The sequence below is a fragment of the Oculina patagonica genome, chromosome 6 (assembly GCF_052425735.1).
Source record: "Oculina patagonica isolate OP01 chromosome 6, crgOcupat, whole genome shotgun sequence".
In the NCBI taxonomy this organism is placed as follows: Eukaryota; Metazoa; Cnidaria; class Anthozoa; order Scleractinia; family Oculinidae; genus Oculina; species Oculina patagonica.
Genome location: NC_135763.1, coordinates 3,524,052 through 3,641,831, shown reverse-complemented (window position 1 = coordinate 3,641,831; position 117,780 = coordinate 3,524,052). Strand labels below are relative to the sequence as shown.

At 39.1% G+C, this 117,780-nt stretch overlaps 5 protein-coding genes, 6 long non-coding RNA genes and 2 pseudogenes across 28 annotated transcripts in view; 10 read left to right on the top strand and 3 right to left on the bottom strand.

Moving 5' to 3' along the window:
- Positions 1-1,635: 1,635 nt before the first annotated feature.
- On the bottom strand, positions 1,636-3,355 carry LOC144658831 (uncharacterized). The gene is made up of 2 exons (XM_078519312.1): positions 3,247-3,355; positions 1,636-2,837 (listed from the first exon to the last, which is right to left on the bottom strand). Exons 1-2 carry the CDS (start codon positions 3,262-3,264, stop codon positions 2,550-2,552), a joined length of 306 nt encoding a protein of 101 aa, XP_078375438.1. The 5' UTR covers positions 3,265-3,355; the 3' UTR covers positions 1,636-2,549.
- A 3,636-nt stretch (positions 3,356-6,991) lies between these two features.
- On the top strand, positions 6,992-14,649 carry LOC144657082 (uncharacterized). Of its 4 annotated transcripts, none has more exons than XR_013571458.1 (4): positions 6,992-7,266; positions 8,492-8,536; positions 13,867-13,968; positions 14,492-14,649. It is a non-coding gene; the product is annotated as an uncharacterized LOC144657082 (long non-coding RNA). The 4 variants fall into 4 exon arrangements; XR_013571459.1 differs by having other exon boundaries at positions 7,016-7,266; positions 8,492-8,579; positions 14,492-14,569; XR_013571461.1 differs by lacking the exon at positions 8,492-8,536 and having other exon boundaries at positions 7,037-7,266; positions 14,492-14,569.
- Positions 14,650-15,515: 866 nt separating this feature from the next.
- On the top strand, positions 15,516-16,553 carry LOC144656928 (uncharacterized). Its single transcript, XR_013571417.1, has 3 exons — positions 15,516-15,653; positions 15,929-16,051; positions 16,426-16,553. It is a non-coding gene; the product is annotated as an uncharacterized LOC144656928 (long non-coding RNA).
- An 11,457-nt stretch (positions 16,554-28,010) lies between these two features.
- On the top strand, positions 28,011-30,776 carry LOC144656538 (centrosomal protein of 162 kDa-like). Its single transcript, XM_078516762.1, has 3 exons — positions 28,011-28,031; positions 28,867-29,370; positions 30,491-30,776. Exons 1-3 carry the CDS (start codon positions 28,011-28,013, stop codon positions 30,737-30,739), a joined length of 774 nt encoding a protein of 257 aa, XP_078372888.1. The 3' UTR covers positions 30,740-30,776.
- Positions 30,777-46,573: 15,797 nt separating this feature from the next.
- Positions 46,574-48,980, top strand: LOC144658950 (centrosomal protein of 162 kDa-like). The gene is made up of 2 exons (XM_078519462.1): positions 46,574-47,584; positions 48,436-48,980. The coding sequence occupies exons 1-2, from the start codon at positions 46,574-46,576 to the stop codon at positions 48,793-48,795; spliced, it is 1,371 nt and encodes a 456-aa protein (XP_078375588.1). The 3' UTR covers positions 48,796-48,980.
- A 2,355-nt stretch (positions 48,981-51,335) lies between these two features.
- LOC144658974 (uncharacterized) lies at positions 51,336-52,337 on the bottom strand. The gene is made up of 3 exons (XR_013571823.1): positions 52,207-52,337; positions 51,972-52,111; positions 51,336-51,478 (listed from the first exon to the last, which is right to left on the bottom strand). It is a non-coding gene; the product is annotated as an uncharacterized LOC144658974 (long non-coding RNA).
- On the top strand, positions 52,287-63,452 carry LOC144658968 (uncharacterized). Of its 6 annotated transcripts, XR_013571816.1 has the most exons (6): positions 53,689-53,949; positions 55,176-55,220; positions 60,737-60,838; positions 61,392-62,552; positions 62,828-62,950; positions 63,325-63,452. It is a non-coding gene; the product is annotated as an uncharacterized LOC144658968 (long non-coding RNA). The 6 variants fall into 6 exon arrangements; XR_013571820.1 differs by lacking the exons at positions 53,689-53,949; positions 55,176-55,220 and adding an exon at positions 52,287-52,305; XR_013571818.1 differs by lacking the exon at positions 55,176-55,220 and having other exon boundaries at positions 53,762-53,949.
- LOC144656243 (centrosomal protein of 162 kDa-like) lies at positions 61,394-77,888 on the top strand (annotated as a pseudogene). The gene is made up of 12 exons (XR_013571287.1): positions 61,394-61,448; positions 61,703-61,708; positions 62,439-62,552; positions 68,347-68,610; positions 69,181-70,097; positions 70,933-71,350; positions 71,966-72,051; positions 72,848-73,016; positions 73,638-73,904; positions 74,914-75,182; positions 75,837-76,685; positions 77,529-77,888. The product of XR_013571287.1 is annotated as a centrosomal protein of 162 kDa-like (transcript).
- A 1,948-nt stretch (positions 77,889-79,836) lies between these two features.
- On the bottom strand, positions 79,837-82,413 carry LOC144658966 (uncharacterized). The gene is made up of 4 exons (XM_078519492.1): positions 82,314-82,413; positions 82,081-82,218; positions 80,349-80,496; positions 79,837-80,112 (listed from the first exon to the last, which is right to left on the bottom strand). The coding sequence occupies exons 2-4, from the start codon at positions 82,121-82,123 to the stop codon at positions 79,956-79,958; spliced, it is 348 nt and encodes a 115-aa protein (XP_078375618.1). The 5' UTR covers positions 82,124-82,218; positions 82,314-82,413; the 3' UTR covers positions 79,837-79,955.
- Positions 82,414-91,528: 9,115 nt separating this feature from the next.
- On the top strand, positions 91,529-93,071 carry LOC144657305 (uncharacterized). Its single transcript, XR_013571500.1, has 3 exons — positions 91,529-91,657; positions 91,960-92,080; positions 92,961-93,071. It is a non-coding gene; the product is annotated as an uncharacterized LOC144657305 (long non-coding RNA).
- A 3,681-nt stretch (positions 93,072-96,752) lies between these two features.
- Positions 96,753-99,917, top strand: LOC144658967 (uncharacterized). Of its 2 annotated transcripts, none has more exons than XR_013571815.1 (2): positions 96,753-97,292; positions 99,562-99,917. It is a non-coding gene; the product is annotated as an uncharacterized LOC144658967 (long non-coding RNA). The 2 variants fall into 2 exon arrangements; XR_013571814.1 differs by lacking the exon at positions 96,753-97,292 and adding an exon at positions 98,812-99,316.
- Positions 99,918-102,571: 2,654 nt separating this feature from the next.
- On the top strand, positions 102,572-110,090 carry LOC144658964 (uncharacterized). Of its 7 annotated transcripts, none has more exons than XR_013571810.1 (5): positions 102,572-102,843; positions 102,960-103,038; positions 104,070-104,114; positions 109,382-109,510; positions 110,032-110,090. XR_013571810.1 is itself a non-coding variant. In XM_078519490.1 (5 exons), the coding sequence occupies exons 1-4, from the start codon at positions 102,635-102,637 to the stop codon at positions 109,442-109,444; spliced, it is 396 nt and encodes a 131-aa protein (XP_078375616.1). In that variant the 5' UTR covers positions 102,572-102,634; the 3' UTR covers positions 109,445-109,483; positions 110,032-110,090. The 7 variants fall into 7 exon arrangements, 2 of the variants coding, with proteins under 2 accessions (XP_078375616.1, XP_078375614.1); XR_013571809.1 differs by having other exon boundaries at positions 104,070-104,157; XM_078519490.1 differs by having other exon boundaries at positions 109,382-109,483.
- A 5,597-nt stretch (positions 110,091-115,687) lies between these two features.
- The window catches only part of LOC144656537 (centrosomal protein of 162 kDa-like), a 7,984-nt pseudogene continuing 5,891 nt past the window's right edge, over positions 115,688-117,780 (top strand). Inside the window, exons 1-2 of the transcript XR_013571318.1 lie at positions 115,688-115,952; positions 116,523-117,439. The product of XR_013571318.1 is annotated as a centrosomal protein of 162 kDa-like (transcript). The remainder of the gene's footprint in view (positions 115,953-116,522; positions 117,440-117,780) is intronic.

Sequence of the window (117,780 nt, the reverse complement as noted above, 5' to 3'; positions counted from 1 at the left end):
AGAGCCTGAGAATAATCGATGCATGTGTTTATGCGCTTATGTTTATGCTTGTGCCCAGTGAAAAACATCACGAGAAATATATTTATTGGGTACCTTTGTTTGACATTGAGCTATGTTTGTACAGAAGAACGAAGAGTAAGGTGACAGGATTGCGTTTGGCCGTGCAAGGATTGTGGCAGCCTGAGAGATATCCGATGTTGCGCGGCTTTTACACGCGCGTGACGAAGCGCGACTGTACGTGCGAAACGCGACTGCTCATGTTGCCGCCTCCCGCTTCGGCAATAAAAGGCGTAAAGCTCTCAACAAAAGAACAAACGGGCTAGTCATTTTAGGAAATCACTTTTGTGGATTCTAGTTCCTTAAAAGTGAAAGGTTGTTTTAAAAACACTTTGCATTTTGAATTTTGACACCAGTTAAAATAATTATTCACATTCGTACTTGATTTTTTTATTGGAGAAGGATTATAAGCATGAGAGAATTTCACTGGCTCACAGTTTTATTAGCTCTTTGCCTCAGTATTTTGTGGGCACAACAAGTGATTCAAAATCGGTTTAATTCAAAAGAATTGAGGACTGCACACAATGGAATATCACTGAGCGTGTATAGCCACAACACGCGTCATCATTATAATTAAGAACGTTAAGGAAACACAAATTATTTATTATACATCGTATCATTGTCACATAACATATCATCTCGATAATGTGGTTTGTACAAATAAACCATAAATATAGCTTAAGCGATGGTTATTCCCCAATTTTAACTACGCTTTCCAAGTTTTTTTTTAATGCAGTTACATTTATTGAAAAATGTTTCAGCCATTAAGGAATGGCTTTTTGCTGTTTAGTCATTAAAACGTTATTTTGTCCTTAACCCTGAACACGAATTAAGAGCGAAGGCACAGATTTTTGGCACAAAATGTCAAAATTGCGGTCACGGCCAAAAGGAAATCTTGCCTTTATTTTCAATTTCTAGAAAGTTTTTAACGAGTTTTCAAAGGTTTTGGGGTTTTATTTTTAAAATACGGCCAACTTTCGGAAATATTTGAGAAAATTGATTTCGCACTATCGAGGGCTAAAAATAGCCAAATAAATTAGCAAAACTTAGCATTCGCAAAAGCGTTCTCGCGTTATTAGTATAAGTTATATCCTCGGAAATAAAAAACATATATTTAAAGTAGAAGTATTTAGCAATGTTTACATGCATGTGTTTCGGTTCTAGATTATACTTTTCACAGCGAAAGTAACGCTCTTTGATAACAATTTTATAACTGATTAAGTAAACACAGTTTCACTTCATAATAACAACCTGAATTTTTGATATGTGGCCACTCTCCAATCGGCTTCATTTTATGGCTATAAAAAGCCCAAAGACTCTTCTTTAACTACATATAAAAATTAGTTTGGGTTTTGCAGCAAGCGCATTTTAAAACGCCAGCGAAATCTGGGTAATTTAACTAAAATGTGAACTAATTTGCATATTACCGTTTTGATGCCATGTTAACCGCATTCACGCAAGAACCGAAAACTCTGGTTTTGGTTAAAATTTTTGCGTTAAACATGTCTTTACACTTGAAAACGATGACATACCTGTAAGCATAGAGTCCAGTTCTTGTCCATCTGATGAATTTGTTAGCAGAGCGTAACGTAGCAGTTACACTGAATAAGTTTGAAAAAAAGATACGGTCAAAGGTCACGACAGTTTGCGTTATGCGTGATGCTTTTTATGGTATGGAAGATTGTAACGCATACCGATGAAGTAATATCTTCAAAAGCACAAAATACTTCAGGGAATTACGTTCGTCCTTTTTAGAATTTCTGCTAGGCAGCCGGGAAAGGGAATAACTTGAGACGTGAGCAGCCTATATCTCTTTTTTGAGGGAGGGGGGGGGGGGAGGTGAGGTGGGATCGGGAGGGAGGCAAATTGGCCTCATTATTCACTGCTCGTGTGAGGACATTAGGGGCCAACCATTTTACTTTTGAGGGGGGGGGGGGGGATGTGTGATATTGAAAAAAATATATATTCCGCAAGAGCATGCGTGCAAGAAAAAAAAAATCCTGCACAGGACGGTGGTCCAAAAAAAAATTCATGCTTGTACAGTGGGCTGGAAAAAAAATCCTGGCAAGATGTTCCCTGGGTTGGCACATTCAACTTTTAATATCAGCAAACTGTTAAAAGATTTTAGCATCTACACTTAGGTAAGAGGGATTCATAGCACAATAATGTGTTCCCCTCAGATGGCTTTTTTGCCTGTTGTTACCGATCTTGGTACATGTACATTTTTTTTCTCAAATTCAAGATCACGCCTGGTGTTGTGACACGAGTAAGACCAGGGATCCACTTTTTCAGAGTTCGGAAAGTGACCTTGTCTGCCATTTTCGATAGTATTTGTCGTCGGGTATCCCAGGTGCTTGCATTACTGTAGCACTCTGTTAGGGCATTCATGAGAACGTTATCCACATCTTCATCCTCGCTTTCGCTGTCACTTGAGAATTGCTTGTTCAACGATGGAACAAGCGAGTGCTAAAACTCGCCTGGTTGATTTGGTGCTACCTCATATAAAACAGCACCAACTGCCTGTTGTGCCTTGCGAAGATGGCGACGACGGCTTCATTCCATGGAATAATAACAGTATGCCTGAATTCTAAGAATTCGTTCAGTTTGGTCAGCGATGTAGACTCTTCGCGCGTAGGCCCCCTACTGTGGGAATCAGGTGTGATGTCAACGCTAGTGTCTGAAGGGCAATACAAGCTCCCCCCTGGCGTTTGGACGTTGGAAGGATAACACAGAGACGCTGGCGTACTTTGAGCCACTGGTGCAGTGCCAATAGAGGTGTTCTGTAACGAATAATAAAATTCAAACCTACTCAATACCACCTATTATTAAAAACTAGCAATGGTATATTGCAACTCCTGAGTTTTGATTAGTTAACAGGCAATGGTATATGAGCTCAAATACCATGGACCGCAAGATATGGTAGCCGATACGCGTCAACGGAAACAGCTGGAGAGCTCAAATATTGCAATTCTTTGGGCAATTAAAAAAAAACAATTCCACTCGCGCTTGTTGGATATGAGATCGTTATAGCCAACTCAGCGCTACGCGCCTCGTTGGCTATCTACCATCTGATATCCAACGCCTGAGGCTAATCTTGATAGCTTTTAGTGACTCAAGCAATAAGTAGAAGCAATTTTTTTATAACCCGGCTATTGAAGTGGTACATTACAAGATATGGTTTACACTTACCAACGACATGTTTTCCATTTGCAAAATGACTTCGTCTTCTACTGCCGCCTTGTTTTCAGCATCCACAAGAAGCTTCCGACAATTAGAACAAACGCCTGTGAAAATTAAATGCAATTGATTTCCGCAACTGTTGGTTTTACGCTTTTACCTACGCGAAGTTGCAGAATTTTTTTTTTACTTAGAAAATAACAGTCAAATATGTTTAAACATGTGCCGTTCAACCGATTTCTAGCAACGGTATTGACGTGACAAATACGTATTGAAGTTTTATTTGCGCAAAAGGTTGGTAAGAGGTAATAAATGCTGCAGCAAGAACAAATTCCGCATAGAGAATACTTTTTTTCGCCTGCAATACCAAGGCACTTAAACTATGGCCACAAATTTGTCTAAAGGGGTGATGTAAACCGAGGGTGCGCAAAGGATTCGTTTCTCTTGACAAGCGGTCGGGAAACGAGCGACCATGGAAAGTTGTGAAACGAACGAAGTCCGAAAATATCGGACTTCTGCTTGCATTGAGCATGCCTAGCTTTTGAAAGCAACGTTCGACGAACTTCGGTTTTTTTTTTTACTTCCGGCCAGTTTTTATTGTTTTCACAACCATTAAAATTGATCTTGCAACGAATATTTCGACTCACTTGTTGCATTAAGCTTGCGCAGCAAGGAACTGAGACTCGATGTACGCAGTCTCGTACCCAGAGGCTGCGATTCATCTGGTCTGCGCCAGGAATCGGGATCTTTGAGGTAATTTGAAAGCTAGCCCGCCAAACAGTCGACCGAATAGAATTGGCTGTTGAAAACATTTTCGTTTCACCACAGTCTTCGGCGCACATCAAACAGGAACCAGGTTCTTGTTCCCGTTTTGGATGAGCGCACAGCCGTTGAGTTTCCCAAACGCTTGTAAAGGGGAACGCAGGCTCTGGGAACGAGATCGCGATGTACGAGATTGACTTGTGCCTGGTTAACTGGAGCATGCGCGTTTCTGATGATAGGAATTAGCTGAGGCATATCCATTGTTGAGCGCGCGGCTTCAGATCAGATCGGAATTTAGAATTTAAATGAAAAACGGTTTTAAGAAATACCTGTTAAGTAACTTTACTGTGGTTTAAATAAAAACACCCGTGCCGACTGGAAGAAAGATTTCTGTCTCTTTCATTACAAACTGCGAGCCCAACTTACTTAAGCCTCTCTCTGCTTTTGGCTTTTTACTGGTAGTGGTGTTGTGCCTCGACAAGCTCACTGGTATGGCCACTTAGTAGAACTGCGCTTCCAGCTGACGCCAAGGCATGCACGATGTTAACGTTGTAGACATATAGTCCAGTTTTCTATGTTTCGAGGCGGCGCAAAAATTGTTGCTCTAGCCAACAATAATTCTACTTCATCTTCAATCCCGATAATAGAAAAGGCTGACTTGTGTCCTGATATATCTCGATGACAGGTGAGCAAAGGAACTATTTCTACTGACTTTGTCCTATCTTTTGAATCATAACCGCAGCGACGGCCAACAATGGCGAGAAACGAACAAGCGCTGCCCTCCATTGTTTCCCACTGAAAAAAGTGAAATGCGTATAAAAATACCTTGATGTTCATTTCACTCGTACTGCCCCCTCCCCCCCCCCCCCCCCCACACACACAATTCCTTTTACCTTGGCATAAGCGTCACGCATTATACTGACATGTCGTGAATCTTACTTGCAACTGACCAGTAGCACGAACTGAAAAGGAAAATCTCTGCCCATGAGAAAGAAGGAGGGTATTTCTTTAAAATTCAAACAGTGATTCAAAAGTATTTTCAAACATTGTTTACTTTCAGAGTTTGCTTACAGGCCGAGCACGGATCCGAGCACGGATCCAGTATAATCCACTCACCACCCACCGTCCCATTCTTAAACTTTTTTTGTATTCATTCTCAAATGCCAGCAAAAAGGTTTTTATAAAAATATTGAAGATTCGATACCAGGATTCATTGCAAGAAGATAAAAAGCGTTCTCTGGTAAAATATTTAAAAATTATAAGCTTTCGACAGCCAGACTGCTGTCTTCGTCTTCTACTTCATTTTTATCCGTCGAAGACAGCAGTCATGCTGTCGAAAGCTTATAATTTTTAAATATTTTACCAGAGAACGCTTTTTATCTTCTTAAAAAGGTTTTTGTTGTTTGGATGCAAAGGTGTTTTCTGTAAATTCTGTATGCTTAAAATTTGACACTTAACCAAACATACTTCAATTCCGAAATTAAAATTTCGTGATATTTTCTGTAAGTTTATAATTATATTTTCTAATTTAATTTGGATGCTTACACAATTTTGTGCGACAGAAGTGTTCGTGGGCAGCGGATTTTTTGGCTTTTTGATATGTGAAATTTTCAATGTTTATCGGGGAGATTTAGTTTCTTTTACTAATTTATTATCAATATAGTGAGCTATCGGCACACGCGTCTGCACTGAATACGGCTTGTAGCTTGATCGAGGGTGGCACGTTCAGCGGCTAGCGTAGTATCCAGAGGGGCCTTGCCTGGTTAACCTAAAATCTAATTAAAAAAAAAAAATTCTAAAATAAAATGAAAACTTATAAGAAATATAAATAATAGCAATTTAAAAATATAAATAGCTCTAACTATTTAAAGATATTTTCACTCCCAAAAAAAGAAATAAAAATAGTAAACTACCCGTCAACAACAAAACATTCTTGAAATTCCATTTACCGGTCATGCGTTCACAACTTTATCTGAATCGTCACGTAATACACAAACAAATCGTAACACTGGCCTTTTAGTCCCTTGCAGCTAATTTCGGGTAAGTACGCGAAGATATAAAAAAAAATTCATGGCTGCGTAAAAGATGATCTTGTTCAGATTCAAGAAAATGTTATTATAGATCGTAATTTTTTGTAGAGAATGAAATGTGGCATCTGTGAGTCTCCACTGTTTATAAATCAAACGCTCCTTTCACCGCTTTAACTGTATCTACCGCAGCAATATTAAAGTTAAGTGATCCTTTCAGTAGCGATAGAAAAGTATTTCAAGTTTAATTTAGTATTAAGCACAAATTTAAGGAAAACCAGAGTTTGCAGCTTTTACGCGAATGCGGCCGTTACATGTAACATGTTGCATATCACCGTTTTGATGACCATCAAAACGGTGATATGCAAATTAGTTCAAATTTTAGTTAAATTACCCAGATTTCGATGGCATTTTAAAACGCGCTCGCTTAAAAACCCAAACCAATTTTTATATGTAGATAAAGAAGAGTCTTTGGGCATTTTATAGTTATAAAATGAAGCCGATCAAAGAATGGCCACATATCGAGACGTAATGTTGTTATTATGAAGTGAAACTCTATTCACTGAGCAGTTATAAAATTGTCATCAAAGAGCGTTACATTCGCTGTGAAAAGTACAATCTAAAACCGAAACACAGGCATAAAAACATTGATTTATACTTCAACTTTAAGTATATGTTTCTAATTCTCGATGATATAACTTCTATCAACAACGCGATCTGTTTTTGCGAATGCTTAATTTTGCTATTTAATTGGGCTATTTTTAGCCTTCAATAGTGCGAAATCGATTTTCTCAAATATTTCCGAAAGTCGGCGGTATTTTGAAAAATAAACCCCGAAACCTTTGAAAACTCACTTAAACCTGTTTAAAAATTAAAAATAAAGGAGGCTTTTATTTCTGACCGTGGACAAGGTTTGCTTCAAAAATCTGTGCCTTCGCTCTTAAATTACAACGCTACTCTCTTTATATTATTATCATCGATTGCCTTTTGTTGCGTTGCATCGCGAATTCTTATTTTATTTGTTGCCGTGCAAAATGATTATTCACAGCCATCATCAGTTACACTCGTTTCGTAACCTGGAGATCGTGGCGGATTCTAGGAGGGCTTTCGTTTCAATTCGCACCGTACCGCGACTGAAGCGTTCTTCCTCTGGGTTGGTAAAACTCTCAGAGCCAAGTCAAGTTTCGATCTGCGTCATCTCGTGCGACAGAAACTATCACAAGACAAAATCAGCACTGAAAAGGTACCTTTCTCTGCTTTCTTTTTAATCAATTCATGTAGTTTGTATCACGAACAGACAGAAGGGCTTATTTTTGCGTCGAAAGCCCGTTTGTAAAATTATACACATATCTTCACTAGATATACAAGGGTCAGGCAAAACACGACAAAACAAATATTACGAGCACTCTGGTCGAAAGAAAAGTCAAATTATCTCAAGTACGTAACGTTTTTAATCTCGTGTGGACTTTCAAGTGAGTGCTTATTGATTTATAAAAGACCGAACCTTGACGTGCTTTGACTTTAATTTGAATGAGTGGGCGGTTTGGCTTGTAGTTTCACCGCCGAGAAGGCTAAGAATATTATTATACAGTACGGTTAAAGGTGTTTCTTTTCACTGTCTTTGTGTAGACAGACTGTAATATTCAGCTTCGTATGTAGAGCGCAAAATATAGACAAACTGATAACAGTTATCAATTAAATTAGTGTCCACTTTTGGTTATTCCGTTTCTCATTGCAGCCTTGTTGAAATTAAAGCTCTTTAATTCAATGCTCTTTGTGGCTTTGTGGGTTCAACTCCCGCTCAGAGCCTGAAAAATTTTTTCAGGTTTACAGTAGTATGGCCGCACTTGCATCTATCATATATATATATTTCATTGCTACTGCTGGACACACATTCACTTATTAAAAATTAAAAATCACTGTTCACAAATTTGAAATGGCAAAGAATAACACTCACATACAGCAAACGTCTCGCAGCAATTTCGTTCTTATTCTCCATCGCTTTGGCTCTTATAATTTCTCGTCTCTCAGTTTTTATTTTTTCCCAGACGGGTTAGTTTAAAATATGGAAACAGATACAATGATTTTCGTATCCAAAAGTAAATGAGGTTTGGACACAATGGGATATCACTGAATGCAAATAACTACTACCTGTTCGGTATGGGTCAAAACACTGCTAAATTAAAAGATGGCTAAAGCTGACGACGGTTCTTAAACAAACACAAATCAACAGTAATTTTCACCTCATAACGTTGTTTACTGAATTAAACGACACGATCTTATACATATGTAATGGTTCTTGCCAATTCTATAGCTATAACCACACATTTGAGGTCTGCCATTGTTCGCAACGAGTGGGAAACGCATCATTGCTAAAATCATGATTGTGTAGTCACAAAGGCGTTAATTTTAACTATCGATGCTTTAGCAATCCTAAATCCTGAATGCAGGATCCTGTTATCTTTCAGTTGCCGGTTTCATACAGGCTGTTTCTTTGCCGGAGTGGGGACGAGGTATCTGTACAATGTTGTCTAGGTGCCGTGGTACCATATATACGTGAGTCAGGGTTGCATTAAATAAAGTTAAAAGGAAATGAACGTTGGACATATCTGAATGCCACGGTGTTGACATTGTTCAATTCTTAATTCTATATTTTAAACTATATCGCTACAACTTTATGCGTGTAGAAATAAATATCCTAAGTCGTGGCTTTTTTAAATTCGTAACATAGTCTGAATCGTGGCGAATTTGAGGAGTGCTTTCGTTTCAATTGGCACCGCCTGATAAAGCCTTTATCCTCTGGTTAATAGAACTCTCAAAGCCAAGTCAGGTTTGATTTAATGACACCTGTAAGTCTGTCGGTTGTCACTTGCTCTTTAATACCTCAATTGTTAAGAGATTTGTTTCATGTAACAAATTAACGTAAGTTTCGAAATAGTTCTTGCTGTTTGAGGAAAACAATAAAATGATTATGCATTGCATTGGTAGTTTCAAATATATATACAGATAGTTTTGTAGACAGACACAGTATCTCTGCTTAAATTCCGGACGCCTATAATTCTGGACACTTCGCTTTTACTTTTCTTTATTCTTCGTAAGCAAAATTTTCATACCGTCACGCTTTTTCTTCTTTGTAACTTAACTGATTTAATCCAAGCCATCTTGAACTGAAAGATCGATTTTCTCAGTAATAACAGACAGATCTGCTTGTCCTCCCCACTAGGAAGCTTTTGTCGTCTTTTCTTTAAAATAAAAACCGGAATAAACTAAAGTTAAGAAAATGCGGTAATGGCTGTTAGACTTTAAACTCTCCCTGTATAGCTTAAAAAATCGCAAACATTTATCTGAGAAGAAGTCATTTCTAGTTTTTCAGCTCCATAATTTGTTATTAAGCAAATATTAATTAAAAAACTGAATTCTCCATTCCGTAGAAAAACGCCACAAGGCATACTCTGTTTCTAGGCAATTTTATTCTGGAGCAAGTAAGATCTGCTCAGTGACCGCACGTAGTTAATAGCTCGTTTGTCAACTGTCGACTATCAACTACAGTCAGCCCGAGAGTTTCGTGATTATTCCTCGTTGCTGCGACTTTTCAGAATGTATAGTGTAACTTAAGTTTAACATGTTTACAATCTAAGGCTTGGTGTATTAAAATATATTGATTTCCTAGGCAAAAATAAATAAATTTTCTTGTCATCCCCACTGGGAAGCTTTTGATTTATTTTCTTTCTACTTATGCGTTTCTACTTATGCTTGTGCGTTTGGCCGTGCAAGGATTTTGGCAGCCTGAGTGATATCCGATTTTACGCGGCTTTTGCAAGAAATCAAGGCCAATAAGACACGAACGTGACACGCACGTGACACGCGCTTGACACGCGCGTGACACGAGTGCAAAGCGCGACCGCTCATGTTGCCTCCCCCCGCTTCGGTAAAGAAGGGTTTAAATCTTTCAACAAAGGAACAAACGAGCTAGTGAACGGTTGTTAAAAAAACATTTTGCATTTTGATTAATTACATCGGCAGGAGCATAACAGGAGCTTAAAGCTGAGACTGTTTTGTTTTTATAAAACTACACAGAAACTACACGTACGGGTTCGCGGAGGCGATATCGGTGTGATGTTGTTTAATGGCACTGTAACAAATCCAAGGTTGCTTTTGACATGATAAATGTAGCTACTACACGTTTGCAAAACACTGATAAAAACGACGAAAAAGATAGATCTTAACGTTACTCATTATCATCCGATAATTTTGAAACAATGGTTCTTTCCCAGTTTTAGCCACACGTTCTATTTTTTGCCTTGCAGCAATTTGAATAAATAGCGTTTCACGACCAGTGTTTACATCGAAAGGGAACACATCATAGCTTGCTTTGTGTTTAATCATAAAGGTTCTTTCAAATGCTTCGTGCATGGATCCTAAACCATGAACAAACTAACTGAATTAAATCACCACTCTCTTTTACAGTACTATGATGGCCTTTCTGTTGCGTTGTATCGCAAACGTTTAACTTTGGCACATGATAAATAAATATTCACCGTCGTGCTTGATTTTTTTATTGGAGTGGGAGTATATGCATGGGAAAATTTTACTCGCTGACAGTTTTATTAGCTCAATGTTTGTGACACCACAAGTGATTAATTCAAAGGAAATGAGGACTGCACACAATAGATTAACACTGAGTATATGTAGCCTCAACACTGACGCGAACGTTCATTAACAACTTAACGTTAAGGAAACACAAATTATTTATCATACATCGTAACATTGTCACATCATGCGATAGCATATCATCTCGATAATGTGGTTTGTACAAATAAACGATAAATAAGCTCAAGCGATGGTTCCAAGATTGTTTGTTATGCGGTTACATTTATTGAAAAGTGTTTCAGCCATTAAGGAATGGAAACACATCATGGCTTTTTTCTGTTTAGTCATCAAAGCGTTTATTTTGTCCTTAACCCTGAACACGAATTTAATTACAACGTTACTCTCTTTACATTACTATGATCGATGGCCTTTTTGTTGCGTTGCATCGCAAATTCTTAATTTATTTGATCCCGTGCAAAATGATTATTCACATCCATACCCTCGTTTCGTAACCTGCAGATCGTGGCAGTTTCTACGAGGGCTTTCGTTTCAATTCGCACCGTACCGCAACTGAAGCGTCCGTCCTCTGGGTTGATAAAACGTTCAGAGCCAAGTCAAGTTTCGATCTTTGTCATCGCGTGTTACGGAAGACAAAATCAGCACTGGAAAGGTACCTTTTCTTTTTAATCAATTCCTGTAGTTTGTATCACGAACAGACAGAAGGGCTTTGACTCGACAAAAGACCTCTTTTCGTGTCGAAATCCTGTTTATAAAATTATACACATATTTTCACTAGCTATACAAGGGTCAGGCTAAACGTGACAAAAAAACTATTACGTGCACTTTGGTTGAAAAGAAAAGTGAGATTATCTCCTGTACGTAACGTTTCTAAGTTCTTGTCTTGTGGACTTACAAGTGAATACTAATTCATTTATAAAAGTCAAAAAGGCTAAGAATATTAATATACAGTAGCGCTCAGGTTGTTTCTTTTCACTGTCTTTGTGTAGACAAATGCTATAATCTTCAGCTTCGTGTGTAGAGTGTAAAATATAGACAAGCTGGTAACAGTTATCACAACATATTTTGGTTATTCCGTTTCTCTTTGCAGCGTTGTTGAAATTAAAGCTCTTTTATTTTTAAATGCTCTTTGTGACTAATTAAAAACCATGGTTTACAAAATTGAAATGGTAAAGAATAACACTTATATACAGCAAACGTCTTCCAGCAATTTCGTTCTTATTCTCCATCGCTTTGACTTTTCAATTTCTCAGTTTTCATTTTCCCCAGACGCGTTAATTTAAAATACAGAAAACATAGAGCTCCTAACTAGCGACCTATAGCTAGATGAGCTTTAAGACGGTCAGGACACAGTGGAATACTGATCACTGAGTGCAAATAACTACTACCCGTTCACCAACTGAGGGTCAAGACACCGTTGAACGATGGTTAAACCTGACGATGGTTCTTAAACAAACAAAACTCAACAGTATTTATAAAATATAAACCGATAACGTTGTTTACTGACCTAAAGGACACGATCTATGACATCGATGGTTCTTGCCAATTCTGGCGGCCATTTCTCCTCGCAACGTGTGCGAACCGCATTATGACGTTTTGTGTTGAGTCAAATAAAAGGCGTTTATTCTGACTTTCGATGAATCCTGAACGCAAGGTCCTGTTCAGTTTTCTCTTTTTATTCGCCGGTTTCATACATGATTTTGATGCCGGATATAGGACAAGGTATCAGTAAAATGTTATTTAGGTGGTACCAAATGTAAGTGAGTCAGGGTTGCATTAGTTAAAAGAAATTCGGCGAACTTTGGACAAAACTGAATATCACGATGTTGAAATTGTTGCGACGTTTCGGCAATACAAGATCCTGAACATAAATTATATCGCTACTCTTTTTGCGTTTATTAGATCCCTTGTAAATGAATATTCAAAGCCGTAGCTTACTTTCGTAACATAGTGTGGATCGCGGCGAACTCGAGGAGTGCTTTTGTTTTAAGTGGCACGGCAATAAAGCAGTTTATTCTCTGGGTTAAAAGAACTTTCAGAGCCTGCAAGTCTGTCAGTAGTCACTTGCTCTTTAGTACCTTGATTGTTATGGGGTTTTTGTTTCGTGTAACAAATTAACATAAGCTTCGAAACAGTTTTTGCTGTATGAAGTAAACAATATAATAATTATTATGCATTGGTACTTTTCGAATATATTCAAAGATAGTTTTGTAGACATGTAGTGTATCTCTGTCTATATAATTCCCGGACACCTATAATTCTGGACCACTTCGCTTTTAGCTTCTTCGTAAGCTAATATTTACACAGTCACACGCTTTTAATTTTCTTTTTTGTAATAACTTAAATTTAATTTAACGCATCGTGAACTGAAATATCAATTTTCTAGGTAATAACAAACAAATCTGCTTGTCCTCCCAAAAGGAAGCTTTTGTCGTCTTTTGTTTAAAACGAATAAATTTAGAAAACTCTCCCTTCCATAAGGAAACGCCACTAGGCATGCGCTGTTGCTATGCAATATTTTGGCGCCAGAAAGCTCTGCTCATCAGTAATAGAGAAACGCCACTAGGCATGCGCCGTTGCTATGCAATATTTTGGCGCCAGAAAGCTCTGCTCATCAGTAATAGAGAAACGCCACTAGGCATGCGCCGTTGCTATGCAATATTTTGGCGCCATAAAGCTCTGCTCATCAGTAATAGAGAAACGCCACTAGGCATGCGCTGTTTCTATGCAATATTTTGGCGCTAGCAAGCTCTGCTAGCAAGCTCTGCTGTAATAAATGAACGCCAACATTCTGGCGCTGGCAAGTTCTGTTCAATAAGAGAGAAACGCCGCTAAACATTACCTGTTTCTATGCAATATTCTGCGCTAGCAAGCTTTGCTCAGTAATAGAGAAACGCCACTAGGCATGCGCTGTTGCTATGCAATATTCTAGCGGTGGAAAGTTCTGCTCATCAGTAATAGAGAAACGCCACTAGGCATACGCTGTTTCTATGCAATATTCTAGCGGTGGAAAGTTCTGCTCCTCAGTAATAGAAAAACGCCACTAGGCATGCGCTGTCTCTATGCAATATACTAGCGGTGGAAAGTTCTGCTCATTAATAGAGAAACGCCATTAGCCATGTGCTATTTTAGGGCCCTTTAGAAAGCTATGCTTAGTGATCGTTTTTGTCTTAATGGATCATTTGTCAGCTGTGAACTGACAACTGTAAACTGTCAGTTTTATTTTTCTAATTAGGACTCCTTAAAAGAGAGAACGCCAAGGATCGTATCCCATTCTCAACAGAGAACCAACTACTAACGGAGGTCTAACTTGTCGCCAAAGAGTTTCATCAAAGAAGTAAGTGAACACGAAAAGTGCAGTGCAGAAAGTAATTGCGTTTTTTATTATGTTTGTAAGATATAACGACTGTGTGATGTAGTACCTCTTGGAGTATAAGCCGTTACCAAATATGAGGACTGGACGAAGCTATTTCCCTTTATAGACGCCTTTCACAAAGTACAAAATACCAAATGACCGAGTTGCTAACAGCTTATGTATCGCAATATCTGAAATGTTAAGACAAAGTGAGTCGCAGTACCTAATTCTCAATTCTCGATTGTTGTAGGTGACGTTCCTTTTACTCACCTTTTACTCACCTCGAGTATCATGCACTAGGTAAAAGACCTTCGACAACATTTTGTCCGGGTTGAGTCCCTCTCCTTTGCTTTACCCCTCCTTCCTCTTCCTTGAGAGCTTCTCGCTAAAGAAATTTCCTCCGCTAGTTAAAGCGCCTAATCCATTGAATCTCAGCTCTTCACCGTCAAGAGCTTACTGAAACTTATCTTGTGTTTTTGTTTCTTATTTTTTTTTCATTTGCTAGCCATGTCTTTCAAGTGTGGAATTTTTCTGTTGGTGCTGCTGTGCGGAATTGGATATTGTAAGTATACCAAAACACACGCGCGCGCGTTCACGCAAGCACGCGTACACTCACCTCACTCACGAACACGCACGCTCACACGCACACTAACTCGCGCGCACGCACGCTCGCGTACACCAGCAAAGAAAACGAAAACGATAACATTTAGTTGTAGAAAAGCATAACTTGTTTTTTTTATCATAAAAATACGAGAAGAATCAGATTATGAATTCCATTTTCTCTGTAGCTTATTTTATTATTTGTTTGTTTTTACAGGTGCAGGTATGGATTCCTAACTTGGTGGCTTTGCAAAAAGGATTAATCAGAAGAGGAACAGGAAGAATGATTTTTATACCCTAAATTTAACTTTATCTTAGAGTTATTATCGACAGCAACAGAATCTAGATATAACTACAAAAGAATTTTTGCTGATAGCCCAGTAGAGCAGTTTTCATTTGAGTGTCGAAAGTAATTTGCGTTAGCTATGGTTTTGCATTACTACGCTTAGTGATTGGTTTAAAAATCTCGCGCCACTTTCTCAACCAATCAGAACTAAAACCAAAACCAATCGTGACTCGCTCGCGCACGTTTTTCGGCGCTTCGTGCTTGCGACATGTATTTGCTTCGAGTTTTGATTGGCTCACTGGATTGTCTGTGTCCTTTGTGATTGGCCAGAGTAATTACTTTGCTTTTGGTTTTACGACACTCAATTGAAAACTGCTCTATTATCAGTTCGTGCATTTATCAGTTCGTGCCTTAAGTTCAGAATAAAGCTAAGAGGCTCACTTTAAATAATTATTTATAAACTGCACCATGGCTGGGTAAAGAAAAAAAAATCGGACTGAATTATCAGGGTGAGTGTTGTAGCAGTCATTTGGAATTCTTGGTTTCCTTATAGTCATACACTGTGCTGACATCCACAGTTTAGAGCTAAGAATTTTGGTTATAAAGACGTGAAGAATACAAATTAAACCATTAATATCACTGATGCGAACGATTTATTCTTTACTAGGTGTATGCTATGATCAGCGATGGGACTGTTCAGACTTGGCACATCGTGGTGATTGTCAAAGTAACCCGTATGCCATGTTAAGAGAATGCCCGATCTCCTGTCAAGTCGATTGCGGTAAGCAAGGACAATATATAATCTACCTTTTTCACATTCAATTCAATATACTGTCACTTGAGGCGTAAAAAGTAGACTTTGGCTAAGTTTTACCTTAGAATCAAATTGGAATGCTATGAAAGGTTTTGTTTACGATTGTGTACTAGAATACAGGTCGGTGAACAAGCCCGTGAGGTTCAGTCTCCCGAAAAACTCATGAGTTAAAAGCAGCGTTCTTCCACCTCTGTTTTCTTGTCTTAGCTAGTCTTGGTTTGATATGTTTAATTTTTATATAGTTCCCTGCCAGGACAAATCATGGGACTGCCCGGACCGGAAACAAGAATGCCATGACCACCCGTACGCAGTAATCCATCATTGTCCTAAAGCCTGTGGTGCTTGCTACTAGAAATCTGTGACCGGTAAGTTTGCTTTCTCTAAAAGCAGTTTAATAACCAGAGTAAAGAAGGTTGCTAGCAGTTCCCATTAACAGAATACTTCATCACATCTAGTCAAGTGAAGCTTATTGATTCAATAGTGAGAAACTTAGCTTCCTTACAGAGACCAATTTCTCCAGAACATCGGTGCGAATCCCTTGTTATTTAGTGACTGTCGCGCACGCAAGTCAGAATGTTCGATGTACTTTCAAATTCTCTTAAATAGCGCCAAAAGAAATGCTGGCCGATCAGTACTAAGGAGAATTAGTATTTGGAGTTCCCTTTTCTTCAGTTTTTATTTATTTGGAACCTTTCTTACTCCAGAGAGTCATGACACGAACTGATTTTGTTCTTCACAGAAAGATGGATAGCTTTGAAGCAATCAGGAAACGGATCAAAGACTGCCAAAACAAGTCGTAGATGATAATTGTAACTGATGGGAGAACAACACTGATATGGTGTCAATAAAACAAGGGTATAAATGGAATTGCTTGTGTTGGTCTGTTTTCTATGAATTTCTCTTAATCCTGCTATCACTGTGCTATTCCTAAAAAAAAATTGTGATGATACTCGTGGTCTCGAAGGGAGGGGGGAAGGGGTGAAGGTGGACTCCCATATAATATACACTAACCAGCCGAGAACCACGTCCTAGACAAAATCTTTTCTAAAAATACGCTGGTTTATTTGCGGCTTGCACTAAACACAACCATAAGAAGAACGTATCAGCTATAAAAATATGAAAAAAGCGCCCCAAGACATAAATGTTTAACCCTTATAAGCTATTTTCTCTTGTTAAAAGGCAGGACGAGGATTCTCGCCAATGCTAATTACAGAATCCCCCCGCCGTCAAACTCGTTTCCAAATTAACAAGGTCTAATAAAACTTGTTTAAGTAACCTCTGTGTTACGATTCGAAAGAAGAACACTTACGAGAATAAATAAGATTAGTTTTACAAGTCCTTTATCCCGGACTCTTCGATTAGCCTCCTAGAAATCTCAGCTCTCTCTATATCATAATAACCGGGAAAGATGCCTACGACATACAACGAATTGATTACTGATTTGTTTGAGAATTCCATAAAACTTTCACACTTTGTTAATGTTAACTCGTGTTACAGCACAAGCGCAAGGACAAGCGAAATCACGCAAAAGGGACAAATTTAGGACGAGCATCCAAATGCAATGCGCTTGTTCAAAGCCGCTTTCGCGGTGAAATAAGAGCTGCCATCCTTGCACTTGTGCTTGCGCCTGTGCTTGCGTCGCTAGTGAAAACCAGGCTTTACAGTTTGCGACCTTCTTTATCATGACTATGAGAAAGCGATAAGCTGTTAGCACAAAAACGTTGTTAACACAATAAAGATTTTCTGAGAGCCGTATGTCAACTTACCGAAGGGTTACCTTTGTCCTCTAAAACGGTTAGTCTATAAACTTGACAACGCTCGAAAGTTCGAACGTGAGAACATTATGTTTTAATTTATGAGCCATAAAAAGAAAAATATGTTTCCATTTGAACTTCGGCGAGATCCAGACTTTCCGTACTTCAAGTCTTGAAATTTGTACATTTAACGACAGTTATTTATTGTAGCGGGCACGGTGTTTTGCGTTTGGGAAATCGTATGTTTGATAAAAAAAAATATTGTTATCAACGATAGATTTTTACGACTATAAAGTTACCGCAGTCTGCCGCTCATTCAACGCCTTCCTGGGAATTTATTTGCTTTTCCTAGAGTCAGGAATTTTTACTTTTAACCCTACTGTGTGTATATTAACGTAAAAGCTGGAGTGAAAATGAAAAGAAACGTAGTAAATAGTGCACGCATAGGGTACAATTTTTTTCACGCCTACGACAGTCGTTTGAAAATGCTGAAGGTTTCCTGTGTCATTATTGTTAACTGAAGACGAAGTTTAGAAAAAGAGAGCGAGTGTTGGCCTGAAATCCTACAATTTTAGGAATTTTAAAAACGTAAACAATTTATTTGTACTTTTTGTTGTTAATATATTGTTAGATTGCTTCATGCTCTCCTGTTCAGCTTACAACTTAAGCTAGAGCGAAAATAGTAGTTTGATTCTTATTTAAATACCTGACACTTCGAGCCCTGTAAGATCAAGATACAAATTCTCCTCAAAAATATTAATAAAAGTCAAGCCAACAGGTCTTGAGAATTCAGAGACTGAAGAAACACTTTCAATCTATTCTACCCCGTCCAGAGAGACGTCTGGGATTCTATCACTGATGACGTAACTGTTTCTGAATGGGACTCAGTTGATGTAGTGACGCAATGGCGAGACGCCTCATGACATATTTATACCATGTAACACTCAGTTATGTAGACTACTACTGACTAAACAGCACTGCGGTTAGCCTAAATAGCACTCCGGTTAGCCTAAATAGCGTTCAGTTAGCCTAAATAGCACTCCGGTTAGCCTAAATAGCGTTCGGTTAGCCTACTTTAGCGTGGGTTGCTTGCGGTTAGCTTTTATAATAGGGTTAGGATTTCTATCTAAAAAAATCGGGATTCTGGCAGCTGGTCGTCGGCGACCCGGGTTCGAATCCTCTTGGTCTCAACTTTTTTTAAGTTAAAAAAAATAAGTTAAGTGTGATTTGTGCCTCGTGTATGAAAAAATAAGAAGTCTCACTACATAAACTGAATAGTTGTTATTCGGTTTTGAATGTTTGCATGCCAGTAACAGTAACAGCCAATCACAGCACAGGCTTCCCAAGCTCAAAATTCGTCTTTTTGATGTGTTTTTGAGCCTTTCGGGCGGCCGACTCTACATACGTGGTGTATGCGACAGCTTGTGTATATAGAGAAATGTATGGGAAAATCACGGGTTCTCTAAAATTGGGTGTACCTCAGGGTAGCATCCTAGGTCCTGTACTGTTTCTTATATTTATTAATGACCTACCCTCAGCTCTACAGGACACTGTGGCAGATATATATGCTGACGATACTACAGTTAGTTATTCCACCGACTATAGGTTAGCACCTTGGGCCGCCAGGGATAGTCTCCAGTCGGATTTGAATAAACTACAAAAATGGTCAGATAACAACAAAATGATTCTTAACGAAAAAAAGACCAAGACAATGCTCGCCACGGGTAAATGGCTTGAGAAAAGAATGGGGCACCAGCAGTTGCAAGTTAAATTAAATGCCACTGAGCTCGATCAGGTGAACTCACAAAAACTGCTGGGAGTCACAATCGACTCCAAACTGTCCTTCGATGAACATATCGATGACCTCTGTAGAAAGGTTTCCCAGCGTATTGCTGTACTGAAAAGAATTAAGAAATTTCTCCCTTTTCAACAAAGGATAGCATATTACAACGCGATGATCAAGCAAGACATGCTCTACGCCTCCGTGGTGTGGTCGTCGTGTTCTCTGGGGAATTTGCAGAGGATTCTTCGCCTCCAGAAACGCGCTGCGCGCGTTATCCTTGACGCCGACACACGAGCGAACAGCGTTGAACTTTTCAAGATTTTAAATTGGCTTCCGGTTCATCTCGAGGTTAAAATAAACATCTTAACACAAGTGTACAAACGTATTAATGGCCAAAGCCCATCCTATATGAACGAACTTTTAGTGCTAAACTCTGAAATAAATGAAAGAAATAGTCGATATGGCTCTGTCAACTTGGCCTGCCCCCGTTTCAAACGAAAAACCGAAGGAGGGCGATCATTTAGCGTGAGAGCAACTAGACTTTGGAACACTCTTCCCAATTTCTTAAAGAAAAGTGAGAGTCTACATTGTTTTAAAAATGGCCTAATTGATTTTTACGCATCTAGCCTTAAGGACATTCATCATTTTACAGTTTTTTAATTCTTAATCCCTATTTTTAGAAATTTCTGTATTTTAATTCAAATTTTAAATTGTATATATTATGTAGTTGTAATTTGTAATCCGAGGGCCGCTTGTTTGTCAGTAGTTTTTACTGTTTGCCGTTACCCTCTTTTAATAAAGTTGATTGAAAATCGGGTAAATAAATATATATTTTGAAATAAAGTTTACCTACCTCAAATGTGTCGCTTACTTGTGTCTTGTGCCGAATTTGGAGTCATTCCGACGCCATTTAGCGAAGTTATTCGAAGTCGTTGTCTCTCCTACTAAAAAGAAGGAAAGGCAGACCACTCCATCAATCGCTGGCCAGAGCTCACTCCACAAATCGCTCTCTCCTCAAAAGGAAAAGTCCCGGATCGCAATAAAACCAACAGTTCCATAAAGCCCAATAAATTTCACTCCACATACGTGTGCTTCGGGGGTCGAAAGACTCATAAAGAACGAGAAATTTTACTTTAAATGCGCCTATTCGGCTTTCCAGATTTGCTTGTGATCGACCTCGCGCCAACGGTCGTTACTCAATCACAAGTATCTGGTTTCATCCTCAACTCTGATTGGTCCATTAGAACCAAGTCACGCGCTGACAACACGACCTTCCACCGGAGGGAAAAGTACATTTTGTCACGAATCAAGTTTCACGCTAGGGCTCCCAAGGGATGTTTCTGAAAGCTGTATTGTTCGCTAGAGCCAATCACAGCCATGTTTACATATGTCAGGGAAAAGCCGCGTAAAGATAAATCTGACACCTCCGCGTGCATAATAACACTTTTAAATCCAGGATTTTAAAGTTGATCGAGGGTTTAATTTCTCTTGTATAAAAGTTTTTTTGTTTCCTATATTTTGTGGAGTTTGAAACTGGTCGACACCAAAACTGGAGGGCAGTAAAAATATAAACAGAAAACCTTACTGAAACGTTAAAAAATTGAAATCAAAATTCACGCTAAACCTGGATTTGCTTAATCGTGTCTTGAACAACCTGGCCCAGTCAATAGTGTCAACGGGTACCGGTGGTGACATTTAAATTTCGCGAATTTGTGAAAAAAAATTTTGGAATTAATCGGCGACTGTCTTTTTTCAGGACGTCAAATTTTCACGGTTTGAAGTCATCGTATTAAACGCGAAAATTTACGTCGCGATAATTTCGTTTCGTAATAAGGTATTGTGTGTTTCAGTTTCTGGTGAAGAACCAAGTCCAAAGTTCACTGAAAGACAAACATCCATGCTAGGAACAGGACCTGATTATGAAGCTAGTGGAAGCACAAGAGATATTCATGAACTGCAGGCTGCGCTTCAAGCTGCTCAACTAACTGCTACTGGTACAGGCACCAAATACTCAGGTACTCACAAGGATAGTCACCTTTAGGTCTGTTTTAAACCATGGCTTGGTGCATTACTTTCTATATTAGAGTTGTAAAAGTGGGTTTGATTTCCATGAAAATAAACATGCTCGAAAAGCTTATTTTCGTATGAACGTTTTTTGGGGGTGTTTTTTTAACGGGTGAATTGCTTTCATGGTATGCTATATAAGTTTATTTTATTACGTTTTGCCAAATACTCGCTATGAAACTTTATGTTTGCAAAGAAATTACTTCTATGGATCATTATGACAAAACCATAGCTTCACTGCAACTAATGTGTCTCCCGGGTGTTATAATTTTAAGTTACAAGCAAACAAGATTAACTTTGAAAACTGTTCAGCCCAAAAGTATTTCACGGCAAAAACCCGAATGGCAATCCGTTTCTTTTGTATTTGTTGTGTTATTGAAATGTTCCTTTACTGTTTAAAGAGGTTATTTTTATATTTCAACGAACTTGATGGTCATTTCCCATGCCTAAATTTAGCTAAAATCCGTGACACAGTCTCTTAAAGGCGTCGTCGATTTATCCTAAATATATATTTTTTACAGGTAATTTCGAGCTCCCTCCTACTGCTGCAGTCATTCAAGGAATGGATTAGTCACGTGACGGACAGATTGTCATCGAGAAAAACGAGCAAGGTGAAACACGTGCTCGGGGGTTTGATCTTCAACCTGTTATTGTGACTGATGACTTGAGTGCCACTAATGACAGTGTTACCATGGAAACCAGGCAAGGGAAGCTCAGTTCATTTGTCTCAGAAAACGACGAAAGAGGATTTGGGTTGAAGCCTGTAGGATCCTTGCCGACTGACAGTCAGGAGATTGGCTTGAGGGTTGAGTCTTCTGTTGATGACACACACAGAAGACTTGCATCAGGTAGGTTGGAATCTCGAGGACTTGATTTGACGCCAGCTGTAGCATCGCACACCGAGGGTCGAGGATTTGACCTGCAACCAGCTGGTGATGTCGCTGGCTTCAGTCTGCAGCCAGTAGCAGAGGCGAGAGGCTTGGACCTGAGGCCTGCTGTCGATAGCTCGCCCGGGATCACGGAGGGTGAGCAAGGGTATGATCTGCAGCCAGCTGTGGAAAGGCACTTTTTTTTTTTTTTTTTTTTTTTTTTTTTTTTAATAATTTTTATTTGCATAACACATAGTTACATACACTATTTACAATACAAGCTACTACTTATACCACTAACAATACTTAACAACATTACGAGTTTTTACATTAAACCTTAAACCTACTTACCCACTCGCTCGCTCACTCATCACACAATCACACAATTACATACAAGAATTACATAGCAAAGTTACACCTGTTTGAGCCTTATACAATGTATATCTAAGTTAACAACTTAGCAATTACATTTCCCATTTCTTCTTTAATAAATCTAATGTATTATTTTTAGTACAAATGTATTTCTCTGTTTCATACTTTAATGCTACTTTTAATTTATAACCTCTTATATTCGGAAGTTCATTGTTTCTTCTGCAACCCCATAAGTAAATTTTTCCTACAAGTAATAGATAATTTAGTAAGGGACGTTCCGGAGTTAGAACACCGACTACAACATCTTTCAAATTGAGATGTATTTGTTGCTTTGTCAAAGTTAAGTAATATGATTCAAAATCCTTCCAAAAGGAAATTGAGTAGGAACAGTCAAAAAAGAAATGTTGTATTGTCTCTGATTCCCGTTTGCAGAAAGAACACAGATCATCTTCAATGTAACCGATTTTATGTAATTTTGAATTTGTATAAAGTATCGAGTTTAATACCTTAAACTGAAAGGCCTTGACATATGGCTCAAAAGCAACTGAATGAGGAAGAAAAAATGCTTTTTTCAATGCTTCATCGGATAAATTAAATTCACACTTAAGTTTTTGTGCAATATTAGGAAAGCGTGCCTTTTTACGGACAAAAAGAGAGTAGTAATCCTTTGATTTCTTTTTAGTAACATCGAAAAGGCAGCCGTCAATCTTAAAAGATGGATTCAGTTCTGCGTAATCTGGAACAAAATTGGTATTTCTTAAATTGGGCGGTACAGAATGGCGTAGACCAGTCCATTCCAGAAAGTTCGTCTTCTCTATATGTTTCGCAAGTAATTCATAGGAATCAATATTGTCAAGATCAAAGCGCAGATCTTCCACGGTCCGAATTCCATAATTAAAGTACCTTTTATAGAAAACTGGTTTGTTGTTTATTCTTATTTCGTGGTTATTCCAAATTAAGTTTTTCCAATTGGTGTCAGCTGCATTTTCTGTGCGAAATTCAGACCACCACTTCAATAGTTCTCTATAGAATTGAGAATTTATAGTTAAATCTTTAATGTTATAGTTGCAATTGAAAAGATAGAAGCCACCTTCCTTCGTTAGAAGATATTCTAAATATTTCTTCCATGTGCCGGAATTATCATTAAAGATTCTTTTCATCCAGGAGAGGCGGAGAGATTTGATCGTGCTTTCAATATCAACCATTTTGATTCCTCCTTCCTCATAGTTATTTATCGCAGATACCCTGGTTACTTTGTCTTTACCCTTCCATAAAAATTTGTATATCAATTGGTTTAGTTCCTTAATTATATTTTCAGGGGTAGGTAACAAAGAGGATATGTAAACAACCTTCGGTAGGAGCAAAGTTTTGATGATAGTAACCTTCCCATAGAGAGATAAACCTCTAGAAGACCAGATATTGATCAATTTTTTTATCTTGTCGAGTTTTTCTGAGAAGTTCTTTAAAAAGAGCAGTTTTTTATCGTATGTGAAGAAGATCCCGAGTGCTTTTATAGGATCTTGCGGCCATTTGATTCCAAGCGGTTTCATTTCATTTCCTTTCAAAGAGCCTAACCACAGTCCCTCTGTCTTTGAACTATTGACCTTTAAACCTGAGAGTTTTCTAAATTTGTCCAATAACTGAAAAAGTTTGTGGGCTGACTCTATGTCAGAAAGAACAGCAGTTGTATCGTCGGCATATTGTAAAAGTTTAGTTTCTTGTCGTTCAATTGCAATTCCTTTTATTTCTTCGTTTTCCCTAACGGCAATCGCTAAACTCTCGACAGCTAAAAGGAAGAGATATGGAGACAAAGGATCACCTTGCCTGACTCCACGTGTAAGATTAAAGTATTCTGATGACATTCCATTATTTATCACACAACTTTGAATATTTTTATAAAAAGTACTAATCCAACGCTTGAATTCAGGGCCAAAATTAAAAGCATCCAGGCATTTAAACAAAAAGTTCCATTCTAAAGTATCAAAAGCTTTTCGAAAATCTATGAATATCAACAGACCAGGTATATTTTCTCTTTCCGTGAAATCCATGATGTCAAGAATCGATCTTACCGTCTCACCAATATAACGATCTTTAACGTAACCGGTTTGATTGCAGTGAATAATGTGAGGTAGGACCTCTTTAAGTCTAGAAGCAATTACTTTCGATATTATTTTGGCATCGACATTGACAAGCGAGATGGGTCTCCAATTTTCCATTAACGTGCGATCTTTTCCTTGTTTTTCTATTAAAGTAATAACAGCTTGCTTTTGGGAGTTGGACATTTCTTCATTTTCAAAGGACTCATTTACGCAATTAATGAACGGTTCACAAATAAGATTCCAACAGCTTTTATAGAATTCGATTGGTATTCCATCATTTCCAGGGGACTTGTTGTTTTGAAAAGTTTCTAAAATCCGTTTGCATTCGTCAATTGTAATTTGGCCTTCACATGATTGCTTTTGATCTTCAGACAATTGAGGTATGTTTAAATTATCTAAAAACGACTTGATAGAATCGGTGTCTGTCGAACTTGTTTTGTATAAGTTGTGATAAAAATTTTTCTGTTCGGTAAGTATACGGTAAGGATCAGTTGTAATCGCGCCGCTAATTAGCAGCTTTCTAATATGTTTTTTGACGTGATTTCTTTTCTCTAAATTTAAAAAGTATTTAGTACTTCTTTCTCCGTGCTCATGCCAGCGAGCTCTTGCTCGTACAATTATTCCTTTTGTTTTCTCTTCATACAATAATTCCAGTTTTTCTTTAATCTCATTCAGACAACATCTGTTCAAATCACTTGGATCATTTTCAAACTGCCTAGTTGCTTCTTTGTATTCCTGTTGAATTATTCTTTCCTTGTCGATTCTCTGTTTAGCTTTGTCTTTAGAGTACTTAATATTGTGTTTTCTGATGTTGTATTTGATCCAATCCCAAACCGAGCGTTTGTTTGATAATTCTTTTTCGCCCTCTGATTTCCATTTTGGAATATTAACACTTAGGTAATTCAGATATTCTTCGTCATCTAAAAGTGTGACATTCATTTTCCACATTCCAGGTCCTTTTACCTCTCCAACTTTACCGAGAATTAAACTTATTGCCGCATGGTCAGTTCGTATCGCAGGTATAATGTCAGTGGAATTGACAAAATCACAAAGATTGTTAGAGATGAGCCAGAAATCTAGACGACACAGTACTGTCGGTGAGTTTTGACTCCAAGTGAAGCTTTTTGTCTGAGGATTTTGCACTCTCCAGATATCAATCAGATCGAGTTCATTTTGCAAACATTCTATGCTACTCACGACCGATTTTCTTGGTATCATAATGCCCCCTCGTTTATCTAGAGTTGGGTTTAAAGGACAATTGAAATCACCGCCTAAAATAATATTCTCCTCAGAATCTAAATTTTCAGTTTGAAGCAAGGTGTGCAATTTGTTAAAGAATTGGACCGAATCTTTATCTTTGTTTGGTGCATAAATATTAACAAGAACATAAACTTTGTCATCGACTTGTATTTTAGAAATAATAAAGCGCCCCGAGGGATCCGGAGTTGTGGAAAGCACTGTACAATTGGCCTTGTTGTTTATAAGTATTGCGGTCCCACATGAATTCGGACTGCCGTGTGAAAAAAGCATTGTTCCGCCCCATTCATTTTTCCATTGTGTTTCTGTTGTTTTACTTGAGTGCGTTTCTTGTAGAAAAATTACGTCTGCGTTCTTTCTGCGACACCACGTGTAGATAGTGCGCCTTTTTTTGAAGTTGCTAATTCCCCTTACATTCAAAGAAATTATTTTTAAACAAGCTGACATATTTTAAACATGCATAAATAATAAGATCCAAATCTGAAAGCTAAATTTTGAATAAACGACAGAAGGCTGAAGAAACAAGAACACCCATAATAAATAGATTAATGACTGTTTTGAGTACAATACATAGGGAAAATTTCTTCGTATAGTGCCCAATTGTGTGATCTCAGCGAAAAAACATCTCACTAAACTGAAACTAACTAAAATGCAACAAAAAATCACATATAAATAAACATACACATAGCTCCCCTCGAAGAATGCAAGATGAAATAAAGATAACTCCATCAAGCATTCAGAACTCCGTTCGATACTTATTAGCCCATGTTTACAATTTTTGCTCTTTGGCCCGCGGCTAACAATAATAATTCATAAACCATTTGAATTGCGACCTAAAAGACGCGTCCGAACGTAAACAGAGCTTTACATTGGAATGAATTTACCATTTATATAGAGTTTATCTGGTTCGGCTTTACTAAATGAGACTTTCATACCGTTCTTTTTGGCATCCTTTAACTTTTTCATCTGTTTTCGTCGGCGTTCGATAATCTCTTGCGGATAATCTTCCAGCACTTTGATCTCCGGATCTTGTAGACGAAAGGAAGCTTTTAATACCATCTCACGATCTTGAAAGCGAAGAAATCTTGCGATAATTGGTCGCGTTTTTCCAGCAGTTGGTTTTCCAATGCGATGAACTCTTTGTAACTCTATTTCTTTTTCTGGGTTTTCAAGGCCAAGCCTTTTTTCCAGGAACTCAAATAGGATATTACGCGTGTTGATCACCTCGCTGCTATTTGAGCTGCTCTTTGTTTCTCTCTCAGCTAGTCCAAAGAATTTCAAATTTTCCCTTCGGCTATAAGCTTCTGCATAAAGTTGCTGCGTGTGTAGATCTTTTTTAGCTGTTTCAAGAAGCGTTATCTTCAATTTCAAGTCTTCGACTTCTGTATTCATCCATTGTAAACCGTTATCCATCTTCTCCAGTTTACCATCAGTAACACGTGCGCCGTCTTTCAGCTTCGATACGTCACTTTCCACTGTGGCCATCTTTGAACAAAGATTATTTAGAGTTGTTTCGATGCTGTCAAGCTTATTCAGCTTGGCCAATATTTCGTCGAGCTTCTCTGCCATCATTTCGGACATATCTACGGCAAGCGAGGCTTCGACTGCTCCTTCGAAGACTTCTTGGACTTCGCCTTCCAGTTCAATGTGCTTCGTATTCCTGAGTCGCTTATCCGACGGAGAGCTCGATTCAGACGCGCTAGAATCGCTTCTCTGTGTTGATGTTCGCTTTAGTGTAATAGATTTCTTGGATGAATAGACAATATCATCCAACATGGGCAACATTAGGTTTAAATTAGCTAATAAGTGCGGAGCTCTTACGGACACGTCTATTCCGCCATCTTGCCCGTACCAGTCCGCTGTGGAAAGGCACGGTTTTAGCCTGCAGCCTGTTGCTAACTTACTGCAAGCTGACAAGGAGGAAGCAGAGGAAGACGACGAAGGCAAGTGTCACGGCTAAGAAAACGTCAAAGAATAGCAAAGAAAAACCTGGCAAAAAAGCCACAGCTGGAGAGAAGCCACAACAAAAAAAGGAAAAGGGAAAAGTGCCGGGCAGTTCAGTAGAGCGAAGTAAACTGTTTAAACCTTCTCCATCATCTGGACCATCCTGGTCACCAACGCCCACCATGAGAGGAAGAAAAGCGAAGGTGTGTTCGGGCAAGAGACAAAATAACGATTATCTTATGTGCGAGGGGCAGGGGGATAGCAGCTACTTTAATAGCTGACACGGGATCCATAGGTCCAGGGTTTGTGCCTTGGCCACTGATATCGTGTAGTGTTCTTAGGCCAGACAGTTTACTCTCACGGTGTCTCTCTCCACTCAGAGTATAAATGGGTTCTGGGAAATTGTTGAGGCAACCTGGCAAAAAAAGAGATTGATAATCTGCAATTTGCTAGACCCTATCCAAGGGGGATAGCTATGCTACTAGTCGCTTCATAGCATGGAGTTAAGCGCCGTTACTGAACAGCTACTAGGCTCAGAGACAGACGTTTCAAACGTTATATTAATAATTTATTCTAGGTACACCCTAAAGCAAGCCAAAATGGAAATGTGGTGGGGGGCGGGGGTAAATATACACAGTTACCGTATTTTCTCGATTAAACGCCGGGTCACAAAGGTTGAGTTGGAAATAGGCCCCTCGGGTACTTGAGGTATAATAAGCTGTAGGTATATTAGCCAGATACAATTTTGTCAAAAATAATGAATAAAAACCGTTGTTAATGAAAACCGGGCAGGAATAAACTGCACGGGTCAAATAAACGCCGGGTCAAATAAACGCCTACCACGCTAAGTTTGAAATAAACGCCGGGACGTTTAATAGAGAAAATACGGTATGCTATACAAAAAAAGAAATTATGACAAGAATCCCATAACAACCACAAAGCTTTTCTCAAGGAGAGAGAGAGTTAGTGTCCAGGACTTTTCACTGTGTTTTCTTATCTTTTATCGTTTTATTCATTTCCTTAATTCTTTTTCTCTAGACTAAGAAATCGTTCGGTGCTAGTAAGAAGCTTCATCTTGAAAGCCCTGCTCTTCCAAAAACGACTGACACAAGTCCTTCGGCCAAGCAACTTGCCGCGTCTGTGGAATCATTCGCAAACTACTTAAAACACTTTGTTCGTCCGGAAGAAACCGAGCCACCGCCGGCGAGATGGTCCGACGACGAGCCGGCAAAATCGGTTTCCCGAACATCCTTCCGAAGACCCTCCGACGAGCACCGACTGTCTCGCGAACGAGCTTTGCAGGCCGAGGTAGAGAATTGGCAGCTTGCCTGGAAGGGCGAGAAAAAAAGAAACGACAAATTGATTGCTGATGTGGCGTCTCGTGAGAAAGAATGGTCTAGGCGGGAGGAGAAGTGTCGTCTTGAGTATGAAAGTCAAATTCACGAGCTTAAACAAGAGCTGTTTGTTGTGCAGGCGAAACTAAATGAGACTGAGATAGAAGCTGACACGCGAAAAAGAGTAGCGGCAGGAGGGAACCTTGAGGTGAGATTTAGATTCTAATTCTTATTACTAATAATAATAATGATGTTGATGATGATAATGATGATGACGATGATGATGATGATGCATTTTTATAGCGCTCTTTCTTAGAAATCTAAAGCGCTCTACAATCTTAAAAAAAGTTATCTAGAATAGTCACTTAAAAATAACATTTAAAAAAGTAGCCTTATAAATAACTTAAAAAGTTGTAATAAAAACCTAGTCTAAATAATCTTATAGCTAAAAAAGTACATTAAATTATATTAAAAATAAATCTCATCAAAAATGAGTTTACATCAAAAAAATTAACTCTACATTAAAAAAAGGCCAGTTTAAGACGGAATCCGCCAGGACGTAGACTATTAATTGGACAAAGTTTTGTACCAAAGTTATTTACATCTTATTGCAAAATTCTTTGTCAAAAAAAATCATTTTTAACAACACCAAACATCGAAAACCAATATCGAAGTTTCACTGGAATCTACTGAATCGCTTAAAAGGCGATGATTTTACAAAATAGCTACACGTGAGATTTTACTTTTAGTTTATATGGTTCTTGTGAACTTAAAAATTGATTTTCTAAAGCCTCTGATAAGAAATTGTTGTTGGTTTTATCACGGAGAATTACTTACATCTTTAGCTTTTGAAAAGGGTAGAAAATAGCGCAATAGGATTTAAATTATTCTGGTACTCGATTTTTTGTCCAACTAAAATTATTATTACTCGATTTCCTGATGGGAGGCGTGGTGGGCTAATAGTTTGAGCGCTGGACTCACTTGTGTTGTCTCTTCACCCAGATGTATACATGTAAATGGGAACCGGCGACATAATGCTAAGAGGCAACCCTGCAATGGACTAGCATCCCATTCAGGGGGGAGTAGAAATATTCCTAGCCGCTTAATACTACGGAAACCGGGATACGCTCCGGCAGTGTGGGCCGCTTGGCTCGTGGCTTCTTCTTTTCCCCTCGATTTCCTGATAAATTACGTACAGAAGTTGGTGGTACATCAAGATCAATATCCCTTTATTGATGATTTTCTTTCTTCTCATCTCCCGTCGGTTTGTATTGTATTGATGTTGTAAGGAGAAAAGATGTTGATCACTCGTGTGGTTCCTCTCTTAGGGTGCATCTGAAGAGGATCTGAAAAGGCTGGAGAAAGAAGTTCGTGAGCAGGAGCAGCTGTTAACAGGATATCAACAAGAAAATGAGCGACTTTATAAAGAACTGAAACAAATGCAGGCCAAGGAAAAAGCTAACGAGGCCAGAATGTTCAGTGAGAACCAGAAGCTAGGTAAAGAGTCGGTTTTATACTTCTTTGAATGTGTTCTTTTTCTTTCAATCTCTCGCGGCCCCTGTGAAACAAATAAATGAACGAACGAACGAACGAGCGAGCGAGCGAGCGAACGAACGAACGAACGAACGAGCGACCGAACGAACGAACGAACGAACGAACGAACGAACGAACGAACAAACAAAAGAACAAACGAATGAATGAATGAATAAAGTATTTTTTTTATTTATTTTTACTTTATTGAATGCGTTCTATTACTTTTAATCTCTCGCGGCCCCTGTCAAATAAATAATGAATGAACGAACGAACGAGCGAGCAAACGAGCGAACGAACGAACAAACGAAAGAAAAAACGAACGAATGAACGAATGAATGAAGTATTTTGTTTATTGCGTTCGACGAAGGAGAGCGCAAGCCTAATTCTGTTTTGCGTCCTGTGTCTTTTGAGTTGGTAGGCCTGTGCACTGTTATGCGGAATGAATCGAGCAGTAATGCGCGCGCAGGTGTATGGACTCCAATTTGGCCGCCCCGGTTGATTTTTGCAGGGGCAAGTCTCGGCCGCGAAACTGGTGCGACGATATTTTAGTTTTCGCATTGAATCGTCCCTTTTGTCGTCTTTGGTCGCTGTTCTGCACGCGTGCTTCACGAATTCGCTAGAACATTTCGTTTGGTCGCTAGATTGTGTACTTAGTAAAACTGTTTACTTTCGTTCTCGTACAAGAATCGCCTCTTCTGTCGTCTTTGGTTGCTGAACTGCGACCAAAACTGACCGTTGCTTGTGGTGAAATAGCAAATGTTCTGAGTTGTATAGCTCAGCGGCCATTGTGCCACTTGATCATGGCTTGTGATCAAATAACAAACTTTCCGAGTTATGTAGCTCGGCGGCTGTTGAGCCACTTGATCATTACTTGTGATCAGAACACGGCGTTATCGAGTGATGAGGCTCGCATGCACGGTGTAGACGACATCAGAGCAGATGAAGCGATCGAATACAACCGAACCATTGTTCAGTCAGATGAAGCGATCGAATACAACCGAACCATTGTTCAGTCGAGTAAATGCGGCACCGGAAGCATTCTTTTGTATAACGTGACCAAATCACGTCGTGCACAGAGTTCTGTCCAGACTTCGATAAATGATACCCACAATAATTATGATAGTAAGCTTATAAAGAGATATGAAAGAGATGTCCGTGTTGTAGCTGGAAAGAATGGCGATAGGAGTTGTTCTGTTGCTTTGATCTCTACAAATGCTGAGAAATCTCAGGCTGTGAAAAAAGCAACAGGAAACGAGACAGAGAACCATCTCGAATTTCTGTTCGTAGAGTTACTAAATTGCTCAGAAGAAAGAAATACAGAAGTAGACTTAAAAAACTACTGAAACATAATTTCCCAAGCTCCTCACGTATTAGAAATTTTGTAGCAATTACAAGAAATGGTTTATTTTGTGTAACTCTGAACATTTTTACAGTAAATATGTTTTTTTTCATAAACAAACAGAAAGAGAAAAAAAGATACAAGTATTGCACTGGTAAACAGAAAGAGTTATCGATTGACATGCTTCAAACAAAGTCTGACTTCAGTCACAATAGCGCTTTTGGTCATATTTTCCAAAGTTCAAATTTAAAAGGATGTATGCTTCCTGCAAATGAAAGTTGTAATTTGCCTTGGGTATCTCAGTAATGAGAGACTTTTTGTGGTGGGAGTGGAGACTGTTTATTTAGGTCAATTTCACACCAACTGTATGGAACTGCAGAGTTGCATTTTCAAATTCGTGCTGCTCGTATTAGGCACTTGAATAATCATCCAGAATTTTATGTTGAGAGCGTTTCTGACAATAGTTGGCAAGACTACATTCAGCAAATGTCAACACCGGGAACTTGGTGTGACAATGTAATTATCCAGGCAGTAACTATTTTTAGTTGAAAGCAAATTCTGCAATATTAATTCATACTTCAATATATTGCTGTTTCAAGTTAAAAGTGCTTTCTATGGAATTCACATGTTGCTGTTTCAAATATAAAATAATGTTGTCTGTAACCTTAAAGGAACAGTGCCACAGCTGAGTTTAAGTTTGAACTTTGAACTGTGTCGTTACTTTCATACTTGTGTGTTACACATAACACACATTCAAAGACAAGCAATTGTCATTCATTCTTAGAATTAATAAAGTTATTGTTCACAGTTTATTCGCCATCAATGTTGTTAAATTATTCTTACAAACATTTCACCTTCCTCTTTTGTCCCATCATCAACAAATTGTACAAGAAAAAGGGGAAATCTCAGTCAACACCAAAAACTACCCCTCCTTTCAGAAGCCGTACTCGAACGCATTCCCCTAATCGCTGATTACTACTAGTTTATTTTTACTTCTTTGAATGCGTTATTTTTCTTTAAATCTCGCAGGGCGCCTATGGCAAATTAAGTTGTGTTCTATTTATTTTGACCAACTGTTTCGGTCTACATTCACTGGTTTTGGTTAACGTTTTTCAACAGACCGCATCTCTGAACGTTGTAAAGATTGATTAATATTGAACAACCCTTTTTGCCTGTTTAAACCGAGCTTGGTACCCAAAAATAAACAAACATATTAAAGCACAGAAACTGTAAACGAGCGTCTTTGGCCGCGGATGGCTCGGATGGAAATGGATTGCATTTTGAAATATTAAGGCTTCACTTTTAAAGTTTTTTCCGCGCGTCTTTAAAAAATCGCTATTTATAGCCGTAGCTTGATTTCTATCCGGTTATATCTTCCTTTTAACGTTCAAAGATAACGTTCTTCATGGGTAAAGATGCCTACCACTAATTTCAGAGCAGTTTAGACCAAAAACTACGAAATCCCCGTGACGTAGCTCCTTTAAATACTAACAAACAAAGTGTTATTTTGATTTTCCTAAGCGAAGGAATAGTTCCAACGCTGTGGCATGCCATTTATGATATTAAAACCAAAAAGTTTCGGAACTCTATAGGTTTTAATATTTCGGCTTTTACTGTTCATGTAAGTAACGGATATGAAGACTGCAGAAACAACGATTCGAATGAACTGCCGAGTGAACAGCCAAACATGCGCATAAGCACGTGAAAGGTCTGAACAAACAGACTGAGCAGACGAAGGTCGAAAGTGCAGAAAAACATCCATAAGACTGACTGACTAGAGGGTTTACTGACTAGATGGTAAAGAAAAAAGTCCTAATAGTTATGTTTGTGCAAGTAACTGACGCAATGAGTGGCTATGCTGGTTTACTTAGTAGTGATCTGTTGTCCCTATTTAATTTTATCGCTTAGGTAAATTACCATTGTTAGTTATATTGAAGAAATTATAATAGTGAGCTCACTAATAAGTTTTCCTGGATCGGAGTAGATTGTCATGAAAGCTCAGAAAGTCTGCCATTCTCGTCTGGGGCACAGTGACAGACCCCTTAGAGAGATAATTATTTCGCGAAGAGTAAGCTAGAAAAAAAGGGGGTAAGCGCGCGCGGGAAGACGTTACATTGATCTTTTATCCGTATTGTAACGTATCGATAAACTCAGTAAAAGCCAAATCAGGGTAAATCTCTCTAAACCACGTTTCAAACTGTGGTACCACAGCTGGCCCTACGTGGCTGAGCTAACTGTTTACAATCTATACCGATGAAACGTTTACAAAAAGTTTAAAACCGGCAAAAATCTAATGACCTAAGTTAGGAAAGTTCGTTGGATGTGTTTAACAATTGATGACGAGATTACTTTACTAAAATTGCCGTAAACTAAATAAGCTTTCGCAGTTAATATGTTTTAAACATTGTTATTAGGATTTAATTTCGGTAAATTAAATCTCTTAAAACCAAAATAATTTACTCACCATCGGAAAAAGCTGAGCGCTTGGCACGGAACAAACTCGCTTGGTCGTTTTCATTTGTTAGCTCGCGACGGTTTGTTGTACACGCGTACTTTAAATTTGAACGCTCGCATCATACGTGCGCGTGCAATCTGGGCACCAAAAAGAGTCTGTGGGTATTAGCATAGCGCGCGGTTAAAATTAAGTGAGGGAAAAGTTTTGACGTCTCTGGATAAATCCTTGATATAAAAAAACCCCAAAATTGTACGAAATTCGGCTACGTTACTTGACGACTGGCTATTGGGTTTTACTTGGTAGTAACCGCGGTTGTCTTTACAAAACAAAAACAAAACAAAACAAAAAAAAAAAAAAAAAAAAAAACTGTTTCTTGTTATATTATCTTCGGTTTAAAACTAAATTATTTTATACCTAACAAAATGGCAAAATCCACTAAAAATTGTCGGGCCATGAGTTCCTTCCCGGATACATCCAACCGTCTTTACAAAGAAATTGAGTGCCGTAGACAAACCATTTCTTTGTGGGTACAAACAAGTCGAAACAAGGTCGTTTTATAGACGTATTCGCCTATCTTGAAACGAAAAGAGGTCTAGCACAACTGACCCACGGAGGACTGGATCTTGAGTCGGTCATGGTCCGCCATATGGTGGGATCGAGAGCCGGCATATGGTTAAAGCAAATTGTTATTTTGATTTTCCTAAGCGAAGGAATAGTTCCAACGCTGTGGCATGCCATTTATGATATTAAAACCAAAAAGTTTCGGAACTCTATAGGTTTTAATATTTCGGCTTTTACTGTTCATGTAAGTAACGGATATGAAGACTGCAGAAACAACGATTCGAATGAACTGCCGAGTGAACAGCCAAACATGCGCATAAGCACGTGAAAGGTCTGAACAAACAGACTGAGCAGACGAAGGTCGAAAGTGCAGAAAAACATCCATAAGACTGACTGACTAGAGGGTTTACTGACTAGATGGTAAAGAAAAAAGTCCTAATAGTTATGTTTGTGCAAGTAACCGACGCAATGAGTGGCTATGCTGGTTTACTTAGTAGTGATCTGTTGTCCCTATTTAATTTTATCGCTTAGGTAAATTACCATTGTTAGTTATATTGAAGAAATTATAATAGTGAGCTCACTAATAAGTTTTCCTGGATCGGAGTAGATTGTCATGAAAGCTCAGAAAGTCTGCCATTCTCGTCAGGGGCACAGTGACAGACCCCTTAGAGAGATAATTATTTCGCGAAGAGTAAGCTAGAAAAAAGGGGGTAAGCGCGCGCGGGAAGACGTTACATTGATCTTTTATCCGTATTGTAACGTATCGATAAACTCAGTAAAAGCCAAATCAGGGTAAATCTCTCTAAACCACGTTTCAAACTGTGGTACCACAGCTGGCCCAGAAAGCTTGCACCTACATTCGCGATAAACTCAATAATGACACTACATTAACCTCCAGAACAAATCTCACTACTGATGACATCATCTCCCTTTTGGAATTTGTTCTTTCAAACAACTACTTCGTCTACAACGACTGTACCTACAAACAGATCCACGGCTGTGCAATGGGTAGCCCGGTTAGCCCTGTTGTAGCTAACCTCTGCATGGAGGTAATTGAAGATTCAGCTCTGATTAATTCCACGGTACCACCCAAAATTTGGAAAAGATATGTGGACGACAGCTTTGTCATCATCAAGAGAGACGCCATTTCAGCCTTCCACGACACTTTGAATTCCATCGACCCCAAGATCTCCTTTACCATCGAAACTGAAAGCAATGGCCAAATCGCCTTCCTGGACACCCTCGTTAACAGAAAAAATGGCAAAATTACCATCGAAGTATACAGAAAACCTACACACACAGACAGGTATTTAGACTTTAACTCGCATCATGAGAAGAAACACAAAATCAGCACAGCTTCCACTCTTCTGAACCGCGCGTGTAACCTCCCAAGCACCGCAGACGCAAAATCGAGTGAAGTCAAACATATCTCTGATGCCTTAAAAGCGAATGACTACCCCCAATCAATTATCTCTAACATCTTAAAGAAAAAACGCACTACAGAAACAATTCCCTCTCCGGAGGAACTTGTTGGTTTGTTTTTTAAGTGGGTCGAGCCATCAGAATCATTTAACTTGGCTTGTCTGCCCTATATCAATGGCCTCACCGAACCGCTTAAAAGATTGCTTCAAAACAATGGAATTCGTGTCGTCACCAGACCCCACAGAACCCTTCACCAAGAGTTTCCTTCACCAAAATTCAGACCTCCCAGCCACCTTCAAACAAATGTGGTCTACAAGATTCCTTGTAATGACTGTAATTGGAGTTACATTGGAGAAACCGGCAGATGTCTACAGACGCGAAGAAAAGAACACATCAGAAACGTCAAACATTGTAACAAAGGATCGAACATTGCAAACCATGCATGGATGAATGACCATCAAATTGATTTCAAAAATGCAAGAGTCATTGACAAAGGAGACTATCGCGTGCGAAAAACTCTTGAGTCATGGCACACTGCCATGACAACTGAAGCGGACAACAATGCTAGGTCATTACCTCCACAATATTCTATTCTTTTAAAATAGTTCTCTTTTATTATCATATTCTCACTATTTTCCTTGTCACCTTTTTACGCATTTTTATTCTGTAATTTTTTCACACATTTTTACCCTATATATTTATTCATTCGCGCCATTTTTATCATTCGTTTAAGGCTGCAGTTTGGCAGCCGAAAGCTTATATTTTTAAATTTTTAACCAGAGAACGTTTCTAAAACCTTAAAAAGGTGTTTCCAACGTTCGCGGCGCTTCTGGCCGCTTTTGTAAAGTTCGTACGATCGAAAGCAAAAGAGAAAACAAGAACATTGAGAAGCTTGAGAAGCTTAAAATCGGGCGCTTTGCCTTGAAAGGCAGGGTTCAGTACAGCAGAAACCACGAAGCAGTTACTTAAGTAGCACTCAGTCCGACTGTGTTTGTGTAAGTCACAGGGCTTGCATGAGCTGTATTAGTGTGCATAATATAATATCTAGAACGTTGTCGAGATTGCATTATTACTTAATGACATGATGGTTTCAATTTATAAATGTATCTCACACAATACAAATAAACGATTGAAGTAGACGACTATAGACAATGTAAAGTTTTAAGACTTAGCAAAGTGCAGTGTATTGGTAATACTGTAAGGTGCGGTTTCACCTGAAGGTCGTGTGCTTTTCGTTATTTTCCAAGCATTGCACTTTGATGGGACAGTACTACAACTGTTTACCGGGGAACTACTATTGTCAAGAAAATGATCACAACTTGTTGATGAATGATTGAACATTTGTTTCATACCATTACTGTAATAGCAATTGATGAAGGCTTTCAGTCCTGAACCAAAGTATAAGGACTGGGAAATACTGAAACCCATTATCAGCCACCTTAAACGGAAATATCTTGTTGGTGTTTCAAGGAATCCAAGGAAACTTCACTCATCCCATGTATCTATGTATTGCGGTATTTTGTAATTTTTTGAGTGATTTTTGGGGATGTTTGGCAGGTGATAGTTTTTTTTAAAAGAATTAGTAAAATTTAGACAACTAAGAAAAATTGAAAATTTAATGTGAATTTAACATTGGAATTTGAAGTTAGAAATTGGCAGACGGACACCAAACAGTCCCGTGACATCCTGGAATGTTTTTGCATGGGGGTCAACTGTGTGATGATGTTTCCATTTTTTTCTTCAATCCCCACTGAGAAAGAACTGATGTTGGTGTTATGTTGGTGTTATCACATGTAAAGCCTTTAACAAGGTATGAAAGAACACAAGGATTTAAATTATTCTGGTGCTCAATTTTTGCGTAACTAAAATTAATGTTACTCAAATTCCTGATGGATTCTGTCTTAAACTGTTACGAGCTTAGTATTTCCAAATTATTGCATGTCAATGTAAGGCAAGACAAGACATGCCTTGGTTCTTATGTAATTCTCTTAAAAACACATAAGATATTGACTATAATTTTGTCTGTGCGATGGCAATTCACAGTGGGGTGGTCTTGATGTGTCTTTAACTTGTAGACTGGACTGGACTAGTAAAACGCGGACTAGTAAAACGCGGACTTGTAAAACGCCTCTAGACACTTCGAATTCCTTGGCCACAATCATCTTACGGCTCTCTTCAATACATAATGTCTCAAAAAAACAGTAACCTCAGAAAAAAGTCAGAAGCAAATAAGGTCGAAAGACCGAATTTGAACATATAACGGCAAATGTTCTAATGTCACGAACGTAGGAGTCGTGTAGGCCCGTCACCTTTATTTACCACATACTGCCCCCAAATTAAAACAGTACCCTCAGAAAGAAGTCAGAAGCAAATAAGGTCGAAAGACCGAATTTAAACATTTAACGGCAAATATTCTAATGTCACGAACGTAGGAGTCGTGTAGGCCTGTCACCTTTATTTACGATTGACTGTTGATTTCTGGACGGGCCCCGTTCTACCTCGTGCGAGCAATACAAACGACTGCACTCAACAGACGTCAAGTAGTGGAAAGAAAGAAACATATACACACAACTCATAGCATCAATCCCGTTGTTTTAGTAGGGGTTTGCAGAACGAACATGTGCTATACTGCAAAACATCTTCACGCTAAAACAGACCATAGAGTGCTCAAAAAAGCTAGAAATATGCCGTCGAAGAAACACACAAGAGCTTCAAACACAAATTGTTTCGCTCGCTAAACCGTTTAGTTTTATCCGATTTACAAGCGCTTGTTTTACAAGTCCGCGTTCTACAAGTCCGTGCTTAACAAGCCCTCGTTTTACAAGTCCGCGTTTTACAAGTCCGCGTTTTACTAGACCTCGTTTTACAAGTCCGCGTTTTACTAGTCCGCGTTTTACTAGTCCGCCTTTTACAAGTCCGCGTTTTACCTGAGTCCGCGTTTTACTAGTCCGCGTTTTACAAGTCCGCGTTTTACTAGTCCGCGTTATACTAGTCCTCGTTTTACAAGTCCGCGTTTTACTAGTCCGCGTTTTACTAGTCCAGTCCAGTCCTCGAAATACAGTATGCCAAAACTCCCCGCCCTCTAAAGATAAGTCCTTGACGGTTCTTTTCGTTTTTCGGTGCCTATTCATCTTCGGCATCTTTCTCATCCACCTCTCGTTCTGTCCTGTGTCTGTCATCACACGAAAGAAAAGCTGATTCTCAAAAAATCTGCCACAAAAGGAAATTGACAAAAACAATATGAAAACCATATATCGAGAGTTTCTTATTCTAAAATTTTATCATACGTCTTAATTCAGAGCTACAAAGAAGTTCCTCCGTTTGAGTTATTGATACTGTTCTTACAGTACCTCTTTCCACTAGCGAAATTTTACAAAATTCCTTCGCGGCGAAAAGGTAGCGCGAATCCAGAACAGACTCCAATCGAGAGTGGGTTAATTCTAGATTACTATTAATTAACTATTACAACATTCATTTTTAAAATAGTTTCCCAAGCCGACTAAGCTAACAAAACGTCGAGTGTATCTTTCAGTAAACAAAACATGCCGTTATGACGCCGGAAATACCCCGTGACTCACGCAAACCTCCGACTTACGTGCTACTACAGTCATTCCTTTCTAAACATTTTTCTTTTGACCACCACCGTACCTTTCTACCCAAAAAACTCATGAAACCGCCCGGTTTTAACCTGTTTTAACCTTTCAAAAATTAGAGCGTTCGAAACTAAATAAGATCCGTAATCACAAACAACATACAGCCGTTTACCAGCACTCTTTAAAACTCCTGAAACCCTTCAAAATCAGGCAAAATAAATCTTTGAAATAACCTTTATCAATGTTTCTTATTTTTTATTCAGTTCTATAAAATGCCTTTCATACACTACTGTCAAACAAAAATTTCAATTTCCTCAAAGTTTCAAGACAAAAGAATAACAAATATTTCGTGCACAATGTAATTTGATTAAGCCAATATTATCACGTCTAAAAATACTTCAAGCAATTCAGTGAAAACCCGTTTTTTTTTCGTATCAACGAAAACCACTTTCGAATAATCAATACATGAAAATAACAATAAGATCAAAAGGAAGAAAGGAACCTTTCTAATTATTTGAAGACTTTCAAAGCCGTGATATTATAGTCAGGTGCCCAGGAGTCCAAAATGTGACACCCACGGGCATTTTTGTCTGATTTTTGGCAACATAGCTATTTTTACTAAATCGAGTACGCTGATTTCGAAAATCAATGTTGCCAAGCTTAATTCTTGCGTTAAGATGATGTTTTGATGCATTTAATTATGACGTCATGGTCCAAATAAGGAATTTTCTTTCCTTTAGCTATTTTAAGCATAATTCATCCAGAAATTCGTTCAAATCATTATAAGTATACTGTAAAATGATTTTAAGAATTTTCTGATAGTTTTTATACCGTTTCTATGAATATCAAGCCGTCCAGTGAGAATTGACCACGCCCTCCCATAAAAATTCACTTTAGCGCGGGTATAGTGTTATCATTTTGTTTAAAAATGAATGTGATTCTTGTATTAATAGATAATTGTAATTGAATTGCTCCACAAACATCAGCGATGTTTGACATACACCATAACGACTGCTTTTATCCACAAAGAGAGTGGCAAGGAGAGACAGAAGCAAGATAATGAAGCTGAGAATTCTCTACATTCCACACAACAAAATCCGGGTTGTTCTTGTCACGGACAAATGAGAAAAAAAAATTTGCCAAGAAAGATCTCGTAACTCTAGAAATAAAACAAGATCTTTCTATTGGACAGACTCAGCTTGAACGATTCGTGGAATGGAGGCTACTATCTTCAGACAGAGAGGAAGAACGGGAACGGGAAGAAGGGATGGAAGACAAACTTTCGTGACCCTGTTCGCAAGAATAATCCACCTCTATTTGCCAGCCTTTATGAAGTTAAAAGTGCTGCAACTAGCCGCAAAAAGAGAAAGACTTTAAATTTGCATGGAAACCAGAGTATTCTATGTTGTCTAGTGACGGTGTATGAAGGCAGGCGCGAGATAAACATGCAAGCCATATTGTAGCATCTGAGGTATAAAGCCGGTGCCACTGTTTCTCGCAGAAATGAACCCCACAAGTGTGAAACAAGTCAATTTTAGAAGACCTTCTCAGAAGAAAAGGTCAAGTGCCTAGAGTCAGTTTGTTCTTCGATGGCTTCGCCCTGGTGGCAGCATACTAATTATGGTGGCAGCTATTGACAAACCAAAAAATGCAAATGCTTTCGGTGGGTTTGCGGAATGTTACGTGAACACTGTTTTACGGAAAGGTCCTGGATACCAGAGGATTGATGTGTTATTCGATGGGAGGCACTCCATAAAAGCAACGACAAGAAGTCGACGCTCCGAGAACACGGCGCGGCCTGTGAGCAGAGTCATTGAAGTACGTAAGAGAGGTTCAGTTGCGGCCGATGAAGTGGCGAGCATTTTTGGCACTAGCAGACAACAAAGCGGACTTTGCACGGATTCTCTCAGATGAACTTATCTCGCAGGCACTGACTCTGCAATCGTAGTATATCTGGTGGTTTTTCATACGAAGTGGATTCTGCTCAGATCCTGGCCTAGATGTAGCCTTTTTGAGATCCAACCAAGAGGAAGCCGATACGAAGTTTGTTCGATATGCAGTCAGTCATAGCGGGCATGTCGACAACATAATAGTTTCCACTCGAGGCACAGACTTGCTGTTACTTCTCCTGGCACATCGATCGCGCTAAGCTCTCATCAACAGTGTGGATATGGGCAGGAACTTAAGACAATCCAACGTAAATAACGTCAGAGGATGTCTCAGCAAATCTTCCTAATAACTCGTCAAGTTCATTGTTACGATCACACACCATCACCGGCTGTAACAGCACCTCTTTCATCTGTGGAGAGTTTTCACAGAACACTTTGTTCTTCTCTTCTCGGTCGGCGAAGTTGTCCTCGAAGCTGACACCACTACCTCCGCAGAAAACGTTTGTTGAATGTAAGAAATCCGATCTGACCACTGGCTATATATGTGCCTCTTCGCTATGAATTTAGAAAAACGCATGCCATGTGCACTGGGCTGTGTAGATGCACCAAGACCGACGCTAATTTCTATATCAAGCTGCGCTAAAGCGCTTTAAAGAAACTTGTTTGAAAAGCAATATTAGTTCAGTGTTTTTAAAAAAGTTCAGAAGATATATAAAAAAATATTTACCGATATTGATTAAAAATATTATAGACAGATTTAAAACTGAAAGCAAGGAGCAATGTTATGATCATTTTGAATTCGTAAATTTTACATGCGTTCAACCAAAGTCTTTATCCTATAACAGACAAAGTGCATTGTGAAATAAGTTAGATTCAGCAATATACAAGACGAACAATAAAGTTTTATCTCTAACTATAACAACGATGATATATTATGACATTAACTATGATGTTATTTTCATTTATTTTATCACAAAACTTAAACGAAATGCTGAAACAAGGGAAAAATTGTAATGGCGTCGTTCTTGATGCTTGCTAGCTCGTAGCTTCAGCGTGGCACAACGACAATATTTTTCTTTCTTAATGCAACTATAGCGATTTGTTAATACAAAAATCGCATTTGTTCTTTGACAAAATAACAAAACTACACCGGTGATAAGGTTCCCGCGATAGGGTGAATTTTGTTTAAGAGGGCGTGGTCAATTGTCACTGAAGGGCTTGATTTTCACAGAAACAGCGTAAAAACTCTCAGAAAATTCTTTAAATCATTTTTACAGCACACTAACAATGCTTTAAATGAATTTCTGGATGTATTATGCTTAAAATAGCTAAAGGAAAGAAAATTCCTTATTTGGACCATGACGTCATAATTAAATGTTTCAAAACATCATCTTAACGCAAGAATTAAGCTTGGCAACATTGATTTTCGAAATCAGCGTACTCGATTTAGTAAAAATAGCTATGTTGCCAAAAATCAGACAAAAATGCCCGTGGGTGTCACATTTTGGACTCCTGGGCACCTGACTATTATGCATCCAATCCGCGATAAAATTTAATTACAACAAAATCCAAGTTCTCATTTTGAATTCCATTTTTTTCAGTTGATACCTTTATCCAACTTGTGAAAAATTCCATTCAAGTTCCTATTAATACTGTACATTCCCAATGTTTTGCTCAGGTCTTCAGAAGCGTCTTACTAACCAAATCTAAAATAATTCCAAAACATGCTGTACAAACATTCTACTCTTTGTGACAAACGACTTGACGACCAATTGTTCAGAAATGAAAATCGACACAGTTCTTGCTAAATAAAAAAAAAGTTTTACGGCGGAGTCAGGCTCAAAAAATATACCGCAAGATCACACCCCCATTCATAGTCAGAAACCAGCAAACCATCTAGTTTGCTAAAAAAAACACTGCGTGACATCAATGACGTTACCCTTTTCATTTACAAAAATAACTTTAACTTGTCAAAGTAAGTGCAATTTCACAATGGTGGATATCAGTACAGTATGGGGCCCAGTTCTCGGCCGGGTCCAGTTCTCGGCCACTTTGTGTTTAACGCGTTTTTTCACACTCCAGTTGAATCAAAAGAAAAAGGTATTTCCTTCAAACGATAGACTGATTCATGTGCTTTAAGTATCTTGAGTTTGATCGTTCAATTCGATATAGAAAGCTCACACGTCGAGTTTACGCGGAGGTAGGTGAATTTGCATTCCCGAAAAAGTTGTTTGTTTACGGCTCCAAATTCATGGATGTAGTTAAATTCGTATTTTATCCAAAAGCCCCCACCATACGAGCTAATTTTTGGCATGTGAAACGTAGAATAATTCAGCTTTCTGCTTTAGTTAACTTTTCGTTGAACCGTTGTATTTTTTGGTCTTAATTTACTTCGAAATTTTTTCTTGCGAAGTTTGCGTATTTGCCAGTTCTCGGCCACCCTGCTCGCTATCACAGCTTAGCGCTTGGTTTTTAATATAATTTCATCTGCTGCTGCCAGAATGAAAGAAATAAATGTTTTAAAAATAAAATTCAATCTTATCTCTAAGTTTTTAGCTGACTCTTGTCTTGTCTATTATTTCTACAACACCTAAATCTTTCAAGACCTTTTCACTGCAAAATAAACCATCTAAATGCACGGGTCACACAATGCGGTTTTGCCAGAACCTGCACATAGGCAACTAGGCGCGTTAAAATCCTTCTTTTCTAAAGTAAAACAAAGCATCACAAAAATAATTTGGGATCGATATAGTATAAATAGGTTTACAGAGTGATTTTATGACTGTGAAAATTAATTGAGCATTTTTTTACAGATAATTACGCACAAGCTTTTTAGTGGCCGAGAACTGGGCCAAGGTGGCCGAGAACTGGGCCCACAAATGGAGCTTTTATTTTTATTATTGCTCGGGCAAATTAATTTTTGACCGGTCGATAGCTTTACACCAAAAGCTGAATAATGTAGCTAGCTCTGGGAGAAATTTCAAGTTCCTGCGGTTCTTCTGAGGTAAGAAATACAAGTTTACGTCAAAAGTGGCTGAGAACTGGGCCCCATACTGTACTTTGCCCCGTAAGCTTTTTTTCTCTGTCCTTCCGCCGAAGCAAAAAAAACACAACCTGATTACACATTAACCCAAAAGTCGACCAAGTGTGCCTGCAACGATTTCCTGTCAAAACTAAAATGAAAACCATTGCGGTATGCGTCACCCGTAGCGGTTTTGTAGCAACCCCAAGCTATCCCCGTCTTTTTGGCCGCGCCAGGAGACTACGCTCTAGGACGACCAAAGGGTAAACTATAAATCGGCCACGCCCGATTAATAAAGAATAGTCTCCGCGATTGTAAGATACTTCGAGTAGAATTTCAGAGATTCTGCTACATAAAGGATTAAGGTATGTCTCTAACTAATCTTTGGGTTAACAGATATTCGCACAAAAACCGACAAAAACGGGGAACGCTCGTCTTAACACATCAACTCGTATGGTTCGAAAGTTCGCGCATGCTCAAATAGCGATCTTGGACAATTTCTATTCTGATGACGTAATTGTTATTCGGACGAAAATAGAAAATTTTTCCCTGGTATTTACTAGAGTTTCCTTCGGTGAAATTCCTTAAAATTTGGCATATATGTTATACCTTTTTAACTGCCCTTTTTGCCGTTTTTTTTAAAAAATTTGTAAGCCAGTTTTTTTGCTAAGTCAAAAAAACACAAAATAACCAAAAACTCAAAAACGACCTGGACAACCCCTACTTTTTTTGTTTTTAAAAGTTCCTTCTCATCAGATTCAATCCGTTGGGAGAATTTCAAAAAATTTCACCGAAGAAAATAAACGAAATTTAAGATCAAAGCCATAAAAAAACTAAAAAATAGGACTTTTTGAGTAGATGTAGCTCAAAAACAAAGTCCGTTATTTTAAAAAAGAATAATGCACAACATATTTTAGTCTTTGTTTTAATATTTCGGCAGCTTTTATTTAACTAGTTTAAAAAATAACGCGAAAATGATCTCTTTGGTTACATCACTTGTGCGCGCGCCGTAATATCTCAAAACCCTATGGAGCCACCTTAAATTGGCAGAGCAAAAGTCATTTATTGGCAAAATCACGGCCACATAACAAACAACGATGATTTTCGAGCATTGTAAATGACATACAAATTGAGATAAACTTGAAAAACTTCGGGCCGACGTTTTCCAAGTTTACCCGAACGCAATCCGTTTTAATCTTCTCTAATTGCCCTTTCATGCCCCTTTTTGGCCTTTCTGTGTTTCTTCTGAGTTCTTTTTCAGTTTAAGGCCGTTATTGTGATACCGGTATTTTAGTTAATACTATGACCAGGTGGTCGGTGCCGAAATTGCCTAAAATTGCATGACATAGCCCCATTAATAAGAACGTTTTGATTTGTTTATTTTCTTGACATGTTTTTGATGTATTTATCTTGGCTCTGCCACTTATTGACCTAGAAGATCTGGAAGGAGGGGTCTTTAAATTAATCGTGTAGTTGTTGCTCTTTGATACGCTGAGAATTGTAGAAAACCAATCAGAGTGTCAAAGACTGTCGTCGCCGTTCACTGCAAGCTTTACTCAGACCGAGGGTTCTCTGATCTTCTTTACAGGTCCGTGAAATGGAAGAGATCATTAAACGGCGCTACCCAAACTCCTTGCCTGCTCTCATCTACGCGGCTGCCTCGGCACCAGGCCAGGCGCAGGCTGTGGCGACCGAGTCACCTCGTAAACAGTCTCCGACTTATGCATTCCTCGAGAACCGAATGAAGAAACTGGAAACTGAGCTCGAGGATAAAGACGAGGAAGCCAGTAAGAGAATACGTTGCATAGAACAGAAATACAATGCATTGAGGCTGGAGTACGAGGATAGGATTAAAGACTTAGAAAACGATTTACAAAGCGCGAATGAACGGTATGAAAAGGCGTCCCGATCAAACACGCGAGCTAAAGTCTTTGAGGAGGAACTGCAAAGAGCACGTGAAGCGAATGATGAAAGAGTTCAACAACTTCAGACTGAAATTGAAGTTCTTCAGGACGCTTTATCTAAAGCGACAGCACAAGACACTTCAGGCGGAAAGGCCAGCCGTAGGAGACGACTTGAGCTTGAAAAACTACCAAGTGACGATTTAACTAGCGTAGTTCAACCTCTCAAGGAAAAACTCGAAAACAAGGAATTAGAATTGGAGGATTTGAGGCAGACATGCAATCGATTGCAGCGTGAGAGAGAGCAGATGCTTGCTTCGGAGGGGCACAGAGTGGAACAGCACACCAGCCCCAAACCAGATACGCGAGTGGAAGAGTTAATACAAGAAAATAGGCGCCTCAAAGAGCAGGTCTCGCAGATGTCGCTCGATATGGATCAACAGCGGGTTCGGTTCCAGGCTTCTCTAGCGGAGACCGAACGAAGTGCCCGGCTCTCTCGGGAGGAGGCAGCTGACCAGTTGGCAAGTGTACAGGCTCAACACAAACGCGACGTGGAACAGTTAAAGGCTGGATTTGCTGCCGAGCACGGATCTTCTAAAGTAGCAGAGCTTAAGAGCCAGCTAGCGGGACAGGAGATAGTTATTCAGAGACTTAAGGCTAAGATGGCCGATGTTACTGTTAATGCAGAGGCTATGGCGGCAACTAAGGTAAGGCGAGGGTTTTGGTTGAAGAACCTTCTAGCGCCAGTTTTTTACTCTTTAGAGCGGTTTTCACTTGAGTGTCGAAAGTACTTTGCGTTTGCTTTGGTTTTGCGTTCACTACGCTTGGTGATTGGTTTAAAAAATTCGCGCCACTTTCTCGGCCAATCAGGAGTAAAACCAAAACCAATCGCGACTCGCTCGCGCACGTTTTCCCGCGCTTCGTACCAGCTACATGTATTTGCTTCGAGTTTTGATTGGTTCCCTGGATTGTCTGTGTCGTTTGTGATTGGTCAGAGTAATTACTTTGGTTTTGGTTTTGGTTTTGGTTTTGGTTTTGGTTTTACGACACTCAAGTGAAAACTGCTCTAAGCCCCAAAGCTATTCCTAATGATGAAATTAGAATTCGGAGCAAAACTAGTGTCCGTCACTGACAGTGACCTTTAGGTTTTTTAACTGACGTCTGAAGCAGCTGAGGTCAGAATATCGCTTTGTATGATTTTTATTTTTGATGAATCCATCCAATGTTCGGTCATAAGAATCGTTTTACACAGTGGAATCCCCGCTAACTGAGACCTCTCCCAGGAGGACATTCCGTTAGCGGAGACCACTCCTGAAAACTCTTTCTGGTTCGAACGGTGTCCGCTTGTTATTGGTTTTCGCGGAAATTTTTTGAAATCCTGTTGAAACCCTAATTTTCCAGGCTTTCTTGCAATTTCTTAAAAAGGAACACAAAACTCAGAAAAAAATTTTTTACTTGAAAATATATCTTGCTTGTTATAAAATCGTTAATGTAAATAAATGTGTTTAAACTATTTTTTAAAATTGCTTATTGCAAATCGTTTCCTACTTTATGTTAGGTTCGCGAGGAGTCTCTCCAGCAGCAAGTGAATCAACTTCAGGCGGATCTAAGACGCGCTAAACAGATGTTCACACCAGAAATGAACCACTTCGACTCACTGGAGACTAAAATAACTGCTCTTGAACAAAGACACTCTCAAAGAGAAGTAGACTTACAGAGGATTATAGAAAAAACGCATCTCACTGCAAAGATCGAGAAAGACGAAACAGAAGCAAGATGGCGGCAAGTCGTTCGACAGAAAAATCGAGAGATTGATAAATTTCGATGTGAACTGGACGCTATACTTGAGGTGCTAAGTGAACTGAAACGCCAGGGTGTGGTCATACCCTTGCAGAATGGAGGGGGGTTTGCGCCGTAAGAAATTCCTCTTTGATTGTAAAATGTCTGCACCCTTTTTTGGTCAAAACGTAAACCAGAGTCAAATCTCAAGTCACCTAATATGATCCAGTGGGTGACCACCCTAAACAAAAGCTATTGAACAAACATAAGGTTTTGTTTACTATGCCGTGCAATGTGACTTCATCATCTAAGTCTGTGGATGAAACCCGAGTTAAGTAGAAGTATCGAGCCATTCCTATGACACTAACAAACCATTCCTGTCGTGTACTCTATTTATGGTTCAGGTTACCGTTATTTATTGATATCAAAATATAATCAGTTCAGAGTCACTCACTACCATTCGTGTTTCACGGTGTAGAATTTTTGAAGAAATATTTCGAACACGAGAAAGGTGGTTAGCTTAAGTTTGTTTACAGATCGAACATCAAGAAGAGGGTTGTGTCTAGTTTGAGAATCATCCAACAGTGGCAGCCGACTGGCAACCTCGTTCCCAGGGTCTACTTCGCTTTCAAGATGGCGGCTGGACGCGGAGTGCCAGAGTCTTCTCACGACGAGCCGCCATTTTGAAAACTCGTCTTTGAGAAGACCCTGGGGACGAGGTAGCAGCAGTGGAACACCAAGAAGGGGACATTAAAAAAGCGATTCCAAAGGTATCCCTTACAGAGTTAAGCGCTGTTGCCTTCAACCTCTCATGAGACAATTTTTCGAATAAATAAAAAAATAAAATAAATAAATCACTATATTTAAGTGTTAATGCATTTTACACTGAAAATAATTAAACAAATTTGAACCCGGGATCAGCGCCCTTACCACAAGGTCACGCTGTCCTCGAAGCATGATCGTCGGCATAGGCCAATTTCCATATATAACTCGAGGCGCAGGAAAATAAAGCAAAAGAAATCAAATCGACGTTTATAAGAGACGAATCAATTATTATTTTTTCCCTTAGCCTCGAAGCCAAGTTGGAATTTTGATTTATCGAAATTAGCCTATTGTCCTTCGCTCACGTTTTTTTTTTTTTCATGAGATGACGAACCATCAGCGTTAAAGCTATATCTGTCTTGTCTCTTAATGTTAAGTCTAGCAACATCGGTTTTATAAAACCATTGCGAGAGATCAAATATTACAAATCAAAATGGGTTTAGCTGCAACTTGACAGGGTGCTTTATTGCTTCCGCAATAAAGTGAAAGCTCCATACGGCTTAGAGTTAGTGAAAACAAGCTTCGTGCGCTAGGATTTCTGGGATGGTTAGATTGGCGGTTTGTTCTGGGCGAAATTTTCTTCCAGAACAAAATGCCAAAGCCAGTGAAATGTGTTTTTTGGCTGCGCTTACAACGCTGCAACGTACCTGACCCACGTTATTGGATTCCAAACAATGAAGATCTTAAAGCCTGAATAAAAATGACAAGTTTTCTGGATCTTTTATCAATGACGCCATTTTGTACTTGACCGCACTAACCAGAAGCGCTCAGTTACCTAACCGAGGCTTTGAAGTGACTCACCTCAGAAACGAAGCATGTGACAAATGTTTTGCTAAAAACTTTTAATTATCGAGCTCAATTTTAACGTCAGTCCCCAGCCAAAGAAACAAAACACTGGATCGTTGGGTCTTTTTCGGCATCGTGGAAGGAAAACACACGATACAAATTAGACAGATTTTAGAAGGTCGCGGGAATTTACCAACCCTGACGAGTTTTTTTTTTTTTTTTTTTTTTTTTTTTCTTTTTCATTTTTTTTTTTTTTTTTTTTTTTTTGGGCTTTTTTTGTGTGGTTTTGTTTGTTTTTTTTTTTTTTGTGTTTTGTTTTTTTTTGTGGGGTATAAAAGGGTTTTCTTTTAAAAGGAAAAAAAAAAAAAAAAAAAATAAAAAAGAAAAAAAAAAATAATGTTAAGAAAAAATTATTGATAGAGTACAGGGGGGGGGGGGGGGGGGGGGGGAGGGGATGGGGAGGTTGCCCCACTGTTCTTTCAAGATGGTGGCTGAGGCCCAGCCGCTATATTGAAAGCGAAGAAGACCCTGGGGACGAGGTTAAAGCTGTTAAGGCTGGTTCCGCCTAAAGGAGGGCATGGTATTTTAGGTTAGCTACCTTTACTATTTATTTACTAAAGGCAGCCGCACCGCGCTATGGAAAAACATAATGCGAACTGACGTGTGAAGGACCCAACGGATTGATGGAAGCCGATCCGGATAAAGTCGTCCGGCATTGCACAACAAGTCAGCTAACGAAAGGAGTCAGGGGGGGGGAGGGGGGAAGGGGGGGAGAGGGGAAGAGGACTCCCATATGAAAGGGATAGAGCTGTTCGTCGGAAAATTCGAAATAGACCCCTGCGAGTGGCTCAAGGAAAACTTGAGCTGAATCAGTGATTACAGCTCGAAACTCGTTCCCAGGGTCTTCTCGGCCGCAGCCGCCCCCTCCCTCCCCCTAAAAAATGGTCCGTCCCTAAAATAAGAAAACGTTTAAAACGACTCTGGTTTAAAATAAGATTTAGATGTTAGGCGTAAGCGGCCGCCGCCGTGAGAGAGTCTTGAATAAGCTCCCGCAATTCCTGCTCACCTTCTTCGTCGTAAGTAAGCCACACCATGGCGATACAAGCGGTAAATTGAACGAGTGAAAGCATGGACAGCCAAGGCAAAGATAAACAGGTGAAACAGGTCCAACCAGGTCCAATTCTGCACTCGGTACTGCAGGTTTGTCAGTTGATCTAACAAAATATAAACGGACAAAGAAACAGGCAAGCATGAAATTATAAGGAAATACAGTGGCGTTTTCTATTTAACTGGAGTGTTACAACGGTTCCCGGTTGCTCAAAGCACGATTAAACTAATATAGGATTAGCATGAATTTTGATTTCAGTTATAACTTTTCAGTAGTGTTTGTCTTTTAGTTTTTATTTTAGCAAAATGTTAAAATTGCACTTAACATTTCTAGTAAAAATCACTTTTATTACACTGTGGAAAAATTAAAACCTCGGTTAACTTTTTATCCCGGCTTAGCCTTAATTAATCGAGTTTCCGAGTTTCGAACAACTTCGTCGTGTACAATATGCCTTGCAAACTGGTTCGCAAAATGATTGAGGCAGACAGACAGACAGACAGTGTCTTTTAGGTATTTAAATATATATTCTAATTCCAAACTCATCTCTGCGCACTATTGTTAGGTTTAAGTTTTAAATATAATTTACACAGTTCACTTACTTTCCATAAATTTGTAATAACCGTTGAAGGTTAATCCTGACATTATGAAACTACCATTCGAACATGAAAGAACAAGCTCACTGTACTCTCTTTAATTCCAACTTTACATCCTGAAGTTTCATCTCCCAGACAGATCGAGCCTATCATTTAAAATGAAAAACAAATCTAATAAGTAAAAAACTCGCAACAGACTTTCAACCTACATAGCCCACACGATATGGGACTTCGTACGTACCTGTCCACAGATTCGCGTGGTAAGATCCGCAAACCGTTCACTTCATTCAGCGTATTGAGGAAGGCTTGAATTAGAAGCTGTCAGCACAATACACCAAAGGTAATTATCCTCCTCTTCAAACAAACTTTGACGTTACAATGGCTTTTTAACCATGAGCTCGCGCTGTGACGTTCTCGCCGACGCTTTGTTTCACGCGCGCGCGGGTTTGTTTTCCTTTTTTTCTGAACTCTCTGACATTCCTCAGTTCGGGGAGTGCTGAGCTACAATGGGCAGCAAAAGTAGTTGAGACAGTTGGCTGAAATGAGTTCTAATTCCAATAAATTAATTATTTCCACTTCAAATCCGGTGTAGATTACGACCCCCCCCCCCCCCCCCCCCCTTCCCCTTTTCAATGTATGCAGAAACGAAGCAAGTCTTGCAATTTGCAGATAGCAAATACAACGTTGTTTCGGGGGGAGGGGGGCGGTGAGTTATTTTCTCTTGCATAAGTATAAGGAAAAGAAAAACGAACAATCTTGTTTGCTTGTACTTATGTTAGTTATGCCACGCGAGGAGAGCCTGAGAAGAATCGATGCATGTGTTTATGCGCTTATGTTTATGCTTGTGCCCAGTGAAAAACATCACGAGAAATATATTTATTGGGTACCTTTGTTTGACATTGAGCTATGTTTGTACAGAAGAACGAAGAGTAAGGTGACAGGATTGCGTTTGGCCGTGCAAGGATTGTGGCAGCCTGAGAGATATCCGATGTTGCGCGGCTTTTACACGCGCGTGACGAAGCGCGACTGTACGTGCGAAACGCGACTGCTCATGTTGCCGCCTCCCGCTTCGGCAATAAAAGGCGTAAAGCTCTCAACAAAAGAACAAACGGGCTAGTCATTTTAGGAAATCACTTTTGTGGATTCTAGTTCCTTAAAAGTGAAAGGTTGTTTTAAAAACACTTTGCATTTTGAATTTTGACACCAGTTAAAATAATTATTCACATTCGTACTTGATTTTTTTTATTGGAGAAGGATTATAAGCATGAGAGAATTTCACTGGCTCACAGTTTTATTAGCTCTTTGCCTCAGTATTTTGTGGGCACAACAAGTGATTCAAAATCGGTTTAATTCAAAAGAATTGAGGACTGCACACAATGGAATATCACTGAGCGTGTATAGCCACAACACGCGTCATCATTATAATTAAGAACGTTAAGGAAACACAAATTATTTATTATACATCGTATCATTGTCACATAACATATCATCTCGATAATGTGGTTTGTACAAATAAACCATAAATATAGCTTAAGCGATGGTTATTCCCCAATTTTAACTACGCTTTCCAAGTTTTTTTTTAATGCAGTTACATTTATTGAAAAATGTTTCAGCCATTAAGGAATGGCTTTTTGCTGTTTAGTCATTAAAACGTTATTTTGTCCTTAACCCTGAACACGAATTAAATTACAACGCTACTCTCTTTATATTATTATCATCGATTGCCTTTTGTTGCGTTGCATCGCGAATTCTTATTTTATTTGTTGCCGTGCAAAATGATTATTCACAGCCATCATCAGTTACACTCGTTTCGTAACCTGGAGATCGTGGCGGATTCTAGGAGGGCTTTCGTTTCAATTCGCACCGTACCGCGACTGAAGCGTTCTTCCTCTGGGTTGGTAAAACTCTCAGAGCCAAGTCAAGTTTCGATCTGCGTCATCTCGTGCGACAGAAACTATCACAAGACAAAATCAGCACTGAAAAGGTACCTTTCTCTGCTTTCTTTTTAATCAATTCATGTAGTTTGTATCACGAACAGACAGAAGGGCTTATTTTTGCGTCGAAAGCCCGTTTGTAAAATTATACACATATCTTCACTAGATATACAAGGGTCAGGCAAAACACGACAAAACAAATATTACGAGCACTCTGGTCGAAAAGAAAAGTCAAATTATCTCAAGTACGTAACGTTTTTAATCTCGTGTGGACTTTCAAGTGAGTGCTTATTGATTTATAAAAGACCGAACCTTGACGTGCTTTGACTTTAATTTGAATGAGTGGGCGGTTTGGCTTGTAGTTTCACCGCCGAGAAGGCTAAGAATATTATTATACAGTACGGTTAAAGGTGTTTCTTTTCACTGTCTTTGTGTAGACAGACTGTAATATTCAGCTTCGTATGTAGAGCGCAAAATATAGACAAACTGATAACAGTTATCAATTAAATTAGTGTCCACTTTTGGTTATTCCGTTTCTCTTTGCAGCCTTGTTGAAATTAAAGCTCTTTAATTCAATGCTCTTTGTGGCTTTGTGGGTTCGACTCCCGCTCAGAGCCTGAAAAATTTTTTCAGGTTTACAGTAGTATGGCCGCACTTGCATCTATCATATATATATATTTCATTGCTACTGCTGGACACACATTCACTTATTAAAAATTAAAAATCACTGTTCACAAATTTGAAATGGCAAAGAATAACACTTACATACAGCAAACGTCTCGCAGCAATTTCGTTCTTATTCTCCATCGCTTTGGCTCTTATAATTTCTCGTCTCTCAGTTTTTATTTTTTCCCAGACGGGTTAGTTTAAAATATGGAAACAGATACAATGATTTTCGTATCCAAAAGTAAATGAGGTTTGGACACAATGGGATATCACTGAATGCAAATAACTACTACCTGTTCGGTATGGGTCAAAACACTGCTAAATTAAAAGATGGCTAAAGCTGACGACGGTTCTTAAACAAACACAAATCAACAGTAATTTTCACCTCATAACGTTGTTTACTGAATTAAACGACACGATCTTATACATATGTAATGGTTCTTGCCAATTCTATAGCTATAACCACACATTTGAGGTCTGCCATTGTTCGCAACGAGTGGGAAACGCATCATTGCTAAAATCATGATTGTGTAGTCACAAAGGCGTTAATTTTAACTATCGATGCTTTAGCAATCCTAAATCCTGAATGCAGGATCCTGTTATCTTTCAGTTGCCGGTTTCATACAGGCTGTTTCTTTGCCGGAGTGGGGACGAGGTATCTCAGTGTACAATGTTGTCTAGGTGCCGTGGTACCATATATACGTGAGTCAGGGTTGCATTAAATAAAGTTAAAAGGAAATGAACGTTGGACATATCTGAATGCCACGGTGTTGACATTGTTCAATTCTTAATTCTATATTTTAAACTATATCGCTACAACTTTATGCGTGTAGAAATAAATATCCTAAGTCGTGGCTTTTTTAAATTCGTAACATAGTGTGAATCGTGGCGAATTCGAGGAGTGCTTTCGTTTCAATTGGCACCGCCTGATAAAGCCTTTATCCTCTGGTTAATAGAACTCTCAAAGCCAAGTCAGGTTTGATTTAATGACACCTGTAAGTCTGTCGGTTGTCACTTGCTCTTTAATACCTCAATTGTTAAGAGATTTGTTTCATGTAACAAATTAACGTAAGTTTCGAAATAGTTCTTGCTGTTTGAGGAAAACAATATAATGATTATGCATTGCATTGGTAGTTTCAAATATATATACAGATAGTTTTGTAGACAGACACAGTATCTCTGCTTAAATTCCGGACGCCTATAATTCTGGACACTTCGCTTTTACTTTTCTTTATTCTTCGTAAGCAAAATTTTCATACCGTCACGCTTTTTCTTCTTTGTAACTTAACTGATTTAATCCAAGCCATCTTGAACTGAAAGATCGATTTTCTCAGTAATAACAGACAGATCTGCTTGTCCTCCCCACTAGGAAGCTTTTGTCGTCTTTTCTTTAAAATAAAAACCGGAATAAACTAAAGTTAAGAAAATGCGGTAATGGCTGTTAGACTTTAAACTCTCCCTGTATAGCTTAAAAAATCGCAAACATTTATCTGAGAAGAAGTCATTTCTAGTTTTTCAGCTCCATAATTTGTTATTAAGCAAATATTAATTAAAAAACTGAATTCTCCATTCCGTAGAAAAACGCCACAAGGCATACTCTGTTTCTAGGCAATTTTATTCTGGAGCAAGTAAGATCTGCTCAGTGACCGCACGTAGTTAATAGCTCGTTTGTCAACTGTCGACTATCAACTACAGTCAGCCCGAGAGTTTCGTGATTATTCCTCGTTGCTGCGACTTTTCAGAATGTATAGTGTAACTTAAGTTTAACATGTTTACAATCTAAGGCTTGGTGTATTAAAATATATTGATTTCCTAGGCAAAAATAAATAAATTTTCTTGTCATCCCCACTGGGAAGCTTTTGATTTATTTTCTTTCTACTTATGCGTTTCTACTTATGCTTGTGCGTTTGGCCGTGCAAGGATTTTGGCAGCCTGAGTGATATCCGATTTTACGCGGCTTTTGCAAGAAATCAAGGCCAATAAGACACGAACGTGACACGCACGTGACACGCGCTTGACACGCGCGTGACACGAGTGCAAAGCGCGACCGCTCATGTTGCCTCCCCCCGCTTCGGTAAAGAAGGGTTTAAATCTTTCAACAAAGGAACAAACGAGCTAGTGAACGGTTGTTAAAAAAACATTTTGCATTTTGATTAATTACATCGGCAGGAGCATAACAGGAGCTTAAAGCTGAGACTGTTTTGTTTTTATAAAACTACACAGAAACTACACGTACGGGTTCGCGGAGGCGATATCGGTGTGATGTTGTTTAATGGCACTGTAACAAATCCAAGGTTGCTTTTGACATGATAAATGTAGCTACTACACGTTTGCAAAACACTGATAAAAACGACGAAAAAGATAGATCTTAACGTTACTCATTATCATCCGATAATTTTGAAACAATGGTTCTTTCCCAGTTTTAGCCACACGTTCTATTTTTTGCCTTGCAGCAATTTGAATAAATAGCGTTTCACGACCAGTGTTTACATCGAAAGGGAACACATCATAGCTTGCTTTGTGTTTAATCATAAAGGTTCTTTCAAATGCTTCGTGCATGGATCCTAAACCATGAACAAACTAACTGAATTAAATCACCACTCTCTTTTACAGTACTATGATGGCCTTTCTGTTGCGTTGTATCGCAAACGTTTAACTTTGGCACATGATAAATAAATATTCACCGTCGTGCTTGATTTTTTTATTGGAGTGGGAGTATATGCATGGGAAAATTTTACTCGCTGACAGTTTTATTAGCTCAATGTTTGTGACACCACAAGTGATTAATTCAAAGGAAATGAGGACTGCACACAATAGATTAACACTGAGTATATGTAGCCTCAACACTGACGCGAACGTTCATTAACAACTTAACGTTAAGGAAACACAAATTATTTATCATACATCGTAACATTGTCACATCATGCGATAGCATATCATCTCGATAATGTGGTTTGTACAAATAAACGATAAATAAGCTCAAGCGATGGTTCCAAGATTGTTTGTTATGCGGTTACATTTATTGAAAAGTGTTTCAGCCATTAAGGAATGGAAACACATCATGGCTTTTTTCTGTTTAGTCATCAAAGCGTTTATTTTGTCCTTAACCCTGAACACGAATTTAATTACAACGTTACTCTCTTTACATTACTATGATCGATGGCCTTTTTGTTGCGTTGCATCGCAAATTCTTAATTTATTTGATCCCGTGCAAAATGATTATTCACATCCATACCCTCGTTTCGTAACCTGCAGATCGTGGCAGTTTCTACGAGGGCTTTCGTTTCAATTCGCACCGTACCGCAACTGAAGCGTCCGTCCTCTGGGTTGATAAAACGTTCAGAGCCAAGTCAAGTTTCGATCTTTGTCATCGCGTGTTACGGAAGACAAAATCAGCACTGGAAAGGTACCTTTTCTTTTTAATCAATTCCTGTAGTTTGTATCACGAACAGACAGAAGGGCTTTGACTCGACAAAAGACCTCTTTTCGTGTCGAAATCCTGTTTATAAAATTATACACATATTTTCACTAGCTATACAAGGGTCAGGCTAAACGTGACAAAAAAACTATTACGTGCACTTTGGTTGAAAAGAAAAGTGAGATTATCTCCTGTACGTAACGTTTCTAAGTTCTTGTCTTGTGGACTTACAAGTGAATACTAATTCATTTATAAAAGTCAAAAAGGCTAAGAATATTAATATACAGTAGCGCTCAGGTTGTTTCTTTTCACTGTCTTTGTGTAGACAAATGCTATAATCTTCAGCTTCGTGTGTAGAGTGTAAAATATAGACAAGCTGGTAACAGTTATCACAACATATTTTGGTTATTCCGTTTCTCTTTGCAGCGTTGTTGAAATTAAAGCTCTTTTATTTTTAAATGCTCTTTGTGACTAATTAAAAACCATGGTTCACAAAATTGAAATGGTAAAGAATAACACTTATATACAGCAAACGTCTTCCAGCAATTTCGTTCTTATTCTCCATCGCTTTGACTTTTCAATTTCTCAGTTTTCATTTTCCCCAGACGCGTTAATTTAAAATACAGAAAACATAGAGCTCCTAACTAGCGACCTATAGCTAGATGAGCTTTAAGACGGTCAGGACACAGTGGAATACTGATCACTGAGTGCAAATAACTACTACCCGTTCACCAACTGAGGGTCAAGACACCGTTGAACGCGTGGTTAAACCTGACGATGGTTCTTAAACAAACAAAACTCAACAGTATTTATAAAATATAAACCGATAACGTTGTTTACTGACCTAAAGGACACGATCTATGACATCGATGGTTCTTGCCAATTCTGGCGGCCATTTCTCCTCGCGACGTGTGCGAACCGCATTATGACGTTTTGTGTTGAGTCAAATAAAAGGCGTTTATTCTGACTTTCGATGAATCCTGAACGCAAGGTCCTGTTCAGTTTTCTCTTTTTATTCGCCGGTTTCATACATGATTTTGATGCCGGATATAGGACAAGGTATCAGTAAAATGTTATTTAGGTGGTACCAAATGTAAGTGAGTCAGGGTTGCATTAGTTAAAAGAAATTCGGCGAACTTTGGACAAAACTGAATATCACGATGTTGAAATTGTTGCGACGTTTCGGCAATACAAGATCCTGAACATAAATTATATCGCTACTCTTTTTGCGTTTATTAGATCCCTTGTAAATGAATATTCAAAGCCGTAGCTTACTTTCGTAACATAGTGTGGATCGCGGCGAACTCGAGGAGTGCTTTTGTTTTAAGTGGCACGGCAATAAAGCAGTTTATTCTCTGGGTTAAAAGAACTTTCAGAGCCTGCAAGTCTGTCAGTAGTCACTTGCTCTTTAGTACCTTGATTGTTATGGGGTTTTTGTTTCGTGTAACAAATTAACATAAGCTTCGAAACAGTTTTTGCTGTATGAAGTAAACAATATAATAATTATTATGCATTGGTAGTTTTCGAATATATTCAAAGATAGTTTTGTAGACATGTAGTGTATCTCTGTCTATATAATTCCCGGACACCTATAATTCTGGACCACTTCGCTTTTAGCTTCTTCGTAAGCTAATATTTACACAGTCACACGCTTTTAATTTTCTTTTTTGTAATAACTTAAATTTAATTTAACGCATCGTGAACTGAAATATCAATTTTCTAGGTAATAACAAACAAATCTGCTTGTCCTCCCAAAAGGAAGCTTTTGTCGTCTTTTGTTTAAAACGAATAAATTTAGAAAACTCTCCCTTCCATAAGGAAACGCCACTAGGCATGCGCTGTTGCTATGTAATATTTTGGCGCCAGAAAGCTCTGCTCATCAGTAATAGAGAAACGCCACTAGGCATGCGCCGTTGCTATGCAATATTTTGGCGCCAGAAAGCTCTGCTCATCAGTAATAGAGAAACGCCACTAGGCATGCGCCGTTGCTATGCAATATTTTGGCGCCATAAAGCTCTGTTCATCAGTAATAGAGAAACGCCACTAGGCATGCGCTGTTTCTATGCAATATTTTGGCGCTAGCAAGCTCTGCTAGCAAGCTCTGCTGTAATAAATGAACGCCAACATTCTGGCGCTGGCAAGTTCTGTTCAATAAGAGAGAAACGCCGCTAAACATTACCTGTTTCTATGCAATATTCTGCGCTAGCAAGCTTTGCTCAGTAATAGAGAAACGCCACTAGGCATGCGCTGTTTCTATGCAATATTCTAGCGGTGGAAAGTTCTGCTCATTAATAGAGAAACGCCACTAGGCATACGCTGTTTCTATGCAATATTCTAGCGGTGGAAAGTTCTGCTCATCAGTAATAGAGAAACGCCACTAGGCATACGCTGTTTCTATGCAATATTCTAGCGGTGGAAAGTTCTGCTCCCCCCCCTATGCAATATTCTAGCGGTGGAAAGTTCTGCTCATCAGTAATAGAGAAACGCCACTAGGCATACGCTGTTTCTATGCAATATTCTAGCGGTGGAAAGTTCTGCTCCTCAGTAATAGAAAAACGCCACTAGGCATGCGCTGTTTCTATGCAATATTCTAGCGGTGGAAAGTTCTGCTCATTAATAGAGAAACGCCATTACCCATGTGCTATTTTAGGGCCCTTTAGAAAGCTATGCTTAGTGATCGTTTTTGTCTTAATGGATCATTTGTCAGCTGTGAACTGGCAACTGTAAACTGTCAGTTTTATTTTTCTAATTAGGACTCCTTAAAAGAGAGAACGCCAAAGATCGTATCCCATTCTCAACAGAGAACCAACTACTAACGGAGGTCTAACTTGTCGCCGAAGAGTTTCATCAAAGAAGTAAGTGAACACGAAAAGTGCAGTGCAGTAAGTAATTACGTTTTTTATTATGTTTGTAAGATATAACGACTGTGGGATGTAGTACCACTCCTCTTGGAGTATAAGCCGTTACCAAATATGAGGACTGGACGAAGCTATTTCCCTTTATAGACGCCTTTCACAAAGTACAAAATACCAAAATGACCGAGTTGCTAACAGCTTATGTATCGCAATATCTGAAATGTTAAGACAAAGTGAGTCGCAGTACCTAATTCTCAATTCTCGATTGTTGTAGGTGACGTTCCTTTTACTCACCTTCAGTCTCGATCTCTTTTCATTTAAGGAAACGGCTCGAGTATCATGCACTAGGTAAAAGACCTTCGACAACATTTTGTCCGGGTTGAGTCCCTCTCCTTTGCTTTACCCCTCCTTCCTCTTCCTTGAGAGCTTCTCGCTAAAGAAATTTCCTCCGCTAGTTAAAGCGCCTAATCCATTGAATCTCAGCTCTTCACCGTCAAGAGCTTACTGAAACTTATCTTGTGTTTTTGTTTCTTATTTTTTTTTCATTTGCTAGCCATGTCTTTCAAGTGTGGAATTTTTCTGTTGGTGCTGCTGTGCGGAATTGGATATTGTAAGTATACCAAAACACACGCGCGCGCGTTCACGCAAGCACGCGTACACTCACCTCACTCACGAACACGCACGCTCACACGCACACTAACTCGCGCGCACGCACGCTCGCGTACACCAGCAAAGAAAACGAAAACGATAACATTTAGTTGTAGAAAAGCATAACTTGTTTTTTTATCATAAAAATACGAGAAGAATCAGATTATGAATTCTATTTTCTCTGTAGCTTATTTTATTATTTGTTTGTTTTTACAGGTGCAGGTATGGATTCCTAACTTGGTGGCTTTGCAAAAAGGATTAATCAGAAGAGGAACAGGAAGAATGATTTTTATACCCTAAATTTAACTTTATCTTAGAGTTATTATCGACAGCAACAGAATCTAGATATAACTACAAAAGAATTTTTGCTGATAGCCCAGTAGAGCAGTTTTCATTTGAGTGTCGAAAGTAATTTGCGTTAGCTATGGTTTTGCATTACTACGCTTAGTGATTGGTTTAAAAATCTCGCGCCACTTTCTCAACCAATCAGAACTAAAACCAAAACCAATCGTGACTCGCTCGCGCACGTTTTTCGGCGCTTCGTGCTTGCGACATGTATTTGCTTCGAGTTTTGATTGGCTCACTGGATTGTCTGTGTCCTTTGTGATTGGCCAGAGTAATTACTTTGCTTTTGGTTTTACGACACTCAATTGAAAACTGCTCTATTATCAGTTCGTGCATTTATCAGTTCGTGCCTTAAGTTCAGAATAAAGCTAAGAGGCTCACTTTAAATAATTATTTATAAACTGCACCATGGCTGGGTAAAGAAAAAAAAATCGGACTGAATTATCAGGGTGAGTGTTGTAGCAGTCATTTGGAATTCTTGGTTTCCTTATAGTCATACACTGTGCTGACATCCACAGTTTAGAGCTAAGAATTTTGGTTATAAAGACGTGAAGAATACAAATTAAACCATTAATATCACTGATGCGAACGATTTATTCTTTACTAGGTGTATGCTATGATCAGCGATGGGACTGTTCAGACTTGGCACATCGTGGTGATTGTCAAAGTAACCCGTATGCCATGTTAAGAGAATGCCCGATCTCCTGTCAAGTCGATTGCGGTAAGCAAGGACAATATATAATCTACCTTTTTCACATTCAATTCAATATACTGTCACTTGAGGCGTAAAAAGTAGACTTTGGCTAAGTTTTACCTTAGAATCAAATTGGAATGCTATGAAAGGTTTTGTTTACGATTGTGTACTAGAATACAGGTCGGTGAACAAGCCCGTGAGGTTCAGTCTCCCGAAAAACTCATGAGTTAAAAGCAGCGTTCTTCCACCTCTGTTTTCTTGTCTTAGCTAGTCTTGGTTTGATATGTTTAATTTTTATATAGTTCCCTGCCAGGACAAATCATGGGACTGCCCGGACCGGAAACAAGAATGCCATGACCACCCGTACGCAGTAATCCATCATTGTCCTAAAGCCTGTGGTGCTTGCTACTAGAAATCTGTGACCGGTAAGTTTGCTTTCTCTAAAAGCAGTTTAATAACCAGAGTAAAGAAGGTTGCTAGCAGTTCCCATTAACAGAATACTTCATCACATCTAGTCAAGTGAAGCTTATTGATTCAATAGTGAGAAACTTAGCTTCCTTACAGAGACCAATTTCTCCAGAACATCGGTGCGAATCCCTTGTTATTTAGTGACTGTCGCGCACGCAAGTCAGAATATTCGATGTACTTTCAAATTCTCTTAAATAGCGCCAAAAGAAATGCCGGCCGATCAGTACTAAGGAGAATTAGTATTTGGAGTTCCCTTTCCTTCAGTTTTTATTTATTTGGAACCTTTCTTACTCCAGAGAGTCATGACACGAACTGATTTTGTTCTTCACAGAAAGATGGATAGCTTTGAAGCAATCAGGAAACGGATCAAAGACTGCCAAAACAAGTCGTAGATGATAATTGTAACTGATGGGAGAACAACACTGATATGGTGTCAATAAAACAAGGGTATAAATGGAATTGCTTGTGTTGGTCTGTTTTCTATGAATTTCTCTTAATCCTGCTATCACTGTGCTATTCCTAAAAAAAAATTGTGATGATACTCGTGGTCTCGAAGGGAGGGGGGAAGGGGTGAAGGTGGACTCCCATATAATATACACTAACCAGCCGAGAACCACGTCCTAGACAAAATCTTTTCTAAAAATACGCTGGTTTATTTGCGGCTTGCACTAAACACAACCATAAGAAGAACGTATCAGCTATAAAAATATGAAAAAAGCGCCCCAAGACATAAATGTTTAACCCTTATAAGCTATTTTCTCTTGTTAAAAGGCGGGACGAGGATTCTCGCCAATGCTAATTACAGAATCCCCCCGCCGTCAAACTCGTTTCCAAATTAACAAGGTCTAACAAAACTTGTTTAAGTAACCTCTGTGTTACGATTCGAAAGAAGAACACTTACGAGAATAAATAAGATTAGTTTTACAAGTCCTTTATCCCGGACTCTTCGATTAGCCTCCTAGAAATCTCAGCTCTCTCTATATCATAATAACCGGGAAAGATGCCTACGACATACAACGAATTGATTACTGATTTGTTTGAGAATTCCATAAAACTTTCACACTTTGTTAATGTTAACTCGTGTTACAGCACAAGCGCAAGGACAAGCGAAATCACGCAAAAGGGACAAATTTAGGACGAGCATCCAAATGCAATGCGCTTGTTCAAAGCCGCTTTCGCGGTGAAATAAGAGCTGCCATCCTTGCACTTGTGCTTGCGCCTGTGCTTGCGTCGCTAGTGAAAACCAGGCTTTACAGTTTGCGACCTTCTTTATCATGACTATGAGAAAGCGATAAGCTGTTAGCACAAAAACGTTGTTAACACAATAAAGATTTTCTGAGAGCCGTATGTCAACTTACCGAAGGGTTACCTTTGTCCTCTAAAACGGTTAGTCTATAAACTTGACAACGCTCAAAAGTTCGAACGTGAGAACATTATGTTTTAATTTATGAGCCATAAAAAGAAAAATATGTTTCCATTTGAACTTCGGCGAGATCCAGACTTTCCGTACTTCAAGTCTTGAAATTTGTACATTTAACGACAGTTATTTATTGTAGCGGGCACGGTGTTTTGCGTTTGGGAAATCGTATGTTTGATAAAAAAAAATATTGTTATCAACGATAGATTTTTACGACTATAAAGTTACCGCAGTCTGCCGCTCATTCAACGCCTTCCTAGGAATTTATTTGCTTTTCCTAGAGTCAGGAATTTTTACTTTTAACCCTACTGTGTGTATATTAACGTAAAAGCTGGAGTGAAAATGAAAAGAAACGTAGTAAATAGTGCACGCATAGGGTACAATTTTTTTTCACGCCTACGACAGTCGTTTGAAAATGCTGAAGGTTTCCTGTGTCATTATTGTTAACTGAAGACGAAGTTTAGAAAAAGAGAGCGAGTGTTGGCCTGAAATCCTACAATTTTAGGAATTTTAAAAACGTAAACAATTTATTTGTACTTTTTGTTGTTAATATATTGTTAGATTGCTTCATGCTCTCCTGTTCAGCTTACAACTTAAGCTAGAGCGAAAATAGTAGTTTGATTCTTATTTAAATACCTGACACTTCGAGCCCTGTAAGATCAAGATACAAATTCTCCTCAAAAATATTAATAAAAGTCAAGCCAACAGGTCTTGAGAATTCAGAGACTGAAGAAACACTTTCAATCTATTCTACCCCGTCCAGAGAGACGTCTGGGATTCTATCACTGATGACGTAACTGTTTCTGAATGGGACTCAGTTGATGTATTGACGCAATGGCGAGACGCCTCATGACATATTTATACCATGTAACACTCAGTTATGTAGACTACTACTGACTAAACAGCACTGCGGTTAGCCTAAATAGCACTCCGGTTAGCCTAAATAGCGTTCAGTTAGCCTAAATAGCACTCCGGTTAGCCTAAATAGCGTTCGGTTAGCCTACTTTAGCGTGGGTTGCTTGCGGTTAGCTTTTATAATAGGGTTAGGATTTCTATCTAAAAAAATCGGGATTCTGGCAGCTGGTCGTCGGCGACCCGGGTTCGAATCCTCTTGGTCTCAACTTTTTTTAAGTTAAAAAAAATAAGTTAAGTGTGATTTGTGCCTCGTGTATGAAAAAATAAGAAGTCTCACTACATAAACTGAATAGTTGTTATTCGGTTTTGAATGTTTGCATGCCAGTAACAGTAACAGCCAATCACAGCACAGGCTTCCCAAGCTCAAAATTCGTCTTTTTGATGTGTTTTTGAGCCTTTCGGGCGGCCGACTCTACATACGTGGTGTATGCGACAGCTTGTGTGTATAGAGAAATGTATGGGAAAATCACGGGTTCTCTAAAATCGGGTAAATAAATATATATTTTGAAATAAAGTTTACCTACCTCAAATGTGTCGCTTACTTGTGTCTTGTGCCGAATTTGGAGTCATTCCGACGCCATTTAGCGAAGTTATTCGAAGTCGTTGTCTCTCCTACTAAAAAGAAGGAAAGGCAGACCACTCCATCAATCGCTGGCCAGAGCTCACTCCACAAATCGCTCTCTCCTCAAAAGGAAAAGTCCCGGATCGCAATAAAACCAACAGTTCCATAAAGCCCAATAAATTTCACTCCACATACGTGTGCTTCGGCGGTCGAAAGACTCATAAAGAACGAGAAATTTTACTTTAAATGCGCCTATTCGGCTTTCCAGATTTGCTTGTGATCGACCTCGCGCCAACGGTCGTTACTCAATCACAAGTATCTGGTTTCATCCTCAACTCTGATTGGTCCATTAGAACCAAGTCACGCGCTGACAACACGACCTTCCACCGGAGGGAAAAGTACATTTTGTCACGAATCAAGTTTCACGCTAGGGCTCCCAAGGGATGTTTCTGAAAGCTGTATTGTTCGCTAGAGCCAATCACAGCCATGTTTACATATGTCAGGGAAAAGCCGCGTAAAGATAAATCTGACACCTCCGCGTGCATAATAACACTTTTAAGGTGGCCCGCGGCTAATTCCGGGAGCGAAGGTGCTATTTTTTAAATCGAATTTTGGGGATGAAAACCGTAACCGATTTCTTTGATTTTTGGTAGTCGTAATAACAAATGTTCAAATTTTATAAAGCTTTACCTTTTAAAGCCCAAAATAGAAACAATCGCGAGAAATAAGCACTTTATGGAAAACCTTTTTTTCGAAAATATGCGAATATTTTCAAAACGCGAAGATGGATTTTTTTCTAATTAAGGTCAATTACTTCAAGTAAGCCTAGGTTTCATGTGAGCAAGTTTCAACTAAATCGGCTGGGTAGAAATTGCTGCACAGTTGACTGTTTATTTTTCGCATAAAAATATTGTAATTGGATATTTTCGCCAGCTATTGCAACAATGCTTAATTAATGCTAAGATCACTTCTGTCATTTGAAAGCTCAATACCTCCTAAAAAGTTGCTGAAAAATCTGAAACGATCTGATATTCTCCGCAAAAGTTATAATCAAATGAAGCATAAGTGGTTTACGGTGCGAAAATTGCAAATTAGAAAAATTCAATCTTTTTTCAAATTAAAAAAAAATCGACCGATTTTTTTTTCTTTTAATTTTTAGTATGCAAAAATCCAACATATAAGCAAACGCCCTCATCTAGTTTCGAGCGTGAAGTCTCGACGAAACTCGTCAAATTTGCCTCTTCAAGATAGCTACATCTCGTCCTTCAGTTTAAAGCGCTTTGGAAACCCCTCAACTAACAGTAAATTATTCAAACATGCTGCATTCTCAAGATTATTTAGCACCTGGAAATAAACGCCCGTTTATTTCAAGGTGCTAAAAAATCTTGGGAATGCGGCAAGTTTGAATAATTTACTGGAACACAAGGGTTTCCAAAACGCTTCAAAATGGAAGACGAGAGGTAGCCATCTTCACGTAATAAATTCGGCGAGTTGAATCCAGTCTACACACACGAAACTAGATAAGGCCGTTTGTATACATGCTGGATTTTCTCATACTTAAAAATAAAAGAAAAAAAAATCGGTAGTTTTTTTGTAGTTCGAAAAACAATGAATATTTTAAAAAATACACTTTACGCACCGTAAACATCTTCTGTTTTAATTGCTTATAACTTTTGCTAGGAGTTTCCGATCTTTTCAGAATTTTCAGCATTGTTTTAGCTGGTATTAAGCTTTCAAATAATTAATGCAATCAAAATATTACACAAGCGTTGTTGTAACAACTGGCAAAAATACACCAGCATAATATTTTTAAGCTAAAATCTAACAGTCAACTGTGCAGCAATTTCTACCCAGCCGATTTCGTTGAAACTTGCTCACATGAATTCTTGGATAATTTGAACGTATTGACAGCAATAAGAAAAAAATCTATCTTCGCGTTTAGAAAATATTCGCGTTTTATTAAAAAATAGGTTAATTTAAAAGTGCTTATATTTCGCGTTCACTGTTTTTGTTTGTTCCAAATTTTAAAGCTTTATTAAATTTAAACATTTGTTTTTTCGACTACCAAAAATCAGAGAAATCGGTTACGGTTTTCATCCCCAAAATTCGATTTAAAAAATAGCACCTTCGCTCCCGGAATTAGCCGCGGGCCACCTTAAATCCAGGATTTTAAAGTTGATCGAGGGTTTAATTTCTCTTGTATAAAAGTTTTTTTGTTTCCTATATTTTGTGGAGTTTGAAACTGGTCGACACCAAAACTGGAGGGCAGTAAAAATATAAACAGAAAACCTTACTGAAACGTTAAAAAATTGAAATCAAAATTCACGCTAAACCTGGATTTGCTTAATCGTGTCTTGAACAACCTGGCCCAGTCAATAGTGTCAATGGGTACCGGTGGTGACATTTAAATTTCGCGAATTTGTGAAAAAAAATTTGGAATTAATCGGCGACTGTCTTTTTTCAGGACGTCAAATTTTCACGGTTTGAAGTCATCGTATTAAACGCGAAAATTTACGTCGCGATAATTTCGTTTCGTAATAAGGTATTGTGTGTTTCAGTTTCTGGTGAAGAACCAAGTCCAAAGTTCACTGAAAGACAAACATCCATGCTAGGAACAGGACCTGATTATGAAGCTAGTGGAAGCACAAGAGATATTCATGAACTGCAGGCTGCGCTTCAAGCTGCTCAACTAACTGCTACTGGTACAGGCACCAAATACTCAGGTACTCACAAGGATAGTCACCTTTAGGTCTGTTTTAAACCATGGCTTGGTGCATTACTTTCTATATTAGAGTTGTAAAAGTGGGTTTGATTTCCATGAAAATAAACATGCTCGAAAAGCTTATTTTCGTATGAACGTTTTTTGGGGGTGTTTTTTTAACGGGTGAATTGCTTTCATGGTATGCTATATAAGTTTATTTTATTACGTTTTGCCAAATACTCGCTAAGAAACTTTATGTTTGCAAAGAAATTACTTCTATGGATCTTAATGACAAAACCATAGCTTCACTGCAACTAATGTGTCTCCCGGGTGTTATAATTTTAAGTTACAAGCAAACAAGATTAACTTTGAAAACTGTTCAGCCCAACAGTATTTCACGGCAAAAACCCGAATGGCAATCCGTTTCTTTTGTATTTGTTGTGTTATTGAAATGTTCCTTTACTGTTTAAAGAGGTTATTTTTATATTTCAACGAACTTGATGGTCATTTCCCATGCCTAAATTTAGCTAAAATCCGTGACACAGTCTCTTAAAGGCGTCGTCGATTTATCCTAAATATATATTTTTTACAGGTAATTTCGAGCTCCCTCCTACTGCTGCAGTCATTCAAGGAATGGATCAGTCACGTGACGGACAGATTGTCATCGAGAAAAACGAGCAAGGTGAAACACGTGCTCGGGGGTTTGATCTTCAACCTGTTATTGTGACTGATGACTTGAGTGCCACTAATGACAGTGTTACCATGGAAACCAGGCAAGGGAAGCTCAGTTCATTTGTCTCAGAAAACGACGAAAGAGGATTTGGGTTGAAGCCTGTAGGATCCTTGCCGGCTGACAGTCAGGAGATTGGCTTGAGTGTTGAGTCTTCTGTTGATGACACACACAGAAGACTTGCATCAGGTAGGTTGGAATCTCGAGGACTTGATTTGACGCCAGCTGTAGCATCGCACACCGAGGGTCGAGGATTTGACCTGCAACCAGCTGGTGATGTCGCTGGCTTCAGTCTGCAGCCAGTAGCAGAGGCGAGAGGCTTGGACCTGAGGCCTGCTGTCGATAGCTCGCCCGGGATCACGGAGGGTGAGCAAGGGTATGATCTGCAGCCAGCTGTGGAAAGGCACGGTTTTAGCCTGCAGCCTGTTGCTAACTTACTGTAAGCTGACAAGGAGGAAGCAAAGGAAGACGACGAAGATGAAGACACACCTCCCCCGGAAAGTTTACAGAGTATTAAGAGTATAGCACGTGCAAGGAAGAGTGCCGGGAGGGAGAGCGTTAAGAAAAGCACTGAGGCAAGTGTCACGGCTAAGAAAACGTCAAAGAATAGCAAAGAAAAACCTGGCAAAAAAGCCACAGCTGGAGAGAAGCCACAACAAAAGAAGGAAAAGGGAAAAGTGCCGGGCAGTTCAGTAGAGCGAAGTAAACTGTTTAAACCTTCTCCATCATCTGGACCATCCTGGTCACCAACGCCCACCATGAGAGGAAGAAAAGCGAAGGTGTGTTCGGGCAAGAGACAAAATAACGATTATCTTATGTGCGAGGGGCAGGGGGATAGCAGCTACTTTAATAGCTGACACGGGATCCATAGGTCCAGGGTTTGTGCCTTGGCCACTGATATCGTGTAGTGTTCTTAGGCCAGACAGTTTACTCTCACGGTGTCTCTCTCCACTCAGAGTATAAATGGGTTCTGGGAAATTGTTGAGGCAACCTGGCAAAAAAAGAGATTGATAATCTGCAATTTGCTAGACCCTATCCAAGGGGGATAGCTATGCTACTAGTCGCTTCATAGCATGGAGTTAAGCGCCGTTACTGAACAGCTACTAGGCTCAGAGACAGACGTTTCAAACGTTATATTAATAATATATTCTAGGTACACCCTAAAGCAAGCCAAAATGGAAATGTGGTGGGGGGCGGGGGTAAATATACACAGTTACCGTATTTTCTCGATTAAACGCCGGGTCACAAAGGTTGAGTTGGAAATAGGCCCCTCGGGTACTTGAGGTATAATAAGCTGTAGGTATATTAGCCAGATACAATTTTGTCAAAAATAATGAATAAAAACCGTTGTTAATGAAAACCGGGCAGGAATAAACTGCACGGGTCAAATAAACGCCGGGTCAAATAAACGCCTACCACGCTAAGTTTGAAATAAACGCCGGGACGTTTAATAGAGAAAATACGGTATGCTATACAAAAAAAGAAATTATGACAAGAATCCCATAACAACCACAAAGCTTTTCTCAAGGAGAGAGAGAGTTAGTGTCCAGGACTTTTCACTGTGTTTTCTTATCTTTTATCGTTTTATTCATTTCCTTAATTCTTTTTCTCTAGACTAAGAAATCGTTCGGTGCTAGTAAAAAGCTTCATCTTGAAAGCCCTGCTCTTCCAAAAACGACTGACACAAGTCCTTCGGCCAAGCAACTTGCCGCGTCTGTGGAATCATTCGCAAACTACTTAAAACACTTTGTTCGTCCGGAAGAAACCGAGCCACCGCCGGCGAGATGGTCCGACGACGAGCCGGCAAAATCGGTTTCCCGAACATCCTTCCGAAGACCCTCCGACGAGCACCGACTGTCTCGCGAACGAGCTTTGCAGGCCGAGGTAGAGAATTGGCAGCTTGCTTGGAAGGACGAGAAAAAAAGAAACGACAAATTGATTGCTGATATGGCGTCTCGTGAGAAAGAGTGGTCCAGGCGAGAGGAGAAGTGCCGTCTTGAGTATGAAAGTCAAATTCACGAGCTTAAATAGGGCTTTCCACAAGTTGCTCGGCAACTTTTTAGCAACTTTTCATATTTCGAGCAACTTTTTCCCCTTCGAGCAACTTTTTTCCTCTCCAGCAACTTGATGCATTTTGAGCAATTTCCAGACCGAAGATCTCCGAAGATTATCCGAGTGTTGTTCGAAGGTCATACGAACGTTTACGAAGATTTACGAAGTTTGCCGAAGATTTTCGAGGAACATCTGAAGACGTTTCAACTTTCGGCTCATTCTGCATTAAAACATTACAAAACTCGTCAGGAAACATGACGTCATCGATATCTTCACGATTTTTCTCAATTAAAGAAAACTTTGTTATTTAACAAATTTTCCCTTAAATATGTTATTTAGATCCTTTTTTTGCTGTAAAATTGCAGAAAACTGGTTAGAAATCTAACCCTCAAAGGGAAATTAGTAGATATTTAGAGAAATTCTCTTGATTGGAAGCAGCGTTTTGGATTTTTTGGAGCAACTTTCGAGCAACTTTTATTATCAGAAGCAACTTTTTTGGATTTTTGCAGCAACTTTTGAGCAACTTTTTAAGAAATTACGGGCAACTTTTCGGGAAATCTCGAGCAACTTGTGGAAAGCCCTAAGCTTAAACAAGAGCTGTTCGTCGTGCAGGCAAAACTAAATGAGACTGAGATAGAAGCTGACACGCGAAAAAGAGTAGCGGCAGGAGGGAACCTTGAGGTGACATTTAGATTCTAATTCTCCTTACGAATTGTCACACATTACTTTTAAAGGGGCTGCGTCACGGGGATTTCGCGGATTTTTTGGTCTAAACTGTTCTGAAATTAGTGGTAGGCAGCTTAACCCATGAAAAACGTTCATCTTTGAACACCTAAAGGAAGACATAACCGGCCTTAATTTGTGGATAGAAACCAAAATTCAGCTATAAATATAGAATTTTGGAGACACGCAGAAACAACTTTGAAAAGTTTAGCCCTAATTTTTGAATTGCAATCCATTTCCATCCAAGCCATCCGCCGCCAAAGACGCTCGTTAACAGTTTCAGTGCTCTAATATAGCAATTGTTAATGAATTTGGACCATTATTTTGAGGTTTCCTGTGACGCAAATATATATTTTGGCTGTTCAAAAATCTGTTAAAATCCGCCCCTTTAATGTTAGTTCTGAGAATTTAATGGTACATCAAGGCAATGTGCCCTTGTTGACGATTTTCTCTATTCTCATCACCTGTCTGTTTTTATTAAAAACTAGCAATTGCATATTGCAATTCCTGAGTTTTGATTGGTTGACAGCCATTGGTATATGAGCTCATATACCATTCAGACCACAAATATGGTAGCCGACATGCGTCAACGAAAACAGCTTGGAAGCTAAATTATTGCAATTTTTTGGGCGTTTTTAATAAAACAATAATTATACTCGCGCTTGTTGGATATAAGAATCGTTATATCCAACTTGGCGCTTACCCGCCTTGTTGGCTATCTACTATCTCATATCCAACGCAAATTCCTCCTTAGGGTGCATCCGAGGAGGAACTGAAGAGGCTAGAGAAAGAAGTTCGTGAACAGGAGCAGCTGTTAACAGGATATCAACAGGAAAATGAACGACTTTATAAAGAACTGAAACAAATGCAGGCCAAGGAAAAATCCAACGAGGCTAGAATGTTCAGTGAGAACCAGAAGCTAGGTAATAAGTCTGTTTTGTACTTATTTGAATGCGTTCTTTTTCTTTCAATCTCTCGCGACCCCTGTCAAAGAAATAAATGAACAAACGAACAAACGAATGAATGATGTATTTTATTTATTTATTTTTACTTCTTTGTATGCATTCTTTTTCTTTAAATCTCGCAGGGCGCCTCTTGCAAGTAAGGTCGTGTTCTATTAATTCTAACCAACTGTTTCCGTCTACACTGGTTGTGGTAAACGTTATTCAACAGACCGCATCTCTGACCGTTGTACGATTGGGAAATATTGAACAACCCTTTCGCCTGTTTGAACTGAAGCAAACAAACAAACAAATTATAAAAGGCCCCCAGTTAGCGCCAATTTTGTTAGATGCGATACTTAAATATAGTTAACTACTAAAAAACAAAGAAACAAATAAGCAAGCAAGCAAGCAAAAAACAAACAAACAAACAAACAAGTTGACAGACGGACGGACAGACAGACAGACATACAGACTTATGTACGGACGAATGGACAGACAACCAACTTAACCTGGTTGGTGCGAATGGAACCAGGCTTTATACCAGTACATAACTGTTGATACTGCCCATTCCCTGACATCAAGGTTTTTTCTTCTTCACAGCATCTGAACTGGCCAACTTGAAAGAAAACATCGAGCGACGAGAAAGCGGGGGGCCTAGGCCAGACTTGTCAGCCCCAGGTTCTGCCGCACTAGGTGCAGACAAAATCTCTCAGCTGACAGCCGAGATGCGATCATTGCGGAGGAGAGTGAGCGAAGTACAGGATGAGGCGGATGAGCTGAGACGAGCAAAGCAAGAGCTTGAGACACGCGTCAGAGGAGTGGAGAATGAAAGAGATGCTGCAGTCAAGCAAAACAGTCAAGTTTTAGGCAAGGAATATATCAGACAACAGAATAACGCCGTGTTTATGGTTGTGTTGCGAAAGTCGTGCATGTTTACAACGTTCACACGGACGTAAAAAAGCCAAATTAAGCCATGGAATTTAAGGGGAAGTATCACGAGGATTTTGATTGTTTTTCGTCAAAACTGTGGTTCGATTAACTCTACTTGTTTAGAAAATAATCTTAGAACACCAAGAGGAAGATGTCAACCGAAATCTTGTAAAAATGAACAAATCACGATCGATTATATCGTATTTTGGAAACAAAGTGCGAGAGCTTGAAAACTGTCAAGTTGTAATTCATTTTGACCATTTTTACCTATGGCCAGCCGAGAGACACTCGTCGACTGTTTTAGTACACTAGGTGGTAATAATTTAATAACAAACCTGGACCATTATTTAAATTTTTTCCGTTAACACTGAAATTGTTTTTAACTTTTGAAGTTACACAAAATCCCCGTGATACTTCCCCTTTAAGAATATTGTGAAGATGGAGCCGCCGGGTGGTAAGGGCGCTGTACTTGAAATCTGAAGGCCCCTGGTGCAAACCCTCCCCCCCCTACTGCTAGCTAGATTTGTTCTCGGTAGTTCCGAGTTCAACTCCCCAACCAATCGGTCAGCTTCCCACCAGTTGGGATTTTTAACTTTTTTCTGGTATATTTGCAATATTTGCTTGTTACATTTTTACGGTATCCTCAATGAGCACAGTAGTGACAATTATATTTACTGTTAAATAATTTCACCCTTTTCGCTCTCTGGGCCTGGAAAACTTCAAATTTCACGAATCGAAGGAGTCATGTAGACCAAGCCAAGTTAAGCCACTTGTTTCTACCACAGAATGATATTTGAAAACTTCAAGGAATTTTGTTGTCAAGTTTCTGTTTGAACCATGTCTAGATTGGAGACGCACCCTATTCAACCCTAATCAACCCTACTCAAAAGGCTGTTTTTGTGCGCTTTTTATTAAGCTTTTTAAACTTTTTTTGTATTGCTCGTAGGCTCAAACACCAGAGAAATCGCAGAACTTGAAAGTCGACACGCGGCCGAGGTGGAGCGCTTGCGCACAAAGCTCAAATGGTATGCTGAAACCCAGACCCTGCTCGACCGTGATGCTCTGACACTCAAAAAGAAAGAGGAAGAGATAAGTGAGCTTAAAGAGACAGTAGCTCGGTTACAGGCCCAGCACGGCCAGACAGTGGCTGAGAAAAAACAGAGGGGAGTGGAGAGAGCGACCGATGCAAAGAGGATACAGGATCTTGAGAGACAGGTAAAGGAACGCTTCGTGCAAACGTTTTGCTAAACGCTTAAAGGGGCTAGGTAATGGTGTTTTACGTAATTCTACTTATTTTCGTTAATTTAGAGCTCTTTTCGCTTTAAATTGGCAGAGCAAAAGTCTTTTATTGGCAAAATCACGGCCACATAACAAACAACGATGATTTTCGAGCATTGTAAATGACATACAAATTGAGATAAACTTGAAAAACTTCGGGCCGACGTTTTCCAAGTTTACCCGAACGCAATCCGTTTTAATCTTCTCGAATTTTGCCCTTCCATGCCCCTTTTTGGCCTTTCTGTGTTTCTTCTGAGTTCTTTTACAGTTTAAGGCCGTTATTGTGATATTTTAGTTAATTCAATGACCAGTTGGTCGGTGCCGAAATTGCCTAAAATTGCATGACATAGCCCCATTAATAAGAACGTTTTGATTTGTTTATTTTCTTGACATGTTTTTGATGTATTTATCTTGGCTCTGTCACTTATTGACCTAGAAGATCTGGAAGGAGGGGTCTTTAAATTAATCGTGTAGTTGTTGCTCTTTGATTCGCTGAGAATTGTAGAAAACCAATCAGAGAGTGTCAAAGACTGTCCTCGCCGTTCACTGCAAGCTTTACTCAGACCGAGTGTTCTCTGATTATCTTTACAGGTCCGTGAAATGGAAGAGATCATTAAACGGCGGTACCCAAACTCCTTGCCTGCTCTCATCTACGCGGCTGCCTCGGCACCAGGCCAGGCGCAGGCTGTGACGACCGAGTCACCTCGTAAACAGTCTCCGACTTATGCATTCCTCGAGAACCGAGTGAAGAAACTGGAGACTGAGCTCGAAGATAAAGACGAAGAAGCCAGTAAGAGAATACGTTGCATAGAACAAAAATACAATGCATTGAGGCTGGAATATGAGGATAGGATAAAAGACTTAGAAAAAGACTTACAAAGCGCGAATGAACGGTATGAAAAGGCATCTCGATCAAATACACGAGCTAAAGTCTTTGAGGAGGAACTACAAAGAGCACGTGAAGCGAATGATGAAAGAGTTCAACAACTTCAGACTGAAATTGAAGTTCTTCAGGACGCTTTATCTAAAGCGACAGCACAAGACACTTCAGGCGGAAAGGCCAGCCGAAGGAGGCGACCTGAGCTAGAAAAACGAACAAGTGACGATTTAAGTAGCGTGATTCAACCTCTCAAGGAAAAACTTGAAAAGAAGGAGTTAGAATTGGAGGATTTGAGGCAGACGTGCAATCGATTGCAGCGTGAGAGAGAACAGATGCTTGCTTCCGAGGGGCACAGAGTGGATCAGCACACCAGCCCCAAACCGGACCCGCGAGTGGAAGAATTAACACAAGAAAATAAGCTCCTTAAAGAGCAGGTCTCGCAGCTGTCACTCGATATGGATCAACAGCGGGTTCGGTTCCAGGCTTCTCTAGCGGAGACCGAACGAAGTGACGGTAACAGGGTTACCACAGGTGGTCAGGGAAAAATAAAATTCTTGAAGGTCAAGGAAAAGCCAGGGAGTTTTGTTTTGAGTCAAGCAAAAACTGACATTTTGATGAAGTGTCAGGGAAAATTGAAATTATAACACTGCGGATTTAATACCATTGATGGCTGGAAGAAACATTTCAGGTCAATGTGATCTTAGCAATGTGTTTCTTGTTGGTACTATACCATGCTGACATTTTGTATTTAATTGGTCAGGGAAATTTTATTTTTATCAGAAAAAAGTCAGGGAATAGTCAGGGAATTTTGAAAATTGATGTTTGTGGCAGCCATGCGTAACTAACAGTAAGCAGTTGAGGCCACAATATCGCATAGTTCAACATTTATTTTCGACAAATCCAGACTCCTATCCATGTCAATTTCCTGTTACAAAAATCGTTATGATTCCGTTTTGTACAGTGGAATCTCCGCTGACGACCACCTCCCGCAGGCTGACATTCCGTAAGCGTACACTTAGTCACTGTCCTAGTCAGGTTTTAAATTTCTTCTCAGCGGACAGCTCTCGTAAGTGGACACTTTCTGTTCACAAGGGTGACCGCTAACGGGAGGTTTATTTGTAATTGTTTCCTTACAGGGCAACATAAGAACTCATACTTAGCATGCTCCCAATGTGTGGCTAGATAACTAAGTTGGTAGAGCATCGCATCTAAAACACGGGAATCATGTGTTAAAATCCCTTTGAAACCCTTAGTTATTTTTTCAGGCTTCTTTGCAATTTCTTAAAAATGCAAACTTGTAACTGACAATCTGTCTTCTTGCCAAAAAGTTGTTACTGTAAATGGAGATGTCTTTAAACTAGTTTGAAACTGCTCATTTGAAATCGTTTCCTACTTTATGTTAGGTTCGTGAGGAGTCTCTGCAGCAGCAAGTAAATCAACTTCAGGCGGATCTAAGACGCGCTAAACAGATGTTCACACCAGAAATGAACCACTTCGACTCACTGGAGACTAAAATAACTGCTCTTGAACAGAGACACTCTCAGAGAGAAGTAGACTTACAAAGGATTATAGAAAAAACGCATCTCACTGCAAAGATTGAGAAAGACGAAACAGAAGCAAGATGGCGGCAGGTCGTTCGACAGAAGAATCGAGAGATCGATAAATTTCGCTGTGAACTGGACGCTATTCTTGAGGTGCTAAGTGAACTGAAACGCCAGGGTGTGGTCATACCCTTACAGAATGGAGAGGGGTTTGTCCCGTGAGAAATTCCTCTTTGATTGTAAAATGTCCGCACCCTTTCTTGGTTTGTTAGTCAAAACTTAACACCCCCCCCCCCCACCAGAGTCACATCTAAAGTCAACAAAATGGTCCAGTGTGTGGCCATTCGAATGAATGCTATTGAGTAGTACTTTAATTCGGTATTGTTTATTATACTGTACAAGGTGATTCTAACTTCTAATACCCCATTCACACCAGCAAAACATTTCTGGGGAAACCAGGCTTGACAAAATGAAAATCAGCAACAGAAAAGTCAAAACTGAAGGACTAGATTTTTAAATCTAAATATAAAAGCTCTAACTAGTGTTTTCATTGTGCTAAATATCAATTTGGAAAACATCAGTTAGCAGCTTCTGTGAAGAAGACAATTTTAAACCTAGCAGTATGCAGGACGCGTGTCACACATCAACCTAGTAAATGGCCCAGCTCACAACGAGTCTCTCGTAGCTCAGTTGGTTAGAGCGCCCAACCGGTATCTGGGAGGCCATGGGTTCGATTCCCGTCGGGGACTCAGATTTTTTCTTTGTCCCACGCTCGTGTCATGTTGAATAATTTCTTCACTATTTATCACCGAGCTTGAAATTTACCATCTTTATTATTTACTACACATTTGATGATTTCGACATTGCTGATCCTAGCAGTATGCAGGACGCGTGTCACATATCAACCAAGTAAATGGCCTAGCTCACAACGATTCTCTCGTAGCTCAGTTGGTTAGAGCGCCCAACCGGTATCTGGGAGGCCATGAGTTCGATTCCCGTCGGGGACTCAGATTTTTTCTTTGTCCCACGCTCGTGTCATGTTGAATAATTTCTTCACCAGCCTTAAACGTGTTTCGGTTTTGGTGTGAATGAGGTATAATACTGTGGATGAAACCCCAGTTAAGTGGAAGTGTTGCCGGCGAGGAAGGAAGAACGCAATTAGCACGTTCAAAAAAGAATTACACGTTCAATATAGCGGACAAAACGAACCTCGTGCTTTTAGTTATCTTACCCAAGATACTTAGCGACTTTATTATTTGGAGGGGGGAGGGGTGGTGTTGAGAGCCTTCTTGTCTTCTTTATCCTCAACAAAAGGATCAAGCGATTCCTATGACACTGACGCTGACAAACCATTCCTGTCGTGTACTCTATTTATGGTTCTGGTTACCGTTATTTATTGATATTCGGAGTCACTCACTACCATTCGTGTTTCACGGTGTAGAATTGTAGAAGAAATATTTCAAACACGAGAAAGGTTAGCTAACAGATCGAACATCTTGAAGACAGTTGTGCCTAGTTTGAGGATGTAGATTAACACATCAGCAGAAGCAACCTCGCTCCCAAGGTATACTCCGCTTTCAAGATGGCAGCTGGACGTGGAGTGCCAGGGTCGTCTCACGACGAGCCGCCATTTTGAAAACTCGTCGCCGAGACCCTTGGGACGAGGTTTCAACAGTGAAACACCAAGTTTTGTCCTCGACCACAAACGAATATGAAGTTCGTAACAAACGTCCAAAGAAGGGGATATTTTGAGAAGGGATCCCTAAGGTATCCCTGACGAAGTTTTAACTTCATTCTAAATTTAGCGTTGTTGCCTTCAACCTCTCATGAGACAATTTTTCAAATAAATAAAAATAAATAAATCACCTTATTTAAGTGTCAATGGATTTATCACGGTTGTGCTAGTTGGGGAGACTGTCAATAAATACACAAATTTGAACCCGGGATCAGCGCCCTTAAGCTCCAGCTAAACGATCAAACATTTTCGTCCAACATGTTGGATGAGCATGTTTGACCATGAAGCCACCTCTCTCAACATTGCATTTAAATGGTTTCCCAAGTTTGATCAAGATCAAACATTTTCGTGCAACATTTTGCTTCACTAGTTAGTTACCTAGCCGAGGCTTTGAAGTGACTCACCCTAGAAAAAATCACGTGACATTTTTTTTGCTTGAAACTTTTAATTAACGAGCTCAATTTCAACATCAGTCCCTAGCCAGAGTAAAAAACTCGCCATCGTGAAAGGAAAACACACGATAAAAATTTGACATTTTAGAAGGTCGCGGGAATTTACCATCCCTGACGAGTTTTTCGTTTGTGCTTTTTCTTTGGCTTCGGCTTCCAAATTGGTTTATCACTGTCATCTTCAGCGGCTTCTGTCTGAGCAGATGGCTGCATTTCATCTCGCTGTGTAACACGTCTAGTTCTTCGAACTATCAAGGGTTTCCTGTTAAACCGGAAAATAATTACTATAAAGATTATTAAGCGACATATCAAGTACTGTTAAGCAAACTATAAGTAATTAATTAGATTTATTGTATTTTTTTTTTTAATTTAAGATTTTTATCACCATTCTTACTAGTTTTTAGGGTTGCGCTTCGCATGGGTAACATGGATGGATGGATGGTAGGCGTAAGCCGCGAGAGAGTCTTAAATAAGCTCCCGGAATTTCTGCATGCTCACCTTCTTCGTCGTAAGTAAGCCACACCATGACGATACAAGCGGTAGATTGAACGAGTGAAAGCATGGACAGCCAAGGCAAAGATAAACAAGTAAAACAGGTCCATCCTGGTCCAATTCTGCACTCGGTACTGCAGGTTTGTCAGTTTGTCTAACAAAAAATAAACGGACAAACAAACAGGCAAACATGAAATGATTAGGTAATACATTATATTATTGGTGTTTTTAATTGATCTAGAGTGTTCAGCAACGGTTCCCGGTTGCTCAAAGCACGATAAGCTAATACAGCAGTTTTGGATCGAGTGTCGTAAAACCAAACCTAGAGTAATCACTCTGACCAATCACAAAGGACACAGACAATCCAGTGAACCAATCAGAGGTCGAAGCAAATACATGTAGCCAGCGCAAAGCGCGGGAGCCTACGCGTGCGACTGGAGTCTCGATTGGTTTTCGTTTACTTCTGACTGGTTGAGAAAATGGTGCGAGATTTTTTTAATCAATCACTAAGCGTAGCAATGCAAACCCAAAGTAAACGCAAATTACTTTCGATACTCAAGTGAAAACCGCTCTATAGGATTAACATCAATTTTGATTTCAGTTAGAACTTTTGAGTACTTTTTGTCTTTTAGTTTCGACCTAAGCAAAATGTTAAAATTGCACTTAACATTACTATCAAAAAGCACTTTTATTACACAGAGGAAAAATTAAAACCTTGGTTAACTTTTTATCCCAGCTTAGCCTTAATCGGATTTCGAACAACTTGGTCTTGCTCAATTTGTCCTTCAAACAGTGGCTTGCAAAATGATTGGGACAGACAACAAACGTGTCTTTAAGGTCGCGCAGGACCCTTGCTCATTAATAAATTCATTAGCCACATTTCCTGACGGGGTGCTATCTTGAAATGCTTTAATTCGCTAAATTTTGAACATCGATTCCTCTAAAATTTATCAAGGATATTAGGGGATGATGGAATAACATCATGATTGTCTTTTTTCTGAGAGATGACCGTTGACTGTGATGTTACAAGCTCTTAAAAGTTTAACTGCAGATAATGCGATTTTGTGTCCAAGTTTTCAGCTAGAACAGCACACCGGATTAAATGATTATATAACCTAGTGATAAATCATAACCTCTTTTGTGTTCTGACAAGAACGAAATTTTCGATTTCAAAAACTGCTTGGAGTTTATGGCTTTAAAGAGAGTAGAAATGTGAAATCTAAACTTTGAAACGTGCTACCTTCATTTTGAGAAGGAAATTTCAAAATTCGCTCTTGTCAGAACACAAAAGAATACACCAAGTTTGTGTTCCTCGAAGATCAACTCCTGAAAGTCTATATCGGCGGAGAAAACTTGGACACAAAATTGCAGGTTTTCAGGTTTCCGAAGACCTTCCGAGTCAATGTTTACAACAACGTGTGCTGTATTCAAAGCTGTGAATATAATTATGATAATTCGCTTTGTGCCAGCGCACGAGACACAAAGCTAAGAACAATAGCGCGTAATTACTTGTACAAAGAACTGTAAGAAAATAATATCATGAATATTTCGTTTGTTTTCGGCTTCAGTCGTCGCAGTTCGTGCATACTCTTTAAATAAATACATACATAATGACTGCAAGGGTCCTGCGCGACCTTAAGGTATGTGAATATATGATCTGATATGTAATATTCAAAACTCATCTCTGCTCACTATTGTTAGGTTTAAGTTTTAAATATAATTTACACAGTTCACTTACTTTCCATAAATTTGTAATAACCGTTGAAAGTTAATCCTGACATTATGTAACTATCATTCGAACAAAAAACAAGCTCACTGTACTCTCTTTAATTCCAACTTTTAATCCTGAAGTTTCATCTCCCAGACAGATCGAGGCCTATAATTTAAAATGAAAAACAAATCCGATAAGTAAAAAACTCGTAACACACTTTCAAACTACATAGCCCACACGATATGGGACTTCGTACGTACCTGTCCACAGATTCGCGTGGTAAGATCCACAAACCGTTCACTTCATTCAGCGTATTGAGGCAGGCTTGTATTAGAAGCTGTCAGCACAACACACCACGTTACAATGGCTTTTCAACCATGTGCTCGCGCTGTGACGTTCGCCGACGCTTTGTTTCACGCGCGCGGGTTTGTTTTCCGTTTTTTCATAGCTCTCTAACAGTCCTCAGTTCGGGGAGTGCTGAGCTACAATGGGCAGCAAAAGTAGTTGAGACAGTTGGCTGAAATGAGTTCTAATTCCAATATTTTAATTATTTCCACTTCAAATCCGGTGTAGATTAGGACCCCCTCCCCCTTTTCAATGTATACAGAAACGAAGCAAGTCTTGCAATTGCAGATAGCAAATACAACATTGTTTCGGGGGGAGGGGGCAGTGAGTTATTTTCTCTTGCATAAGTATAAGGAAAAGAAAAACGAACAATCTTGTTTGCTTGTACTTATGTTAGTTATGCCACGCGAGGAGAGCCTGAGAAGAATCAATGCATGTGTTTGTTCTTCTTATGCGCTTATGTTTGTGCTTGTACCCAGTAAAATAAAACATCACGAGAAATATATTTATTGGGTACCTTTGTTTGACATTGAGCTATGTCTGTACAGAAAGACGAAGAGTAAGGTGACAGGATTGCGTTTGGCCGTGTAAGGATTGTGGCAGCCTGAGAGATATCCGATGTTACGCGGCTTTTACAAGAGATCAAGCTCAGCGAGACATGCGTGTGACACGCGCGTGACGCGCGCGTGACACAAGTGCGAAGCGCGACCACCGCCTCCGCTTCGGCAATGAAGGCTGTGAACCTCTCAACAAAGGAACAAACCGGCCAGTCATTGTAGGAAATCACTTTTGTTTATTCTAGTTTTTTTGATGCTCTTTGTGACTAATTAACATTCATAGAAACACTTAGCTGATCAGTTTATTGCTCATACTACAATAAATTCGTTCGCAACCTCGTTCCTGGGTCTTGCTTCTCCCGAAGTGAGACACTAAACAAAGTCCATTTTATTTCGCTTTTTACGTAAAAAACAAAACAACAAACAAACTAAAGTAGATACAAACACAGGGCAAACGTAGGTGTTATTAACCTAATGTGAGAAGCCTAATTTTGTAAATCTTGTACGACTGAACAAGGCTAAGCAACACACAATAAACACATAGCCGGTTGTCTATTGACCCATTTTACAAGAGAACCGCTTGCCGAAACAGAGTAGTTTAAGAACCAAGTTATAATTTCAGATTTCATGGCGACTTCTTTGCCGGCAACCTCTGAAGCCAACTTGAACGCTAAGCTGAACATGTGGCTTAGAAAAGAACCTTTTACATTACTGTGCAACTGTGCCCCTTTTTTAATAAACTTTCTCAAAGCCGGGATGTTTGTATGGTTATAATTACAGATTTCATGGCGACTTCTTTTCCGGCAACCTCTGAAGCCAGCGCTTAGAAAAGGACCCTTTTTATCACTTTGCAACTGGGTCACTTTTTAAATACACTTTCTCAAAGGGTGTTAGTGTGGTTAACTTTATATGCAGAGACTTTCGTATCGTTTGATATCAGGATGGCTTTCAATGTACGCGTGGCACAATTTAGTTGGCAAGAAGAGCGGAAAAAATACACGGAATACCGGTTGAAGTATTTTAGTTTTATGTTTTATTTCTCTCTTATTTTCTTAGGAATGTTTGGGAGGGGAAGTGAAATAAAACATGAATCTATCACAGGGATAAAAAATAACCCCAAGAAATAAAAACCCTTTTTCTTACGCAAGTCTGCACGCAATTTTAACGGGGTTTCGTCCTCATTAAAAATGTATTAGTTGTGGAAAAGAAATCCGTTTCCATTTAAGTGTTTAAGTTTAAATATTTTGCCCCAAGTCGAAAAAGCATCGCTGTTTAATGGTGCGATTAGAAGTCGATTGGAATGACTAATGTAAATAATTCTAGCGAATCACAAACCAAACAGAACAAATCGAGTTTCTATTTTGCATCAATAAACTACTGATATCGGCTTTCTAAGTAAAAGAAACACGGGATCAATCAGTTTAAAATGACAAACAACTTTCCAAACATTTTTCAGTCGAAGTTTCTAGCTGGTTGAATTGCTTTAACTCATGAAGAAAAGCCATTAGCTTTAAATGCACTGATTTCTGAAAAGTCTTTTATTTATTCATTATGCAAGTCATTTAAGCCGAGGTTCTTATGAGTCTCTTATCTGGTAACAGTTAAACAGATATTTTATTAACTGGAAAAATGCTTTTAAAGCGTGTAACGACCACAAACGAAACAATTAGGTAACCAGTAAAGGTCACAAACAATTCAATTTGAAATTAAGGCTATATCGTGTGTCTCGTGGCAAAGCCTAACACATCTTTTACCTCGGAGCATAACACACATCAGGAGAAATCAGTTCCAAGAGTCGCCTATCCTAAGGTTAGTGTAAAAGAACTTGTACTATCTGGGGCTCGACTCCCTCTTTTCTGTTAAGTCGCCATCTATACTGATATTATCTATCCCAAGCCAAGTTGAAATTTCCCAGCTAATCTGAATATTATTTTGAGGCACATCTGTTCACAACAGCTTATTTAATGAGAACATTGTATCAAGCTATCAAGTTATCGCTTTAAACTGCAAACCCAGCACTGTAAACATTTCTGATGATCAATAACACGAATTGATTGAAATTCCGTCTGCTCATTAATGACTTCACTTATTCAATCACAAAGCGTCGATGTTCAAAACTGCATGTGTCTGGCTTCTTCCATGGTTCATGGTTTTCTTTCCAGTCATCTGACTGTTTCAAATATCAATTATAGCCAACACAGGTTTGCTATTTAATACCTTGAATTCGCAAATTAACATTCACAGAAACACTTCAATTGAACAGTTTATTGCTCATACTACCATTAATTCGTTCTCAACTCCGTTCCCTGGGTCTTGCTTCTCCCGAAGTGAGACACTAAAAGAAGTCCATTTTATTTCGCTTTTTTACTTAAAAAGCAAACCAACAAATAAACTTAAGTCATTACAAGGAAAAGCAACACACAATAAACACATAGCTGGTTGTCTATTGACCTTTTTACAAGAGACCCGCTTGCCGGACCTGAGTAGATTAAGAACCAAGTTATAATTTCAGATTTCATGGCGACTTCTTTGCCGGCAACCTCTGAAGCCAACGCTAAACTGAACATGTGGCTTAGAAAAAAACCTTTTACATCACTTTGCAACTGTGCCACTTTTTAATAAACTTTCTCAAAGGATGTTAGTATCGTTAACTTTATATGCAGCGACTTTCGTTTCTTTTGATATGACTTAGCTTTCAATGCATGCGTGGCACCTGCCTCGTCCCCAGTCGCTCGCGATCGTTGGGGGAAATGCTAGTTAATTATTGAGGAAAGCGGGGCGAAGGGACTCCCAATCCTACTACTCGCGCTTCGCACTCGCTCCCAATCCTCCTACTCGCGCTTCGCGCTCGCTCCCTCTCCATCGGCCTTGGAAAATCGGCCTTGGAAAAGCCTGTGGAGGAGGCAGGCGTGGCACAATTTCGATGGCAAGAAGAGCGGAAAAAATACACGTACTACCGGTTAAAGGATTTTAGTTTTATGTTTTATTTCTCTCTTATTTTCTTGGGAATGTTTGGGAGGGAAAGTTAAATTAAACATGAATCTATCACAGGGATAAAAAATAACCCTAGGTATTTTAAGCTTTTTTCTCTCGCAAGTCTGCACGCAATTTTAACGGGGTTTCGTCCTCATTAAAAATGTATTAGTTGTGGAAATGAAATCCGTTTCTATTTAAGTGTTTAAGTTGAAATATTTTGCCCCAAGTCGAAAAAGCATCGCTGTTTAATGGTGCGATTAGAAGTCGATTGGAATGACTAATGTAAATAATTCTAGCGAATCACAAACCAAACAGAACAAATCGAGTTTCTATTTTGCATCAATAAACTACTGATATCGGCTTTCTAAGTAAAAGAAACACGGGATCAATCAGTTTAAAATGACAAACAACTTTCCAAACATTTTTCAGTCGAAGTTTCTAGCTGGTTGAATTGCTTTAACTCATGGAGAAAAGCCATTAGCTTTAAATGCACTGATTTCTGAAAAGTCTTTTATTTATTCATTTTAATTACAAGTCAATTAAGTCAAGGCTCTTATCTGATAACAATTAAACAGATATTTTGTGAACTGGCAAAATGCTTTTAAAGCGTGTAATGAACACAAACGAAACAATTAGGTAACCAGTAAAGGTCCCAAACAATTCCATTTGAAATTAAGACTATATCGCGTGTCTTGTGGCAAAGCCAAACACATCTTTTACCTCGGAGCATAACACACATCAGGAGACATCAGTTCCAAGAGTCGACTGTCCTAAGGTTTATAGTGTAAAAGAACTTGTCCTATCTGGGGCTCGACTCCCTCTTTTCTGTTAAGTCGCTGTCTATACTGGTATATATCTATTCCATGCCAAGATAAAATTTCCCGGCTAATCTAAATGTAATTTTGAGGCACATCTGTTCACAACAACTTAGTTAACGAGAACACTGTAACAAGTTATCAAGTTATCGCTTCTAACTGCAAACCCAACACTGAAAAAATATCTGGTGGTCGATAGCACGAATTGATGGAATTAAGAACCATGTTATAATTACAGATTTCATGGCGACTTCTTTGCCGGACACCTTTGAAGCCAACGCTAAACGGAACATGTGGCTTAGAAAAGGACCTTTTTTATCACTTTGCAACTCGGTCACTATTTTAATAAACTTTCTCAAAGGATGTTAGTATGGTTAACTTTATATGCAGCGACTTTCGTATCGTTTGATATGACTTTCAATGCATGCGTGGCACAATTTCGATGGCAAGAAGAGCGGAAAAATACATGGAATACCGGTTAAGGATTTTAGTTTTATGTTTTATTTCTCTCTTATTTTCTTGGGAATGTTTGGGAGGGGAAGTGAAATAAAACATGAATCTATCACAGGGATAAAAAAATAACCGGAGGTGTCATAAGAGCAGTTTCTCTCGCAAGTCTGCACGCAATTTGAACGGGCTTTCGTCCTCGTTAAAAATGTATTAGTTAGGGAAAGGAAATCCGTTTCCATTTAAATATTTTGCCCCAAGTCTCGCAAAGCTGCATGTATTTATCCCTTTAATTTTTATTTTCATTCTTTGATCGATCAATGCCAATTATTTATCAAGAACAGCAGAAGAAATCCTTTTATATATTTGCTGCCCTCATATATTGTGACGGGGATAGCAAAGTCATCGCCCCTGTCGTTCATTAAAATTTCGAAAAAGCATCGCTGTTTAATGGTGCGATTAGAAGTCGATGGAATGGGCTAATGTAAATAATTCTAGCGAATCACAAACCGAACAGAACAGATCAAGTTTCTAGTTTTTCAGTTAAAGTTTCTAGCTGGTTGAATTGCTTTAACTCATGGAAAAAGCCATTAGCTTTAAATGCAATCTCGTGTAATCTTTTATTTATTCATTATACAAGTCTTTATTGTCAAGGCTCTTATTTGGTAACAATTAAACAAATATTTTGTTAACTGGCAAAATGCTTTTAGAGCGTGTAACGACCACAAACGAAACAATTAGGTAACCAGTAAAGGTCGCAAAGAATTCCTATTAAAATAAGGCCATATCGTGTGTCTTGTGTGAAAGCCAAACACATCTTTTACATCGGCGCATAACACACATCAGTAGACATCAGTTCCAAGAGTCGACTATCCTAAGGTTAGTGTAAAAGACTTGTGCTATCTGGTGTTCGACTCCCTCTTTTCTGTTAAGTCGCCATCTATACTGGTATTATCTATCTCATGCCAAGTGAAAATTTCATGGTTAATCTGAATATAATTTTGAGGCACATCTGTTCACAACAACTGAGTTTACGAGAACACTGTATGAAGTTATCGAGTTATAGCTTTTAACTGCAAACGCAGAACCGTAAAAATCCCTGATGATCAATAACACGAATTGATGGAAATTCTGTCTGCTCATTAATGAGATTAAGAACCACGTTATAATTACAGATTACATGGCAACTTCTTTGCCAGTAACCTCTGAAGCCAACGCTAAACGGAACATGTGGCTTAGAAAAAAACCTTTTATATCACTGTGCAACTGGGTCATTTTTTTTCCTGGGAATGTTTGGGAGGGGAATTGAAATAAAACATGAATCTATCACAGGGATAAAAAAATAACGCGGGTTACCAAATTGAAAAAGCCGTTTCACTCGCAAGTCTGCACGAATCTGTTTGAACGGGATTTCGTCCTCACTAAAAATGTATTAGATGTGGAAATGAAATCCGTTAGTGTCCAAGTTTAAATATTTTGCCCCAAGTCTAGCAGGGCTGCATAAATTTATCCCTATAATTTTTATTTTTATTCTTTAATCGGTCAATGCCAATTATTGATCAAGAACAGAAGAAGGAATCCCAATTTTTTCATTTGCTGCTCGCATTGTGACGGGGATAGCAAAGTCATCGCCCCTGTCGTTATTTAAAATTTCGAAAAAGCATCGTTGTTTAATGGTGCGATGGCAAGGCGATGGAATAGACTAATGCAAATAATTCTAGCGAATCACAAACCGAACAGAACAGATCATGTTTCTATTTTGCATCAATTAACTACTGAGATCGGCTTTCTAAGTAAAAGAAACACGGGATCAATCAGTTTAAAATGACGAACAACTTTCCAAATATTTTTCAGTCGAAGCTTCTTGTAGGTTGAATCGCTTTAACTTATGGAAAAAGCTATTAGCTTTAAATGCACTGATTTCGGAAAAGTCTTGTATTCATTTATTTATTTATTCATTTTATAGGTCATTTAAGTCAAGGCTCTTATCTGATAACAATTAAACAGATATTTTGTTAACTGGCAAAATGCTTTTAAAGCGTGTAATGACCACAAACGAAACAATAAGGTAACCATCACAAGTCACACACAATTGCATTTAAAATTAAGGCTATATCGTGTGTCTTGTGTGAAAGCCAAACACATCTTTTACACCGGCTTTTTCGATAGTTGATGGTTTTCTTTCCAGTCATCTGACGGAACAATTTCCAATATCACATATAGCTAACACAGTTTTGCTTTTTAGTATCTTGAATCCTCGAATTAACATTCATAGAATTACTTCAGTTTATACCTCGTGCCACGTCAATTCGTCTCAAAACTCGTTCCCTTGGTCTCTCTTCTTTCATCAATGTCCCGTCTCCCGGCCGGGGCGAGAGAATTCTGAAACCAAGATAATTTGGTCCAAGTGAAAAATATCGTCTAACCCAAGACCATTGTTTTGCTCTATTACGCAAAACAAACAAACAAACAAACAAAAAACAGAACAAAGACAGGTCGAGCATATAAAGGTGTTATTGACCTAGTGCCAGAAGCTAACAATACGATTCCAGGATTCTTCTTTAACGGGTTTTCCTTTCTCAAGGGATGTTAGTATAGTTAACATTTTATGCGACGAGTTTCGTTTCGTTTAAAATGGCTTTCAATGCATACGTGGCACAACTTCGATGGCAAGAAAAGCGCAGAAAAATTACACGAAATACGTTTTGATAAATGTTACTTCATGTTTTATTTGTCTTTTCTTCTTGGGAGGGGGAGTGAAGTAAAACATGAATGAATCTATCACAGGGATAAAAAAATAACCGGGTTTATCATCGGGCACGCAATTGTAAAGGTATGCGATCATCGTTTCCAGGGCAAGGGAAAAGCCCTGGGAACGGGGTTGACGAAAGGATTGTCATTCCTATCAAAAATGGTATATAAAATGGTAAGGGTTTGACCCCCCCCCCCCCCCCCCCCAAGTGTATCGTGAAAGGTTGGCGCGAATAAATGATCAGCTATCGTCCGATAATTCCTCAGAGCTCTTGCAACATGTTGCAACATGACAGAGTTTGCAAAATGTCGATTTTAGATTCTTGTGGATGATTTACGAAACTCTCTCGCAGATAGCGTCACGAGTATCACTAGGAAACATTTTTTTTCTGATTGTGTCCTTCTACTTTGCTTTGTCCCTCCATCGATCTACTTCCTCTAGAGCCTCTTGCCAAAAGAGTTTTCTCCGGTAGTCGAGGCGCCTACCATTGTATCACAGCTGTTGACCCTGAAACAAATTAAGTGAAATTAATTGTGTCTCTGTATGTTATCTTTTTCCATTTGCTAGCCATGTCTTTCAAGTGTGGAATGTTTCTTTTGGTGCTTTTGTACGGTATTGGATATTGTAAGTATACCAAAACGCACGCAAGAACACACGCAAGCAAAAGCGTATAGAATACAATCTATTTGTGAAAACATAGAAGGGTTTTTAGTGATCAAGAAATTATGAAAGGTTCAAATTTTTCAAGTCTAGTTTCCTTGTCGCTTATTTCATTTTTTATTTGTTTTTACAGGTGCAGGTATGGATTCCTAACTTGGCCGTGACTTTGCAAAAAGGATTAATCAGAAGAGCGACAAGAAGAATTATTACGGAATGATTATTTATATCAGATATAAATTACAGGAAGAAGAGATAATTATAATGTTATAGCTACATGTCCAGTATTATATTATTACTTCGTGCACGTAATGCCATAAGTAAAACCCAAAGAAAGAAACCGGAAAGAATTATCCGGGTTCGTGGTTAGTGTTAAAGCAATCATTTTGACTCCTGTAGCAGCCCTAACCTTTGTAATACAGTAAAAACCCGCGAGTAAGAACCTGCATTTTTCCAGGTTAGCCTAAACAGGTTCTTACATAAATGGTAATAAGCACAATTTTAGGATTTAGGTTCTTAATAGGTTCTTAGTTTCTGAAGAAAAATTTGCATTGTTGCTTATAAAATTTTAAGTTATTTAGCCTTTTCCCTATATGAAATTTGCATACCAAATAAGTGTTTATGTAAAAATGACTAAAACAAAAAACTACTCAAGCATTCTCGCTAAAAGTAAACATTTAAAATCGATTTTAGAAAAAAAGAACCTGTTTTGGCCTTAAGAGGTTCTTATAAAAAGAGGATCTACCTGGCAAATTTTAGCCTAGCAGGTTCTTAAATTTTAGGTTGTTACTCGCGGGTAAGCTTATTTACTATAGTGATTTTGGACAAATCATCGCTTACTTTGTAAGGTTGTCTGGACGGCTGCCATTGTATGGATTAGCTCTGTGTTACTAAACAATCTCACTTCATCAATTCTTTACCAGGTGAATGCTATGATAACACAGAAGAGGACTGTAATCTGTTAAAAGATCATGACTTCTGTGGAACAAGAGGTCCTCTTGAATTACAGTATGCGGTATTAAAGAATTGCCCGATCAGCTGTGAGGTCAACTGTAGTAAGTAAATGAATATAACCAATATAATCTACCCTTTTCATATTCAATTCGTCATGCTGCCGGCAAAGACAGGAAAAGTACACTTCCGCTTAATTTTTCCAGTAGAATTAGCCTGCTTGGCAGGCGTTCAAAGGCGAGGAATAGAGGAAAACGCGCTTCTCGTTTTCCCCTCTCCATCCCAAACGCCTGCCTTGCACCCAGGCTACAGTAGACTCAAACTAGGTTATGAAACGTGTTGCGTGAAGCTCAGTTTTCCAAGAAACTCAAGCATAGTAAAAGCATTTGTTTGATTTTTTTTATAGAACCCTGTAAGGACCATGGATCAAACTGTTCCGCCCTGGCTAAAAGTGGGCAATGCCAAGATCGTCCACAGACTGTAGTCCGGTTGTGTCCTAAAACATGTGAAGCTTGTGTAGAGGATTGGTAAGTTTGCTTTTTCTAAATAACCAAAGAAAAGTTCCTCGATAGCAGTTTCCATTAAAATATACTTCATTCTATTTGATATCCAAATCAAGCTTATTCATCCAACAGTGATAAACTTATTCATAACAGGGGCCAGATATACTGGTGAGAATCCCTTGTTATTGATGGTAGAGTTAGTCAGAGTTGAAAAAAAAGTAGTTTATGTTATATTATCATGGCCATAAGTATCGAAATTTAAGTCTTGTATTCTAAATACACTAAAGAAGCATGTTGGCATGTTGGTTGTTTAATTGTTAAAACACTTTACAAATTCGGGAAGACCTAAATGTTCCCTCAAATTTAATGCCTTTGAAATGCAAAAATTTATTGCTATTTCTTACAACATTAGAATAAACAACTGTGATCTTGGAGCACTTAGATAATTATAATGTTATAGCATAAGTAAGAATATGGTAGCTTGAACACTCGCAAACGGCATGCAGCACCCCTTCTGGGGGTAAGGCACTTCCTATAGATGACTATACGGGGAGGCTCCACCTGAAAGGGTGTATATATAGATATATAAAAGGGTAGGGCTTTCGCGAGTTGGAATAAACAACTGTGATCTTGGAGCACTTAGATAATTATAATGTTATAGCATAAGTAAGAATATGGTAGCTTGAACACTCGCAAACGGCATGCAGCACCCCTTCTGGGGGTAAGGCACTTCCTATAGATGACTATACGGGGAGGCTCCACCTGAAAGGGTGTATATATAGATATATAAAAGGGTAGGGCTTTCGCGAGTTGGAGTATATAAAAGGTATGAAAACATTCATCTAACTTGAACCTCACTAACGACGGAAGAAGGTGACACGAAGTAATTTTGTTTTCTTTACAGAAAAATGGATGCCTTCGCAACGCAAGCAATCAGGATCCAAATCAAAGACGCAGCAAGTCAAACGTAGCAAAGCAAGGTGTAGATGATAATTATAACTGCTAGGAAAACAACACTGATATGGTGTCAATAAATGGAATTGCTTGCGTTGGTCTGTTTTCTTTTAATTCTACTTTTGTTATCCCATTCCTAAAACAAATTGTGATGAAACAATCGATCTCGGGAGAGGGAAGGGTGGACTCTCATACAAACGTACTAAACGTGATGGGATGCCCATCTTACATTTCGAAAAACACTCCTTGAAATTTACGAGAATTCATTCTTGGCAGCGTGATACGACTGAGTTCATTTTTACCCCTAAGAACTTTACGTAGACTGTTTGATTAGTGATAAGTGACACTAACCAGCCGAGAACCACGTCCTAGGCAAAAATCAATTCTTGAAAAGTACGCTGGTTTATTTGCGGCTTGCACTGAAAACCGCTCCTAAGGCCCGGTTCAGACGCCGATCTTTTCATGAGCCGAACCTAATTCCTTGAATTAAGTACATGAAAAGATCGGCGTCTGAATCAAATTAGAACGGTTATTTCAATTTGGAACGGCTCATCCGTTCTTCCCGCCTGGCTTGACCGATGGAGCGGCTTTGATTCAGACGCCGTACTTTTCATGTGCCGATCCTAATTCATAAATTATTATAATGTATTTTGACAACTTTGATTGGTTTTATTGGAACTGTATTAGGAACGGCCTCGGAACGGCCAAAAAGTACGGCGTCTGAATCAAGAGGCGTACTTTTGTCAATTTGGGTCGGTCCAAATTCGAATTGAGTTCGGCTCATGAAAAGTACGGCGTCTGAACCGGGCCTAAGAAGTACTATAACATATAGCAACTGTAAGGTGTGGAAAGGAACACCCGAAGGCAAGACTGAATTACAACCCCTAAAATGCAGAACGAGCATAGAGTCCCCATCACCTCGTCAAATTCAGTAGAACTTGTCAACCCTCAAAGTAAAGTAAACGTCCTCAGGCAAATTCTCCTGACCGAACTCTATACATTTTCTTATACCTTCAGTTAGGAGAATATGTAACAAGAACAAACCAATTTCCCTTTGGTGATCATTCACAATAACCTTTTCTCTTGATAAATTATTGATATTGTGAGAAAAAAATTTATTTGGATCACTCATGGAACCTAAAGATTTTATAATCGCGTTACGGTGCGATACACGAATACTTTCTAGAATAGACAAGATTAATTTTGCAAAACCTTTAACCCAGACTCTCCGCTTGATTTCCTAGCTTTAGAAATCTCTAATTTCAAAATCCCCGGGAAAGACGAATACGAGATACAATGATTATTTGTTCAAGAATTCCATAAAACTATCACAAAACTTCCGGCCTTCACTCGTGTTTGCAAAAATGACTTCTATTTCTCAAGTACACCCTAACAGTTTGCGACGTCCTCTTTTGTGAAAACGTGATAAGTGCCAGTTTTGGCAAATCTTCGTTGAAGCACTCAAAGAATTTCCGAATTATTTCATCCAATCAAAAACTAGCGCGAGCGCTCACGAGCACTCCGACAGCCGTCGCGCGTGTAAATACGTCATGTTGCTTCGCAACTTCTGGGACGAAGACCGTGGGCTCAGTCACTTCTCGGAGAAATGATGTCGCCATCAACTGGCACTTATTCCCCCGACTGAAAATGTGTTGCTGTTGTTAAGTGCCAATTTCTAAATTTACCAGAAATTGACCGTCAGTCGTCTAATTTCGAATTTCTTCATATCTTGCCCATTTTATCTCTATAGTGAAGTATTTTCAAAAATAAAGTTAAAAGTTTCGTCAGCTTTTTATTTTTGTCAAAATCGGGCAAAGTTTGAAATACGGCAAATGAGCGTCCTTCCGGTCATGAAACTAACCGAAAATTGACCATTTTCATCTTGCTCGTACAAAGAAACGCTGAGATCTCTGCAAATGAAATTCTACTTAAAAATAAACACATCCTTGCTCTTCATAATGCACTAATTTAATCGAGAAAGGCTCAAAAATTGTTGACGCTTCAGCGGTTAAAAGAAACCCAATTTCTGCAGTTTGAAATTTTGGCAAATTTTCTCTAAGTTCAACGCTTAAGAAACCCAATTGGTACGTTGAGTTTGAGCTTAAAATGACCATAAATTTGAAGCACATTTCTTGTAGATTACTGTGTTAAAATTTTTCCGGCGGCACTAAAATATTTTCCCGTCGAGAGACTAAAATGTGGAGGTTATTTTGACGCGTCAAGAGGCCGTAAAACAAACAAGCGCTGATGTACTAAACACAGTTTTATAACAAACTATAGCCAGTTTCTAAGGAAAATGCCTCCTGAGATATCTATGAGGATGGATAATTATATTTAACATTGTTTGGTGAAATAGAACGATACCTTTCGTGCAAATTCTAAATATAATTAAGTTATAAATAGCGTACGTACAACGATCAATTCCTTCTCTCTCTTTTTCGTTCTCATAGTCCGGCGGCTTAGCTCGAAATTTTAGTCGAATTGTGCACTTTTTGATACAAGCATGAAACTTGGCACAATGAAAGTGGTCACCAACAGAATTTTTTTCAGATATAGTGCCAAGCCCGAAAGACACCGGTTTCCATGGAAACCTTAATTTATTAACCCTATTCAGACCGGGCTTTTTTTGGATCTTTTCAGACCTCCGTAACTTCCAGAATATTTAAGCAATCACAATGAAACTTACGGAATATATAGTATGTCCAAACAACTATCTTTTGGTATACGTCACGTGGGAAGTTGACGTCACATGACGTGACAATTACACCATAATGTCAAAACAGCCGCCATCTTGGATCCGCCATCTTGGATTTCGATCTTTTTCCAAAACGTCATAAAACCGCCCAAAATTACTGCAAAGTACTCAAAATCAATAAAACTGTGCTTAAAAATCGTAAAAGGATAAAAATAATTGCATTAAAATTATTTTTCATTAATAGAAACACGAAAATTACAAAATTGGGAAAACATGCCTGTCAAAATGCCATTGCCATGGTGACGTCAAGTTCCTGACACAACAACTTACCCTACCAAATTATTTCCAGATAAATTTTAGATAAACTCGCAAAGTTTGGTAGCGTTTGGTTGAATCTTAAAAAAGTTATAAGCGTTCAAAGTCAGCGCGGGCACTTTCCGCCCCTCCCGGTCTGGATAGGGTTAAAATCAATGAAATTTCGTGAAATATTTGTTTGTCCTGGTTTATAGACAAATACTATTATACCAGGTAGTGATACCAAGTCGCACGTACAAAATTTAGAATGAAATGCTGTAATTTAGACTGTTCACAGCTCTATTTTTTCTATTTTTCTTCTGTTAGCGAACGGTTCACCGATCGCGAGAGACCTGGACGCCAGCGCAAAACGAAAGACGCGAGGGAGCAGAGGGCGGGGAATGAAAAATCTTTTCCCATGCAATAATTTTCTATTAAATTATTGGTATCAAACAGATGGTAAAAAATAAAAATTGTAAGCCTAATTAAAAGCATTCATATCTGTATTTATGAATAAAAATCAACAATAAAAGGTTTATAAAAGTACAAGAAGAAATACTTTGTGGGGAAGGGGCAGGGGTGCCTCTCGGCTGAAAATTTCATTGCTGTTTACTAGCTGAAAATAGGAAATTGGCGTTGGCACTATATCAAGAATTGATTAGTATGCGAATGCTTGTAATCCTGCAAAGTTTGGTGCTTGTATCAAAAATCGCACAATTCAGGAGCTAGGCCGCCGGACTATCAGCGGAAAGATACAAAACTTACCCGATTTGCGAAATGAATACAGTCTTGGACGTCTTGCACTTGATTGTTGAATCTAACAGTATCCTAAATAATATTAGTGCCATGTTGACCAATTGCCATGAATGTTATTTACTTCGAAATGTGTCAACAACGAAGACAGGAGCAAAGGTCGTAACTTGACACTTCAAAATTCTTTTGTTTCGATAAGATTGCGTGACACTTACGCTGTGGAATTTTGGCTGACCCCAAAAGTCTTTCCGTTTTCTTTTTGTTTGTGGGTTTGTGGTTGCAGGTCTTTTAGTCTGTAGATTTTGCCATAACACCCGTTATTGTCGTTCCTCGTGGTTTTATTAAAGCCTTTATGGCATCTTGTGGCTACTCTTGCTTCGTCGGAGATGCGTGCGGTCCAAGGTTCTTTCAACCCGGCAAATGTAGCATGTGTTGCGATCAGCGATTGCAGGAGAGATGTACGATCTCATCTTGTGTATTGCAAGATTAGCGACGATTCTGGGGTGGACAGCGAAGCAAAGCTTTTGCTTACTCGCGCAGGTAAGCTTACATAGCACTTATAAGCCTTACAACCACATCACTACGTTTAGCGTTCTTTTTTTTTTTTCTTTATATATTCGGCATACAACCCGGGGCATACAACTACTTTCGTTGACTGAATTTTCAATCAACAATTTTTAGGTATTTTTGAAGTTGAAGAGTCGCAACTGAAAATGACGGTGTGGCGGCACAACAAGTCCCGTTGTACAATTCCTTCTGAAATGGCTGCCCACAAGTCTTCTGGTCCAAAAGCTCACTGTGGGTTAAAGAAGGCACAATCTGCATACGTGTTGGAGACCACGAAGATACTTTTATACCATGCCATAGAAAAAAACAGCCAATCAGAATACAGGAAAGCCGTTGTATATTCGACGGTATTCAACCCAACCTTCCCATCGCGCGCTGCGATCTTATTCTCGATGAAATTTAGTGAGCGTATTTTCTATGGCATGGTATAAAATAGTTACACAACACTTTCTCGTGGTATACTATGGAATATCCCACTTGTCACTTGCATTTTCTTCGCCTAAAGCTAAGGCGAGTGTGTATACCGAGAAAATACAAGTGACTCGTGGGATATTCCATAGTATACCACTCGAAAGCGTTGCATAACTAGTATGTACCAGAAGGCTCGCGTACGTATTATACATTGTTTTAACAATAGCGAGAAGGACCGAAAGGAGAGGAAAAATGGAGATCTTCCGAGCACGTGGCGCCAGTGCAAAACGCCCTCGCAAGCATCTCGCGTTCCACGCGTGTCATTTCCGCTGACCTCACCCTTAAGCCTTCCCTTGCAGGCTACATTCGATTTGATAATTGATTGTTCATAGATTTTTGAAAAAGTGGAAAGTTTGTTTTAAAAGTAAGCCGAGAAACCAACCAGAAACGAGAAGCTGATCATTTGGACAATTTCTAAACACTATATAGGGCGGCTTTAGTTTCTTATTTTACTGCAACGGTTTTTATGGTGCACTCTTTTTTTATTTGGCACCTCAAACGATTTCACGTTTTTTACTACCACGTTTTTGAGAATTTTTTTGGTTACTACAGAGAAATGACTTTTTTACGTGACATCAGTTAGTTATACTTGTGCCAAACTTTGGGAAAACGTTTATTAGTACCGGCGCAAAGCGATAAAACCGCAAAAAATGATTTGAAACTGGAGTTCCGTATTTTCTCAATTAAACGCCCCCGGCGTTTATTTCAAACTTGGCTTGGTGGACCCAGCATTTTTTTAAGCCGGCGTTTAATCGTGGCACGGCGTTTTATATTAAAGGATAATTTTCTTTCAATTTTTCAGATTGATTTATTGTTACCAATCTCCGAGACCAAGGGGCCGTTTGTCAGGGCGGGGCGATTTTTCTCTTCGTCTTGCCCCGAAAATCTGTCCCTGGGTCTCCAAAGTTGATAATTACCCAAAAGTACATTATAGCGGATTGGAGACGTTATGTTGCAATCAACGCCGGGACCTCCAACAACTCTCCCCCCCCCCCCCTCTCAGTTTTCAGCAGTCCGCGTTTATTTAAAAAGTAGCAATTTTTACACGGCGTTTACTCGAGGCCAACGTTTAATCGGGGTCCGGCGTTTAATCGAGATAATACGGTAATTCGCAAAAAAGAACGCATTATAAAATTCTTTACGCTGTCAACCTCGTTCCCAGGGCTTTTCCCTTGGTGATTACGCCGTGTCTGCCGAGTTTGTCTAGTTTTACAGGAAGTGTGGATAAGTAAATATAAGTAAAAAACGGGTTTCTCGGAAATGCGGAAGGCTTCCTCAGGTTTGAGTTGCGGAATTCTTTGTAAACAACATTTTAAAAAATATTGAATGCTACAACTATTGGTAGCTTATATATATAGATAAATTTTTACAATTTCACAGCTATTTGCAGGCAGTGTAGGGAATATTTGATCAATATTATGTCACGTGTGACGGTCAGTGAAGATATCAGCGAGCCTGTACAGTCCTCTGTAATGCCAAGTGACAAAGAAGAACAGGAAAAGAGCGACAAATCTGCCCAGGAAGAGGTAATATCATGTCAGTGACCATTCGTGTATTCCGTGCAGGAGCAAATCCAGCGCTCCTTTGCTATTTTATTCTAGCGCTTTATTTTTTTTTTTGGCTTGTGACTCAAGAGCGGGAAGTTGGAGGGGGAGGGGGAGGGGGAGACACCCTATTTAAACACCCAGCCCCTGGCCCACCGAAATGAATTAAGAGCAACAGAGCTTTTATTCATATTCTAAGCTGGAAATGTTGCACCTTTGGATTGCAGGAAGATGATATCAGTGCTGCCTCTGATGAGGATCTCACAGCAGGACTTGGGCGGATGACGATTTCCGATGACAGCCCTGTATTTTCTCCCGAGTCGGCCAGTACTGTTTCTTCCTCTGGAGAAGGAAGTGGTTTTGCAAGGGTGGTAGCCCGACCAAGAGAAGCTTTTAATATTTTCCTTAATTAATGTCAGATCCAGCCGCTTGGAAGGCCTTGGCTGGAATGGGGCGAAGTCAGTGTGCGTACAAGGCAGCGCTATGTACAGCGATCTAGCGAGATTGTGTCAGCTGTACTTAAAGTAGTTTCGCCTAATAACGCTCCCAATTTGTGGAAAGCTCTACAGAAAGGTTCCCAAAGGCCGAGAATGTTTGTGGTATTTTGAAGAGATCTTCCTTAACTAAGGTCAAATACCAGGAGTTTTGTCGTTTCTTTATACTTTGTTGCGTTGCGATATTGTTTTGTTACCAGATCCCACGCGGTTTTAATCAGGCCAACTATTTGTTTTAGACACATAGTTTCAAGCGTTTCACATTTGGCCGTTTTATACAAAGACATTCTGGCACTACAGGTCAAATAATTGTGGTAAGTACTTTCTTAGCGATTCAATTCGGCTTCACGTAGGATGAGCTTTCAGAAACGAAGCGTGTTTATAGAACTTTCAGAAATATTTATACTGCCTATGCGATAAATTGTCGCCTAGGCAGTTTATCGCAAACTACAGTTGTTTGCCCTCTGGTACCTTTATCCGGCAAGGGATCGCTTCAAAGTGAATTAATGTAATTCAGTTTTTTCTTTCGAACGTTATATTCTTTGTTGTCTTTAAACTCAATCGCTATATGAAGTAAATTTGAATATTCACTGATTTCTTGACTGGTGTAAATTTTAGCAAACCAATGTAAACAGTTTCGAATTACACATCAACAAATTTCTCCCGTCTTGTATGTCTTCTAAGTGAACATATTATAATGTTATTTGACAAAGTAATATGATGTTCGGTTCAACATAAAATACACAGACTCTAAACCATTCCGGTTAAGCATTTAGAACTCGTATATTTTTAAAGCGATAATTAACGAAGAGTAATCGTGACGGCCGGCTTGTTTGTTTCACGGTCTCGTCACGTCAAAATAACCTTCACATTTTAGTTTCTCGACGGGGTACTTTTTTAGTGCCGCCGGAAAGATTTTAACACAGTAAACTACAAGAAATGTGCTTCAAAACTATGGTGATTTTAAGCTCAAATTCAACGTACCAATTGGGTTTCTTTAGCGTTGAAAGTAGAGACATTTTGCGAAAATTTCAAACTGCAGAAATGGGGTTTCTTCTAACCGCTGAAGCGTTAACAATTTTTGAGCTTATCTCAAATAAATTAGTGCATTATGAAGAGCAAGGATGTGTTTATTTTTAAGTAGAATTTCATATGCAGACGGTTCTGCTTTTTTTTGTACGAGCGAGATAAAAATGGTCAATTTTCGGCTAGTTTCGTGACCGGAAGGACGCTCATTTGCCGTATTTCAAATTTTGCTCGATTTTGACAAAAATAAAAGGCTGACGAAACTTTTAACTTTATTTTTGAAAATACTTCACTATAGAGATAAAATGGGCAAGATATGAAGAAATTCGAAATTAGACGACTGACGGTCAATTTCTGGTAAATTTAGAAATTGGCACTTAACATGTACACGATAAGGGTTTTCCGAGAGCCGAGTGCCAACTTACGGGGAGAAGGGGTCTCTTGGGACTCCTTTGTTCCCCTAAAACGGTTAGTCTGTAAACTTGACAACGCTAAGTCAAAAGTTCAGCTCAAAGTTCGATTATGAAAACATAAAATTTCAATTTGTGAGTCAAAAAAAGTTAAATGATATGTTGCCATTTGAATTACGGCGACATTGATGCTCACCCGAAATAGTCTCAAATAGATGAGAGTTCAAATTTCAGCTAAAATGTGTAAATTTCATCCCGTTATAGTGGTTGTTCATTTATTTTCTTTCTTCTTATGCGCTTATGCTTGTGCTTGTGCCCAGTAAAAACCAGCCTTGTAAGTACATAGAACGAGAAATAAACAGAATAAATTTATTGGGCATGTTGGGTACCTTCGTCTACCTTCGTTTGATTGTCACTGTCTACATTAAGCAATTGTATGAATGAGCGATAAAGCCGCTAAAGACAATGAGCTATGTCTGTATAGAAGGACGAACTAAGGTGACAGGATTGCGTTTGGCCGTGCAAGGATTGTGGCAGCCTGAGAGATATATGATTTTACGCGACTTTTACTAGAGATCAGGGCCAGCGAGACACGCGCGTGACACGCGCGTCACGAAGCGCGACTGTACGTGCGAAACGCGACTGCTCATGTTGCCGCCTCCCGCTTCGGCAATAAAGGGCGTAAAGCTCTTAACAAAAGAACAAACGGGCTAATCATTTTAGGAAATCACTTTTGTGGATTCTAGTTTCTTTAAAGTGAAAGGTTGTTTTAAAAACACTTTGCATTTTGAATTTTGACACCAGTTAAAATAATTATTCACATTCGTACTTGATTTTTTTATTGGAGTAGGAGTATAAGCATGAGAGAATTTCACTGGCTGACAGTTTTATTAGCTCTTTGCCTCAGTATTTTGTGGACACCACAAGTGATTCAAAATCGGTTTAATTCAAAAGTATTGAGGACTGCACACAATGGAATATCACTGAGTGTGTAGCCACAACACGCCTCATCATTATAATTAAGAACGTTAAGGGAACACAAATTATTTATTATACATCGTATCATTGTCACATAACATATCATCTCGATAATGTGGTTTGTACGAATAAACCATAAATATAGCTTAAGCGATGGTTATTCCCCAATTTTAACTACGCTTTCCAAGTTTTTTTTTTAATGCAGTTACATTTATTGAAAAATGTTTCAGCCATTAAGGAATGGCTTTTTGCTGTTTAGTCATTAAAACGTTATTTTGTCCTTAACCCTGAACACGAATTAAATTACAACGCTACTCTCTTTATATTATTATCATCGATTGCCTTTTGTTGCGTTGCATCGCGAATTCTTATTTTATTTGTTGCCGTGCAAAATGATTATTCACAGCCATCATCAGTTACACTCGTTTCGTAACCTGGAGATCGTGGCGGATTCTAGGAGGGCTTTCGTTTCAATTCGCACCGTACCGCGACTGAAGCGTTCTTCCTCTGGGTTGGTAAAACTCTCAGAGCCAAGTCAAGTTTCGATCTGCGTCATCTCGTGCGACAGAAACTATCACAAGACAAAATCAGCACTGAAAAGGTACCTTTCTCTGCTTTCTTTTTAATCAATTCATGTAGTTTGTATCACGAACAGACAGAAGGGCTTATTTTTGCGTCGAAAGCCCGTTTGTAAAATTATACACATATCTTCACTAGATATACAAGGGTCAGGCAAAACACGACAAAACAAATATTACGAGCACTCTGGTCGAAAAGAAAAGTCAAATTATCTCAGGTACGTAACGTTTTTAATCTCGTGTGGACTTTCAAGTGAGTGCTTATTGATTTATAAAAGACCGAACCTTGACGTGCTTTGACTTTAATTTGAATGAGTGGGCGGTTTGGCTTGTAGTTTCACCGCCGAGAAGGCTAAGAATATTATTATACAGTACGGTTAAAGGTGTTTCTTTTCACTGTCTTTGTGTAGACAGACTGTAATATTCAGCTTCGTATGTAGAGCGCAAAATATAGACAAACTGATAACAGTTATCAATTAAATTAGTGTCCACTTTTGGTTATTCCGTTTCTCTTTGCAGCCTTGTTGAAATTAAAGCTCTTTAATTCAATGCTCTTTGTGGCTTTGTGGGTTCGACTCCCGCTCAGAGCCTGAAAAATTTTTTCAGGTTTACAGTAGTATGGCCGCACTTGCATCTATCATATATATATATTTCATTGCTACTGCTGGACACACATTCACTTATTAAAAATTAAAAATCACTGTTCACAAATTTGAAATGGCAAAGAATAACACTTACATACAGCAAACGTCTCGCAGCAATTTCGTTCTTATTCTCCATCGCTTTGGCTCTTATAATTTCTCGTCTCTCAGTTTTTATTTTTTCCCAGACGGGTTAGTTTAAAATATGGAAACAGATACAATGATTTTCGTATCCAAAAGTAAATGAGGTTTGGACACAATGGGATATCACTGAATGCAAATAACTACTACCTGTTCGGTATGGGTCAAAACACTGCTAAATTAAAAGATGGCTAAAGCTGACGACGGTTCTTAAACAAACACAAATCAACAGTAATTTTCACCTCATAACGTTGTTTACTGAATTAAACGACACGATCTTATACATATGTAATGGTTCTTGCCAATTCTATAGCTATAACCACACATTTGAGGTCTGCCATTGTTCGCAACGAGTGGGAAACGCATCATTGCTAAAATCATGATTGTGTAGTCACAAAGGCGTTAATTTTAACTATCGATGCTTTAGCAATCCTAAATCCTGAATGCAGGATCCTGTTATCTTTCAGTTGCCGGTTTCATACAGGCTGTTTCTTTGCCGGAGTGGGGACGAGGTATCTGTACAATGTTGTCTAGGTGCCGTGGTACCATATATACGTGAGTCAGGGTTGCATTAAATAAAGTTAAAAGGAAATGAACGTTGGACATATCTGAATGCCACGGTGTTGACATTGTTCAATTCTTAATTCTATATTTTAAACTATATCGCTACAACTTTATGCGTGTAGAAATAAATATCCTAAGTCGTGGCTTTTTTAAATTCGTAACATAGTGTGAATCGTGGCGAATTCGAGGAGTGCTTTCGTTTCAATTGGCACCGCCTGATAAAGCCTTTATCCTCTGGTTAATAGAACTCTCAAAGCCAAGTCAGGTTTGATTTAATGACACCTGTAAGTCTGTCGGTTGTCACTTGCTCTTTAATACCTCAATTGTTAAGAGATTTGTTTCATGTAACAAATTAACGTAAGTTTCGAAACAGTTCTTGCTGTTTGAGGAAAACAATATAATGATTATGCATTGCATTGGTAGTTTCAAATATATATACAGATAGTTTTGTAGACAGACACAGTATCTCTGCTTAAATTCCGGACGCCTATAATTCTGGACACTTCGCTTTTACTTTTCTTTATTCTTCGTAAGCAAAATTTTCATACCGTCACGCTTTTTCTTCTTTGTAACTTAACTGATTTAATCCAAGCCATCTTGAACTGAAAGATCGATTTTCTCAGTAATAACAGACAGATCTGCTTGTCCTCCCCACTAGGAAGCTTTTGTCGTCTTTTCTTTAAAATAAAAACCGGAATAAACTAAAGTTAAGAAAATGCGGTAATGGCTGTTAGACTTTAAACTCTCCCTGTATAGCTTAAAAAATCGCAAACATTTATCTGAGAAGAAGTCATTTCTAGTTTTTCAGCTCCATAATTTGTTATTAAGCAAATATTAATTAAAAAACTGAATTCTCCATTCCGTAGAAAAACGCCACAAGGCATACTCTGTTTCTAGGCAATTTTATTCTGGAGCAAGTAAGATCTGCTCAGTGACCGCACGTAGTTAATAGCTCGTTTGTCAACTGTCGACTATCAACTACAGTCAGCCCGAGAGTTTCGTGATTATTCCTCGTTGCTGCGACTTTTCAGAATGTATAGTGTAACTTAAGTTTAACATGTTTACAATCTAAGGCTTGATGTATTAAAATATATTGATTTCCTAGGCAAAAATAAATAAATTTTCTTGTCATCCCCACTGGGAAGCTTTTGATTTATTTTCTTTCTACTTATGCGTTTCTACTTATGCTTGTGCGTTTGGCCGTGCAAGGATTTTGGCAGCCTGAGTGATATCCGATTTTACGCGGCTTTTGCAAGAAATCAAGGCCAATAAGACACGAACGTGACACGCACGTGACACGCGCTTGACACACGCGTGACACGAGTGCAAAGCGCGACCGCTCATGTTGCCTCCCCCCGCTTCGGTAAAGAAGGGTTTAAATCTTTCAACAAAGGAACAAACGAGCTAGTGAACGGTTGTTAAAAAAACATTTTGCATTTTGATTAATTACATCGGCAGGAGCATAACAGGAGCTTAAAGCTGAGACTGTTTTGTTTTTATAAAACTACACAGAAACTACACGTACGGGTTCGCGGAGGCGATATCGGTGTGATGTTGTTTAATGGCACTGTAACAAATCTAAGGTTGCTTTTGACATGATAAATGTAGCTACTACACGTTTGCAAAACACTGATAAAAACGACGAAAAAGATAGATCTTAACGTTACTCATTATCATCCGATAATTTTGAAACAATGGTTCTTTCCCAGTTTTAGCCACACGTTCTATTTTTTGCCTTGCAGCAATTTGAATAAATAGCGTTTCACGACCAGTGTTTACATCGAAAGGGAACACATCATAGCTTGCTTTGTGTTTAATCATAAAGGTTCTTTCAAATGCTTCGTGCATGGATCCTAAACCATGAACAAACTAACTGAATTAAATCACCACTCTCTTTTACAGTACTATGATGGCCTTTCTGTTGCGTTGTATCGCAAACGTTTAACTTTGGCACATGATAAATAAATATTCACCGTCGTGCTTGATTTTTTTATTGGAGTGGGAGTATATGCATGGGAAAATTTTACTCGCTGACAGTTTTATTAGCTCAATGTTTGTGACACCACAAGTGATTAATTCAAAGGAAATGAGGACTGCACACAATAGATTAACACTGAGTATATGTAGCCTCAACACTGACGCGAACGTTCATTAACAACTTAACGTTAAGGAAACACAAATTATTTATCATACATCGTAACATTGTCACATCATGCGATAGCATATCATCTCGATAATGTGGTTTGTACAAATAAACGATAAATAAGCTCAAGCGATGGTTCCAAGATTGTTTGTTATGCGGTTACATTTATTGAAAAGTGTTTCAGCCATTAAGGAATGGAAACACATCATGGCTTTTTTCTGTTTAGTCATCAAAGCGTTTATTTTGTCCTTAACCCTGAACACGAATTTAATTACAACGTTACTCTCTTTACATTACTATGATCGATGGCCTTTTTGTTGCGTTGCATCGCAAATTCTTAATTTATTTGATCCCGTGCAAAATGATTATTCACATCCATACCCTCGTTTCGTAACCTGCAGATCGTGGCAGTTTCTACGAGGGCTTTCGTTTCAATTCGCACCGTACCGCAACTGAAGCGTCCGTCCTCTGGGTTGATAAAACGTTCAGAGCCAAGTCAAGTTTCGATCTTTGTCATCGCGTGTTACGGAAGACAAAATCAGCACTGGAAAGGTACCTTTTCTTTTTAATCAATTCCTGTAGTTTGTATCACGAACAGACAGAAGGGCTTTGACTCGACAAAAGACCTCTTTTCGTGTCGAAATCCTGTTTATAAAATTATACACATATTTTCACTAGCTATACAAGGGTCAGGCTAAACGTGACAAAAAAACTATTACGTGCACTTTGGTTGAAAAGAAAAGTGAGATTATCTCCTGTACGTAACGTTTCTAAGTTCTTGTCTTGTGGACTTACAAGTGAATACTAATTCATTTATAAAAGTCAAAAAGGCTAAGAATATTAATATACAGTAGCGCTCAGGTTGTTTCTTTTCACTGTCTTTGTGTAGACAAATGCTATAATCTTCAGCTTCGTGTGTAGAGTGTAAAATATAGACAAGCTGGTAACAGTTATCACAACATATTTTGGCTATTCCGTTTCTCTTTGCAGCGTTGTTGAAATTAAAGCTCTTTTATTTAATGCTCTTTGTGACTAATTAAAAACCATGGTTCACAAAATTGAAATGGTAAAGAATAACACTTATATACAGCAAACGTCTTCCAGCAATTTCGTTCTTATTCTCCATCGCTTTGACTTTTCAATTTCTCAGTTTTCATTTTCCCCAGACGCGTTAATTTAAAATACAGAAAACATAGAGCTCCTAACTAGCGACCTATAGCTAGATGAGCTTTAAGACAGTCAGGACACAGTGGAATACTGATCACTGAGTGCAAATAACTACTACCCGTTCACCAACTGAGGGTCAAGACACCGTTGAACGATGGTTAAACCTGACGATGGTTCTTAAACAAACAAAACTCAACAGTATTTATAAAATATGAACCGATAACGTTGTTTACTGACCTAAAGGACACGATCTATGACATCGATGGTTCTTGCCAATTCTGGCGGCCATTTCTCCTCGCAACGTGTGCGAACCGCATTATAACGTTTTGTGTTGAGTCAAATAAAAGGCGTTTATTCTGACTTTCGATGTTTCAGCAATTCTGAATCCTGAACGCAAGGTCCTGTTCAGTTTTCTCTTTTTATTCGCCGGTTTCATACATGATTTTGATGCCGGATATAGGACAAGGTATCAGTAAAATGTTATTTAGGTGGTACCAAATGTAAGTGAGTCAGGGTTGCATTAGTTAAAAGAAATTCGGCGAACTTTGGACAAAACTGAATATCACGATGTTGAAATTTTTGCGACGTTTCGGCAATACAAGATCCTGAACATAAATTATATCGCTACTCTTTTTGCGTTTATTAGATCCCTTGTAAATGAATATTCAAAGCCGTAGCTTACTTTCGTAACATAGTGTGGATCGCGGCGAACTCGAGGAGTGCTTTTGTTTTAAGTGGCACGGCAATAAAGCAGTTTATTCTCTGGGGTAAAAGAACTTTCAGAGCCTGCAAGTCTGTCAGTAGTCACTTGCTCTTTAGTACCTTGATTGTTATGGGGTTTTTGTTTCGTGTAACAAATTAACATAAGCTTCGAAACAGTTTTTGCTGTATGAAGTAAACAATATAATAATTATTATGCATTGGTAGTTTTCGAATATATTCAAAGATAGTTTTGTAGACATGTAGTGTATCTCTGTCTATATAATTCCCGGACACCTATAATTCTGGACCACTTCGCTTTTAGCTTCTTCGTAAGCTAATATTTACACAGTCACACGCTTTTAATTTTCTTTTTTTGTAATAACTTAAATTTAATTTAACGCATCGTGAACTGAAATATCAATTTTCTAGGTAATAACAAACAAATCTGCTTGTCCTCCCAAAAGGAAGCTTTTGTCGTCTTTTGTTTAAAACGAATAAATTTAGAAAACTGTCCCTTCCATAAGGAAACGCCACTAGGCATGCGCTGTTGCTATGCAATATTTTGGCGCCAGAAAGCTCTGCTCATCAGTAATAGAGAAACGCCACTAGGCATGCGCCGTTGCTATGCAATATTTTGGCGCTATAAAGCTCTGCTCATCAGTAATAGAGAAACGCCACTAGGCATGCGCCGTTGCTATGCAATATTTTGGCGCTAGCAAGCTCTGCTAGCAAGCTCTGCTGTAATAAATGAACGCCAACATTCTGGCGCTGGCAAGTTCTGTTCAATAAGAGAGAAACGCCGCTAAACATTACCTGTTTCTATGCAATATTCTGCGCTAGCAAGCTTTGCTCAGTAATAGAGAAACGCCACTAGGCATGCGCTGTTTCTATGCAATATTCTAGCGGTGGAAAGTTCTGCTCATTAATAGAGAAACGCCACTAGGCATACGCTGTTTCTATGCAATATTCTAGCGGTGGAAAGTTCTGCTCCTCAGTAATAGAAAAACGCCACTAGGCATGCGCTGTTTCTATGCAATATTCTAGCGGTGGAAAGTTCTGCTCATTAATAGAGAAACGCCATTAGCCATGTGCTATTTTAGGGCCCTTTAGAAAGCTATGCTTAGTGATCGTTTTTGTCTTAATGGATCATTTGTCAGCTGTGAACTGACAAATGTAAACTGTCAGTTTTATTTTTCTAATTAGGACTCCTTAAAAGAGAGAACGCCAAAGATCGTATCCCATTCTCAACAGAGAACCAACTACTAACGGAGGTCTAACTTGTCGCCGAAGAGTTTCATCAAAGAAGTAAGTGAACACGAAAAGTGCAGTGCAGTAAGTAATTACGTTTTTTATTATGTTTGTAAGATATAACGACTGTGTGATGTAGTACCTCTTGGAGTATAAGCCGTTACCAAATATGAGGACTGGACGAAGCTATTTCCCTTTATAGACGCCTTTCACAAAGTACAAAATACCAAAATGACCGAGTTGCTAACAGCTTATGTATCGCAATATCTGAAATGTTAAGACAAAGTGAGTCGCAGTACCTAATTCTCAATTCTCGATTGTTGTAGGTGACGTTCCTTTTACTCACCTTCAGTCTCGATCTCTTTTCATTTAAGGAAACGGCTCGAGTATCATGCACTAGGTAAAAGACCTTCGACAACATTTTGTCCGGGTTGAGTCCCTCTCCTTTGCTTTACCCCTCCTTCCTCTTCCTTGAGAGCTTCTCGCTAAAGAAATTTCCTCCGCTAGTTAAAGCGCCTAATCCATTGAATCTCAGCTCTTCACCGTCAAGAGCTTACTGAAACTTATCTTGTGTTTTTGTTTCTTATTTTTTTTTCATTTGCTAGCCATGTCTTTCAAGTGTGGAATTTTTCTGTTGGTGGTGCTGTGCGGAATTGGATATTGTAAGTATACCAAAACACACGCGCGCGCGTTCACGCAAGCACGCGTACACTCACCTCACTCACGAACACGCACGCTCACACGCACACTAACTCGCGCGCACGCACGCTCGCGTACACCAGCAAAGAAAACGAAAACGATAACATTTAGTTGTAGAAAAGCATAACTTGTTTTTTTATCATAAAAATACGAGAAGAATCAGATTATGAATTCTATTTTCTCTGTAGCTTATTTTATTATTTGTTTGTTTTTACAGGTGCAGGTATGGATTCCTAACTTGGTGGCTTTGCAAAAAGGATTAATCAGAAGAGGAACAGGAATAATGATTTTTATACCCTAAATTTAACTTTATCTTAGAGTTATTATCGACAGCAACAGAATCTAGATATAACTACAAAAGAATTTTTGCTGATAGCCCAGTAGAGCAGTTTTCATTTGAGTGTCGAAAGTAATTTGCGTTAGCTATGGTTTTGCATTACTACGCTTAGTGATTGGTTTAAAAATCTCGCGCCACTTTCTCAACCAATCAGAACTAAAACCAAAACCAATCGTGACTCGCTCGCGCACGTTTTTCGGCGCTTCGTGCTTGCGACATGTATTTGCTTCGAGTTTTGATTGGCTCACTGGATTGTCTGTGTCCTTTGTGATTGGCCAGAGTAATTACTTTGCTTTTGGTTTTACGACACTCAATTGAAAACTGCTCTATTATCAGTTCGTGCATTTATCAGTTCGTGCCTTAAGTTCAGAATAAAGCTAAGAGGCTCACTTTAAATAATTATTTATAAACTGCACCATGGCTGGGTAAAGAAAAAAAAATCGGACTGAATTATCAGGGTGAGTGTTGTAGCAGTCATTTGGAATTCTTGGTTTCCTTATAGTCATACACTGTGCTGACATCCACAGTTTAGAGCTAAGAATTTTGGTTATAAAGACGTGAAGAATACAAATTAAACCATTAATATCACTGATGCGAACGATTTATTCTTTACTAGGTGTATGCTATGATCAGCGATGGGACTGTTCAGACTTGGCACATCGTGGTGATTGTCAAAGTAACCCGTATGCCATGTTAAGAGAATGCCCGATCTCCTGTAGAGTCGATTGCGGTAAGCAAGGACAATATATAATCTACCTTTTTCACATTCAATTCAATATACTGTCACTTGAGGCGTAAAAAGTAGACTTTGGCTAAGTTTTACCTTAGAATCAAATTGGAATGCTATGAAAGGTTTTGTTTACGATTGTGTACTAGAATACAGGTCGGTGAACAAGCCCGTGAGGTTCAGTCTCCCGAAAAACTCATGAGTTAAAAGCAGCGTTCTTCCACCTCTGTTTTCTTGTCTTAGCTAGTCTTGGTTTGATATGTTTAATTTTTATATAGTTCCCTGCCAGGACAAATCATGGGACTGCCCGGACCGGAAACAAGAATGCCATGACCACCCGTACGCAGTAATCCATCATTGTCCTAAAGCCTGTGGTGCTTGCTACTAGAAATCTGTGACCGGTAAGTTTGCTTTCTCTAAAAGCAGTTTAATAACCAGAGTAAAGAAGGTTGCTAGCAGTTCCCATTAACAGAATACTTCATCACATCTAGTCAAGTGAAGCTTATTGATTCAATAGTGAGAAACTTAGCTTCCTTACAGAGACCAATTTCTCCAGAACATCGGTGCGAATCCCTTGTTATTTAGTGACTGTCGCGCACGCAAGTCAGAATGTTCGATGTACTTTCAAATTCTCTTAAATAGCGCCAAAAGAAATGCCGGCCGATCAGTACTAAGGAGAATTAGTATTTGGAGTTCCCTTTCCTTCAGTTTTTATTTATTTGGAACCTTTCTTACTCCAGAGAGTCATGACACGAACTGATTTTGTTCTTCACAGAAAGATGGATAGCTTTGAAGCAATCAGGAAACGGATCAAAGACTGCCAAAACAAGTCGTAGATGATAATTGTAACTGATGGGAGAACAACACTGATATGGTGTCAATAAAACAAGGGTATAAATGGAATTGCTTGTGTTGGTCTGTTTTCTATGAATTTCTCTTAATCCTGCTATCACTGTGCTATTCCTAAAAAAAAATTGTGATGATACTCGTGGTCTCGAAGGGAGGGGGGAAGGGGTGAAGGTGGACTCCCATATAATATACACTAACCAGCCGAGAACCACGTCCTAGACAAAATCTTTTCTAAAAATACGCTGGTTTATTTGCGGCTTGCACTAAACACAACCATAAGAAGAACGTATCAGCTATAAAAATATGAAAAAAGCGCCCCAAGACATAAATGTTTAACCCTTATAAGCTATTTTCTCTTGTTAAAAGGCAGGACGAGGATTCTCGCCAATGCTAATTACAGAATCCCCCCGCCGTCAAACTCGTTTCCAAATTAACAAGGTCTAACAAAACTTGTTTAAGTAACCTCTGTGTTACGATCCGAAAGAAGAACACTTACGAGAATAAATAAGATTAGTTTTACAAGTCCTTTATCCCGGACTCTTCGATTAGCCTCCTAGAAATCTCAGCTCTCTCTATATCATAATAACCGGGAAAGATGCCTACGACATACAACGAATTGATTACTGATTTGTTTGAGAATTCCATAAAACTTTCACACTTTGTTAATGTTAACTCGTGTTACAGCACAAGCGCAAGGACAAGCGAAATCACGCAAAAGGGACAAATTTAGGACGAGCATCCAAATGCAATGCGCTTGTTCAAAGCCGCTTTCGCGGTGAAATAAGAGCTGCCATCCTTGCACTTGTGCTTGCGCCTGTGCTTGCGTCGCTAGTGAAAACCAGGCTTTACAGTTTGCGACCTTCTTTATCATGACTATGAGAAAGCGATAAGCTGTTAGCACAAAAACGTTGTTAACACAATAAAGATTTTCTGAGAGCCGTATGTCAACTTACCGAAGGGTTACCTTTGTCCTCTAAAACGGTTAGTCTATAAACTTGACAACGCTCGAAAGTTCGAACGTGAGAACATTATGTTTTAATTTATGAGCCATAAAAAGAAAAATATGTTTCCATTTGAACTTCGGCGAGATCCAGACTTTCCGTACTTCAAGTCTTGAAATTTGTACATTTAACGACAGTTATTTATTGTAGCGGGCACGGTGTTTTGCGTTTGGGAAATCGTATGTTTGATAAAAAAAAAATATTGTTATCAACGATAGATTTTTACGACTATAAAGTTACCGCAGTCTGCCGCTCATTCAACGCCTTCCTGGGAATTTATTTGCTTTTCCTAGAGTCAGGAATTTTTACTTTTAACCCTACTGTGTGTATATTAACGTAAAAGCTGGAGTGAAAATGAAAAGAAACGTAGTAAATAGTGCACGCATAGGGTACAATTTTTTTCACGCCTACGACAGTCGTTTGAAAATGCTGAAGGTTTCCTGTGTCATTATTGTTAACTGAAGACGAAGTTTAGAAAAAGAGAGCGAGTGTTGGCCTGAAATCCTACAATTTTAGGAATTTTAAAAACGTAAACAATTTATTTGTACTTTTTGTTGTTAATATATTGTTAGATTGCTTCATGCTCTCCTGTTCAGCTTACAACTTAAGCTAGAGCGAAAATAGTAGTTTGATTCTTATTTAAATACCTGACACTTCGAGCCCTGTAAGATCAAGATACAAATTCTCCTCAAAATATTAATAAAAGTCAAGCCAACAGGTCTTGAGAATTCAGAGACTGAAGAAACACTTTCAATCTATTCTACCCCGTCCAGAGAGACGTCTGGGATTCTATCACTGATGACGTAACTGTTTCTGAATGGGACTCAGTTGATGTAGTGACGCAATGGCGAGACGCCTCATGACATATTTATACCATGTAACACTCAGTTATGTAGACTACTACTGACTAAACAGCACTGCGGTTAGCCTAAATAGCACTCCGGTTAGCCTAAATAGCGTTCAGTTAGCCTAAATAGCACTCCGGTTAGCCTAAATAGCGTTCGGTTAGCCTACTTTAGCGTGGGTTGCTTGCGGTTAGCTTTTATAATAGGGTTAGGATTTCTATCTAAAAAAATCGGGATTCTGGCAGCTGGTCGTCGGCGACCCGGGTTCGAATCCTCTTGGTCTCAACTTTTTTTAAGTTAAAAAAAATAAGTTAAGTGTGATTTGTGCCTCGTGTATGAAAAAATAAGAAGTCTCACTACATAAACTGAATAGTTGTTATTCGGTTTTGAATGTTTGCATGCCAGTAACAGTAACAGCCAATCACAGACACTGCACGGATCACAGTATGAATTTATTGAATTTTTGTGGTAGATCTCTGCCGGACGTGACTCTCGTCGGGGATACACCTTTCTCACCTCCGCAGAGGTTCCTTCAGTGGAGGGGAAAAGGCGAAAAAAAAAACACGAAAAATAAAAAAAAAAATAGGAGAGCGCTCCAGGGCTGTAAAAAGGTCTCGACTGTACGAACGAGCGCAGCGACGCCTTCTCAGAAAGGACCGAGGGCCTTTATTCTCCCAGTACGGTACCGAGAGTGAAACTTTTGAATGTTCGCGAATATCTTGCTTTATTATGCACGCGGAGGTGTCAGATTTATCTTTACGCGGCTTTTCCCTGACATATGTAAACATGGCTGTGATTGGCTCTAGCGAACAATACAGCTTTCAGAAACATCCCTTGGGAGCCCTAGCGTGAAACTTGATTCGTGACAAAATGTACTTTTCCCTCCGGTGGAAGGTCGTGTTGTCAGCGCGTGACTTGGTTCTAATGGACCAATCAGAGTTGAGGATGAAACCAGATACTTGTGATTGAGTAACGACCGTTGGCGCGAGGTCGATCACAAGCAAATCTGGAAAGCCGAATAGGCGCATTTAAAGTAAAATTTCTCGTTCTTTATGAGTCTTTCGACCGCCGAAGCACACGTATGTGGAGTGAAATTTATTGGGCTTTATGGAACTGTTGGTTTTATTGCGATCCGGGACTTTTCCTTTTGAGGAGAGAGCGATTTGTGGAGTGAGCTCTGGCCAGCGATTGATGGAGTGGTCTGCCTTTCCTTCTTTTTAGTAGGAGAGACAACGACTTCGAATAACTTCGCTAAATGGCGTCGGAATGACTCCAAATTCGGCACAAGACACAAGTAAGCGACACATTTGAGGTAGGTAAACTTTATTTCAAAATATATATTTATTTACCCGATTTTAGAGAACCCGTGATTTTCCCATACATTTCTCTATATACACAAGCTGTCGCATACACCACGTATGTAGAGTCGGCCGCCCGAAAGGCTCAAAAACACATCAAAAAGACGAATTTTGAGCTTGGGAAGCCTGTGATTAACACTTTTAAATCCAGGATTTTAAAGTTGATCGAGGGTTTAATTTCTCTTGTATAAAAGTTTTTTTGTTTCCTATATTTTGTGGAGTTTGAAACTGGTCGACACCAAAACTGGAGGGCAGTAAAAATATAAACAGAAAACCTTACTGAAACGTTAAAAAATTGAAATCAAAATTCACGCTAAACCTGGATTTGCTTAATCGTGTCTTGAACAACCTGGCCCAGTCAATAGTGTCAATGGGTACCGGTGGTGACATTTAAATTTCGCGAATTTGTGAAAAAAAATTTTGGAATTAATCGGCGACTGTCTTTTTTCAGGACGTCAAATTTTCACGGTTTGAAGTCATCGTATTAAACGCGAAAATTTACGTCGCGATAATTTCGTTTCGTAATAAGGTATTGTGTGTTTCAGTTTCTGGTGAAGAACCAAGTCCAAAGTTCACTGAAAGACAAACATCCATGCTAGGAACAGGACCTGATTATGAAGCTAGTGGAAGCACAAGAGATATTCATGAACTGCAGGCTGCGCTTCAAGCTGCTCAACTAACTGCTACTGGTACAGGCACCAAATACTCAGGTACTCACAAGGATAGTCACCTTTAGGTCTGTTTTAAACCATGGCTTGGTGCATTACTTTCTATATTAGAGTTGTAAAAGTGGGTTTGATTTCCATGAAAATAAACATGCTCGAAAAGCTTATTTTCGTATGAACGTTTTTTGGGGGTGTTTTTTTAACGGGTGAATTGCTTTCATGGTATGCTATATAAGTTTATTTTATTACGTTTTGCCAAATACTCGCTATGAAACTTTATGTTTGCAAAGAAATTACTTCTATGGATCATTATGACAAAACCATAGCTTCACTGCAACTAATGTGTCTCCCGGGTGTTATAATTTTAAGTTACAAGCAAACAAGATTAACTTTGAAAACTGTTCAGCCCAAAAGTATTTCACGGCAAAAACCCGAATGGCAATCCGTTTCTTTTGTATTTGTTGTGTTATTGAAATGTTCCTTTACTGTTTAAAGAGGTTATTTTTATATTTCAACGAACTTGATGGTCATTTCCCATGCCTAAATTTAGCTAAAATCCGTGACACAGTCTCTTAAAGGCGTCGTCGATTTATCCTAAATATATATTTTTTACAGGTAATTTCGAGCTCCCTCCTACTGCTGCAGTCATTCAAGGAATGGATTAGTCACGTGACGGACAGATTGTCATCGAGAAAAACGAGCAAGGTGAAACACGTGCTCGGGGGTTTGATCTTCAACCTGTTATTGTGACTGATGACTTGAGTGCCACTAATGACAGTGTTACCATGGAAACCAGGCAAGGGAAGCTCAGTTCATTTGTCTCAGAAAACGACGAAAGAGGATTTGGGTTGAAGCCTGTAGGATCCTTGCCGACTGACAGTCAGGAGATTGGCTTGAGGGTTGAGTCTTCTGTTGATGACACACACAGAAGACTTGCATCAGGTAGGTTGGAATCTCGAGGACTTGATTTGACGCCAGCTGTAGCATCGCACACCGAGGGTCGAGGATTTGACCTGCAACCAGCTGGTGATGTCGCTGGCTTCAGTCTGCAGCCAGTAGCAGAGGCGAGAGGCTTGGACCTGAGGCCTGCTGTCGATAGCTCGCCCGGGATCACGGAGGGTGAGCAAGGGTATGATGTGCAGCCAGCTGTGGAAAGGCACGGTTTTAGCCTGCAGCCTGTTGCTAACTTACTGCAAGCTGACAAGGAGGAAGCAGAGGAAGACGACGAAGATGAAGACACACCTCCCCCGGAAAGTTTACAGAGTATTAAGAGTATAGCACGTGCAAGGAAGAGTGCCGGGAGGGAGAGCGTTAAGAAAAGCACTGAGGCAAGTGTCACGGCTAAGAAAACGTCAAAGAATAGCAAAGAAAAACCTGGCAAAAAAGCCACAGCTGGAGAGAAGCCACAACAAAAGAAGGAAAAGGGAAAAGTGCCGGGCAGTTCAGTAGAGCGAAGTAAACTGTTTAAACCTTCTCCATCATCTGGACCATCCTGGTCACCAACGCCCACCATGAGAGGAAGCAAAGCGAAGGTGTGTTCGGGCAAGAGACAAAATAACGATTATCTTATGTGCGAGGGGCAGGGGGATAGCAGCTACTTTAATAGCTGACACGGGATCCATAGGTCCAGGGTTTGTGCCTTGGCCACTGATATCGTGTAGTGTTCTTAGGCCAGACAGTTTACTCTCACGGTGTCTCTCTCCACTCAGAGTATAAATGGGTTCTGGGAAATTGTTGAGGCAACCTGGCAAAAAAAGAGATTGATAATCTGCAATTTGCTAGACCCTATCCAAGGGGGATAGCTATGCTACTAGTCGCTTCATAGCATGGAGTTAAGCGCCGTTACTGAACAGCTACTAGGCTCAGAGACAGA

Coding starts and splice junctions, on each gene's coding strand:
- LOC144658966 (XM_078519492.1), bottom strand. CDS start 82,123: ATGTCAGGATTAACTTTCAACGGTTATTACAAATTTATGGAAA. Junction 80,497..82,080: donor TTATTACAAATTTATGGAAA/GTAAGTGAACTG, acceptor ATTTTTTGTTAG/ACAAACTGACAAACCTGCAG. Junction 80,113..80,348: donor GCTTACTTACGACGAAGAAG/GTGAGCATGCAG, acceptor CCGGTTTAACAG/GAAACCCTTGATAGTTCGAA.
- LOC144658950 (XM_078519462.1), top strand. CDS start 46,574: ATGGAAGAGATCATTAAACGGCGCTACCCAAACTCCTTGCCTGCTCTC. Junction 47,585..48,435: donor AGGCTATGGCGGCAACTAAG/GTAAGGCGAGGG, acceptor ACTTTATGTTAG/GTTCGCGAGGAGTCTCTCCA.
- LOC144656538 (XM_078516762.1), top strand. CDS start 28,011: ATGAGAGGAAGAAAAGCGAAG. Junction 28,032..28,866: donor TGAGAGGAAGAAAAGCGAAG/GTGTGTTCGGGC, acceptor CTTTTTCTCTAG/ACTAAGAAATCGTTCGGTGC. Junction 29,371..30,490: donor CGGCAGGAGGGAACCTTGAG/GTGAGATTTAGA, acceptor TTCCTCTCTTAG/GGTGCATCTGAAGAGGATCT.
- LOC144658964 (XM_078519488.1), top strand. CDS start 102,635: ATGATTATTCACAGCCATCATCAGTTACACTCGTTTCGTAACCTGGAG. Junction 102,844..102,959: donor ACAAAATCAGCACTGAAAAG/GTACCTTTCTCT, acceptor TATCTTCACTAG/ATATACAAGGGTCAGGCAAA. Junction 104,158..109,381: donor TGCCGTGGTACCATATATAC/GTGAGTCAGGGT, acceptor TTTTCTAATTAG/GACTCCTTAAAAGAGAGAAC.